This window comes from Desmodus rotundus, chromosome 8 (genome assembly GCF_022682495.2).
Source record: "Desmodus rotundus isolate HL8 chromosome 8, HLdesRot8A.1, whole genome shotgun sequence".
Lineage (NCBI taxonomy): Eukaryota > Metazoa > Chordata > Mammalia > Chiroptera > Phyllostomidae > Desmodus > Desmodus rotundus.
This window is the reverse complement of record NC_071394.1, coordinates 128,485,290-128,608,975: the sequence shown is the minus strand read 5'-3', so window position 1 is coordinate 128,608,975 and position 123,686 is coordinate 128,485,290. Positions and strand designations below refer to the sequence as shown.

The 123,686-nt window shown below is 50.2% G+C and overlaps 3 protein-coding genes, 1 long non-coding RNA gene, 1 other non-coding gene and 2 pseudogenes across 5 annotated transcripts; 4 read left to right on the top strand and 3 right to left on the bottom strand.

The window, feature by feature from the left end:
• The first annotated feature begins 5,314 nt into the window (after positions 1-5,314).
• Positions 5,315-21,548, top strand: LZTFL1 (leucine zipper transcription factor like 1). The gene is made up of 10 exons (XM_053930200.2): positions 5,315-5,450; positions 9,006-9,130; positions 11,125-11,319; positions 12,493-12,553; positions 13,713-13,787; positions 15,316-15,381; positions 15,465-15,542; positions 16,655-16,831; positions 17,557-17,660; positions 20,801-21,548. The coding sequence occupies exons 1-10, from the start codon at positions 5,448-5,450 to the stop codon at positions 20,817-20,819; spliced, it is 903 nt and encodes a 300-aa protein (XP_053786175.1). The 5' UTR covers positions 5,315-5,447; the 3' UTR covers positions 20,820-21,548.
• LOC112309659 (transcription initiation factor TFIID subunit 13 pseudogene) lies at positions 19,447-19,918 on the bottom strand (annotated as a pseudogene).
• Positions 21,549-43,729: 22,181 nt separating the features above from the next.
• Positions 43,730-70,734, top strand: SLC6A20 (solute carrier family 6 member 20). Its single transcript, XM_053929713.2, has 11 exons — positions 43,730-44,120; positions 54,410-54,550; positions 56,277-56,368; positions 56,791-57,018; positions 57,631-57,741; positions 58,842-59,083; positions 59,766-59,928; positions 63,230-63,434; positions 65,115-65,274; positions 67,905-68,070; positions 69,710-70,734. The coding sequence occupies exons 1-11, from the start codon at positions 44,000-44,002 to the stop codon at positions 69,860-69,862; spliced, it is 1,782 nt and encodes a 593-aa protein (XP_053785688.1). The 5' UTR covers positions 43,730-43,999; the 3' UTR covers positions 69,863-70,734.
• Positions 44,191-51,386, bottom strand: LOC128781498 (serine/threonine-protein kinase VRK1 pseudogene; annotated as a pseudogene).
• Positions 70,735-77,216: 6,482 nt separating the features above from the next.
• SACM1L (SAC1 like phosphatidylinositide phosphatase) lies at positions 77,217-118,066 on the bottom strand. The gene is made up of 20 exons (XM_024565705.3): positions 117,909-118,066; positions 106,967-107,064; positions 104,420-104,494; positions 102,700-102,827; positions 100,975-101,124; positions 98,344-98,403; positions 97,416-97,449; positions 95,504-95,605; positions 93,199-93,284; positions 92,361-92,447; positions 91,615-91,683; positions 88,148-88,227; positions 85,178-85,276; positions 84,211-84,349; positions 83,339-83,408; positions 83,152-83,224; positions 82,348-82,441; positions 82,139-82,231; positions 81,075-81,132; positions 77,217-79,013 (listed from the first exon to the last, which is right to left on the bottom strand). Exons 1-20 carry the CDS (start codon positions 117,956-117,958, stop codon positions 78,877-78,879), a joined length of 1,782 nt encoding a protein of 593 aa, XP_024421473.1. The 5' UTR covers positions 117,959-118,066; the 3' UTR covers positions 77,217-78,876.
• A 135-nt stretch (positions 118,067-118,201) lies between these two features.
• LOC123480304 (uncharacterized) lies at positions 118,202-119,264 on the top strand. Its single transcript, XR_006656239.2, has 2 exons — positions 118,202-118,408; positions 119,049-119,264. It is a non-coding gene; the product is annotated as an uncharacterized lncRNA (long non-coding RNA).
• TRNAR-ACG (transfer RNA arginine (anticodon ACG)) lies at positions 118,332-118,404 on the top strand. The gene has a single exon. It is a non-coding gene; the product is annotated as a tRNA-Arg (tRNA).
• Positions 119,265-123,686: the final 4,422 nt, after the last annotated feature.

The following is a 123,686-nucleotide window of genomic DNA, read 5'->3' as shown; positions in this document are numbered from 1 at the left end:
GGATTCAGAGGTTTTCCTACTCATGTATTCACCAATATTTTTAGCAAAGCAATGACATTTTTGGCAACATCAACTCCTAAAACTAGATGCTAACCTAATATTTACGCCCTTGGGGTTTGTTAGCAATTCACAAGCCAGGTTGTCTCAAGTTTCTGTTCTTTCTGCCCTCTCTACCTTGCTTCCCCAAGCTCGTTGCTCGTCTACCAGCCCCTCAAGATTCCACCCAGGGATCTTCCTCAGTGCTTGCCTTGGAGCCTTAGATTGAGCTCAGTGCCCCTTACCTGGTTTCCCAAAAGGTGAGCACATTATGTGGACATGACCTTCTAGTGGGTCTATCTCTCCCACTACACAGTTAGGACCCCGGAGAGCAGGGACCTTGTTTCTACCATCTTTGGGCTTTTTATGGCCCCGCCCTTGCCTGGAGGGCTCAAGGTGATCATAAGGTAAAGATTCCTTCCTTCAAGGAGCTTGAAATGTAGTGGAAAAGACAAACATGTATAAACTAAGACTGATGTCTCCTTCATTCTCTTTACCCGCCTCATTGAGAAAACCTCCATTCATAAACACAGCTTGCCCTGGGCCATGCAGACCGTCCAAAGCATCCTACCTTTGCAGGCAACGCTTTCTGAGCAAATTTAAGTCAGCTTTCTACTTTCCAAGCTGGAATGGTGCGGGTAAACACCTTTACACGGACAGTAGGCCAGTGGACATTTAGCAAAGATCACAGAGCTAGGAGGGCCTGCCTTCCTGCATAAGAACTGGTTCAGGTAGCCCAACATTAGCTATCTCTTTCTGCCATTTGAAATAATGACAAATCTAAATGTACATCTCTGGACGCTTCTCCTGCCTCACCTGATGAAAATTCTGGTTCATGGCTCAGGACCACCTTCACTCCCTCACAATCATCATGGCCACGTCCAGCTCTCCCATATGCCTTTTAAAGCCAAGCCCTAATTCCACGGCCTTCTGAACTGCTCTTGACTTTCAGTCAAGGTGACCCATCCCTCTTGAACCCATGCCACTTCTTGTGTGCTTTGCGATCGTTTTGCAAGCTTGCTTTTTCCCCTTGACTTTATAAGGCTATGGGTGAAGGGGACGAATGCCATCTTGCTCGCTGTCCCCTTCTCTACAGTGCCGTTCGCGTATCCATTTTCCACAAATGGAGCTTGTGGATCTAACGCAAAGGCGCATGTGCATGTGAGGGTGACCGACAGGGATTTGGCACATGGCACCACAACCACGGTACATTTTTCTTGTACTTCACAGGAAAGTATTCCTCACAACCAACTCCGGACTTGGTTTTAGGTAGGCTTAACTTTTTGATGATTTGTTTGTTTCCTTCAGAGGATTTTAATGTATGGAGATTTATCAGTGAAACTAATCTACCTTTTGGGCTAAGAATTAGCGTTCTCTGCACCATCTCAAAGGGAGCTGCAGTGTTTTATGGTGAACCACTTCCTTGCCTGACCTCCTTCAATGCATGGGATGGTGAGTTTACTAATCTCATTTGGCAGCACCCTCCAACGCTCTGCAGGTCACTGGAGCATTGCGAAACCAACTAACCGAGGGACAAACAGCAAAGAACTGAAAATAGCCTCCTGCCACCGGACATCCACCGAAATGCCCCCCATGGCGTTGCTCCCATAAAAGCTCTTTCAACCCTGGGCTTTCCCTTCTTTAAAGTCTTGGCTGCCTTCTCAGCTGCAGCTGGGCAGGGTTGGAGAAGATGGGGCAGACCCCAGGACATGCAAGGTGCCACACTCCAGAGGCTTTGCCTCCTCCCAGACAACCCCCCCCCAAATGACTTTCCTCTCACCATTTCCACCTACTCCCAGGTCAGTGTCGCTCCAAGTGCCCTCTCTCCCACCTGACCTTCACAATTTCAGCCTTCTCTGTGTGCCTCCTGTGTTAATTTCTTCTTAATTGCTTTTAAAAAGTCTTTTCTCTTTTCACCTGAGTAAAGCCTCACCTTAGTCCCCCCTGCTCCGTCTCACCCAAAGATCTACACAGTAGGGGGACCTAGGCCTCCCAAGTCCCTCTACTGTCCCCCTTAGACTCCCACCACCACGACCAGAGAAGCTCGCACACAAAGGGGACTCTGAAAATAGTGGCAGAATGACTCACTCTGTCGACACTACTAAGAAGACCAAGACCACTTTGCGATTCCTCCCTTGCCCAGGCTAGCTGGTAAACACTTGGAAACGGGTGGTCCTGGCGTTATGACTGGTAACTTGCAAACCCGCAAGAGCCTCATTCTGTAATCATCTAAGAAGACAGAGTTGATCTTCATTTGATTTGTGTTGAATTATCCCAAGAGGTATTTAGTGGTCTTGTTTGTACGCCTCCCGCCCAGTCCTTTCGAACTGACACGCACACGCACACATGTGCACGCGCACACATTTGAAACATTGTCACCACAATTTAAAAAAAAATAGAGGGAGACAAAGAAGCTTGCTCTTAAAACAGGGTGGAAATGTTCTCACTCACAGCCCGAATTATTTGCTTTGGTGGTCAGCTCAAGCTAGTAAACAACCCAAAGCACAAGTTCAGCCTTTTCGTGAGCCAAGTTCATCAACTTAAGGCCAGAATGCGTGTTCATTTTCACTGACACTGTTTAGACAGCTTGTGCAACAACATTCAGCTCAGCTGGGTAGATTGGCTGGAAGGGATACAGTGTCCTTGGTGCAGAAGATTTTAGATTAAAATAGGATTTTAAATTAAAACTTTAATGCAGCTTTGTAGAACGACTTTTTTTTAAAAAAATCCCCAAGCCGCAAACAAACTCACAAATGAAATATTTGCATTCCCTGCTCTCTGCTTTGGTCGCCCGATGTCAAAAACACTTAGCAACTAGCACAGGAGTTTGCCTGTAAGAAAATACACGCCAGTTTCCTTAGAAAGGCAAACTGGTAAACAACTTTATTTTCTCAAATGTCATAAAAGTGTTTATAAAATTCTTTCTTTACCTTGGATCCACAACACCTAGTAAAGTCACCTTATCTCTGTGTGAATCCCATAAATATCGGCTGCGGTAAGAAAGAAGATGGTGAGGATCAACTATTGGAATGGGATATGTCTCGCCTATAGTAGGCACTAAATAATGGCAACTCTTATTATCAAGTTCAACAAACACGCACCAAACAGAGAGGTGAGAGGTGGCAGGGCAAAGCAGAGATTTAACTGAGCTGGGAGGAGGCCACAATGGAGCACAGGGGCTGAGAGCCTGGCCGCATAGCCCTTGCAGGGAGACAGAGGTTCTGCCCCAATGCCCCTGAGAGGCCAAAGTGAAGCTGGGCATAGCCATGCCAATGCCCCCAGACCACCCTTCAGGCCTGAGAGTGCTCCTGCCATGGGCACCTGCCTGCATATCATCCCTGGGTCATCTGAGCGGACTTCTGAAGCCCCATCCAAATTGGCAAACTGCCCCTTCTCCCCCCGGCTTTTCAAAAATCATGGGACATTCATAACCTCCCCTACACAGAGGGTGAGGAGCCTTATATCCAGAGAGGTGGAAGTAAATTTGGAAGACAAGCCCTGTCACCTATACTTGGGTGGACCTAAATGGTCAACAAACTCTTGCCAGTAATCATGAGATTTGGATTCCAGACCTGCCTCTGCTAGCCTCTGTTACTGGGCAAGATCTTTACTCTTCTGAGCTGCCTTTCCTCATCTGAAAATACTGTTTCCTTCTAGCTCTTACTTTGTCTGGATTGAAAGTGAGCCAGTTTAATTACTTCCCGTTTACCACATTGACCATGCCATGAATAAACATGTTTTCATAGCCGTACCTCCTTGAAAGACACCATCCCTTTGTAAGTTAGTTTTATTCTACAGAGTTTAACTGCAGCCACTTTGTTCTAACAATGAAAGTTTCAAGTTTAAAAAGTAGTGAGCTCAGTTCTTGGGGGACTAAGCTTTGTACAAAACTTGGTATATCATTCACATTGTATAAAATGAATGTGGCAAGAAATGAAAAGAAAACGAAATTCTTGAAACCAGAATATGATTTACACCTACTGTCCCAGAATAGTCCACATCTGCTTTCTGGTTTTGCTCTTGAAAACCTATTTGTATTAGTTTCGTTCCACAAACAGGCTCCAGATGTCCCCACCCAGCTCCCTGAGGTCTTGGACATGTGACCCTGGCTCTCAGTCTCTTCAGCCATAAGGTAAGTGGGTGGAACAAGATCTTTAAAATCCTTTCTAGACTTTCAGGTCTCAATTGTGATCCATTTTAAGTGGATCACAAAATCAACATAAAACCAAATGGCATTATTTAAGTTACTGTATCTATTCATGAGTCAGGGGTAATGCCAAATACCTCTCCTCAATGTGAAGTCCCCCAGATTCTCAGAAAGTTCCCCTCTCTATGCTCCTTATTTCCATGCGCTGAGCTCACTCCTTAGCTTACTCATTGCCTCCCCAGTGAGTGCATCTTGCTCATGTGTCTGTCTCCAGAGGATGCGGAAACACCTACTCGGTTGCCTTGCCCACTCAACGGCTTTCACGGCCCCCCACCAGCCCCAAGCGCCCGGTGTGTGCAATAGTCTAGTCATCCTGCACCTTTGCTCTTCTAGGACAGTTTGTTAAAGAGTGGTCCGCGATCCCACCTGGAATGTCAATAAAGACGGCAGATTCCAAAGACCCAAACTAGACCTGGATTTCTGGGGGAGGACACGAAGTGTTCTTTCAACATGCCTCCCTGGTGATTTTAAGCATAATAGCTTGAAATTCATTGGTCTTTCATCGACTTCGTTAGAGATTTTTTTTTTAAGAAACAAAGGATGTTTTATATTAGGTGTTTTTTTTTTTTTTAACCAGGAATATAAAGGCAAAAAAAAAGGGGGGGGAGGATGGGGAGAGAGGGTCGTTCAAAGGTCTGCCGAGAAACCTGGCATCGCTAGTGGATCGGCCTATCTCGGCCAAGTTGGAACTCCTGGAGCGTACAGAAAGTCTGGGAGGGGAGGCGTCCGACGTCCCAAGAGACCGTCAAAAGGTCGGTCAGGAACCAGGGCCCTGGCCCTAAGGGGCGCCACGCAGCGAAAAGCGAGGGATAAGCCATTCGCAGCAAACCGACTCCGGGCGCTACGGCCCATCGCAGCGTAGAGTCCGGAGGCAAAATCTCGCCTCCCGTCACCCTTGGCAACGGGGGCCAGCCCCCAAAGACAGCGTGGCGTGAAAAGGTGGGACTTCCCGGCTCTGGAAGCCAATGCGCATGCGGAGTCCGGCCAGTCATGCTGAACTTCCTGTCGCGTGATCTTAAGGACCAATAAAAGTGCATAATTTCAGGGTCACGTGCCTCTGTTCCCATTAGCAACCGGAGGCTTCTAAACAACCGGCCCACCCTCCCCGTCCGCGGCGGTGCAACCTCCTTCTGCAATCCCGGGTTGAGCGGGGCTCCGCCTGGCCTCTACCTCTCCCGGAGGCTGCTGACTCCCGCCGGCCGCCATGGTGAGTAGCCGGCCCGCTGGCGCCGCAGAGCGCCGGACAGTGGGCGCTGGCCGGGGCTGGAGACGCAGAGCTGGGCCGCGGAGTGTTGGCCTGACCTGCAGCGGGTTCGAGCCCGCTGAGGAGGGGTCCGCACCGGTTGGGGGGGCCTCAGTTAACCCCGTCCGAAGCCATTCCGGGACAGTCCTAGGTAACGAAGCCCTCCCCTAGCAGCTTCGCAACGCCGCGTCGCGTTAGTCCTCGCCCCTAGCTGAGGCTCAACGGCCTGGTCACAACTCGTGGGCAATAATGGAGCGAGTTGGGGGAACCGGCTGCGAGCAGAAGGCGAAGGGCAGGATTCTCATTCGTTTCCAGAAACGCCAAGTTTTTATACACACACACACTTTGGCAGCATAAGCAATTGTGTTAACGAGCCAAGAAGGGAGAACGTGATTGAATCCAGCTTTCCGATGTCAGAACGCCTCTAAGAGTCAAAGCCCCCCCCCCCGCCGCCCCATTTTGCAGCTGAGCGAACTTGGGTAACATTTGTTTTGATCTGTTGGAAAGAGGCCCGTTTTCCTGTATGCTAAAACGGTACTTAGAACATTGCACAGTACTGGAGTATTCAGAAAGGAGATGACACCAGCGTTGGGGGCCCCGCTGAAATGGGATACTGAAATATCTCAGCAACCAGAATCCCTCTTTTAGCCCGCGCGCTAATCCAAGCACGCTCATGCTGCTGACAGTACAACCATGAGCAACGCAGACCACTCCCTACCCCTCCTGATCTTAGAGCCTGCCCCACTCATGCTTGATTTCAATAAAATATCAAGGTCAAGTTGAAAAACTGATGGTGATGTCACACACACACCCCGAAAATCACATCCACTTCCATTCTGTCTTCTGTCATTCCTTTCTGTCGATTTGCTTAACAACTGAGGCTCAGTTTCTTCAATAGTAAATAAAAGATATAATAAACTGGGGTTGTTAAAATGATAAATGAGCGAATGCACATAAAGTAAATAGCACGGGGCCTGTTAAAATAGTAAGCATTCCATATATGTTAGATTTTCTTAGTGGACTCGTTTTTATCATTACATTTTTTACACTTCTCATCGTAAAATGGTGCGTGGGTTTTTTGAGACTAGTCCGAACAGGGAACCATTTCCGGTACCCTCACCCCTCCTCCCCTCACTTTACGGCACAGTGTGAAGACGCTAGCTTGGCGATGCTCTGGTAGGATGTTTGCTGTATGTTTTTAGCTTATTTATTAGAATTATTTTAATAAAATATTTCTGCAACAAAATTCAAACATTCCAACTTCCTTATTTGGACATTTCCCATTATTTCTAAATATTTTAGAGATGATCATCATATCTACCTCTCATTTAACAGCTGACAAAACTGGCGTCACTGAGGTTAAGTGGCTTGGTCACAAATAATTGCATAGCTAGACTTAAACTTGGCCTTTACTCCAGGGCTTCGTCTTCTTGTGCCACACGGCAGCCTGTGCCTTTTTCTCTAGTGATTTGACTCGTGCGTGTAGTGAACATGTGTGCACATGGGGAAGCAGAGGTTTGTGCATGCCCTCTCCTGTCTCCCGCTGAACTCCGCTGCTCAGTCTGCTCCCTTTCTTCACGCCCATCCATTTGAAAGGAACTTTTCTGCCTTTTGTCCTAAAGTTCCTCCTTCTCGGTTTGAGTAATTTCTTTCTTCTTAGTCTTAGGACAGTCTTAACTCTTCTTGACAGGAGAGAACATAGCTAACAGATAGGAACAGGCCATTTAATCTGCACAAGGCACAATATTAGGCTCATTATGATATTTTGGGTAGTTCTTAAATTATGAAGCTTTAACATCTCAAATTGTAGAAATACTAAAAACTGGGGCGGGGGGGAGAAAAAGACTTGGTGGAGCTGTTCATCCACAGTTGGGGACACACACCTGTAGGTCAGCATCTTGGACTTGAGAGTCATAGACGTACAGGGAACCTTGAAACCTTGAGATAGATATGTCATTAGGGGGAGCATACGGAATGAGAAGAGCAAGGGTCCAAGGCAGAGCCCTGGGAAATCTCGATATTTAATAAGAGACAAGCCCGAGAGGATGAGCCTACACGTGAGATCAAGAAGGAAAGGTGGGGTTAGCAGCCAAAGAAAGCAGGTCAGCTGAGAACAAGGCATCGGCCGTGGAGTTGTATTTGTGTAATAATTAAGAGGTTACTGGTGAGCTTTACAAAAGCAGTTTGAGTAGCATGTGTGTTTAAGGATTAGATAATACATTGGGGACAGCAGGAGTAGAAGGGAAGCAGGGAAAAGCAGCAGTAGCTAGAGGGAATCTCAAGTTTTGTTTCATAGCATGAATGAGGTTTATATACATAGTATTCCCTTTAGTCTCAAGGGAAGAAGCAGCCAATAGAGTGTTGAGAGGTGGAACAATTGGTTGAATAAAAGTCCCCCAAGAGTTTGAAAGAGAACCAGTAAGGCCTTATGAGGGAGTGACCTTCAAAGGAACAACACTCCTTAAGGTCATTTGTCAGGCACATGTCTGCTCCATGCCAGGCACTCTGAGAAGTATTGGGTATGTCTCGAAATCAGATGGGCAAGGTTCTGGCTCCTGTAGACTTACGTCTTAAGGAAATCGAGACTGCCAGGAAGAGGGGCGGATGGGCGTGGATACAGAAAAGCCTTGGTGAGGGACTGGAGAGGTGGTGAAGTAGACCGTGCGTGCCCAATGTCCTTGGCGTTGGCCTCTACAAAGTTGGAGGCAACCCCGTATGCTGAGAGTGAGGGATAAGCCTAAAAAAGGCTCGGAAATGAGGCCTTTGTCTCCCCTAGGAAGGCTATGATAGTTGAAGTTATTCTTTAAATAAAAGTAATTCTGACTCATTTAGTCTGCTACATAAGATGTTCAGTTTTATAATTTTCTTCTTTAATTTTCAGTGTAGCTATGAAATGAAAAGAATTTCATTAATTTCTAGTCATGGTTGTCAAGCTGTCATATGGTTTAAAATCAAGACCAATTAATGGCTCTGTCAAAACCAAATCTACTTTTTAAACCTGTGTTAGGGTATGGTTGAGTGGCTGCAAAAGAGATCCAAAACACAGTGGCTTAAAGAATACAGAGGTTGATTTCTCTCTGTTAACAGCCATCTCTGCCCTTCTTACTTAGGTCAGGGTTCCTCCGTGAAGTCATGTAGGGATCCGGGTCCCTTTTATCTTGCTGCTCCCCGAGCCCTAGGGCTTGGTTGCTGTCTGCAAGGTTCAGCCTAGTTACCACCTCCTCTGTGGGTCAGAGAAATGGGGTGTGACAAGGCCCCGCCCCCATCCTAAGGCCCAGGCTCTGGAAGTAGCCCTCATGTCTTCTCCCGACAGCCGTCCCTGGGAAGTAGTCAGGTGGTCACGCCTGACCGCTAGGAGGGCTGGGAAGTGCCTGGTGGGGCAGCCGTGTGCCTGGGAAGACGGGGGGATGGGACTGAGTGGACATGCAGCAGGCCCCGCCCGAGCAAGGCCTGTGTCTTCACTGTCGGTTCCTTTATTTCAGTTGCAAGACTGACAAGGAAATTACTTCTCTCTTTCAGGCAGAGTTGGGCCTAAATGAGCACCATCAAAATGAAGTTGTTAATTATATGCGCTTTGCTCGGTCAAGAAGAGGCTTGAGACTCAAAACTGTAGATTCCTGCTTCCAAGACCTCAAGGAGAGCAGGTATCAGAAGACCGTAAGGAAACCCGGTGGGGAGCAGGAGCCATCCTGGTGGCCAGTGTGGGGGTGCTGCGGCAGAGGCCGTCCAGACCATTGCCGGGATTGTCGGGGTCCGCTGTTCCCCGAGAGCGGCCATGTAGCCTCGGGGGTCTGTGCCCCTCAGACTGCGGTGGGAGCAGCCTGTTATCCAGCAGGACATTTGCTCAGGGGCTGCAGCGTTTCCGAGGGCAGGAAGTTGTGAGGCGCTTATGGGCTAATGGTGGGCTTGTGTTAGAGATACCAGAACTTTAATTACCTGAGTTTTTAATTAAGAGAGTAGAGCCCTAAGATAATGACAGTTTGCAAGAAAACGCCTACACAGTTCATACTGAAGAATTAGGAACATGGAAAACAGACCGTAGAAAATTGATGTTTGACGTTGAGCATACTGGGGAGACCAAAGAAAAGGACTGAATGAGGGAGAGACGTCAGACTGCTTTGCAATGAGGCTGTGGCGGGGGTAAGGCATAAATGAAAAAGTCCTCCAGGTGAGCTGCACCTGTCATAAAGCCATGAAGCCCCCCGGCAGCAGAGACCGTCAGGTGTCACCACTAACTGCTGCATTCACAGGTCTGGTCTGGCCGTCCGGTCCCCCAGCCCCCAGTGGGGAGATCAGCCGCTCAGTTGGTGAGGCAGTGGGACAGCCAGTGAAGGCCCTTCACCACCCACTTTGGGCACCTTAACCGCTGTTCTAAGAATGGAATCGGGTTGCCAAAAAAAGGTTGTTTTAAAGCAGATTTGGTGTGTTCTGTTAAAGAACATAGAAAGATTGTTAATATATTTAGTCAAGACTTCCCTCAAAAATAGTTCAAGTTTTGGTTTTTTCACAGCATTTAAACTCTGCTGGCTAAATGAGACACTAAAGAATGGCAAATCAGATAATAGGAACTTGAGTATAACTGTGATTGGACTCCGGTGCAGCTCCCTTCATTAGGTCCTTTTGGAAATGAGGAAGAAGGTGGACCTGGGTTGGGGCGCTGCTCTTCCGAGCCTTGGAGGGGTGGGGACACTGGGGGCGGAGGTGGGGAGAGGAGAGACCCGTTGCAAGGAGGAGGCGTGCCCAGAAGCTTTCTCCAGGATTGAGCTGTTGGGCATGTCCTTGGGGGAGCAGGACACGACTGTGGGGTTGTCAGCCCCTTCTGGGCCTGTGTTCCCGTTTGGAAAGTGAGGGGATTGAAGAATTCGGCCCCAAGCTCCCTCCCAAACCAAGCTCTGTGTGGGAGGTGGACGGTTAACGCTGTTGTCCAGAAGGGTGTTCACTCTGATGCGTGGTCAGTGGTCTTCGGAGCTGCAACTAAGAGAAGTTAGGTTCAGGGTGGATATTTTGGGGGCTTTTTGAGTCCTAGACAAATAATAGAAATGCAGGCAAAATTACATCTTCCAGGTGACTTTTGAAATTATCATGATAAAATGAATATTAAACACAATTTTTTTAAGGTTTTGTTTATTTATTTTTAGAGAGAGGGGAAGGGAGGGAGAAAGAGAAACATCAGTGTGTGGTTGCCTCTCAAGCATCCCCCAGTGGCAACCTGGCCTGCAACCCAGGCATGTTCTCTGACTGGGAATCAAACCTGCAACCCTTTGGTTTGCAGGTCTGTGTTCAGTCCGCTCAGCTACACCAGCCAGGGTGATAGAATCAATTTTAGTGGAGAATGAAAAAGATTTTTAAACTTGAAAATTAAAGAAAAAAGTGAATTGTTTGGGGAACTGTCTCTGAGCGTATACATGTATTAAAGAATGTCCATATTTGAAAAATGAGCCACAATTTAATCACTTAAATAGACATCAAAATTTAATTCAGCTTACTTCCCACCTGCTTTACTAATGAAGAAGCTAGCGCCCAGAGAGATTGTCCCCGCAGCCCCGTCAGACCCGAGGTGTCACAGGGTGGCTTTCTTAGTTTGGGCTGTGAACGGTTCTTGCCGTGCGTGCGGACGTCCGGGGCGGCTGTGTTCCAGACTGGTGGAGGGCACCTTCACAGCGGACGAGGTCTCGGAAGTCCTGCACGGGCTGCAGGCCGTGGTGCACAGCGAGGTGGAGTCTGAGCTCCTCAACACGGCGCACACCAACGTGCTACTTCTGCGGCAGCTTTTCGCGCAGGCGGAGAAGTGGTACCTCAAGCTACAAACAGACATCTCTGAACTTGAAAACAGGTAATAAAGTCGGTACCTGAAGTTATGACAGTAGTGGCCCAAGCACGTTCTTAAAAGTTATCGAAAGTCTTTGCTGCTGGTGTCCTCGGGGCTGGTGCGTGAGAGCCCGGGCGGGGCAGCAGCAAGGCCTCGGTTCCTGGGTGATGTCTTGGGTGCCACTCCGTGGTCCTGGCAAAGTCCTCCCTCCTGTTGTGCCTGGGTACTGCGAGGGCGTGTGAGATTTATGGAATTGCTTTTCAGGCTGTTACCAACTGTTCCCCACAGTGTCTTTGTCAGCCTGATCGGTATTGTAATAAGTCTTTATTTAGAGATCGGTTGACTAGGAAATAAAGATTATGAAGCATTTGGAAAATATTTCAAATACCATCACTTCAGACTAGTAGTATTGGAAGTTTACTTCTAAATAATCACATCGTAAATTATACACTTTAAATTGGAAATGTGAAAAAACATTTATATTCCAAACATTATCAAAGAGTGCATTAATTTTTTAAAATATGGTAAAATCGGTAAAATTGAAACCCATTCTAAGAAAAGTCAGGGCAGAGATGAGGAACGACTGACCTCTGAACCCGGGGTGCTGCTCCTGAAGCACCAGCGCAGCCGTGGAGAGTGTGGGCCTCCGGAGAGTGTGGGCCCACAGCAGGGGAGGGTCAGCTCCCTCCCCCCTTTGCAGGTAGAGGCGGTGATCAGGCTGTCACCTGGGCCACCTGTCTTCCTGGAAACTCTACCACACTTTTCCAGTAGATGTCACAACCTACTGTCATTCCGTCTTCACGACACGCCCCTATTAAAATCAGTTTGTCTCTTGAACGCCCGGCAGCTAACGATGTGTATTATGTGATAGAGGAATCTCCCTCTAGCACCTCAGAAATCCGGCGTTGACCACAAATTTCAGACGTGCTTGTCTTAACACTGAAGCTCTAGCGGTCACGTGGTGCGCTGAGGGGGTGGGCAACACTAGGTGCTGCGGGCGATTCAGCGTGGGGGCCATGTGTTTAGACTCCCGACTGTTAGTAACTGAATACCGGTTTGACCTGGTGACGTGGTCACCTTGCTCTGTTCTCTCTGGCGTGTGATAGGTTGGTACAAGTGATCTTACTCTTGTGTGGGGGATTTTATTTGAAATGTATTTCAAATAAATATTTTTTTATATTTGCTTTTATCTTCAAGAGAATTATTAGAACAAGTTGCAGAGTTTGAAAAAGCAGAATTTACATCTTCCAGTAAAAAGGTAATTTCTGTTCTTCTTAAGTCCGTATCTCAACAGCCAGTCTTTAAAATCCCTAAGTTACACAGAGCAATCCAAGGTTGAAGTGAGAGCTCTCAAGGAAAACCATTCAATTTTAGAGCAGGATTTAAAAACTGCCTCCCAGATTTTCAGGCGAAAGAAGAAAAGCTTTGTAAATAACTGTGAAAAACTGTTTTTGACACCCCCCCCCTCACACACACACACACACTTTCTCTCTCCCTCTCTCCCTCTCCCCCTCTCCCCCTCTCCCCCTCTCCCCCTCTCCCCCTCTCCCCCTCTCCCCCTCCTCTCCCCCTCCCTCCCTGCCATCCACCTGGCTCCCAGCCACATCAGCCCTCTGCTCTGATGACGCAGAGCGTGGCTTTGGGGTTAGCCACACCTGGGTGCGCATCCTGAGCTACGTGACCTTGAGCAGTTTCCCCGAGGTGGCTGAGCCTCGCTTTCCTCACCTGTCATGTAGAGACTGCACTAGTAGTTAGCTACTTCTCTTTTTAATCATTCTCGTCACTTGCAGTGACCACATAACACTGCCCCATCGATGCCCCCGGTGTCGGGCGGTAGAGGGCTGCCGGGGAGAACCCGTGGACGTACCCGTCCAAAGTGATTTTCCAGTTACTCCTTTGGAGTGTGTTTCTGGCTAAGACATTTCTGGGTCCAAGGGAATGGATTCTGTTGTTTTTTGTACATATTGCTAAACCGCCAGAATATTCATGCCAACTTACTCTTCCTCTGTAGTGTAGTTGCCACGACCCGCATCAATATTCCATTTTCCAGGGTCCGGGTTCATGCAGAGAGATGTCTCTGCTCCCACAGTTTAAAACCCAGCCCTGAGATTCTAGGATTTATACCTGCTCTGGTGTTGAGCACCTTCCCTCCTCTTGTCTCCCCTTCTTTCCTTCCATCTGTATTGTTTTAAGAAAAGATATGGGGAGGATGGGTTTCATTTCTGTGTCTAATTTAAATTGGGCCCTGGGGTGCAGCAAAGAACCACACCAGCGAGAACCCCCCCTCCCACACCATGGAGCTGACACCCCGGTGGGTCTGTCCGCACAGCGCCCCCACTCAGGAGTGCGAGCGCTCGAAGATTGTGCGGGATGGATTTATTCAGCCTGGTGCTTTCAGTTTGGTTACTGTGTTTCAGCCCGTCATAGATGTTGTCATAAAGCCAAAACTCGCCCCGCTGAACGAAGGCGGAACAGCAGAGCTCCTAAACAAGGTAACGCTGCCGTCGTTGGAGAAACGCCAACCCCTATTCTGTCTCCTGTTGTCTGCCCGACTCCGGAGCGGAGAAACGGGGGAGGAGGTGGTGGGCTCCGGCTGTGGCCCACGGGGGGGAGCTAGTGCCGTGTAGGTGTGGACTTACCTTTCAGAGGGTCTGCGGCAGCTGTTCTTTAAAACAACTGTTTTCGACTGCAGTCGACATTGAGTATTAACTGATACTCGTTTCAAGTGTACAGCGTAGGGGTTAGACATGTGTATCACTCAGAGTGGTCCCCCCGATGATTCTGACACCCCCAGCATTATACACAGCCCCTCCCCTGCCACTGAGCGTGTTCCCCATGCCGCGCCGCGCGTCCCCGGGGCAGCAGCTCCTGACGGGAAGCACAGGGAAGTTTGGACATGGTGTGTGGACGGGCATTTGCGGTTTGCAACCTGTCATAACAATGAAGGGATTTTTATTAAGAGGTTCATAACCATTGATTACCAATATGCAAATAAGTGCTTTTCCTGACCTACATTGTCAGCATTATGCTAGGTCTCGTTAGGTAAAAAGCAGTGTACCGCCTGGCCTTTTGCCCTCAAAACCTTAGTCTCGCTGAGAAGTGGAACGAACACTCTGGAAACAGCTCGGACAATGCTAGCGTGCCGCCTCAGGTGCCGGGCTGGCGGGGGGACACAGTTCGGGGGGGAGGGTAGGTGGGGGCAGACGTTTTGGTAGGGCCGTGCCCGAGCTGGGCTGAAGAGTAAAGACCAGTTAAGTGGTCAGAGGGAAGAGAAGGGGGACAGAAAGGCCACAGTCCGAGGCAGGGGAAGGCCAGCGTGGCCGGGACGGGGTCAATGTGTGTGCCAGAGCATAGCAGGAATAAGGGGGATGGACAGGTGACTGCGGGGAGACAGCTGCTTACAAGCCAAGGCGTTCGGCTTCAGCTCCGTCAGAACCGTCCAGGGGCTCCGGGCAGCGCACTGGGGTAGTGGCGACTGTGTTTTAGGACAGCGGCAGTGCCGGGCCTGTAGGCTGAGGGTAGAGCCGGGAGTTGCAGGGTCAGCCCGGGGAGGGGGCTTTGGAAAATGCTGAGAGCAGAGGGCTGAAGACAGTGTGAGATGGCGAGAGAAGGAAGCAGGAGTCTTAGGGCCAAAGGAGACTCGCAGGTGCTGAGGCTGTCGGGCTGGGCAAAACTGGCTGTTACCAGTCACTGGGACCAGCACGGTTTTGATCTATTGGGTGGTTTAAATTTAATTTTAATTTTTTAAAAGATTTTATATATTTATTTTTTAGACAGAGGGGAAGGGGGAGAGAAAGAGAGGGAGAGAAACGTCAATGGGTGGTTGCCTCTCATGCGCCCCCTACTGGGGACCTGGCCCACAACCCAGGCATGTGTCCTGACTGGGAATCAAACCCTTTGATTCGCCCGCCAGCATGCAATCCACTGAGCCACACCAGCCAGGGCTAATTTAAATTTTTAAATGAAACAAGTAATTTCAAATACTTTGGCTAAAATAATAAAACTTGGATTTTCTCAAAGGAAATTGTAAGACTTCAAGAAGAAAACGAGAAATTGAAGTCAAGGCTGAAGACCCTTGAAATACAGGTAACAGAACTACTTCACAGACTCCTGGGAAGAGTTACTTACAGACTGAGTCCTGAACGTGTTCCGTTTGCACTTGATTCCAGGCTACGGCTGCGCTGGAGGAGAAGTCAGAGCTGGAAAGCGCGCTGCAGGGTCTGCGGCTGGAGCAAGGAAACCAGCAGGTGACACGGTATTGGCTCTTTCTCTCACGTTCCCCAGCTGGAGTCACCAGTTCAGTGCTACGCCCTAGTACTGTTCCTCATGCCCCCACCCCCACCCCACCCTGCCACTCCCCTGTTGCTGCTGCGCTGCACTGGGACCTCCTTGTCCAGGAGAGGCCAGGAAAATGCATAGGAGTTTCGATCATTATATAGCAAGGACCACAGACTTCTAAAACAAAGCTAAATCCTCCAGAACAGCTTTATAACATCCCAAAAGTAAAACAGTTACAAACACTTTTAGATGATGAATTTGTTTGAAAAGCCTTTTGTACCTCACTCACATTTTACTTTGAAGATCTTGGCAAAAGCGAAGTCCATGCACACCTTCGCTAGCCACAGGGACATCAGACTTTTTGAAGACCTGACGAAAAATGAGTAGGGATCTTCCCTTCTGTGCTGCGACTGCTGCTGCTTCACACTTAGCAGCTGCGGCCCCTTCTCCTGTGTTACATTAATACAGCCGCTGCTTTCTGCTGCGGGTTTTATTTAGGCAGAAACAAGGCCCAGGGAGAGGACCCAGCTGCTGTATTACGCCGCCACACTGTGCAAACGTGCGTGCACATTAATATAAAAAACTCAAGCCTGGTAAATTGGCAACCATAAAATCAGCAGCATTAGTTAGGCTCCCATAACGTTTCATTGTAAACAGTGACGAAGACAAACTTAAGGTGGAGCGTACTGATTTTATTCTTCGTGTGTGTCATTTAAACTTCTCCACCGGGATTTTTTTAAACTTGACTTTTCGAAGTAAAACCTGTTTGCCACCCCGACTCTGAGATGCGTAGTCTTGTCAGATTTGGGGCCTCAGCTCTCCCCTTTTCTCTTTGGAACCCCAGCAGGTAATAAATCGTACTGTGCGTGTCTGGAATCAGTGACCCTGCACCGTGCCCCACGCAGGCCACCATGCCCTGAGGGTGGAAGGCGAGCCGGGCATGCCGGCAGCCCCCGGAGCTGGGGCGCACCCGCAGCACGGCGTCACTGGCCTTCACCTCCTGCGCCGGCGAATCACCATCTAAAACAGCCACCACTAAGGATGTCAGCACGAACTTACGATCATGTGTGATTTCTCATAGGATTTTATAAAGGCCCAAGACTTGAGTGACTTGGAAAACACAGTTGCCGCTTTAAAGAGTGAGTTTCAGAAGACCCTGAATGACAAGACCGAAAACCAGAAGTCCCTGGAGGAGAGTCTGGTGACAGCCAAGCATGACCTACTGAGGGTTCAGGAGCAGCTGAGCATGGCCGAGAAGGTCAGCGTCGTCTGCAAATGTCCACTTAGGTGATGGCCGCAGTAGAGGGGACAGGTGTGGCTAAGGGCAGGTGGGACAGCTGCGGATTCACAGTTTTTCTCAAGGTATTAGCCAACATGTGTCCTAAAGATTCGTTGTCTCTGGGCACTGAGATTCTCCCATCCTCAGCAGGGAATACCTGCGATAATGGAAGTCGGCACTCCCTCCTGAGTGTGGGAGAAGGTTCTTCCACGGTGGCTCTCCCCCCCTCCGCCCACCCTCCTCCAGTCTGCAGACTTTTACTTTTCAAGGGTTCTGTGTCGTGGACTGGGTTCTTCACTCAGGGATTAGACACTTAAGAATCTGGGAGCAGGAATGTAAACAATTTAAAAATCCCCCTAAAACACTGACACGCTCTGGGATTTGGAAAGAGACCATGCGTGTTACACCTGAAAATTAGTCTGCTGTCTCGGATAGATTGCCCATGTCTAGGGCGTAGTGTGTGTGAGTTACCTGCTAACGTTATATTTGGAGAAATACTACTATTTTACTGGCTTCTCATTTGAAAGAATGTTTTTTTAAAGTTTGGATACTCAATTTTATATGAATATGTATTTTTAAAGAAATCACAAAGTAATATAAGCAGAATGTCAGTAACATTAGAGCAAAAAACATACGTTTTCATCAGATGTATTAATTCTTTCCTTACCTATTTCTTAGTATTATGCTTAAATCTTTCACTGCAGGAACTGGAGAAGAAATTCCAACAAACAGCAGCTTACCGAAACATGAAAGAGATTCTAACGAGGAAGAACGACCAAATCAAAGACCTGAGGAAAAGACTGGCACAGTAAGCCGCGCTGGCCTGCCCGCCTCCCGATGTGTCTCCCCGCTGGGTTGGTGCCTGCTCTTCGTGACCCGAAGCTTGTGTCCGGAGAGGGCAGGCCGGCGGCTGGCTGCTCTCTCATTGACCCGGCAGCCTGCATTCAGGGACAGCTCAGGAGCTTTGGCCTGTCCCTGGCTGTAGTGCCCACCGGTTTTGTAGGTTGTAGGTTCCGCTCGGCCTGTCTGCGAGGGGCCACTCTTGGCAGTGGATTCAGGTAGCAGGAGGTCTCGCGGAAACACAGCCAGTCGCAGGGCAGCACTGGGTGTTTCTCCTCCATGGGGTCCTTGCAGCGCCCAGACCTGGTCGTGCTGAGCCCTCAGGAGACAGTTGAGGTGTGAGAGAGTGAGCCCCACGGAGATGGGTGCCATAGGCAGCACGCCAAGAAGTGTGTGCTCACACGGAACCAGGGTCCCCTATCTGGCCGTGTGGTCCCCAGGCAGGGACGAGGGTGGTTACAAGAACGCACCACACAGAGCGAAGCCCTAGTCATGGCTCCCACCCCGTATCAGGTCGGCCAAAAAGGCTGTTACATTTTTCATTGTCACCAGTAACTTTATTGATCTGGATATTGTGAGTATGTTGGTTCTCTCCTGCTATTGGCTTCCAGGGGGCAGAGGCCAGGGGTGCTGCTAAACATCTTCCAATGCATGAGACAGCCCCACAGCAAAGGATCATTTGGCCAAAATGTCAGTGGTACCCGGGAACTTGGCAAACCACATTTTTTCCTCTCTAAATGCAATTTTAATCTTTATTTTAAGCTAAGTATGGTAATAATTTAATACAATAAGCTAAATACACACAGAACGTGTATATCCTGATGTACGGAAGTGGTTCCCTTGGCCACACACGGTTCAGCCACGTGCACATTTCTGCAGCGAGCGAGTGCTAACAGACGTTCGTGAAACACCACCCGGATGCTGCCCTGCCGTCAGCTCTTCAAGCAATGCCATTCCTCGTACTGAAAAATTTCATTTTCATTTAGAAGAGAAATCCGATCTGGGAAAATGAGTTCCTTTAACACTTGACACACAGTATGTTATAAGCCCGAAAGGATTTAAATCAGAAAGGCTTCAACACAGAAGCATACATGAAACTTTTGTTTCTCCCTCCCCCAAATCCCTCTCTTTATCGAAAGGAAAGAATGTTAAAACAAATTACCTTAAGACAGATAAATACTCATAAAAGACTATTTTTTCTATCATTTTCTCCTTAAACACAAACCATTTCACTATCTTTTAATAACCTCTCAGACTACTGTAGTCTAAAAACTTGAGGTTTGGCTATCACGTCTTAGCTCTCATAAAGTCAAAGGTGCCATTTAGACCTCACACGAAGCAGCATGGCCTACAATGGCTCAGGTGCACCTAACACCTGAATACTACTTCACTGTTCAGACAGTCAAAAGTCAGAAGGTTCTGCCGGTTTGCAAGGCCCTTCAACTTACACACGGTCATTAAAACCCAGTACGTGATTCAGGTGCGGTGGTATTGCCCCAAAATCAAAGACAGGAAAATAAAGTTGGGCAAGTTTGTCTTCTCCATCTTTCACTCACATGGCTAGTTGTCAGCTTTACTGTGTAAAACATACGGGGTTTTCATTTAAGATTATTTTTTTAGAGAGGGGGAAGAGAGGGAGAGAAACAGCAATGTGTGGTTGCCTCCACACTCCCCCTACTGGAGACCTGGCCCGCAACCCAGGCATGTGCCCTGGCTGGGAATCAAACTGGTGACTCTGGTTCACAGGCTGGCACTCAGTCCACCGAGGCCCACCAGCCAGAGCCATACAGGTTACTTTTATATATGGTCTCCCCAGAAGATAATGAAGCTTCAGAAAGTACAAAAGTTGTCAAGATCCAGTTTGCTTCATCAAATGCTTTCCTAGCTCATTTCCGTTCTTCATGCATAGGAAGCAAGTCTTTACCTCTAGCAAATTTCCTTGGATCCTTTCCAATCAAGAAGATATCTTCCACTTGTACCCACCCGTGTCTTCCAGTTGACATTGCCGTGTGAGTCACGTCAGTGATGAACTCTGTGACAAGGTCTTATCCACTGATTCAACAAGAATACCGCCGATCCAGTACAAGGCTTCTGGTCAGCCCCAAGCCCATACATCCTGCATCGTAACTCTTTAGAAGACAAATCTCTCTCACCCTATCTACCTTCTGCACCTCCTCCAGCTTCTTCATTTTCTTCCTCAAAAGTGGGGTCTTCCTCATCCGCCATCCCACCGGCCAGCCTACAGACCCCGCCCACTGCAAACCACTTTAGACACTTTCGATCAGTCACAGCCCCTTCTCCACACACTGCACACATCTTTGTTGTTTTGCATCTCGGTTGCATTTTTACCTTTCTTACAATAGTAAAGCATAGTATGCAGAAAATGTTGCATATTTTCTTCCACCTTCAATATCGGCCACACAAAAATTCACCGATTTTGATAAGTTTTTCTTTAAGTGCACACCGATGTGACAGCTGTCACGATACAACCTAACAAAATTGTTTTGATTGAAGTTAAAGACAGCCAAGCGCTGCTAGAGCCAGTGTACGGAAAAAACATAATGGACCTTTTGGCCGCCAGCCCAGGACTTCAGTGTGCTCGCAGTCCTGGTCCAGGGGGAGTCTACTCATCAGGAGCATTTCTGTCATCAGCAGTTTCATCTGGAAACTCAGCTGACCTTTTGCCTTCGTTAGGGTTTCAGGGGAACAGCTAGGAGGTGAGTCCAAGGTCAGGTCTGCCCTTTGAGAAGGGGGCTTGTTAACCTTTGCTCACATAGCAGTATCACTAGTGATGGTAATGTTGTCATTTATGTAATTACTGAGTTTCTACCGCACTGTCTCGGATCTAACTGCCAGATACAGAGACTCGAGTCTGAGGGTGTCGTAGCAGTTAACCGGCCTGTCCTACCTGCTGCAGGAACGCCCTCGGAGTCCCCTTCCCAGTGCTCCACATAGGCCCGCGTCGACCACGGCAGTGAGTTAAAGGGGGAGCGCAGCGTTGCTGGAATAGGCACTGGGAGCTGCTTTAAGTAAACTCACTCGGTAACAATGACAACAACAAAGGTATTATGATACTATGCTCTTAGTTTAATTTCTATCTCCTTCCAGGTACGAACCCGAAGACTGAGAACTGGAGATTCCCTGTGACGCTGCCATACAAAACATGAGCGAACATGCTGTTCCTCACCTCAGGCATGTATTCCGAAGCAGCTGCTTGTATGCCCTCTCTCTGTTTTTCTGATGTTTAGACTTTGCTTCTGCCATTTAAAACTAGGGTGCCTATTTTCCGTTGTCTAACTGAGGAGAGGGAAAACCTGATTCTGGTTGGTTGTCCCAATCTCCTCTCTGCCAAGTGCTCCAGAGTCTTAGTGCAAATGCACTGAGAATTCTTTGCAGTAGAGAAGAGATTTTTAGAGGGGGAAGAAGAGTCTTGTCCTTTTGCATTAGTGTGAAGAGTATACCTCTGTAATAAATATCAAGGCCAGGGTATCTGTACGTGTGCGTTCCCCAGGGTAAATATCAACGTAGTGTTATGAAAGATAGTTATTACAAATAAACCTTATTTTTAAAGATGAAACCTAGTTTATTTTCTCTATTCAATCATCAAATATGTGAATTCTTTGGAAATGTAAATAGCATCTACTATAGGCAACACATTTACCACTTACAAGAGAAATTCACGGAGAGCATGGGGGTTTAACTTCTTTGGTCTACCTACATGCTGTCTTTGTCAGCGGAGGCTCAGGCTTTTTTTTTGCAGCATAACTTAAAGAAAACTGGTGGAGGAGCCAAGTACATCCTGTACTTCAACAGTCGAGGAAGTATCTGGGCTCAGAATAAATGTACAGTTGTCCCCCCTTGTCCTCGCTTCCATGGTTTCGGGGTTTGTTTTTTTTTTAAGATTTTATTTATTTGTTTTTAGAGAAAGGGGAGGGGAAGGAGAAAGAGAGAAACATCAATGTGTGGTTGGGTCTCTCACGCCCTCTACTGGGGGACCTGGCCTGCAACCCAGGCATGTGCCCTGCTGGGAATCGAACCAGTAACCTTTTGGTTTGCAGGCCGGCGCTCAGTCCACTGAGCCACACCAGCCAGGGCAACTTTCCATGGTTTTAGTTACTAGTAGTCAACCTTGGTCTGAAAATATCAAATGGAAAAGTCCAGAAATAAATAATTCTAAGTTTTCAATTACACGCCATTCTGAGTAGCATGATAAAATCTCACACAATCCCACTGCATCCCGCCCAGGACGTGCATCGGCCCTTTGTCCAGCGTGACCAGGCTGTGTACGCTTTCTGCGCGCGCACAGCGACCGGGTCAACTGTCACGGTGTCGCAGTGCCAGTGTTCCAGCCACCCTTACTTAGTAATTAGTCCCCAAGTGCAAGAGGAGAGAGAATGGCAGTTCGAATGTCCCAAGGAGAAGCTGTGGAGTGCTTCCTTTGACTGAACAGGTGTGTGTGTCCAGGAAAAAAACCATAGGAGATGCAGGGTTCAGCATCCACCGGGGCTTGGGACATCCCCCCGCAGATGGGGGGAGACGGCTGCCATCTTTGTATTTCAGTTTCCTGAATACTCTTTAAATTACACGTTAGATAAGAACACTTAAACAGACTTACATTCCACCTAAAATCAGTTATTGGTCCTCAGATTCAGCATCTGATGATAGTTTACTCGTGTGCACCTACAGTAACGGCATTTTCAAGAGGTTTTGGTTACAGTATTTCCATTGGTCCTGCACTTTCTTGAGTGATTCTGAACGCGTCATTAGAAATCAGGCATCATATCTGCAGTCATGTAATGCAGCGATGTGCTTTAAGGGTAATAAGACCAAGTCCTTGAAGCAGTAATGCCTCGGAAGGAGAGCGCGTACCTGTAACATCATCAGGAAGGAATTGCTGTCCACACTGGCGGAGGCAGAGCGAGCATCACACCCTGAGTGAACACTGTCCACATTATTCCACTTCCACGGGTGAAGATTTGATTCGTCAAGGACAGTGTGCTGGTCAGAGGGTAAGGCTCGTGGTTTTTGTTGAAGCTTTTAACCCTGGCTTTGGATGTGGTGGTGTCCTTGTAGGCTGCATGTTTGAATATGAAGGGACAAGTGACAAGGGGTGAGATAACCCCCACACACACACAGTGATACAGAAAGCAGTCTCTAAAAGGCGACCCTGTCAGAGAAGGGAGGGAAAGGCATCCCAGCCAGCATCTGCTGCGTGTTCTTCCCTCGCCTCTCTCACTGTGTGGGTCACTCATCAGTTTCGGTGGCCTTCTGGGGCCCCCCATCTCCCCTCACATTTCTTTATCCCCAAATTTGTGCTCCTGAAAGTCTGTGCCGTTAGTATGGGCCAGGGCACTACATATAATTCAGAACCAGGACTCTTGATGACATGGCTGGCGTGTCCTTCAGAAGCCACTTAATTAATTTGTCCCCATGGCCGTCTTAGTTTGATGTCCACGGGGATGGAAGGTACGTTGAGAAACTTTAAATGCAAGTAGAATTACAACTTGATTTTAGGAGCAACTTCAAAATACTCTGTATGGTGTGTTCCGGTTCAATGATTAATTCATAAGTATTCCTGGAACTTAAACCCTAACTGTGTCCCACATTAAGTCAGGCAGACGAGACATGCTCTGACATAAACCACCGTGATGGTTGTTCCCAGACGAATGCCCCTTTGTGCCCTGGTTTTGTCTTGTGTGTGTGTGTGTGTGTGTGTCTGTTCGCCAGCCCGTGCCCTTAGCAAAATGCAGTTGTAAATTTACACATTTTGAGTATTTAGCACTAGGATTTTGAATCCTAGTTGTAGGATTTATCTCATTTAACTAAGAAATGAGAGCCTTTCTAGTCCATATGCCCTGGGTTTCTGGGACTGGCGTCCCGAGCCTTGGCTGAACTTTCATCGTGTCCTTGGCTGGAGGGGCCGTGTTGGTGGCTGTCGTTACGCGGCTGTAGTTGAACTTAAAAATTCAAGGCTCCTGCGGAATTACAGCTCAGGCCTTTGCTTGACAAAAGCAGAATGTAAAGGGGGTTTGTTTTAATTTCTTCTGTTCAAATGACATGCTATTCTGAGTAATTATTACATTTTGATTGTATATTAAATAAATGTTTACGATCATGTGCTTATATCTCATATAACTCTTTATATGGAAACTATTTCTCTACTGAATTTGTAATCCTAGTTGATAAAGCCTTTGCTATTTATTATTTCCATTCTGGTGAGCTGGAGAGGGTGTATAGAGTTGTGTATATTTTTAATGCTCACTTGTAGACCCAGTGGATTGCAGAAACTCGGCATTAATTTCCTTCCAGGTGTAAGTGCTCATATTCTAAAGCTTTGCCATCAGAAATTCAACTCAGTTTCTCTCATGTAAGCAATTCTTTCAGAAACAAAAGCCATCTCAAGAAAATGTTATTTAGTATTTAGATGGTAGTATTTAAACAAAACAATTCACAACAGTACACAGAAAAAAAAAAAGCTTAAGTATTTTACAGATTAAAAAACTACTGATGTTAAAACAAAATTGGAATTTGAAAGTCCTTCACAATTTTCCAAAGTAATACTGGGCCTACTATCAGATTAACAGCTTATTAAATGGGTTTTCACGAGCACTTAGAAAAGAGACCACGGTCACCAGGAGCCAGCCGGGGTGCCTGACCAAGACCTCACGCTAGCCTTACTGAGAAGGGTCTCCCCGGTTCTCCCAAGTGCATGCCTCAGGATGAGGGTTAGGGTGCAGGTGGTTTATCCGGGAAGTGATTCCAGGAAGTCCCATGGGAGGCTGAGGAGTGGAGGCAGATTGAATCATCCCCGTGGGCAGCTGGGGCTCCCTCAGCCTGCCGGGACCCCCTGAGACTCTGAATAAAAAACATGTCCACGCTCTTCGCCGCCTGTTCTCGACCGCACCTCGCCGCAGCCAGCGTCTCTGCTGGTCGGCATTGCGGGCCCAGTGAGGTGAGCCAGACCCCCCGTCTCAAGCATCTGAGCCCTGGGTGCTTCACCCTTGAAATGCCGTAGCCGTGAAGAAGCACCCCTGTGAATCCTGGACATTGCCAAGCAGCCCAGTGAGTCCAGACAGAGACCTTACACCTGTGACAAACTAACTCAAAACAATCACGTCCAGATATAAAGTGCAAAACTATTAACCTCTTGGAAGATGACACAGGAGAAAATCTAGACAACCTTGGGCATGGCGATGCCTTTTTAGATGCAACACCAAAGGCACAATTCCTTAAGGAAAGAATTGAGAAGCTGGACTTCATTAAAACGAAAAACTCCTGAGACTGAGAAGCCACAGACCGGGAGAAAATATTTGCAGAAGACACATCTGATAAAAGACTGTTCTCCAAAATACACAAAGAACTCTTAAAACTCACCAATACGAAAATAAACAACCTGATTTTAAAAATGGGTCCAAGAGCTGAAGAGAGACCTCACCAAAAAAAGACCTACAGGTGGCAAGTAAGTATACGAAAGGGTGCTCCACATCACGTCAGCAGGGAAATGCAGCTCAAACAATGGGATGCCGCTACACGCCGGCTGGAGCGACCAGAAGCCAGGGCACCGGCAACATCAGTCGCTAACAAGGAGGTGGAACACCTGCCACACAACCCGACAATTGCACACCTTGATGTTTACACGAAGGAGCTGAAAACATGTCCATTCAAAAGCCTGCACACAGATGTTCGTAGCAGCTTTATTCCTAATTGCCAAAATCTGGAAGCGGCTGAGCTGTCCTTCAGTGGGTGAATGGGTAGGTGAACTGTGGTCCACCCCGAGAAGGGGATATTATTCAGCACTAAAGAGAAATAGGCCATGAAGCCATGAAATGTGTACTGTTAGGGGAAAGGAGCCAATCTGAAAAGGCTACACATGAATGCCAACGACGTGACATTCTGGAGCAGACAAAATTAGACGGCAGTAAAAGCACAGACTCTCCGGGGGCTGCTGGGGGTGGGGGGAGGCATGAATGGGTGGAGCACGGCGGATTTTTAGGGCAGCGGAGTTACTCTGTGATGCTGTGATGATGTACACGCGTCATTGTACAGTTACCAAAACCCACAGAACGTCCAGCACCAAGTGTGAACCCCGAGATAAACTGGACTTCGGGGGATCACGATGTGCCAGTGTAGGTTCATCAGTGGTAACGAATGTCCCATTCAGGTGGGGCATGTTAGCATCCGATGCGGGAGGCTGTGGGGGAGGGGGGGACGGGGAATGTGGGAACTCCGTACCTTCCACTCAAGTTTGCTATGGACCTGCTTTAACACTGCTCTGAAAAAGTAAAGCCCTAAAAAAGTCCATTCCCACGCTCTGTGCGCGTTCCCTTAAGCCCTCTTCCCCAGTCCTTCTTGTTTTCAATATTCCACACTTGATCCTCCGGGATGCTGGCCCTCCAGCCACACCACTCACCGCTCCCAGGAGTCCCCATATGTTCTTACCGCTACCAAGTGGATCAAGGGCACTGCTCCAAGTGCTGCCCCCTGGGTAGGTCTCCGCCCAGCGCCCTCGTTCAGCGCCCAGTGGGATTGTGGAGCAGCAGCAGCCCCTGGGGGCTCGGACCCAGATAGTGAGCAGACCCATGCGTTGACCACACCCAGCCCTTTCTTCCTTCTCCGTTGCCTTCGGTGTGAGCTGAGGGCAGGACATCAGTGCCGTGCATGGAAGTCTGTAGACCAGCTGTTGGTGCAACTGGCTTGTGCCCTCTGGACCTTCCTGGCCCCACTTCTGAGGGTGCCATTTTTATTTCGCTATGGATCTGGTGATGTGTCTGCCCAACCTTATGACTCAGTGGCTCTGACAAGACGCAGCTCATCGGACCCAGTAACATGCCAGGAGCTGCTTTTCAGGGGGACCAGTTCGTGCCGCCTTGCTCCTGAAGCTTCTGCACAACAGCTCTCCAGTAGGGACTCATTGGCATCTTTACCGCAGATGCCTCTTGCACTGGGGGGTCTTCTGGGATGTGGCCCAAGTGGCAGGACAGCTTGTGCTGCAGCCTAAAGCACAGAGGAGGTACTCAGACCTGGCAACCTTCTGAATGACCCGGTCAGGGTGGTATTTGCACCTAGGACATGGTATTGCCTCTGCTTTGAACCAGGAGGAGTGGTGGGGGTAGGAAAAGCACTTTGAGTCTAAAATAAGCCTTTTCTCCCCAGCTGGCATGGCTCAGTGGATTGAGTGCCATCCTGCAAACCAAATGGTCGCCGGTTTGATTCCCACTCAGGGCACATGCCTGGGTTGCAGGCCAGGTCCCCAGCAGGGGGCGCATGAGAGGCAACCACACATTAATGTTTCTCTCTCTCCCTCCCTTCCCCTCTCTAAAAATAAATACAAAAAATAAAATAAACCTTTTCTACCATGATAGCTCTTACTCTTCAGATCAAGAAACCAAAGGTAGGGTTGGTCAATTACGTATAGTCCTCGCAATATCCACTCAGGAACCAGAGAGATTAATCGTAGATGGATCTGCAGACTCTCCAGCTTTGTGATGAGATGGACTTGGGCTGGAATTGTATTGATTGCCTGGCCGCTGTACAGCCCAACTCTAACATAAGGCTACAGCGGTGTTTGGATTCCCTGGGTGTGTCAGCTCGGCCCTCTGTCCAGCCCCCCTGAAAGACGGGCGCATTCCACTTTCCCAGTGTGCATTACGCTGATGAATAGCCACGGGGCTCTGGGAAAGATGGGGGAGCGCTGATTATGTATGATTGCTGCGGGGAGCCCCCTCAGGGCTCAGCCTCCTTCCCATCGACGGCCTCTGCAATTCAGCACTGACTCGGGTCCGGAGCCGGAACGAGAGGTCGCAGTTTCCCACTGTGGTGGCTGACGTCAGTGTTTTGCTCACCAGCTGTTTGTTTGGTTTGGTTTTATAACTCCATGACCGTGGGTTGCCGTTCAGCTCATCTCTAGGAACTCCATCGTCCCTTAGCCGGGTCCTCGGCCCCTGGTTGCTATTCTGGCCTCGTAGCCCGTTAGGCCATTGCACCCATCTCTCTCGTGGCTAAGTGCAGTCATGAGACTCCGGTTCCCGAATCCTGGCGTCGACCCCAGCGAACGCGGCTGTGTACCCGCGTCTGCTATTGTCAGCTCCGGACGACAGGACAGCCGCCACCAAGCTTGTCGACACCGCCACCGTTACAGTCCTTCCTGCCTCAGTGCCGGGAGCACCCCTGCCTGTGGGTGGGTTCTCCTGCCCTGTAACCAGCCATCCTGGTCCTGGCACGTGGCCCCTCTGACCTTCTGACCCCCCTCGGCACCCTGCAAGGCAGCAGGGAGCCCCCACCTCACTTTTGGCGCACCGCCCTCTGTGAGCCCCGAGGAGCCGTTGCAGCAGAGTGTTGGGACTGCCCACCCGTGTCCTCGCCACGGGGCCAGTGCTAGGGAGACAAGGACCCCCCTACCCCTGCTTACAAACGCAGCCTCTCCTGTCCTAGTTCCCACGGGACCGCCATCCTCAGGATGCATACCCATACATGCCTTCCCAGCTGCCGCCTGCCCACCTTAGCCAGGTGCTCTGGCTCTGGGGGAACACGTCATTTCCCCTCCGAGCAGGGCAATGTGGCTCCACACAGGCCACACCGGCACTCCCCGGTCTACCGGTCCAGCAGCAATGAGTGGAAGTGGGGGCAGATCTCGGGGCGGACAAAGGTTATCTTTCCAGTCTTTCCTCCCAAGAGAGGCCTTTGAAGGATTGCCAGGTAGGGAGGCTGCCCTTCTCTAGCATGGGTCACGAGCCACTGGCCAGACCCAAGGGTTCAAGGGAAACTGGGGTGTTGAGATTCTTGAGGACATCTGCCCGAATGGGCCCATCTCCCGTCTCCGAGTCCCATTCCTCCCCAATAAGAGCCCTCACTTAAGCGGAGGAGACTTTTGAGTCGCGGGAGTTTTATCCCCTTCGTAACTGGACCACCCTAACCATCCAATCTTGGCCTGATTCTCGGAACATTCTGTCCTCTGCATTAGGTGACATGGGTCTCTTCACATGCTGCCATGTGGCATTCTAGTTGTCACAGCATCTCCTGAGGGGACAGGTGTCTAGTCAGCACCTATCACTCTCTTCCTTCGTCCCAGTCCATCCCAGTGAGGGTGATCACCATCACACACGCTGTCAGCAGGGAGCCCCCACTGGCACCTGGCTGCATCCAGTGTCTCATCCTGAGGGACTGCTTTCTTGGCCCACTTCTGGCCTCAGCTCTTCTAGCTGGGCTCCCCTAAAAGCAGGCCCTGAGACGAGGATTTTGGCTCAAGAAGTTTATTTGGGAGGTGATTCCAGGAAGCACTATATGGGCGGGGGGCAGGAGCCCAAAACTGCGGTCCCCACTGCGGACCGGTGTGCTCAGGAATTCGAGGCCAGGGCGTGATCCAAGTCCTCACCTGTCAGGTCACACATTGCCCCCGGGATGTTACCTCCCGGCCCCGTGGTGCCTGGGCTGAGCCCGCTCCAGTGGCCAACAGCGGCCCCAGGTGCAGAGACACACAGAGCCTTGGGCTGGCCCCCTGCAGGGTGAGTGTGCGTTCCACGATGAGCTGAGAGGACGGGAGAATAAACGCAGTGGACACTCTGTACCTGCTCACCATGCGTGCCAATCCACGGATGAACTCAAATGGGAAGAAATCGCAAGCCCTGGTCAGCCTTTCCGGCCCGGCGCGCCCACACAGCAGGCCACAGCCGTCTTCACAGGGTCCCAGCTCCGGAGAGCACGACCCCTGGGCCGAGGACCCAGACGAGACCCCGGCTTTGTGACCCGGGCCCAGGCAGGGCTCAGCCCAGGTGTTGTGATGCCGACTCCTGCCCCTGCACAAGCACTGCTTAAGCCATGAGAAACTTGGAGTGGGTCGTCCAAAACTAGGTATTGCCTCTAAATTCATTTTCTAATACTGAAGTTTTTCCATATAAATGACCACAATTTTAAAATTAGCCAGTAGAGCCCTGGCTGGTGTGGCTCAGCAGATTGAGCACCAGCCTGCAAACCAAAGGGTCACGAGTTCGATTCCCAGTCAGGGCACATGCCTGGGTTGTGGGCCAGGTCCCCAGTAGGGGGCGCATGAGAGGCAGCCACACACTGACATTTCTCTCCCTCTCTTTCTCCCTCCCTTCCCCCTAAGAATAAATAAATAAAATCTTTTAAAAATATATTCACTATTAGAAAAATCTTTACTATAGGGCATAATTTCCCGTCCTCTTAAGAGGTGAGTCATAAGCATGATTTGATCTTTTCCTGACGACTCCAAATTAGTGACACTGTCCACTGATACTTGTAATGGCAGCCATACCGCACTGGCCTCCAGGGTTTCTGAGGGGTGGCGAGCTGGTTGCCCCTAGAATAAGTGGTTTACAACCACTGTGTTTTTTGAGCTATTGCATCTGATTTTTATGGTTTACCCATACCCACCTGATACAAAGAGATCCCCTCCAATCACTGGGGAGGAATGGAAGGGACTATGGGAGGAGGTTGCCCGAGGCAATGGTAAGCAGCCTAGGACGGGATTGGCTGAGAAGCTGAATGCCTCCGGAGCACATGGAATTATGGGCCAGAAGCTTCGAAATAAAAGAAGGGCTCTCTGGCTCCCGGGCTCTTCTTCCTTGAGGATGCTTGGGTGATGGTGCTGCGGCTGCCTGCGCTTCCCAATGGATGGTATTTTGGATGGGAAGGAACCCTGGGTGCAGCCTAGGGTCGGGCTGGGCTGGTGGGGGGGGGGTGCGGGCAGGGCTAGTCTTGTTTGGGTGTTCTAGAGGGGATGGGCTCTGAGGCAGAAGCCTGCCATTCCTCCAAAATTATGTGCCTTTTGTATCTTATATTGTTTTAGTTTGTAAACTAACCCTGGAGAAGATAATTAAAACTAACAGAGGAATGATAAGAGAACTCTGGGTGTTAAAGAGTTTAGCCTTAATGGATAGGTTTAAGGGATTCAAGCTGTCACTTAAGAGTTAAAGTGTTTAGCCTTAATTGATGGGCTTAAGTGACTAATGCCTGTGGAGAGCTGTTATTCCAAAATTGTGAAGCTTCTGCATTGTGAAGACTCCTCTCCTTTGTCACCAAAGGTTTGCCTCTGGAATTTTGCCTGGAGGGTGGCTGCGGGCAGTGAGACCCTAATTGCTGATGGGTAGCACACCTGTGTCCTTTCCTATCAGACTGCTAGCTAACCCTCTGGTTTTGGTTGGGGTGCCAGTCTCTCGTTGCCGTTTCTAATGGGGTTTGGTCTTGGAAAATAAAAAGAGGAGCGTAGCAGAACTCTGCGCACCTCTGGAGTGAGGCCCCGGGACTCCTCCTCTCTGAGTGACGTGCGTGCCACTGCGGTGTCCTCTGCTGCAGCTCTGCTTTCGGCTGCTTTACCGGAGAAAGTTAGGTGAATAGCTCTGTTGTGGGTAGTTGCGGTGTCCAGGTAAATGATTTTGGATGAGTGAGATTTATGCCTTTTACCTCTTTCTCTTGCCTCCCTTCTCTGCCTATGGCCTCTAGTTCCCTCCAGTCCAGTGTTGAACAGACGTGGTCATAAGGAGGCATCCTTGCCTCCCTCACAGTCCCTGGGGGGGCGGGGATACTTGACATATTTCACCAAGAAAGGATGACGTCTGCAATATTCTGTATTAGCCTAAGGAAGTTCTTTTCCATTCCCAGTTTGCTGAGAGCATTTGTAAAAATTATAAATGGGTGTTGAATTTTGCTAAATGCCTTTCCTGGATCTATTGAGATGGTGATATAATTTTTCTCTCTTTTTTTCTGTTAATGTTGTGAGTGATGACACCTAATTTTCTAATGTTAAACTGTCCCCAGAGACCTGAAACGTGCCCCACTGGGCCACTGCAGTGGGTGTGTCGTTGCTGTGGCACCTGCAGACAAGGGTTGAGACACAGCTGTTTTGTCTTGGCAGAACACCTTTCGATTTTCCCAGAAGACAAGAGGCGTGGAGGCCTGGGAGGGACTGCCTGGGGCCGCTCCACCCGCCTGCTTATCTTCCCGGTACGACTCTGCAGAAGTTCTGCCCAGCTCAGGGCAGCGCTGTAGAATGGAAACTTCCCGCAGCCCAGACCTGGCTCCTCAGCAGCATGGCCTCCTGCAGCCTGGGGTGCGGTCACCTCGCTCCCTTCTGTTTGGGGGTGTCCTTTTTGGTACGTGGGAGGAGGCCCCAGGGCGCCGGCATGTTTGGCTAACGCTCTGCCTCTGATGGCCTAAGGAATACTCGGCCTGAATTTAGAAGTGGCTCATTGTATTGTCACCATCTGACCCAGCGGCCTTGGCCTTGCCCTGGCGGCTGCTCTGTCCCCCTCAGGAATAAAGGTCAATGGTCCCAGCTCCTGAAGTGTCACTGGCCACAGACCCTCGTCCCAGCTACAGAGAGCCACCTCCCCCACGGTTACACCCCCTTCTGGAGACTGCACCCAACAACATCCGTGGAGAGGACAGAGTCCCGGCCCACTCCCCGCTGCGTGGGACCCTGCTGGACTGCGTCCTGTCCTCAGAACTGCCCACAGCGTCGAGAGCCAGCCATGGACCTGCCCAGCGCCGCCCCCTCCCCCACCAAGGGCCCTGGCTCACTGAGATCCTGCGTGCCCACCCCGTCTCAGAGCCCGGCCTGCGGCAGTCAAGGCCAACCACGCATTTATGTCTCTCTGGCTCCTATCAGCTGATAGAGTATTTAGGGGGTTTTGCCTCCATCTGCCATGCGAGATGGGTCTGGAATTTTGTAAAACAGCTCAAAGCCACCTACAGTGTTTCTGAATCAATAGCTGATTAACATTCAACTCAATCTTCAAATGCTTTAAGCACATTGACGCCGCTTCCTAACTGAAAACGATGCTCTGTTGTCACCAGAATCAAGCCCATTGCCAAGGAAAGAGCAGCTAGACAGGGAGGGGCAGGAGGGAGGTGGGCGGGGCTACTGAACAGCCCCCAGTGGCTCCAGGACAGCTGCTCCAGGGTCACCCAGCATAGGTTTTCTTGTGTGTCAGAGGCCGCCGCTTTGTGCTTGGGTGGGCACCGGGTGTAGCGGGAGATGCTGCCGCCCCCGCCGCTGCCGGGCCTGCAGCGTGGGCTCTGGGAACAGCACTGTGTCCTGTGCACCTCCTTGGTCAGGCTCCCGGCAGTCAGGGCCCCCTGTGTGTGTGTCACTTTGGTTTTATATTGTCTGCATCCTTAGACTGCACGTCATTGACACATATGTTCAGACTCAGGAGTGACGTCTCTGGACCTGCTCCAGGGTCCCCAAGTGGGTATCAGCTTTAGACAATGGGGACATTATTCTAAACAAATAACCCACCTTATTTTATCGCCTTTTTGAGATACAACTGCCACACAGTTACACACACCCATTTGAATGGCAGCATGGTGAATCTGGGCAAAGGTAGATACCTACGTAACCTCCACCACGAGGAAGACATAGGACATTTTCCTCACCCCAGAAAGCTCCACCCCCCCACAGTCAGCATTCACCCTGGGCCCTGGGCAACCACCGACCGGCGTTCTTGGCAGTTGGACTTGCCCTTTCTAGAATTCCATCTCATGAGATCACACAGAATGCTCTTCTGCATCTGTCTTCTTTCACTCAGCAGGGTGTTTCAGGCTCACCCACACCGGTGGGGGTCTCCGTGCCCTGCTCGGCGCTTCCGCGGCATCGGGTGCTCCAGTCCCCCAGTACCATGGCAGGATCGCTTCATTCAGCTAAACAGCAGAACACTTCAACCAGCGTCGACTGCTCTGTGTGAGTAAAACCAAGCCTTGTTCAGGCTTGAGTGCCTGCTCTGTGCCTGCACTGGTGTGTGAGACACATTGTGAGCAAATAATAATTTGTGCCCTCGTGGAACTAACAGGGAATACAGAAAATAATAAACGGGAATAAATAAGTCATATAGTAGGTATATTAGTTTCCTAGGGCCATAGTAACAAGTTACCACACACTTCGTGGTTCAGCACAGCAGAAATGTGCCTGGACGGACCTGGAGAGCGTTATGTTAAGTGAAATAAGCCAGGCAGGGAAACACAAGTACCGTATGATGTCACTCGTACGTGGAATCTGATGAACAGACTGAACCAACAAGCAAAACGGGGACAGACTCATAGATGGAGAGCAGAGGACAGCTCACGGGGGCGGAATTAGGGGGTGGAGGGATGGAGCAGAAAGCGCAAAGGACTCATGGACACAGAGAGCAGTGTGGTGATTGCTGGGGGGATAAATAGTAATGGGAAAAACACCATAAAGATCAAATTAAAACAGAAATTTATTTTTGCGCAGCTCTAGCGTTTGCCCCAAACAGCTTCAAATTCTGTAAAGTAAAAACTGACACAATTAAAAGTGGCAGATATTAACACCCTTCGCTCGGTGACCAACAGAGCAAGCAAACAAAACACCAGTGCAGATACAGGAGATAGCAGCCAGACGCCAGCGAACTCGGCCTCCCGAGCAACCGGAGCATCCCTCCCGCCGCGGCCGCGCTTTCTCTGTAAGCACGAAGAGAATGCTGATGAAAATTGGCTGCACACTGAACCACAGGGCAAGTCTCCACAAAGTCCTGTGGACTGAATCACACAGAGCGCGCTCCACTGAAAATTCCCCGTCTGTATCATCAGAGCGACTTCCACAGCAGGGAGAACGCACGCGCCGCAGCCACACAGAGCCCGGCGTGTCCCCTGTGTCGGGTGTTCAACAAAACTGAAAGGCAGCAAGGACAGACATTGTGGTTCCATTTGCATGAAGTTCAAAACCAGGCTACGTCTTCAGGACATGTGGATAGAGGCTAAAACGATAAAGCAAGGGGTGGCTCGCAGGGGTCCGGAAGGGCACTGGCCACCCCTCGACAGTCAGGGGGGACGCCGGGTGACCACAGAGAAGGTTTGAAAACACATGGACTTCCTTTTCCTGGAGGGGGCGTGACTGAGAAACCTCAAGGGAACGGGCTTTGGAGGGAAAAGTGAGGGGCTGACGGAGGGACTCAGAAGCTACAACAGAACAAACAGAGAAGGGGGAACACCATGCACCCACAGTGAAAACGACAACCTGAGAAACAGCCACCCGAAAAGTGAGTCTGGAGGAGATCTCTGAGCTGGGGTGGCTGGAAGACATGGGAAGCGTCGGGTGGACACAGCCCTTTGTCTGCACTTGGGCTGTTGGCTACACGGGCACCAGCCTTCTAGCCGTGTGTCCCACTACACGTGGGCAGCCACTTGGTTGTATGTCATCACGTATGAAGTACCGAACACATGAAAAGCACAGCTGGCAGAGCAGGACGAAGTGTAACCCGGGGCGGCTGCATGTTGGGAAGTGGGAACGGGCGAGTCCGAAGTGTAGTTTGGGAAGCGCCAAGAGCCCCGCAATACCGCCGGGCATCAGCCGAGCACAGCCACACCGGAGGAGCTCAAGAACTATTTCCGGGCAAGGCGGCACCTTGGGAAGCGGGGAACAGGTTCCTGGCTCATCGGGTTCATGAGAAGAAATTTGTGCTGTATTTGCAACAAAATTACCTTGAAGATTTTTTTTTTTTGTCTTGACTCTGAATGCATGTTAGGGAAGAAATTGAAAAGGTGGAGAAGCAGGCACTGGGGACGGTGGGCCAGGGAGGGGGATTCTGTCAACATGGATAAAATAAACGCAGAGGGCTAGTGAGGAGGCTCTTCCTCTCCTGGGGAAAGGGAGCCTCGCCAGCGCTGAGCGGCGTCACAAAGCAAACATTCGAGAGACCCGGTAAGTATGGCGCTTCGCCGGAACCCCTGCACTGGTGTTTTAAAAGCTCAACAGGTGATTCTGATGTGCAGCCAGGACAAAGAACCTGGTGTGACTCCAATGTGCCTACCCCCCCCCGGGGGTCTTGTTAAAACCAGGCTCTGACTCAAGAGGTGGGGGGCCAGGCCTGAGAATCTGCATTCTCAGGCCTGCATGTTTCCTGGCAGATGGGATTCCTAGGGCCCATCCAGCTGTGAGAGGAAAGAACAAGCCCAGCCCAGCACGGCGGGACACAGGCACAGTCCTCAGGGGCCGCTGACTGAGGCAGCATGGCCCCAGGGACACTCTGACCCGGGAAATGTTTTCACAGTGCCCCGTCTGTTTTCCCACTCCAGGCTGCGCCTTCTCGTTGGTCCTGATTGGGTGTCCCCAGCAAACACACCTGAGGGGCAGAAGCACGCCCAGCCAACACCAACAAGAACAGAAGGAGGCATCACTGCTCTCGGCCAGGGATTTGCGTGGCATGTGGCCGCATCCTCCTGACGGGGGCGGCGATCAGCTGAGTGGTCGTGGGGAGAAGCCACAGTGTTTCCCAGCTCAGCTTGTTTCTGCATCTGTCCCCTCCGACCTGAAAAACAATGCTTGTGTGTCCCGTCGGGGCCTTTCTGGACGAGGCCCTCTGGGTGGTGTTTACCCAAATCGGTCACTCCGGAAGCATGAGCATCGGTGGGCAGAAAATCCTTTCCAGGTTGCACTGTCGAAACCGTTGTCCTTTGGAAGGGACCTATGGACACAAGGACACAGCATGACGTTTTTGTTTTCTTCGCTGTGCCTCCGTGTCTCACAGAGCCCCGAGCGGTTGTCGGTGTGTGTTGGTGAAACGCCTGTGTGTAAATGCAAACACGTATTTCAGCACTGTCTGCAGTATTTCAGGTTAAGCCTCCTTTGCTCTCAAGCCTTAGACTTCTTATCTTTTTCTCATATTTACAGCTGCCGTGGCATCCCGTCTGTGTTCCTGTATCTCACAGCAAAGCAGGGCTGGAAGCAGGGCCAGAGCCAGCAGCTGCCACCCTGGGGCCAGTTCTAAAGGCCACTCTGCTCCCAGGGCTGGCCGGCAGTTCCTTTTCATCCTGGGGCCTCTCTACCTCTGGTTAGATTTGCCCGATAGTCCAAATGGCTTGGAAGTGTTCCGTGACGAGGGCTGGAACTCCCTCCTGTTTTGCAAATGTAAAATGTGAACTCAGAAAGCTTATTCACACTGCCTCCTTCATTGCCTGAGCGAATGGGCAGTGCTGTGGTAAGTGTCCGACATACACCACATGAAGTCTGCAGCAGCCCATTCTCTGCACGCTCCAGGGGGAAAGGCTGTGCTCAGCGACCCCCTGTGAAACAACCAGACAAACCCTGGGTGGAGGACATTCTGCAATTTAACCAGGTAGCCTGGTCTCCTCGGGAGTTAATGTCATGAACATTTCAAATACTGACTTTTTCATTTCTAGAAGTTCCATTTGGTTCTGCTGGTAAGGATCCGTAGTATTTTTATCTCCTGCTCTTCCCTTTCCATTCTCTGCTCTCATCTACCGCTGATGGATGCAGGAGCGCCGAGGTCCCCCTCCTGAGGGCAAAGTCGCGGTTTCCTCCTCGCAGTCCTATCGATTCTGGCGTCCTGTCTGTTGAAGCTATTTTATTAGTTGTACTCGACTTTGTGGACCACACGCACAGACACACACAATCAGCAGTGCCAGGGAGAGCAGGGATGGCGGTGGGAGAGCAAGGAGCAGGCCCTCGCCCAGGGAGGGGCACCCAGCCGGAAGGGGTGTCCTTCAGCTGCCCAGCCGTCTGCAGGGTTCACAGGACCTTGGATAAGTCATGAGGTGAGGGGGCTGGAAAGGGAGGTTGGAGGCACGCAGAGAGGAGCTGGAACCCTGGGCCGAGGCCACAGGGCCCCCACCAGGGACGGCCCCGCAGGGGCGAGCGGCAGCAAGGGCCCGCTGAGGTCTCATGTCTTCTGTCTGCACCACGGCTCTGAGATTGTTCCAGAACCTCTCACAGCAGTCTAGGGGTCCCACAGATCCTCAAGTTTGAGTGGCGCAAGGCTGAGAGACAGTGAAAGGACTGGGGACAAAGGTAGGGAGGAGGGAAATACGTGGAAATGGCCAACCCTGGGGTCCAGGCTAGCGGGAGGCACTGAGGAAATGGGGGCCCGGAGACAGAGCCCATCGGGGTCCCAGTCCCAGGCGACTAGAAAGGCAGTGGGAGATGTTGGGGACTGGGGTGCAGAAGGTGTTTGAGTTTCCTACCTTGCAGCTGGCGTGGCTTCAAGGAGCCACCGATGGCCCTTCCTCAGCACCACATTCACACACGCTCACACACGTTCACACATGCACACACAAATACATGTGTGTACACGTGCGTACACACACACCACTGAGGCCGGGCTTCCCCAGGACCCTCCTCTTCACCACCCGAGCTGGGCCGGCTGGGGAGCAGCCCCAGCACTGCCTCGAAGAGGGAGAGTGAGCGGGCACCTTGGACTGCAGGCGGGAGGACGGTCTTGTCCACGGGCTCTGCCTGGAGCCCCAGCCTGGCAGGCCCCTGGCACAGGGTAGGTGGCAGTAAAAGCTGGACTGTCTGTGGAAACATCCCGAAATGCGGACGACACGGGGCTGTGGGTGCCGTGGGACACTAGGGTAAATTTATACCTAAGTGCTCAGATTCCGCAGCAGGGTTTTCCTGCGTCAACTACCTTTTACTGAGGCCCAGCCAGGAGCCCAAAACGTGGGGGTGGGGAGGGGAGACGAGGAAGGCACACTGCAGCCATGGGCCAGAGGGGACACGTGGCTTGCCCTGACGGGGCAGCACGGAGAGCCTTAGAAACCACAGGCGCACCCCAGGCTTGGGGGCATCTGGCTGCAGGCCGGGTGTTGGGGCTTCTTAAAAAGGGTGCTATTTCACGCTCATCGAGAAGGACAGACAGGCTTTTCCGGGGAGGAGAAGCGAGAAGGTGTCCCTGGCTGCAGGACCTGCCTGGAAGTGTGAAAACGCACCCGTTCCAGAAGATGAAAAGTCTAGATCCTCCTGGAACCTGGGTGAGCAAGGGTCACTTTCCCCAGGGCCCAAGTAAAATAAAAATTCCTCAGGGCTTTTCAGACCAGGCTGAGCGCTTTGGACTTTATCTCGTGGGGAAGTGGGGGCCACCGAGAGGGGGCAAGTCACCAGGGCTTCACTGGGGTGAGCTCGTTGGTGCAGCAGGAAGCTGGCACCCGAGCGCCAGGCCACGGCCACACCTGTGCGATGGCCTCAGGGCCATCCCGTCTGTCCCCACCCTCTTCTGGAAATCAGGTAGCACCTGTCCTCCTTCCAGGATCTGTGTCCGGGTTGACAGCTCTGCCACACAGAGCGGCTGCCCGGCCCGGGGCCCCGGGGTCGGGGTGCTGAGGCCCGCCCGACAGGCTGGGAAGGGCCAACAGGTGCATTTTCAGGAATTTGTGAGCTGATTGTTAAACAGGGCCATTATTCTAAAACTAAGTTACGTAATGATTTAAAACGGAGGTGATAAATACCCCACACCCACCGCTGCCGAATTATTTTCTACACTATTAGGTAAGCTCCTGCAGATGTAGGGTGGCAAGTCAATATAGTGGGGTGCACTGCATGTCTCTCCCCAACTCCACCTTCGGGGACTCCACGCTGGGAGCTGGCCATTGTGGGAATATTTACACCTCGGATGCTGGTGAAGGCTCCCAACCAGAGCTTTGGCTGCCAGACACCATCTGCTCGGCCGGCTCCCTGTGGAAGTACCCCCACCCCTCCCAGCCTGTTCTTTCCACGTCTAGCAGCCAGAGCAGCGCAGTTGGTCCGGTCAGATTAGAGCGCTCAGATGGGTTTCAGGAAAGTGTGGGCAGCCCTGAGCCTCAGCCACCCCAGGCGGATGTAGTCTTGTTTCGGAGCTGTCTAGGGAGGTCTCCCCATGCTCCACAGCCCGAGGGCTGCACACCCTGGGCAGGACCTGGGAAGCCTGGCCCTGTGCATGGAGGGAGGGGCAGGCCTTGACCAGAGGAGGGTGGGGAATGAAAGAGGGACCTTGTTCTCATGAAACCAACAAAGTCCAAGCAGCCTCCTGTCCCAGGTGACAGACGGCTCTGCAGGGCATCTCTCTGAGGCGCCCAGTTCCTCAGTGCTGCTGAGCAGCCAGGTGCCAACCAGGGAAAACTCATTTGTGAGAATGAGCATGTGCAAAGCAGATAAGCTGGAGGCAGCAACGTGCCTCCATCTAAACTGCTCAACAACAGCCCTGACCGGCGTGGCTCAGATGGTTGAGCGTCATCCCTGCAGAGCAAAAGGTCCCTGGTTCAATTCCTGGTCAGGGCAGAGGCCTAGGTTGTAGGCCTGGTCCCGGTTGGAAGTATGTGAGAGGCAACCACACATCAATGTTTCTCTCCCTCTCTTTCTCCCTCCCTTCTCCTCTCTCTAAAAATAAATAAAATCTTTAAAAAAAAAACAAATCAAAACTACTCAACGACATTACCAAGGCAGCCTATCTCTGTCTCCCTGAGACTGACTCTGCCACAAATTTAAGCTATCTTCATGACCTAGTAGTTGATAAAGGAGACATTTCTGCAACAGGGTGGGTACATTTCAAACTCCAAGGAGAACCCTACAGGAAAAGATCCGTAACTTTGACTTTGTTAAAATTAAGATCATCTGTTCATCAGAAGACACCACTGACAATAAAAAGGCAACTCACAGCCTGAGAGAAGAGAGGGGCATGACATGAAACTGACAAAGGACTGGTGTCTGGAAGCAGGAAGAACTGGAAGTCAATAGAAAAAGACAAACCCATTAGAAGCTAGCAAAGGGCCTGAACAGGCACTTCCTGAAAGACAACATCCAAATGACCCCTTAGCCTGTGGAAAGGTGTGCAGCCTTCTCAGTGTCGGGGAAGGGAAGGGACATACAGATGGACAACAGACATGAAAAGATGCTTAACGTCGCTAAATCACCAGAGACATGCAAATTAAACCCACAATAAGACATCACCTCACACCCGTCAGCATGGCTATCATCAATAAATCAACAAACAGCAAGTGCTGGCGAGGAGGTGGAGAAAGGGGAACCCTCGTGCGCTCTCAGTGGGAATGCAGACTGGTGCAGCCACTGTGAAAAGCAGTGTGCAGTGACCTCAAAAAGTTAAAAATGGATCTGCCTTATGACCCAGCCATTCCATTTCTAGCAATTTATCCAAAGAGACCCGAAACACTAATGAAAGAATATTTGCACGCCTATGTTCATTACAGCATTATTTACAATCGCCAAGATATGGAAGCAGCCCAAGTGTCCATCGGTGGTAGATGAATGGATAAAACAACTGTGGTACATTTACACAATGGAATACTACTCAGCCATTAAAAATAAGAAAATGTTACCCTTTGCAAGAGCATGGATGGACCTGGAGAACACTATGCTAAGTGAAATAAGCCAGTCAGAGAAAGACAAGTACCACATGATTTCACTAATATGTGGAATCTAATGAACAAACTGAACCAACAAGCAAAAGAGAGACAGATTCATAGATGGAGAGCAGGCTGACCTCTGGGTTGAGGGGAGGATGGCGGGGAAGGGGAGATTGCAAAAAAAAAAAAAAAGAGGATTCATGGACACAGACAATGGTGTGGTGATTGTGGGGGAGGCGGTTGCACAGAGGTGGAAGAAGGTATAAGGGGGATCAGTGGTAATGCAAAAAATATGATAAAAATAATAAAATACATGCATGTTAAAAATAAATAAAATGAAATTCAAAGCCACAGTGAACTATCGATGTCTGCAAAGGAAAGATTTCAGTCAAGATATAAAGTACAGCATAGCAACCATTTCTCGGCCATGGCAAAAGCACAGTCAGATGGGACGTTTATTATAAAGCTGGGACGGTGAAGTGAGGAGGGGCTTAGGATGGAAGGAGCCACAGGAGAGCCCAGGCAGGGCTGCCTTGGCTCACTGGGAAGTCAGAGGAAAGGGAACCCTGGAGACAGGTTCAGGGGCTTAGCCCAGGACAAGCTGCCACTGCCTGATGCTCCCCTGGTTGCAAGCCTCACGGGGTCCCTTAGAGTTTAGGAGACATGTGCCTGTCGGGGAAGAAGCGGGGAAGGGAAAGGCAAGCGTGGGCAGGATCTCAGGGGAAGTCTCAGGGGAGGATCTCAATAGAGTTTCATCGGTTGCCCAGGTGTGCTCTTTCCAGGTTGTGATCTCCACTGATTAGCTGGTGCCGGGGGGTCATTCGTCAGTGCAGGTGGTCCTGAGGCAGCTGTGGCTTCGCTCGTCTGGTTTTGCTGCATTTCTGGGCCCGGAGATGAAACGCCACTGAGGCCGAGATGTTATCTTTAGGGAGAAAAATGCAGGAGGTGCAAAATGCATGATCAGTGATAAACCAGGGGAGGAAAGGTCACCCTGGGGGAGAGGTCCTTGTCTTCCCAGTTTTGCTCACAGCTCGGCATCCAGGGCTTTCCACCCTGGTGACCTCCTGCGCTCCTCTATTGTGCATGCTCTGCTCACGTCTGTCTAACTGCCTACAATGAGCAGAACTTCCTTTTTCTTTTTCTTGAATGTATTAGGGGGACACAGGTTAACAAAACTATACAGGTGTCAGGTCCAAGACTGGGTAGACCTTTAAACACAGAAGGACAGGAGTCGGTGAGGATGCAAAGCAACCGAAACTCGTGGGAGTGCGAACTGGTATGACCTCTCTAGAAACAGTTGGGCAATATCCACTCGGGCTGACACAGATACACATGGCCCAGAAGGGCCCAGCTGCCACACACACTAGAATGTCGTCACCCCTTCATTCATTAGAGCCCCAACCTGGAGACAACATGAACATCCACGAGTCGTAGACCGGAGTGCACCCACACCTTAGCCATGAGAAGGAACAGCCTGCCGCTGCACACCAGGACATGACCGAACCCCACAAATGAAGCCAGGCGTGGAAGGGCACATACCGGAGGAGTCCATTCATGCAAAGGTCAAAGCAGCTGAAACCTAGCCTATGGCAATAAAAGTCAGGGTTCCTTCAGGGAGGGGACAAAGGATAGGAAAAAAAGATTCTAGAATCCAGAGTTTTTAAAAAAATCAAGTTTCTCCTGCTGGATTGCTGGACTTTTCTGCTCTGCTTTTTTGGAGGTAGAAAGTTCAAGGGCAAGTAATGTGTCTGAGGAGCCTCTGCCTTCCTCACCACACCCCCCTTCTCCTCTGCCACCATCCAAGCAGGAACTCCAGGGAAAGCCCAGCTAGGGACTGTCCCAAAGCAGTGATTTCATTTTGGCTTCAAGGAAGAGTTCCCCTAGCAACTTGGCTTCTCAGTTCTTTTTCATTGCGTGTATTTATGTATTTACTTATCAGGCACGTTCTTAGTTCTTACTGTGGACCAGGCACTGTCCAAAGTGTGGTGTCCAAAGTGTGACATCAATATGAACTTAGTGTATCACATGGATTCCTTCAGCTTACTGGGGACTTGTCATCATGGCCTCTTTATTGAGCACTTATTATGTGCCAAGTAACTAAGTTACCAATTAATTCTCACATGAGCCCTTGGGAGGGGGGCAATGTTTGTTCCCATTGCAGATGCGGAAACAGAGGCTCAGCCAAGTCAGTGGCACCGCTGAAAATGAAGCCAGACAGATCGTGCGTTATTACAAAGCCGACTTTGTAGTAAAGCAGGATCCGTCTGACCTTTCTAGTGACCAACCGCCTTGAAGGGGAGTCACCCTGCAAGACTGGGAGATAGAGGAGGTTTCTTGGGCCCCAACCCGAGCCCTAATGAATCAGAATCTCTGTCCTGAGAAGTAGAGCCCCCCACAGTGGTTTGTTCAAAACCCCATTTTTGGCTGCACCAGGCACCTGGGGAGCCAGACCCCCAGCCCCGCACACAGTAGGCGCCCAGGGCCGCTCTGTCGAATGGGTGGAAGGAAATGGGGCTGCCTGAATGGCTCTTTCTCCGCATGGAGGGCGGGGGGAAGAGGGGTTGACCCTTGCTTCCCTCCTGTCCCTGAGCAAATGTCATGTCTCTTCCTCTGGGAAGCCCTCCCTGGCCATCCCAGCCCACCACTGGAGCTGCTAACCCCCCTGCTTCGCCTGAGTTGCCTTCCTCGCTTCTCACGGTGTTACATGTGGGCTACAATGAATCAGATGAAGTCCGTTCCGCGGGTCAAAAATAGCTGAAAATGGGACATTTTACCCAGACCCTCTACTAAAATGTCACCTGCAGGAAGGCCCGCAGCCCTGTCCCCAAAGCCTGGCACGCAGTAGGCAATAAATGACGCGGGGGTGGTTGAGGGAACCTGACCACTGCAAGGAGCCCAGGGCTCACTCATCCACAGGCCCCGACGTCAAGCCCGAGGGGACCGGGCGCCGCCCTCTACCCCGCCGTCTGGGGCGCCTTCCCAGCCCGGAGCCAGGCGGGGTGGGGCTCACCGTCATCCATTTACCAGCCTCGCCCCTCCGACGGGGCGCGCCGTTAATGAGATTAGCAATTAAAAAGCTGCCGAGTCTGTGGCGTGGGGCCACCCCCAGGCTGAGCCGGGGCGGGACGGTGCTCCTGGCGGCCGCGCACCGAAACAGACGTGCGGGCGCCCCGGCGGGAAGACAGCGCGCAGCGCGGGGCCATGGAGAAAGCGCGGCCGCTGTGGGCCAACCCGCTGCAGTTCGTGTTCGCCTGCATCTCGTACGCCGTGGGCCTGGGCAATGTGTGGCGCTTCCCCTACCTGTGCCAGATGTACGGCGGAGGTGAGTGCGGGCTCCGCGCGGCGCGGGCCTCGGGGCCGCGCGCGTTCCCGGCGGGACCGGCGCCGGCGCGCTCGCTGCGGAGCGGGCGCTCAGCCCCGACACTCCTGGGGTACGCGCTGGGACGCGGCCCCCATTCCGCCCCAGCAAACTGAGGCTCGGAGCGCGTTAGTGCGAGGGCCGGGAGTCGGACCGGGGCATCTCAGGTCGCACCCGGAGCCCCGTCCAAAGCCGCCCCCCACGCCTTCTGCAACCCCAGCCCCGTCCCAGGGGCGGCCAAGCCCCCCACCACACGCTTGTTGGCCGGGCTGTGGCCCGAGGAGGCGCGGGGGACACTGTTTTGAGGAGAGGCGGCAATGGTCTGAATACGAGTGAGTGTGACACTCACTAGTGCAACAGGAACTCGTTCCACTACTTTAGATGTGAAACTTAGATTCCTGGCAGCAGGATCAGGAACTCGGATAAAAGGATCTTGGAGCTCTCCCTTCCTTCCTTCCTCTCTCTTCTTTATTTCTTCCTTTTTTCCTTCCTTCCTTCTCTCCTTTTACAGAGCGGGGAAGGAAGGGAGGAAGAGAGGGAGAGAATCATCGATCTGTTGCCTCTTGCACACGCCGGGACCCAGGACCGAACTCGCAGCCCAGGCGTGTGCGCTGACCCGGAATCCAACTGGCAACCTCTTGCTTTGCAGGACCATGCCCCACCAAATGAGCCACACTGCTCTCAGGGCTTGAGCTATTTCTTTAGATTTCTTATAAAATGATTGGTCTGGTTTGGAACCAAAGAGAGCAGGAAGGCGATTCATTCTACTTCTGCTGGTTTGGTTTTTTTACACAAATTTTTCCCTGAAGCATCACAGCACGCTCACTAGATGGACAGACAGCAACACAGACCATTCTCTTAATGTTCAGAGAGCCGGAGACACCTTCCGAGGCCAGAGAGGCTCCATGAGGGCCAGGTGCCTTCTTAGAAGGCAGAGTGGCACAGGGATGGAAGTCTCCACATTAAAAAAAAAAAAAGTTTTTCTTAGTTGTTCCATTTCTAAAATTCTCTCTAAAGGAAATAATGAGAGTTCTGACAGAAGGTCGACAATAAAAGGATGCTCTCCATCTTTTAATAAACGCAAAACACTGGAAACTTCCTCAGCCTTCCACTAAAAGGGATTCTGGTTCAGTAAATACGGAAACGTCATAGCCATTAATACTGTGTTTTCAAAAAAAATGTTACGTATTTTCTCATTTCATATATTCCATGGAGGGAGGAAAAGTCACAGTCAGTGCTGAATAAAATGAATGATCTCAATTTAAAATAGGCAGAGACAAGAGAGTGAAAAATATATACCGAAGTGTTCGCAAATAGTGATCTGTGGGTGATTTTGTGATTTTTGCTTCCTTTGTAGTGTGTGTGTGGTGTCTTCTGTAATCTGCATGAATTGGTCTCACCATAAAGGACAATGAAAGATGTTAACCAAAGTGTGTTTACAAAATTTAACCCATTTAAGAAGATTAAGACCTAAAACACTGCTCTCCCTCACTTTCCCCCACCAGCTGAAAAAACAGAACAATGGCAAAAAGGTTCATCCACAGTTTTTTTTAATAGTGCATTCTTAATTCTCTCTTTTTTTTTATTTTAAGGGCATAAATACATCGAAATTATGTGAGGCCGTGGGTTGCCTGCCATTGGCTGTAACAGTTTCATAACTGCCTTTTGAAATATTTATTTGTCAGGTTGCGATTTCCTCGTCATTCTGTGTCAGTCAGCACTCCGCCCGCCCCGTGCTACCTTTACTCTTTCCCAAACATCCGCCAGGTGCGCCTCACTGTCATGTGACTAGTGTTCGTTCCTTGTTTCTAACAGCACCCTCACCTGAGTCGTCCGCAGGTGGACGCAGGTGGGGCTGAGTAGCTCTGCCGTGGACTAGATAAAAGGCGCAGGTGGCAAACACGAGGCCCGAGGGCCGAATCCGGCCTCCGCGGTGTTTCTACCAGGCGGCAGTGCCGAGCTCCTTGCCCCTAGTTAAGGAGCAGTTGTGTGTATACAGTCCTAAAGTTACATTCAGCCCTTTGAAGGCGACAGTGAGGCTGATGTGGCCCCTGGTAAAAATGAGTTTGACACCTCTGATAGAAGGAGTTGCTGTGGAAATCTCAAGACCCTGAGGACTCAGGAAAAGGAAAGAAAAAGATCTTGTGCCTGGTGCAGAGTATAGTCAGCTGGTAGGCAGATAGAAAGATGGATGGATGGCTGGATGATGGATGGGGGATGGCTGGATGATGGTTGATGGGTGCATGGATAGGGGTAGATGGATGATGGCGGCTGGACAGATATTGGGTGCATGCCACCCTCTCAGCCATAAGTGTCTATAGAATAATGACTAGTGTATCCTGGCTCAGTGAGGACTTGACCACAGTAACTCCTGCCCTGATTTCCACCTCATTTCCTGCCACTCATCTTCTAACCCCGCCCCCAACCATTCTGAACAGCTCTCCCTGGGGCACGCCCACTCTGCCACCACACTCTGCCCCGGCAGTTTCCTGCTGGAGCAGTCCCTGTCCCCACCCCACCTTTGGTGTCCCCAGGCCAGGCCTCTCCCTCACTGTCACCACTGCTTGTCAGGCCCTGCGAGTCCCCGCAGGCCTGCACGCCGTGCTAGAGTTTCTCTGTCTCCCACTGGCCCGTCTCTCTGCAGTGTCTGGGTTGGAGGAGGCGCCAATGAATATTTGTTGCATGAACGAGCTGGGTCTGTTCTGAAAAGCCACGGGGTTCATGAGGTGAGGATGCCCGTGGTTTTCCTGAGCCTTTTGCTGCCAATAGTGTCTCCTGTCAATAAGTGATCTATGTCGTCCCCCAGACCCAGGCGGTTTTCAGACCCATTTACCTAAAGCTCAAGGGTAAGCCAACCGCGCCATAAAAGGCTCCGGAGGGGAATGTAACTTCCTTCCAAACAGCGCTGAGACCCTCCCACCCCCAGTCAACAAAGAGCTGTTGATAAACCGCAGAGCCAAGCTGTGCCAACATACTTCCCAGAATAAAACGGATTAGGGGCTCGTGCCCCATTGCACCGGGCTCTGCCTGAGACCGTGACCAGGAGGCTTGTTCCCTTCCCACTCTGTGGGCCAGGCTCAGCACGAGGAATGTTAATTCTGCAGATTACATGCCAGATACCAACCACCACTGTACAGCATGCTGGCTGGAGGCAGGGGAAAGGGCAGCTGAAGGAACGACACAAAATCTCTTCTTGAAAAAATCAGCAGGGCTTGGCGATCATGCCAAAGTCTAAATCGTTCAGCAAGAAATCAGGATGCAAATGTGCTGTACACTGATATGTAGAAAAAAATGTGCCAGCGGCTGGTTTTTATAGTAAGCACTAACTCAAATCGTGGGAGAAATGTAGAGAGTGAGAACAGTTGTGTGGCTGGCGGAAACATGGATTTTTTTTTTCCTCCTAATTTTTCTCTATGTGATACATGAACCATAAAGAGGGGAAAATCAAAGGCTACCAGATCGTGCTGTAGGACAACGACTCTAAGCCTGGACGTCCCCCTTCCACCCAAAGCCCCTGCTGCTCCTCTCTAGCTCCCAGTGTCTCAGTGAACTGCTGGGCTCCACCCCCAGAGGTTCGGACTCAGGTATCCGCAGGAGGGCAGGGTTCTATGAACCCTAGATACCTACGAACAAGCTCCTCAGCGATGCTGGTCACAGCTGCTGGTCCCTGGACCACACTTTAGAGGAAGCCCCCCTCCCAGGCACCAGCCGCTGGACACCAGGCAGTGGGGTGCTGGTAAGTGTCAAACAACTGGCTTTTGGTGGAGGAGGAGGACCTAATTTCTAGCATTTGGCGATTACCATGGTGTAAATATTCCCACAGTGGCCAGGCGCAGGCTAGCAAAGTCATGCCCCATTCTGCAAACACAGTGTCCTCTTGACTCTAAGAGCTCAAGTTCAAGACATTGTGTACATTTCTTCCATTTCTCACCGCAAATCTACTTCAGAGGAAGACCTTTGCTCTGATGCCTCAGAGTGGTCCTTTCATTTTTTTTTTATGGCCACAACAAATTATGTATTCGTATCAAGCAAAAACACCCCTTTATTTTAAATTTCATATTTCCTTAAAAGGAAGGGCTTGGTCAAACATTTTATACATACTCCAGGAAAGTGCGCCTCACAGTACTTTTTCTGTAAGTATCCAGAAATTGACACACAGCGTGGGACAGCTTGCAGAGCGTATGTAACCTAAAGATTTTGAAACGTTGTAAGTTAGCCTTTAATAATTTATAAAAAGTGTTTATTTTAATGAAACATTTGTTTTTCCGAAGACATAGGTATTTCCCTGTTACCGCCCCCCACCCCACAGCCTCACATGAAAACACTTAAAATAGCAAAAGGAGAAACATCCAGTGAAAGGAAGATGTGAACCACCAGTTCACAGCCCGGGAGTGGCTTCTGGACTGGCTTCCTCTTTTGGAACCTGCGAGCGGGCTGCTCCCGCCCGAGCACCTGAGCATCCGCACCTTCCACGCCAGCTCCTGTGCTTTTCTCAGTTTCTCTCTTTCGCTTCCTTGTTACAGCCTTTGCTTCCAGACCTCCATTCCCTGAAATGCCAAGGGCCAGTTAGCCATTGTCCTTCCTCCCTGTAGATTTTTAGTCCTTGCAAAGGGTGTCTTGTGAACCTTGAGAAAGAGGTTTCTCGGCAGCGTCTGGTCACTTTACTGTCTCCACGTACTTGGTGATTTCGTCTGGCTCGTTTCTCTCAGGAAGACACTTGTCCCACAAAGTGCTGGGACTGGAATACACATGTGTTTTCTCTGTGTCTCATTTTGGAATCACTAACATAGAGAGGATCTTTCAAATTATTCTCCCTTGGAAGACGGCCACTAAGCCACTAGGACATACAATAACTAAGTATTTCCAAGTCACCATGTCTGGACGGGGCTGGGCCATTGTGCTCATCAGCGCTGGTGAATGCCACGGTGCTTCTGTGACATCTTTGTGGCCTTCCTTGTATTCTGTATGAATTCCTTCTGGGCAGCACCAATAAGCAAGGCTGTGATCTGCCAGGTACACCTGGTCAGGGCGCGTGCAGCTCAGAAGAAGATTCGAGGCTTTGATATCTCCGTGTACATACGCCCGCTCATGAATACAAGGCCGGTCTGGAAAAAGTCCAGCCATTGTTAATGTAACAAGAACCAGTTTGTGTGACATCAAAGTAACCCGGCAGCCAAGGAGAGTGGACTGGAATGTGCATGTGTGAACAGTGATGACTTCACTGTACTAGTCAGTGGGGGTGGTAGACGCTGCTGAGTGAGCTTGTGTACTGTGTGGCTGTCACGTTCAAAATGACTGAGCAAGGAGAGCAGCGAACCTGCATCGAATTTTGCGTTAAGCTTGAACATTCCTCTGTGGAAACTATTCTGATGATTCAGAGGCTTTCAGGGACGATGCAGTGAGTGCAGTACAGATACAAGTGAGGCACAGATGCTGCAAAGATGGTCGAGAACCTGTTGAAAGGGATCCACGTCCTGGAAGGCCTGCAACAAGCAGAACACCTGAGAATGTTGAATGTGGCCAGACAGCAATCAACAAAGATCACCCACTGACGGTGCGAGAACCAGAAGCGGATCTGGGGATTGTGACGCAGGATCTCGGCATGAAGCCTGTCGAGGCAAAATTTGTCCCTCGGCTTCTGCACCCAGAGCGGAAGGAACATCGTGCAGCCATTGCTAAGGACTTGATTCAAACCACTACCAGTGGACAGATTTCCTCAAGAGCGCCTTGAACAGTGGGAGAGACGCTGGGAGAACTGTGTGAGGTCCCAAGGTGCCGACTTTGAAGGGGCCTGAGGCGTCACTGTCCTGTGTGCAGTGTTTCTTGTATCTTGTATCTTCTTCGATCAATGTCTATTTTTCATAGTATGTGACTGGATACTTTCTGGACGGGCCGAATATATTCCGGACCATCCAGAATTCTTAGGCTTAGCTGCAAGACAGTTTTCCAAGACAACCCTTTGGCATTTGCTTCATACATTCTCTGAAGGTCACTCCCAAAGCAACCCATCATGATAAACCTGTCACCTTTTCCAGTTTTATCACGTAGACCAGACCCCCAATACTTCAGGAACAGCCAGGTACTTCAGTTTACGGGCACAAATCCATTTCTGAATTTGCCCTGGTCCATTGTCCGTGGGCTCCACTTTCACAGTATGGGGTGCATCACCGCCGCCAGTCTTGAAGAATTCTTACCAGCAAGATACATACAACCAAAGCCACGTTGGGCGATGGGCAATCCTAGTATCCATTCCTCTTTTAACATGTCGGTGATCACCTCCCCAGCTGCAACGTCTTCTGGGAGAGGGCTCTACAGCTGGAGCTGCTTCAACACGAGGCGTGGTCACACCGGGCTTTCGCCCATGCCGGGGCAGTGCTGGCCCCGTCACGCACGGGTCCTTTATTTTGATTTGCAGTGTCCTAGAGGTCCAAAGCCGCCTTTCTGGTGACGGCTCTTCCTCCCCGAGGGAGGTGCAGGCCCATAGAGACTTGCCCTCTACAGACACAACGTAAAGCCAAAGTTCAAAAGTTTGTAGATAAGAGTCCTGTGTCAGTATTATTTTTATTGATTTATGTTACTGATTTGTTATCTATGGATCTGTTAATTTTTATTGATTTGAGAGAGAGAGGGAGAGAGGCATGCATTTGTTTTTCTGCTCATTTATGCATTCATTGGTTGATTCTTGTGTGTGCCCTGACCGGGGATCGAACCTGCACCTCGGCATTTCTGAACAATGATGACACTCTAACCAACTGAGCTACCCAGCCAGGGCTCAGCGTTAATTTTTTTTACTTTGCTGATTGTACTGGGACTATGTAAGAGAATGTCCTTGTTTCTAGGAAATATGCACTGAAGTGTCAAGAAACAAAAAATTAATAGTGTCCAAAACAAAAATTAGTTCTTTCTCACAGTGCTTGGGTGGGCTGCACATTTCTCCACTTGTCTGGTCAGGCCCCTCACACGTGGGCAGTTGGTGCCAGGTTGGCGGGGCCCTCGGTTTTCCTCCACATGGCCGCTGTCCTGGGGTTGCCTGGACCAGCTTTCATACAAGGTGGTCTCAGGACCCCATTTCAGGAGAATGAAGGCAGAGTTACCAGGCATCCCGAGGCTAGGACTCTGAAACCACTGTGGCACCCTTGTCCCCGCATCCATCCCATTGGACAAAGAGAGTCCGAGGCCAGTCCACAGTCACAGGTGGGACTGGGCTCCGCCTCTGCCCGGGAGCAGCTGCGCCCACTGCAGCTGTGTTGGATCTCCAGCCTCTCCCCGACGCCAGGGTCTCCTTGAGCAGGACCAGTATCCAGAGTTTTACATAAAAGGAGCCTGGGGAACAGTACCGTGAGAAGAAGGGTGGTTAGTGGACTTGTTTCAAATTGATCGCAAGACAAATATTTTTTATTGACATATATTTACCTGGAGAAATATTTCCCCTTCTTGGTGTCCAGTTCTGTGAGTGTTGACAGATGCATTCAGCCGTGTGACCGTCACCACCATCATGCCCTTCAGAGCCAATCCCAGGCCCCCTCCCACCCCAGATCTGCTTCCTGTCCCAACGTTGTCACCTTCTCCAGAACGTCCTGTGCATGGAGTCCCACCGTGTGTGGGCTCACTTCTGGCACCTTCCACCTAGCGTCATACTTCTGAAATCCTCCCAGGCCTTTGGGGGCGTCGGTGGTTTTGTCCCTTCGGATTGCCGAGTAGTATTCCTGTGCGGACACGCCAGCGTTTGTTATCCGTGCACCCGCGGAAGGCTGCTTCCCGTTTTTGACAGCTATGAACAGAGCTGCTATGAACATCTGTGAATAGGCTTTTGCGTGAACATAAGTGCCCATTGCTCTAGAGCAAACACTCAAGGCTACAGCTGCTTAGTTGTGTAGTAGGTGTAGGCTAAACTTCCTACGACACCGCCAAACTGCTCTCCGGAGAGGCTGCAGCATTTCCCGTTTCCACCAGCAGTTCTGGGAGTCCTCCCAAGCCTCACCAGCACGTGGTAGCATCAGCATTTCTTTTCTTCGGAGATCGAATTGGCGTTATGAAGTGATTCGTGAATGGGCAGCACCCCACCCGGCAGCCAGAGGGCGCTCCCAGCATCGCTGAGGTCGGCCATTCTCACAGGATGCGCAGCGATCTCACTGTGCCTGGAGTTTGCATTTCCTCCATGAACACTGGCGCCGAGCATCTCTTCACGGACTGGTCTGCCATTCGTGTTTTCGTCGGTGACATGCCTGCTTAAATTTTTTGTGCATTTTTTTCATTGGGTTCGTTTTTCTCTTACTGTTGAGTTTTGAGAGTCCTTTGTATACTATGGATACAAAGTCTTTATCAGATGCGTGTTTTGCAGGTATTTTCTCCCAAACTGTAGCTTGTCTTTTTATTCTTCTAACACTGTCTCTCACAGAGCAGAATTGTAAAAGGAAGTCCAATCTATCAGTCTCTTTTGCAGATGATGCTTTTGATGTTGTCTCTAAGGCACATTTTACTGTTGACTAACCCGAGGTCTGAAGGATTTTCTCCTGTGTTTTCTCCTAGAAGTTTTATGGTTTTGAGTTGTCCCTACGAACTTATGATGCATTTGGCGGGGGGCGTTATTTGGTATGCAATGTGACATAGGAGTTGAAGTCCATTTTTTCTGCATATGGAAGTTCACATGTTCTGGTTGTTGAAAAAAAAATAGACTGCAGAGCAAATTCACCAGAACTGTGGGTTTGCTGGGGGGTTGGGGGTTGGGGGGGTGACAGAAATTACTGAGGGGCAGGACGGCAGGGCCCTGTGCTCCTACCTGGCACCAGACCTGGGACTTCCAGCCTCCCACGGGTGTGGGCCATCAGATGGGCCCTGTCAAAGAGACAAACCTTTCATGGACCTTGCCAGGCCTCTCATGGTTACTGTTTAACACGCTGGGTGAAAATGAGCTTTTCTTATAACCACTGTCACTCTAAGCAGTTTGTGCCAACACAACCTTTACTGTCAGGGATAGCCCTGGTGGGGTACCCTTGTTATTGAGAGGAGCCTGGGAAGGTGAGTAGACCCTTCTGCAGGGCAGGAAGGGAGCATGGCCTGGCAGCGGCTCAGCTCCCACCTAGGTGAGTGTTCAGGAACGGCAGATAAGAAGCATGACACCCAATTGTCCACTCTTAATTTCTTTTCTTTGATTTAACAATGTTTTACAGAGTCTCAGGTTTTGATTCCAGAGTTTGCACACTTAGGAAGTTGTACTAAGCGTGGGATGAGAGATTTGTTTGCTTGTTTGGAAGCCACATGAAGGTTTATTCCCTTTTATATTACTCTGGGGACCAGCAGAATAACAGCTCCGTGTGCTATATGATGGATCTCTTCTTTTAAAGCTGTATCCGGTTTCAGTGTGGCTAGTCCAGCCCTTAAGTTCGTTTTACTAGACTGGATGAGGAAAACTACATAAGGAAGTGTGGACCTAAATTCCAAATAACATGCAGGCAAAAAATGAAATGTGTACGCACAATAAAATACACCCTAAACACACAGCGAGGGCACGATGTGCTCTGCGGCGTGACATTGTGTCGATTCTATTTCTCCTCTGGGAACAGGGCTTCCTGGCAGAGGGGCTGGGACAACTGAGGCACAGAGGAAGGTGCTCAAGGAGCTGAGGACAGGGCTGGTTTATCACCCAGAATGGAAGTATTTAAAGATTTTCACTCACGTGGCTGCATGTCATCCATGGATGGATGGCTAAAGAAATAGATGGGTGGATGAGCAGGAAAGTAAAAGGATAGCCCCAGCTGGCATGGCTCAGTGGATTGAGTGCCATCCTGCAAACCAAAGGGTCGCTCGTTCGATTCCCAGTCAGGGCACATGCCTGGGTTGTGGGCCAGGTCCCCAGTAGGGGGCGCACAAGAGGCAACAACACATTGATGTTCCTCTCCCTCTCCTTCTCCCTCCCTTCCCCTCTCTAAAAATAAATAAAATATTTTTTTAAAAAGTAAAGGATAGATGGATGATGGATGGACAGATGGAAGGTATTATGGGTGGGGTGGGTGGATGGATGAATGAAGGATGGATGGATGAGAGGAGTGACAGAAGGTGTATATGTGGGAAGGTGGAGGAGTGTGAAGGCAGAAGGGCGGAGGGTGAGCGGAAAGATAGATGCATGAATGGGCAAGTGGGAAGATGGAAGGGAGAAAGGGAGGATGGATGGAAGGACGTTGGCTGAGAGGCTGGGTGGTCGCAGAGTACAGCCCATTGGTGACAACCTGACTGTCGGCTCTGGATGCCCACAGGGAGTTTCCTGGTGCCCTACCTCGTCATGCTCGTCGTGGAGGGAATGCCGCTCCTGTACCTGGAACTGGCGGTCGGACAGCGCATGCGCCAGGGCAGCATCGGCGCCTGGCGGAGCATCAGCCCCTACCTGAGCGGTGTCGGTACGTGGGCGCTCTCCAGTCCTACCCGCACTCCCCGCCCCGGGAGAACCCGTTGTATTCCGAGCAGCCTGGGTGGGGGTGGGAGCAGAGGGCAAGCACAAGGCCCAAGATAGGGCCCTTGAGTGGGGTGGACAGAGACTCAGGAGAGGCTGCCCTAGAATGTGCGCTGAGAGGGGCTGGTTTCCTGCCCCAGGAGAGTGAGAAAGGGAGGAGGCACAGGTGGGGAACTGAGGCCCCAACGCTTCCCTGGCCCCCAGGTGGCTTGTCCATGAAGAGGAAACAGCTGCCTGGATGGAGCCGTGAGTCAGTGTCCGAGCTGACAAGCATTCTGGGGACCAGCCCCTGCCGACTCTTAATAACAAAGTCCCCTTTCAGTGAGAACCTACTGTGTGCCAGGTGCTGGCCTGCACAGTATATGTGCATAAGCTCATTTCATCTTCCCACCGCTGAGAGGCTGTTGGGGTGTCATACAGAAGCAGGGCACATGCGGATAGTAATGGGGTGCGGCCCCACAGCCTGCCTGTCCGGGGCTCCCTGGAGCCGGTGTCCTGCGCACCTCGGGACGTGGTCAACAGGCCTCGCACCCTCGCGCTCCCGGGCTGCCACTGCCAGCAGGAGGAACTTTGACCAGAGATGGCCACGCTCTGTCCTGCACACCCCTCCGGCCCCAGACAGGAAGGCAGAGTGACATTTCGGGGGCAAAGAGGGTGTAAACTTGTACGTGACTTGTCTCAGGTGCAGAAGAAATGTGTCCAGTGCCCTGACAAATCATCTCCTAACCCAAACTGCCTGCTCTCTCAAGCGGCCGTTAATGTTTAGCACGGAGGTGTGTGGTTGACGATCTGCCCGAGTGAGCAATCCCGGGGGGCTTCTCCGAGGCGTCATTTGCTGTGTGGTAGAAAACAGGCCCCATGGTTGTGCCAGCCAGGGGTGCTGCTGGTGAATGTGTAACAGCCAGCTCTCCAGGTGGGGTGGGAAAGGCCTGGTTCGCAGCATCTGCTGATGCCCTGGTGTAAATACAACACCAGAGCCGCTTTCGAACTCCTCACGAGATGCCCCTGAGCGTGGGGTTGGCAGGGGCGCACACAGCGGCTGGGGACGGTGTGGCCTGGCTCCAGAGCACCCCCCCCATTGCCAGCTCTCCCTCTGCTCTCCTCTCCCCGCTCCCGGCCCTGAGGTCCCTGCAGACCTCACCAGGTGGGGGACGGCCTCCTGCCTGTCCCCCAGGCTCCTGGCACACCTCCTCACACCCCTGTTCTCGGCCACCACAGGGCAGGGATTGCCTAACTTCAGGGGAACCAAGGAGGGGGCGCTTGGCAGTGACAAAGGGCTTCTTGCTCGCTCATTTGAATCCTAGTCCTGCCTCAGCCGCAGGGGGTGGTGGGGGCTCGTGGGCAAGCTCTGGGCCTCCGTTTCCTCCTCTGCGCGGGGACGTAATGATGCCCACTTCACAACATTGTTCTGAGGACCTGCTGTGCACACAGTCCTTAGCGCAGCGGCAGCAGCCGGCACTCAGATCGCCAATGTCATCAGCCTCCCGTCCCAGAAGATGGGGAGAGAGGTGGGGGGAGAGACTAGCCCTTGGCAGTGCTCGCAGGGCCCTGGCCACGGCGAACCTCTCACAAACCTGCTGGGGGTCCTCGGCACAGCGGAGGGGCCACAGCTGCCAGGTCCAGGCGGGCGGGGAGCAGGGAGGACATCCTCAGCACCCTCTGCTTCTGCACAGGTGTCGCCAGTGTGGTGGTCTCCTTCTTCCTGTCCATGTACTACAACGTCATCAACGCCTGGGCCTTCTGGTATCTCTTCCACTCCTTCCAGGTGAGCGGGCGGGCCAGAGCCGGGCGGGAGCAGGAGGGCAGAGCTGCCCACCGGGGCAGGCAGGGAGGAGCGGGTCAGGGTTCTGTCATCACAGAAGGTGGTCTGGCCCTTACTGTTCATGTAGTCAGTCTCTCGGGCCCACAGTAGAGTCCGGTGGCCCTCAGACAACACTGGTAGGGCTGTAAGGAGCGGGAAGCCCTCTTGCCCACCCCATCTGCCTGTCTCCTATTCCCAAGTCCCACCTGAGCCCCTAACAAACCCTCAGAGTCCCTGTCTGCCCCCAGGGGCTCCAGCTGCCTGCCCTTTGGGGACCAGCCCCCTTCTGTTCCAAGAGCCCCACACCAGGGCCACCTCCCATCCCTTGCACCCCGACCTTTGGCCTCAGCCCTCACCTCTCTGTGTGATGCTGTGTTGGCCCCCAGAACCCCCTGCCGTGGTCGCGCTGCCCACTGAATGGCAACCACACCGGCTATGACGAGGAGTGCGAGCTGGCCTCGTCGACGCAGTACTTCTGGTACAGGAAGACCCTCAACATCTCGCCGTCCATCCAGGAGAGCGGCAGCGTGCAGTGGGAGCCGGCGCTGTTCCTCGTGCTAGCCTGGCTCATGGTCTACCTGTGCATCCTGCGGGGCACTGCATCCACCGGCAAGGTGGGCGGGCACAGCAGCGGGGGCAGGGGGCCCGTGCCCGGCAGGCTGCCTGCTGCCCTCGAGGGGCAAAAGCTGTGCTGGGGGAGGCATGGGTGGTGTGCTGGCACAGGTCACCTGGTAGGTGACACTAAAGATGGCCAACTGTGCTTGGGGTCACAGCCCTAAATCTCAGTACGAGGGCTCCCCTGCCACCTAGAGAGATGAGCCTAGCCCTGGTCTCACACCAGCCACGTGGCGGCATCACCTGGCACGCTTTACAACTCCGCTGCCTGGGTCTGACCCCCAGAGGCTCCAGAGTAATCAGCCTGGGGCGAGGCCTGAGCCCGGGGGGCCTTTGAAAGCCCACTAGGCACTTCTGACGGGCAGCCCAGGTTGAGAGCTTCTGTGCTAAGCTGCTTTCCATGACCCCGCTGCCCCCCCAGGGCCTATTTATAATCCTTTTCTCCTTGGTGCCTCCTCCTTGCTTTATACTCCTGCCCGGCTGATGTTCCTTTAACCCCGTTCTGCTCCACCACTGTGGGGTTTCATGGGGACCGAGGGCCTGTTGTGGGCAGACAGGGCCCATGTTCCCCAGGTCTCCCTGAGGCTGACTCTGCCCTCTGGTGCCCCCAGGTGGTGTATTTCACAGCGTCGCTGCCCTACTGCGTGCTCATCATCTACCTGGTCAGGGGCCTCACGCTCCACGGAGCCACCAACGGCCTGGCGTACATGTTCACCCCCAAGGTACGGGCTGGAGGGACGGGGCCCCTGAGGGCGCCCCACTCACCCTGCCATCTTCCAGAATGGGCAGAGAGAGGGGAAGGCGAGGGAGGGGTGAAAGGGGTCCTGAACCCAGGAGTCTGCTGCAGGCCCTCCAGGCAGGCGGAGGGTGTGGATTAGCTGTGGGCGCAGAGCCACCGCCCCAGCCAGGCGGTCCCCAAGCCCTGTGAATTCTTAGGCATTGAGTCTTTTGTTTTTTAATCCTCACCCGAGGTCACCCACTGATGTTAGAAAGAGAAGGGAGGGGGAGAGAGAGAGGGAGAGAGCCATCAATGCGAAAGAGAAAGATTGGTCCCACAGAACCCGCAACCTAGGCATGTGCCCTGACCGGGAATCGAACCCACGACATTTTGGTTCATGGGACAACGCTCCAGTCAATTAAGCCACAGCAGCCAGGGCTCGGGGCATTGAGTCTTTTGTCCCCTCGTCCTCCCGGACCCCCACCAGCTGCTGCCAAGCCCCAGGCATGGCCTCCTGGCCACAGCCTCACCCCAGCCCCTCCGTCCAGCCCTGGAGCTAAGTCGTCTGCTGTGAGCACCCCTCCAATTGTCTGGGTGTCGTGCTGGCCACTTCCAGGCACCACCTTCCCTACAGGGCAAGGCCACTCCCTGCAGGGTTCCCGAGGCCCCTCGCAGCCTTCCACAGCCAGCAGTCACCACTGCTGCCTTTGGGGGCAGGACAGGTTCTCCCCTGAGCAAATCTGGCCCCTGGAAACAAAATGACCATACTAGCAGCCCCTCCCCAGACATCTGCCCCACTGCCAAGCCACAGTGCTGCCAGCTCTGGGGCCAAGGCCCAGGCAGTGTCTGCCCCATGGGGTTGGGGCGCAGTCCCTTTTAAAGTGATTTTACCCGCACTTCCCAATGGCACACCTCCTGTGGGCACAGGGCTGTGGAGGACAGGGCAGGAAGGACGAGCTTCATCTGCTGAGGAAGGGGGGCAGCACCGGCAGGGGGCCGGGAACGCTGGCGGGCTGCTCGCTGTGGGCAGAGTCCTCCCGCCCCCGGCCGGGGAGTTCGGGATCCCACCAGGGTTCACCGGCCCTGTCCCTGCTGGCCTCCCAGGTGGAGCAGCTGGCCAACCCCAAGGCCTGGATCAACGCGGCCACCCAGATCTTCTTCTCGCTCGGCCTGGGGTTCGGCAGCCTGATCGCCTTCGCCAGCTACAACAAGCCCTCCAGCAACTGCCAGAGGCACGCGGTCATTGTGTCCCTCATCAACAGCTCCACCTCCATCTTCGCCAGCATCGTCACCTTCTCCATCTACGGCTTCAAGGCCACCTTCAACTACGAAAGCTGCGTGAACAAGTAAGAGCCCTGGGCCTCAAGGGGGAGACCAGGCTCCAAAGCTCCAAGCTGAAGGGGCCCCTGGGAAGAGGTAGATGCCACGGGGCCAAGGGGCAGGGGGCAAAGGGCACCAGCCTTGGTGAATTTCTTCTGCCCTGTCTGCCCCGCCTCAAAAGCAACCAAGCGTTCTCTCGCTAAGCCACGGAGATGGCAGAATCTACTTGCTGTAATCCTACCGGAGTATGAGAAGCACCCACCAGGCACACCGCCCAGCCATGTGCCACGGGCCCCAAGGGGCTACTTACAAATGTAAATTTAAACTTTGACTTAAGTCCGTTTCTCAGTTGCACCTGTGGCTCGTGGGCACCCCGTCAGATGGCACGGATGTGGGGTGTTTCCGTCCTCCCAGACGCTCTGTGGGACAGGGCTGGCCCAGAGGCCGGAACAGCCTCACTGTGCGCTGGGCGGGTAGGTTCCACCAGTCATCACCGGTCCCATCTGAGGCTCCTTCGAAGCCACTCAAAATACCTTGCCATTTACAAGGTCACCAATCCACCGGTTCCTTTTGTTGAGAACCTCACCCAATCAGAAAAGAAGGGGCAGGGGGACAGCCTGGTGCCCAAGCTTCCCTGGGGTTTGGAGTTTGGTGACAGTGACCTTTCTGTGGAATCGGTGGAGGTCCACCTGACGCTCTGCCCTGCAGGGTGATTCTGCTGCTGACCAATTCTTTCGACCTGGAAGACGGCTTTCTGACAGCCAGCAACCTGGAGCAGGTGAAGGGCTACCTGGCATCCACCTACCCCAGCCAGTACTACGAGGTGTTCCCGCAGATTAAAAACTGCAGCTTGGAAGCAGAGCTGGACACGGTAAGGCACAGGCGAGGTCTCGGCAGAAGGAACTCTTTGCCCCACCCCCCCACCCCCACCCCCGAGCCTCTGCTGGGAGAAGGGAGACCTGACCGCACCCCCCCAGCTGCTGCACGGGAGCACGAGATGTATTAAGTTCCTCGGGGATTGTGAGCCCTTTCTTCCTTTCCCTTTTCTCCTTTTAAAGGTTGAAACGACAGTGAGGTACAAAGAGTAATATAATGAGCACCTGTACATCTACCACCCTGAAGGATCGATTGTAAACATCTGTCATTTGGGGGGAGCAGATTTGTCCTTTTAATGTAAAAGAAAAGCACGTTTCAGGGACAAAGGGAGAGGCCCCTGTGACTGCCTCAAACTTTCCCTGCTCAGCAGGGGGAAGTTCTTCATTTTGACATTTTAACTACCCATATGTATCGTTAAGTACTGTTGTTTCCCCGGCAGTCTTTTATATGGAAATAAGGGTAGGGAGGTACCTCCCTCATTGGACCTTCTGTTTTCGAGATCCGTCCATAGTAACGCATGTGACACCCCGTAACTCAGTTTGAGGGCTGCATTCTATTTCGCCACGTGAACATGCCACCACTTGTCTGTTTCCGCACTACTCGACATTTCGCTCTCTAAAAAACTTGCCACTAAAGTCACCTTATTTAGGTTTTATGGAATCATCTTTACTTTGCTGGGATCCTCCTTTTTCACATTAATTTTAGGATGAATTTGACGAGTTCCACCGGGGAACAATATTTTAGGGATTTTTTACTAGAAGGGCATTGATTTTTGTTAATGTGAATTGGGGAGAATTGCTATTTCTTTGATTCGGGCCTTCTCGTGACTTTGATTTGGGAACGTGCGTTATCATGCTCGCAGGTCGTCTTTTATTTCCTTCAACTGGTTTTCTCCCTCGCACCTTGGCTCACCTTTCATTAGCTTTTTATCTAGGGGCCTTGCTGTTTCGTGTTTGTCGTGAATGGCACCCTTACTTCCTCTTTCCATCCTTGCTTATCTTTGTTGCAAACGTGAGCTAAAGGTTTTCGTATGTTGGCCTTGTATCTGGCAGCCTGATGAATTCTCTGACTCATTCTTGTATTTGTCTATGTGTTTGCTTCACATATATGTAAACTCTTATATCACCTGCTTACATTTTTCTTTTCAATCCTTATATTGCTTCCTTTTTTTCCTATTGTATTTGCTAGGACTTCCAGCACAGTGGAACAGAAATGAGAGTGGGCGTATTTGTCTAATTCTCATATTTCATACTCTTAGAGACCACTTCTAGAGAGCGTCTCCTGAGAATAGTTCGCGAGAATAGAGACGAGTGAAGGCCCGTCTCTCCGGCTGCCAGCGAGCTGCCTGGGAGGCTTTTTGGCATTTGTTTCATGGGGGAGCCCTGCTAGGTCCATGTGTTGTGGATGAGGCCCCGCTTGGTCCTCCTGGCTGTCTGCTGACACGACCCCCTGTCCCCAGGCCCCGTCCCCAGGCCCCAACCCCAGCCTTTAGGGCCTAGACCCCCCCACCCCCACTCAGCTGACCCCTGAGGCCTTTGGCTTTAGTTCCTTGTTCAGGTTCAAATTCCCTCTTTGTTCTTGGCACCTGGGCGCCTTCCTCCCTTACTTTCGAACTTGGCTCAATGTCCAAGAATCATGTGGTTATTGATTTATTTCGACTGCGTTTCCCCTATTGCGGGTTTTTCCTCATTCCACCTCATTCTCTGCTGTTTGGAACTGGTATACTCCATGTCTCTCCTTGAAAAATTTCCACGCGTGTTTAACTGAAGAAAATCCAAAGTTAAATACCATCTTGACTTCAGGGCACCTTCAACACCTCCCCCCTGTTGTCAGTGCCATTTTTGTCCAGTTCCGCCTTTTTTAAACTCATAAACCAGGTGCCGCTGTTACTACCTACAGACAGTGTCTGTGTTTATCTTCATTAGGCGTTTTATTTATTCACCATTTGTTCTCACACCCCAGCCATCGCTGGGGTTGGGTGGTTGGTTTTCTTGCTCCCTTCAAATGCATTCCTTCCTTTACGGCAGGTTTTTGTGATAAACGTTGTTGGGCTTTATTTGTATGCCGATGTCTATTTTTGGTCCCACTTTTAAACATGTATTTATTTTCCAATTCCAGTTGACGCCCAATATTATATTGTATTAGCTCCGAGTGTACAGCATAGTCACTCGACAGCTGTGTAACTTACAAAGTGATCGCCCCAGTAGTTCGGGTGCCCACCTGGCACCGCGCTTCGTCATCCCAACACTGTCAACTCTGTTCCCTGCGCTGCACTTTACATCCCTGTTACCGTTTCTGTGACGGGCAGTTTGTACAACCCCTTCACCTTTATCCCTCATCTCCCCCACCTGCCTTCCGTCTGGCACCATCCATTTGTTCTCTGTACCTGTGAGTTTGTTCCCCCATTTTTTAAAGACAGTTTTCCCACCCTGGCTGGTGTGGCTCAGTGGATTGAGCGTTGGCTTGCGAACTGAAAAGTTACCAGTTCGATTCCCAGGCAGGGCACCTACCTGAGTGGCAGGCCAGGTCCCCAGTAGGGGGCATGCAAGAGGCAACCACACACTGATGTTTCTTTCCCTCTCTTTCTCCCTCCCTCCCCTCTCTCTAAAAATAAATAAATAAAATCTTAAAAAATAAAGACCATCCTGGGGGTCCTAATCAGGGGACCTTGTCCCGGGAGAGGTTTTGATTCTGGTCTTCTGAGGCTGGTAGCCAGAGGACATGGCAGCCATGACCCCTTTCAGCCTCTCCCTGCAAGAGGTTGTCTTCAAGCAGGAGCTCCAGGCTCAGTGTCCACAGTTCAGTGTCCCCACAGCGGCCTCTCCACCTCAGGGACCCAGCCACGGAGCAGCCCCGCCCATCCGGCTGCCTGCTGGCCAGGCCAGCTCCCCACCAGTGCACACCTGCTGCTCTGGCCCCGCCGTCCCCCCTCAGCTCCCAGCCACCAAGACCTCAAACACCGATCAGTTGTGACATTGGAAGCAGAAATTACCAAAACATCATTTTATGATGTTTTAGCCAGAATTTATGTGAGTGGGGGGCAGGAAAGAGGAACTCAGTGTCCCCAGTTGGTGGAAATGTCCCCTCATGCACGCAGACTCCTGACAGCTGTCATCTCTGTCCGCCCAGCGGAGCCCGAGGGCTGGTCTGCAGATGGGAGGTCCAGCCTCAGCATGTGGCTTCTCGAGGCCAGCTCCAAGGTCCCCCCAACCCCGCTGCCAAGCGTCGTCGTCGGGTGTGGTTGGGGAGCTGTCTGCCCCTTGGGTGTGTGACTGGGGTCTTCTTGCTGTGGGCAGGCGGTCCAGGGCACGGGCCTGGCTTTCATCGTCTACACCGAGGCCATTAAGAACATGGAGGTGTCCCAGCTGTGGTCGGTGCTGTACTTCTTCATGCTGCTGATGCTGGGCATCGGGAGCATGCTGGGCAACACGGCCGCCATCCTCACCCCGCTGACCGACAGCAAGGCCGTCTCCAGCCGCCTGCCCAAGGAGGCCATCTCCGGTGAGTGGGAGGGCCAGGGGAGGCAGCAGGACTCCGTGGGGAGGTGGGATGTGAGGGACAGGCAGACGGACAGGCTGCCTCAGGGGCCTCGTGCCTGTCGAGGTGGCCACAGGGGCTGTCGCAACCTCATGGTGGCCCTGTGCTCACCTTCTCCTCACTGTGGGCCATCTGGGCCCCAGCACGAGTGATTCCCCCTCTGCATCTGGTTCTGCACCCCATGGGGCCGTGCTGGTCCCTGACGCGGCACCCAGAGCTGTGCGGGTGGGGCAGAAGCTGCTGCTGTCTGCATTCAGTTGAGGGACAACAGCCACAGTGGGTGCCTCCCTGCAGCCCGCACTCGGTGACTTTCACATGTGTGTCTGCTTCCCGCCCCAAAGTCACCTCTGTTCTCACCACCACCATTCGATGTTGGTCCCCCCTTTCTTGACTTCACGTGCAAGGAGTCACACGTGTGTGCGGCCTCTGTGTGTGTCTCCTCTCAGACTCTGAGACCCGCCCACACTGCTGGGTCCACAGTTGTCTGTCCGTGTCCCACCCCTGTGATAGTTCAAGGTCGGAGCAGACACGGCTGCTCGTCTGCGGTCCCGCCATTGGTGGGGGCAACAGGGCTGTGGGGAAAGGACCGACTTTCCCAATCGCTCCACCGCCCATCTGCTCCGCTCCAACCCTGCGGACCCTCCCCTGCCTTTGATGACGCTGCCCCTCTACATCCGCCACATCCCTCCTCCAGCCCGGCTCCCACCCCATCCCCTTGAAGTCCTGCTTGTCCCACACGAGTGCCCACCCTTCATCTGTGCCCACAGCCGTGTTACATGCACCTGTCCCGGCCAACCCATCCTCCCGTGTGTCCCCCTCAGGATAGGGCACAGTGGCTGGGGGTACACAGTGTCACAATAGAATGAGCAGACAGGAGCTTTAGAGTCAGATATTCGATGGAGTGCCCAAGAGCGGCAGCCGAAGGAGACGGGGACAAGAACCCGATTCTGAAGGCCGCGGGGCCTGTGTCTGAATCCTGACTCTGCTATTTACATGCTGTGCAACATGGGGAAAGTTGCTCCACATCTGTGAGTCTGGGCTCCCCCACCTGTACAAGGGTGCTCCTGATTCCTGTCTCAGAGACTTAAGGACCCAGTGCATGGCCAGTGCCTGGGGCAAGGTGGGAGCTGAGTAAACATCCCCGTCTTGCCTTCCCTCCCCTTCCCGCCTACCACCCACCTCTGCTCAGACGTAAGTCCTCACTAGGAAGCCCTGTGAGGGTCACCCCACAGCTCGCATCTCCCGCCCCAGTGCATCCCCCAAGCTCAGGGACTGCGTTGTTGAGATAAATGCTATCAGGAGGCTCACAGCCTGGGCCAGCTCCCCCAGAAAGGACGGCCTACAGCGTGCTCTTTTCCACTGAGCTGGTGCCTCCTGCTGGACAGCTCCGTGAATTACTGTCAGGGACGCTGGCCGACACTCCTTGGGACACCTTGGCACCCCCCAGCCCCCAAAACACACACCCACGCACACACACACAAGGTATATGCATTCGGAGAGGCCAGACCATGGCAGCTCTCCCCACCCACGTGGATGAGCCCTTCAGCCAGAGTCCCCTTGGCATCCACGGCTGGGCTGCCCTGCAGAAAACTGGGTGCGCAGGGTGGGTCTCGGGCAGGTGAGCAGGTGCTCTTGTGGCCCCAGGTCTGGTGTGCCTCATCAGCTGTGCCATCGGCATGGTGTTCACCACGGAGGCCGGCAGCTACTGGTTCGACATCTTCAACGACTACGCGGCCACGCTACCCCTGCTGCTCATCGTCCTGGTGGAGATCGGGGCCGTGTGCTACGTGTACGGGCTGAGGAGGTGAGGAGGCGCCGCCCCCCTGCCCCCCAACCCCTCCTGGAAAAGCCCAGTCTCCCCCATCACAAGATCACAGCTAGTTCTCCGCCTCACTTCCTCTTCAGTTTGCCTTCGACCACGTCTTCCCGTTTCCCAGGCTTTCACCTTTTAGTAAAGGCTCTGGCCTGTTGAGGCTGCTGGGCCCCACCGGCGCGGGGCAGCAGGGAGTCACCCCCTGCGCTGACCCTTGGTAGTTTTCAAGCTCACTGACCAAAGTCCAGCTGATAGCTCGGACCTTAGCCATTGGGCAGATTCAGGATGTCAGGTTCTCAACCCTGGTGCCCAGCACAGCCCTGGAGTGTTTGAATCTCCTGGGGGATGGAACGGGCTGCCTGGACGAGAACCACGGGTCCAGAGCAGCTTTCAGACCTGGGGGCTGGTCCTCACACTGAGCCCGGGCTCCACCCCCAGGTGCTGATTAGGTAGGGCCAGATAGGGCGCAGGCTCCGGGTGAGCCTGGGGCCGACGCTCTGAAAACCACTCCGAATGTGGTCCCAGAGTCACAGCTTGTTAGAATGCAGAGTCTCAGGCCCCCCAAGTCCCTGAACCAGATCCCGTATTCTAACACATCCAGTGGTCCAGGACCCATTACAGTCTGGGATTCGCTGATCGAGTGTGAGCCTGTGGACAAGGGCTGTCCTGTGTGGTTCCCACCCTAGTCCCTCACAGTCTTCCCGACTGATTCAGAGGTGGGTGGGGGCCCAGCCTGGCCTCTGGGAGCCGGGCCCCTGGTGCCAAGTGTCCCTGTCTCTTTGGAAGCCCTGCTGAGGGATTTCCATGACCAGATAACAGCAGGACACAAGTTAAAGCCAGATTTCTCAGCCTTGAAGACAGCTGTGACTCTCCAAGAGGGGCTTGCAATTTGCGGCATTGCTAAAACTGCTGTGGTGGAGGAATGCCTCCTTACTCACCCCCACTCCTCCCCTCAGCTAGTAACATGGGCTCACCCCGCTTTCCCGGGAAAGAGGGCTTCCTGGGGTGTCAGGGCTTTCCCTGCTAAACCCGCGAAGTCCCTGGTGAACTGGGACAAATGGGTCACTTAGGAAATGCCCGTCCAGAGGGAGAGAAAGATTGGTCATCTGAGAGGCTGGGTGTTTCAGGGTAAAGGGAGAAGGCTGGGGACAGAGGGACAGAGCCTAGGGCCCACTGGGGGCTCTGGAAAGGGGCACCAGTCGGTGCACAGTGGGTGAGGAGGATGGAGGGAGAAAGGGAAGGTGTCCTCGGGATGTCGTAAGCAGCCAGGTCTGAAAATGACCAGCAGAGGGCAGTCTTTCTGGGCGCACAGGGGACAGCGCCATCTTGCGGCTGCTTTGCAACAGTGCCACGCGGCCACCTTTCCTGCAGCCAAGTGTTCCCACCTTTCTCTATCCAGTAGAGCGGAGGCCGGGCGGGTAAAGGGATGGAAGACTGCAACACTTTGTGCTGTGTGTGGTCCTGAAAATCCCACGTGTTCACATTACGCACGTGAGTCTTCGTAGCCTAGAGCCTAGAGTCCGCTAGGTCAGCGGCAGCATGGGGGCAGTTAGAGGGCCCTGCAGGCTCACTGGGAACTCAGGACAGGTGGTGGTTGCAGCTGGTGGCAGTCTCGCCCTGCTTCCCGGCCCCGCCCTCCTTCCACGACCGCCTTTCCCGCCCTGGGGAGCAGCTTTAAAGCCCCTGGGCTAGGTCGGCCACAACCTGGGAGCCCTCCAACAAGCCCCATCTCCGCTCAGAGCCCTGGTCCCCCGGTGCTGTGAAACCGGGAAGTTGCTGGGTCAGTGTGTCCCAAAGCGCTGAAGATGCTTTCCATACTTATATTTGTGTGAAAAACATATGATTAGCCCATCAAACCCACGATAAAATGGGTGTTGGTATGCCATCACTAAACTTAGGCAAAAGAGTGGATTTAAAGAAAAGGAAAGAAAGCTGGTCCTCAGACACGACTGGCCACAGCAGCGGGCTGTGGGCTGCTCTGCCTTCTCTCCCTCCCCAGGCTGCAGCCACCGGGCCACTCTGCCTTCCGTCCAGGTCTGGCCCTCTGTCTGCAGGTCCCAGACCACCTGCTGCAGTTTCAGGGTTCAAGAGAGATTCCCCTCTGGGGGTGTTTCTTATTTTTTTTTATTTTTAAATCTATTGATTTTTAGAGAGTTAGAGGAAGGAAGAAGGGGGGAGAGACATCAATTTGTTGTTACACTGATTTATGGTGTATCTGGACGACGCTATAACCAGCTGAGCTACCCGGCCAGGGCCTCCCTCTAGGGGTGTTTCTAGAGTCACTGGCAGACACCAGGGTGGGAGGGGTGGGGCAGAGCTGCCCCTGGGGTTCCCCTGGCTTTGGGGCCACCTGCACAGATGCCCCATGCTATCCATTCCCGCCACTGCTGGGAGCTGCCCTCTGGTGTACACCAGCCGCCTTCATCAGAAACTGGGCACCAGAAGATGTCTTCTGACACCCACTTCTCTGTGGGGTGGCTGCTTTGCCCCCGCTCTGTGGCAGCCTCGGCCCTTCACCCCTCCCCACACCCAGCACCCGTCCCCAGAAGGAATCAGAGAGGGGGGCCCCATGGCTGTGCTCAGTCGTGAATAATCCAGACTCTCTTCTGTTTTCCAAGTAGATTTGCAAGTGACCTTCAGGCCATGACTGGCCGCCGTCTGAACTGGTACTGGAAGGTCATGTGGGCCGGCGTGAGCCCTCTGATCATCATCAGCCTCTTGCTCTTCTACCTGAGCGACTACATCCTCACGGGGACCCTGCAGTACCAAGCCTGGGACGCCTCCCAGGTACCTGCCCTCTTGGGCCCCGTGCTCCCTGGAGAGCACAGGCCTTAGTTTCTGAAACCAGGGGACCTCTGCCGTGGGGTAGGCAGGTTATTTGTCACAACATGCAGACGTCACCCACGCACTTCAGAACTCTCAGCCCAGGATGGCAGAGCTGGGCTTTGAGCTTTTCAATGGGCGCTGCGCTAGACAGAGATCCCTCTAGATTTCCCGTGGGCCTTCTCCTGGGAGCTGGAAAAAGCCTCCTGCAAAGGCCCTGGTTCCTGCCTCCCGCCAGCAGACCCTCCGACTCTGTCCAGTGCACCAGGCCTCCCTAGGAAAGTCCCACATGCCTGGCGGCGTGGCCTCTGCCCCTGGCCGCTGACCCTGGGGGAGCAGGCTCCTGGGCACTGCGGGACTTGCCTGAACACTTGAGTTGCTGCATCCAGGGGAGGCCTGGCCCTGGGTGTGGCTGACACACAACTGTCCACCAACCAGAAGGACAGATGTCAGCATTTTAACAGCCATTCATTATCTGCCCTGGCCAGCCCAGCTTGTCGTCACACAGACACACTCTCACAGAAAAAACAATTGGCCAGCTTGGGTTCCTTTCCCAGTGGGTAGAAGACATAGCGTGCTGTGTGCAGAGCAGCGTGTGAAGGGCCCGCAAGCCAGCTCACGCCAGTCCCGCCCGCCCCACGCAAACCCGAGGCAGGCAGAGCCTGAGAGGCCGCCCCTCCGTCTGGTGAGGTCGAGTGAGCTCAAACTGGGGGCACATGGGGGTGTTTTCTCCATCCCTCGCAGGCTGATTCTTTTGTAGGATGCAATAAGAATGACACTTGAAAAATGAAATGAAGCAAATAAAGTACACACAGGTGCCCAGTATTTGTTAGATTCAACAGACATGAAGAAATGCTTTTCGGTTGCTGAAAATAGTTTCTAAATGTTTCCTCCATGTCTGTGCTCATCCAAAAGCGTGGACAGGCCGCGCCGAACGCCTGTGGGCCACTCCCGCATCGCACGCGGGCGGCACTGTGTTCGCGAGCCGCACTTTGGTGACCATAAACACCGGTGTATTTAACTCCAGCAGAGCGGTCCTGTGGCTCCTTTGTGGCAAGATGGCATTTATTGGCTTTTTGGCCTCACTTCTCATCAGTTTTAACGCACCGCATCTGCGGAAACCCCATACCACCAGCTAAATCCAGGTTCACAAGGCTTCTCTCGACACCGCAGCTTGCTGTTCAGTACGGTAGCCAGTGACCAAAGGAGCTATTAAATTTGTTAAAATTATGTAGGATTTAAAATTCAGTTCCTCCGCTTCACTCGTGGCATTTCAAGTAGCCACCTGTGCCTGGTAGTGGACAGCACAAGCCAGGAAGTCCTCTGAGGGCCACCCCTGACCTCTAGGCGCCCTGCCTCGTGCCCCAAATGTTGGGCCCTGACTGTCCCTGTGCTCACTCTTTACTGGTCCCTCCAAACAGTGGCTCTGCAGGTCCTGGTTGAAGTATGTGGAAGAGAGCGTAGATGGGGGGAGCTCACCTGCCTAACACCCTTGCCGGTGAGCCCCGTGCCGAGCAGACGGCCGGGGCCTGCAGGCCGCGATGCCCTCAGACGGTTCCATCTGCGGAGGTTCGCGCTGCTGACGCTCAGCTTCTCCTTTCAGGGCCAGCTCGTGACCAAGGACTACCCCACGTACGCACTGGCCATCATCGGGCTGCTGGTGGCCTCTTCCATCATGTGCATCCCCCTGGTGGCCCTGGCGGCTTTCGTCCTGCGCTGCCTCAAGAGGGGTGGGAACGCGGTCTCCGAGGCCTGAGAGCCAGGCCTCCTGGAGGCCACATCCGGCGCTAGGTCTCCCAGCTGCTACTTCCAGGTGGCACAGCCTCGGCTGCTTTTGCAAGTGCTGGCTCCGGAGCTCTTAGTCCTCATCTTCCGGAGCCCAGAAAGAAGAGTCGGGAAGTGTGGAGGAAGGAAGTGCCCCTGGGGAACCCACACCCCGTCCCCACAGTGGCCCCTCCGGCCGCTGCCTCCCCGCAAGGTCACACAGGCTGTCTCCTTGTCACCACGGAGGCAGGCTTGTCAAGGCCAGTATTAAAGGCGATTGCCTCCTCAATTCTAGGAGCGCCCTATTAGAGCACACAGTGAGCTGAAACGTGACTGTAATTTTTATGGGACAAAATGTAAGCTGTGGTTTCTCCCAAAGAGGTTCCCAAATACAAGAGGGCCATCATCTTCAGACCAGTTTCAAAAGGAGTCTTCTAAGTGCCTGAGAGAACAGATCTGAACATCGCTGGCGCAGGCTCAGTCCTCTCTGTCTCAGTGACGACGCATTTGCTGCGCTCTCCTTCACCAGCGTGCCTGACTGGCCGTGAGCAAGGCCTTGCTTTGGGACTCACGAGATTAGAATTTCTCTCAGTCGAGGTCCCTCACAGCAGGTCCAGGACCAGTCCTCTGGACAAAAAGTGCCCCAACTCCAGTTTTAGCACCGCTGGGACGGCGGGAGTCCACCTAACGTCATGGTATATTTGGGCACGAGGGACAAGCAGGTGTAGGAAAGCCCAAGAACACTACTTACAATCCATTGAAAATTATTTATCTGTATATAAGTTTTCTAAAATGTATATAACTCAAACAGAGCATCTTGTAACTGAAGACCCCATATTTATGATAAAGCTTTCGTCCACCACACGGATGTCTCCCGCCTTTTATTAAACTGCAGTGGGTGGGTCCCTTCCTGCTTGGACATTCTGAGACCCTGGGGGTCAGGGTGGTTCCTCTGGGTTGGTTGGTACAGACACCTCTGAAGACCCTTAAGCACTCCCTTCTGACATGAGCTGGAGATGTCTTTCGAAAAAATTCTTTTCATGCTACCAACTCTCCTGTAGCACTAGGAAGGTCTTCTGCTGTCTTGAGCTGCCATCTTACCAGTGCTCCCAGCTTCAGCTGATGGCCAGTGTAAAAAGATCACCTGCCTTTAAAATGGCTAACCCAGCTCTGATTGGTGCGGTTCAGTGGGTTGGGCGTCGTCCTGCAAACTGAAAGGTTACTGTTCGGTTCCTAGTCAGGACACAAGCCTGGGCTGCGGGCCCCCAGTTGGGGGCGTGCGAGATCAGTGTTTCTCTCCTTCCCTCCCCCTCTCAATAAATAACGGAAATTTTTTAAAAAATAAAATGGGAAAGATTAAAGAATAATGAAGAATAAAATGGGCGAGCCAGCAGTCAGTTACCCCAAATTGTCCGTCCTCTGATTTCTTATCAGAGGGCTTTTAGTGTTGAAACACCCCGAAGACCGAGGCTGGAGGAGTGAGCACACCCAACGGCAAACACACCGCGCAGCCTGGGCCCGAATCCTAACAGATCAGGCCCCGCCCCCAGCAATACGGGCCCCGCCCCCTTCCTGGGGTCAGGCGTCGTCGGGGTGTTTCCGCCCCAAATGCCAGGTGTGAGCAGGGGCATAGAAACAGGTGTTGGAGATCATCATTTTCTTCACAGTGACTGTATTTCAGCGGTCTCCACCTGGCCGCGTGTTCGAATCACCTGGAAGCACTTAAACCCTGGCGCCCAGGCCCCGCCCCAGAACCGCCAAATCTGAGAACCCGCACGCGCTTGGAGAAAGGGAAAACGTGTTGTGCATTGAGGAACACTGACATCAAAATGACCTTTAAAAGTCTGAAAGCATTTTTGAGCATTTCCAATTGTACGGAAATGTCACTTCCACAAAATACTTTTGCTCACGAAAGTCAGATCAATGAAATCGCTCTATTTATAGAATAATGAGCTTCAGGTGAGCTGTCTCAAGTTTCAGCTCAGTTTTACTCCGATTTCTGTGAACTTCATAGCGAGCAGACTATCTCAATAATTCTCTTGAGCCAGTAATAAGACTGCTCTCAAAAAATTCTTTGCTGACTATTTTCTAGATTCTTTTTTTTAAGATTTTACTTACTTTTAGACAGAGGGAAAGGGAAGGAGAGAGGGAAACATCAATGTGTGGTCGCCTCTGGCGCCCCCTACTGGGGACCTGGCCGGCAACCCAGGCATGTACCCTGACTGGGAATGGAATCAGCCACCCTTTGGTTCGCAGGCTCAAGCCACACCAGCCAGGGCTATTTTTTTTCTAAGTTCTTCACAAAAGTGGTCATCTGGACATTTTTGCCCACCCTCCTCCCATGCAACAAGCTGGAAAGAAAAGGGTCATCCCCAACCCTGGCAATATGGCCTGGTAGCCAACGCCACAAAGCTTTCTGTTTCTAGTGGAAACATAAGAACCCTTGACTTAGTGCTAAGGAATCAGGTGGGAAGTATTTGGTTTTGAGTGACTGACATCGTAAAGAAAACCCTAAACAAATATATCTGTAGGATTTTTTGTCATTCACTGGCTGCGGTATTAAAGCCTCTCTCTTGACCCAATAATTCCCTTCCTTCTGTAAACACACAAGCTAATTTGGGGAAAATGGAAAGTAAAGAAGAGGAGGAGAATCCACCCAGTCTTTTTTCTACCACCTTTTCCACGTTGGCCTCCGCGTGAGCCCAGTGAAATCACAGCAAGGCAGTGTAGGAGGCCCGGAATGTGAGAAGGTGAAGGTTAGATTCTGTAAGAAAAATTAGGAAAAAATGTTTCTAATTATCTGAATTTAAGACAGAGTCGGAGCTCTTCCGAATTGCTGTAGAATCCTTCCCGCCCTCAGAGAGGGGTCCCAGGCGGTAGGCCCACCTCCGCGTCTCTGTTTGGCCGAGGCTGTGGGAAAACACAGTGGGTTGGCGTGGTGCCTTACAACTGTGCCACGGGGAAAGAATGTGAGTAAACCACTGTCTTTGATTTTCTTTTAAAGATTTTGTTTCATTTCTCTTTAGAGGGAGGAAAAGGAAGTGAGAAACCAGGGAGAGAAAGGTCAGTGTGTGGTTGCCTCTCGCACACCCCCTACTGGGGACCTGGCCTGCAACCCAGGCATGTGCCCCGACTGGGAATCAAACCAGCGACCCTTTGGTTCTCAGGCCGGCACTCAATCCACTGGGCCACACCAGCTGGGGCGTCTTCCATTTTTGTTTGGGCACTTTACATGGAAAAATACGTTCATGGCTGTTCTACTATACGGATAGAAAAGCTGGGGCAGAGTATTGACTAACTCATCATTCTCTGCTCAACGTCAGGGGAAGGGAAATAAAAAACAGATTTAAACATCACTTTGCAAAGCAAAAAGTGCATCTACAAATACGAAATTCTGAACCAGAATTTCTTGAATTTCTTACACATGAGTTACTTTTCTCTGTTGCCCACCCACATAATATCAGCCTCCACTGAGATCCCCAACTGGTATATGACAAACCAGCCCCTCAGTGGGCGCTGGGACAGTGCTGAGCAAGGCAGACACAGTCCCTGGCTTTTTACGCACCTATATTCTGGAAAGCAAGAAGAGAGACAACAATGGATAATAAATGAGATTATTCCAGGCTGTGGTTGTTTCTAAGAAGGAAACGCCTGGGCCAAGTGACGGTGTGAGAGGGACAGCACTTCAATCCGTCATCGAGGAGGAGCTTCGTGAACTGAATTTTGAAGGAGAAGAATGAACTGGTTATTGGAATTGTTGGAAGGTCCATCCAGGCAGAGGCAACCGCAAGGGCAAAGGCCCTGAGCTGAGCAGGTGGAAGAAGGAGGCCTGCGGTTGGCCTGAGGAGGAGAGAGTGGAGGTGAACGGCGAGGACTGCCGGGGGCCAAGTCACAGAGGCCTTGGGGGCCACATCAAGGAGCTTGGGTGGGACTCAAAGAGCAACAGAACCGCCCTGAGCGGTTAACACAGGGCCCTATGGATTCTGACTGACACTTGCAAGATCACTGGCACCTGTGGAGCAGCGATTAGGGAGGGATGTAGATGGGAAGTTGAAGAATCACTCCAGTGGCGCCTTTAGCAAGTTCACAGGAGAGATGACAACGGCACGGACTTGGAACTGGATGTGGAGAGAGGTGGGCAGGCTTGAGTTTTAGTTTGGGGGAGAGCTGCCTAGACTTGCCAATGGATTGGATGCGGAGTTAAGAGCAGGAGAGGAACACAATGCTTGGCATACTGGGTGGATGCTGGTGGCCTTTTGTGAGATGGAGAAAGCTGGGAAAGGAACGAGTCCGCAGAACAGGAATCCAGGGCTCCGTCTGACCGACCACGTTTGAGATGTCCGAGAATCGGGGGAACATCCAGTAAGCAGTTGAACATAAGGCTCTGGGGCTTTGGGAAGGATCTGGTCCAGAGATACAGTTGGGGACCACCAGCATGGAGATGCTATTTAAAGTTGCAGGTCTAAATGTCATCCCCCAGGGTGAGTGTGGACCAGGGTAAGAGGGCTCGGGTTCAAGACCTAAACACAGCAGCAACAACAAAAAACAACCCACTGGCCCAGGCAGCCCTGAACCAGCACAAAGAAGCCCGACCACTCTGAGGCTGCTGTGCTGCAGGGCCACGCGGAGGTGCTCTAGCTCACGGGACCAGCACAGCCTGCCCTCCAGCCCTCCTTGCTAACACGTTAGACCAACGTGGACCAGCCAGACCCACCCCTCAGCCCGCTGAGGACGACTGAGTGACCTCCATCAGTGCCATTTGGAACAGAAGAACCACCCAGCTGAGCCCTGCCCCAGTTCCTGACTCACAACACGGCCAGATTACTCTCCAGAAGGAGAAAACTAGGACAGGGGTGGAGAGGGGAGAGACCAGGCAACACCACAGGGCCTAAAGTTGGACGGAAGCCAGGAGAATGCATGGTCCCGGGGCTCAACGAGAGCATCTCAAATTCTCCTAAACACGACCTACAACCTGCACTTCCCACTTTTCCTAACCTCAGAGACAATGTTTAAACTCAGCCCTACTTAAGTTAGGACACCGAATGTAACGTAATCTTTTAATGGATGATACTTTAGCTTTGCACAGCTAGAATAATCAATGGGCCACAGTCACACATCACTGAAACTGGTGAGTGGACAAAGGCAAACACTTGGACCTTTGGCTGAAACCAACAAAACAAGTAAAAATTCGTGCTCAGAATAATCTATAAAGGGAAGTGCTGAGAACAGACAGGCCATCTAGCAGTTCACCTGGGTGGGACCAGGGCACTCGAAATAGTTAATTGCGCCACAACTTCTTCACTGCCCCTCCCCCAGTGAAAGCCCATTCTTGGAGCTTCCGCATGACGTCCAGCCCAGAGGAGGAGATCGAGACATGAAGGGAGGGCACAAGTAAACGATACACCTATTTAGGGGTACATGTGTGAACTCAACTAGGAAGAAATGCACAGAAATGTAAAGAAAAAAGTAAGACTTGTGTGATCTCCAGGTAAGATGTAGCAGCATTGGGAGGGAGAACACGGGGCTTCAAAGATGCAGGTTCTGCATGCCCCCTGCCCCATGCCCCCGAATTCTGTCCCAGGTCCCAGAAAGCATCAGCAGGGAAGCGGTGAAGCTTTAGATTGAGCCGGGGCAGCCAACTCCTACAGCAGAGTCTTTCCTGCACACTCCTTCCAGAGAAGGAAGGGAGCAGGGGCGACAGGTACCAGCAGCCTGGTTGTGCCCGTGAGGGGAGTTCCCGGCGTGCTTGCTGTGTCCCTCTGTTCTTCCCATCCCGAACCCACTCCCTCTTGGTGCCCCCTCCTCTCACAGGTGAGCAAGCACAATCCTTGTGATTGTAGGCGCCAGCTGACGTCAAGTGGGATCAGATGAACAGTGCCCCCTTGTTCCTGCCCAAATTGCAGGCTTTTGTGAGCAAAGTTACCATTGTTCTATGTCACTTTGGGGGCAACCAGGACACCTGGGGCTTAGCCGAAGCCCCACCCCCAGCAGGCCACCTCGTTCTCCACGTTAGCTCTGCATCACAGCTGCGCGTTTTCCTCCTTACTGGCTGTGGAAGCAGACGTCGAAGGTGGCCCCAGGGATCCCCACCTCCTGGTACTCATGCCCCCCTGAAGCTCCCTCCTCCTGGGCTGAGCTGGGTGGAGTGTCTCGTTTCTAAAGCATAGAATGTGACACAAGTGATGGGACACTTCTGAGATGTTACAAAGGACCGTAACGCCCATCTTGCTGGCTTTGATGAACCAAGCTGCCACGCTGCCGGCCTGTGTGGCAAGCAAGGACTTTAAGCATTTACCCTAATTTACCTGTATCACAGTAATTTCATTTCTTCTGGCACCAGGACTCTTAGGCAAGCTGAAGAAACCCAAAGCCCCTCATTCGTTTAAGCCACTCCCCCAGCACCGCTCCCGCCGCACACACCTTACCCTACAGTCACTGCGGATGTGGTTCGCCTCCTTCCACCAACTCCTCTCCTGACACAGAGAGTAAATAAACCCCGGCCGGAGACTGACGCAAGTGCGTCAAGCGACGTGGGGGGTCATCCCCAGCACTAGCGCCCCTCCCACTTCCGCCCGCCACTGAGCCGAGTGGGGCCACAAAGGGAGACTTAGAGCACAGACAGGTGGCTTAGGAATACTGACTACACCTCACTCACACTAGACAGTAATAAGCGCCCAGAAGCGTATTTTACCCTTTCCCCGCGGGCGAGGGCAGACTGCCAGGCACAGCCCCGATCAGTGCCCCGCGGGGGAGGCGGGTCACAGGGGCGGTGTGGGCAGTCACCGAGAACCCCTTTGCAGGAAGACGGGCGTGCAGAGGGGAGCAGGGGACAGCCGCCTGCAGAGCCCACACCAGGGACAAGCAGGACGCAGCCCGAGGCAGCGTGGCACAGCTCACAAGGGGGGTGCGTATCCCAGGCGCCCGTGCCCAGGCCCTCCAGCTCCCCGCCCCGGGCGAGGGTCTGCAGGCACCAAGGCGCCCCCTCACGCTGACAGCGCCCTGGGGCGAGAGGACACCATCTAATAAGCAGTGTTGTCCCACTTCTCAGTTGAGACCTGTATCATTTGAAAAACAAATGCCCATCTGGAAGTGAGGGTACAAAGGACACCTTTTTATGGACATCACCTGACTAAGTATTTCCCTGGTTTTATCTTTCACTAAGTAATCGTAAGAACACAATTTCTCGAGTGGCTGAAACAGGAAAGGAGTTTCTGAAGTGACAGAACCTCCCGCTCCCCCCAGTGTTGTTGGGCTGCTCTGTGCTGACCCCGCAGCTTTGCAGGGTGTTAACGATTGCAGTTAAAAAGACATTCCTCTCGAGACAGAGCATAGGAACGACACCAACAGTGGTTAGAAAATATGACATTTTATTTCCACTTACGGATATACAGTACGTGAATTCAGAAACAGACACCGCAGGGTGCGGTCAACCACACCAGCATCGGCCCACGCGTGGCAGAGCCGCCCCGCAACCGCTCGGGCTTGTTCTCCGTTCCTCGCAGGGAAGTGAAGCTCTCAAAGCGGGCGCCGGTGGCGTCAGAGTTACACGTAACAGCGGGCAGGAGCCGAGTTTCGGCATTTCGTCTTTGGGGCAAATTCTGCTTATTTACACGTTAGGAATAGGTAGTTCTAATTACTTACCCTAGTGCGAGTTTTAATGACTGATTTTAAGCTGCAGAAGGTTTTCCAGCTATTACTGCCTTTAGAGTTTCTAAAAGCAACACTTCTTGTTAATGTTTATAAAAGATAATGTTGAAAAAAGGTAATGTTGAAATAAAGATGCTTTTAAAGATGTTTAAGGAAAACAAGACTGCTATCGAAAACTGTACATATTTTCAAGCACAACACAAATACTGTAGCAGTATTGAACCGAACTGTTTTAAAATAGTGGCGATTCTACTACCTTACATACTTTTCTAATATTTAAACCTCGTAATTACAATCTGAACGTACAGTCCGACTTAGACCTTGCACAGCTTCTGAAGTGTACTTCCAGGTTTGTCTTTACACATAAATTAAAGTTTCCCCTGGTCCCTGATTGCAGAACTACACCCCACCTGAAAGCACTAGATTCAGACACACCCGCTGGCGGCGAACAGAAGCCTGACAGGGGCCAGCACCTCCACGGGGCCCCGCGCAGGGACACGGCCGCAGCCACAGCCTCTGCGTCACCACCGACCCGGCACAACAGACCCTCAGGGGCCTTGCGTCTCCATGAAGGGCCCCAAAGAAACCAAAGTGTCCAGGAGGAAGTGGCTGACCGATCAAGGGTATTTTACACACCGGGGCAGTCCTTAAAAAAGAGAGGCGGCTTTGGACCATTAGCATTAAGAGATAGACTTTACATTCTTTGATTTCATTTACACCTTTTAAAAAAGATAAAGAATACCTGAACTTTTTCATCACACTTACACTTAGGCTGCACGCACGAGGCAGCCCGACTGAAACTCCCCAAGAACACGGCCCCCCCTCCCCTCCCCACCGCAAAGTCACAGTCTGTTTTGTCAAACTCCTTGATGAATGTAAAAGACCTACATTTTATAAACAGAGCAGAGTTAGCTTATCATTAAACTTTTAAGGAAAGTCCAAAGAGGTGCGGAAAAGTATGCTTGCTGACAGCGACCGCTTCCATAATGGCAAAAATGAAACTGAGCTAGAAAAATAATTTTACTGTTTTAAGTAATGAAAGAAGCTGGATTTTTAAATATATTACTTATTCTGCAACAGGTGATTAAACTGACGACGAGTGGGTCCCTTCCATCCTGTGAGCTGAATTCGGGCTGCGTTTGAATTGCGGAGCAGCTGCAGTCACGAGGTGACTGTCGCGACAGTGAAGAGGGGCGGGACGCGGGGTCACGTGACGCTGCCACCCACACAGGGCCCCGGGCGCGCTTCTGCGCCGAGGCTGTGTGAGGACCTCGGGCTGCTGTGGAAAGCGGGTCAGTAAAGACTCCAGCTCTGCACAGTGGAATCTTCCAAGCCGAGCCGCTTTCCACAGACACAAACTCAGTCTATCTTTTCTTTCTGGACCAACCGGGGAGCATCGACAAAATCTTTGCCATTGTACAGAATAATAAAAAAGGTTCCGAAGCTTGCAACTCCCCAAAAGAGCACATAGGCCAGCGTTTCTGTCCAAGTGTCGCCTGTTGACAGAAAAAACAAAGAGGTGATGAGTAAACGTCACTCACTGACGCGGGAGCCGACTGTCTGCCTTCAGCACCTGCTGGCCTTCTGGGTTTGCAAACACACCTGCAGGGGAAGGGCCGGCACCGCCCACCGCACGTCTGGGCCAGCAGCGCTCATGCTCCGGCTCTGGCTGCCGTCGGAATTTCCTCCCAGCCCGCCCAGCCTTCCTGATTCCGCAGGTCTGGGCCAGGGCCCGGGAACCTGCATTTCTGTCCACCGCTGGTCCAGGGGCCACACCCGGAGAAGCACTTGACTAAACTATTTCAAGTTATATCACACAAATAATAACTGCTTTTAGATTACACATTTTAACATTGTAAGAAACTATTACTAGTTTATTATTTTTTCTTTCTCAACCCTATTTTTTGTTGTTTATATATATATTTTAATCCTCACCCAAGAACATATGTGTTTTTTATTGCTTTTAGAGAGGGAGGGAGGAAGGGAGAGAGAGAGAGAAATACCGACAGGATGCCTCCCGTACGTGCCCTGACGGGATCGAACCAACCTTTTGGTGTGTAAGCCGATACTCCAATAAACTCGGCCCCCCGGCCGGGGCACATCACCAGTAGTTTAGTTCACAGTGTTAGCTACCATCCAAACATCTATACAAAAATAACTACAAAATGTATGCGTGTCAGAAGAGCTACGCATTGTAAGTGCTACCACAGAACTCCAGCGCCTGCTCCAACAGCACACTCGCACGTGGCACAGCTCTCCTGGGGTGCTTTTCCCCTAAAGGTTTCATCGCTTTTTAAAAAAGATTTTACTGACCAAATTTGCCCTGTATAATGCACACTTTTTGCCCCAATTTTTGAGGGAAGATAAAGGACGGGCATTGTACATGGGTATAATGCATACATACCATGGGCATCACACAAAAACATACGTGAACACTATACACAGCAAAACACAGTATTGATTTTTAGAGAGAAACATCAATCGGCAGCCTCTTGTTCACACCCCGACAGGGGACCAAACCCCCAGCCCAGGCACGTGTCCTGACAGGAAAGCGAGCCGGTGACCTTTCGCCTTGCAGAAGGACGCCCGACCCACTGGGCCACGCCGGTCAGGGCACTGATGTGCGGTTTCCAAAATCCCACTCAGATGTCTTGGCGGGGGGAGGGGTGTGGAGAACCAAGGAGCACCCTGGGGTGGGCAGCATCTGAATGGGGCCCTGAGGAGGGAATTCAGCCAAGCTGAGAAGTGCTAGCCTAGCCCACGGATTCGGGGGGAGGATGAAGACCAGGGTGCCTCTTCCTCCTGAGTGCCGAAGGCCGCACCGCTGAAGCACACAGCACAACCAGGCACAGGCCGGGAGGCACAGGCCGGGAGGCCCGGAGCACTGAGTACCACTCAGCGGAGACACGCGAACCTCAGGTGCTTGTGAACTTACTCACGTGAGAGGATGTTGAGAGAGAGAAAACCAGGGAAGACCGTGCTAGCTCAGCTATTAGGTAATTTTGCTCTCAATCGATTAAAAGTTGTAAGTACTATACTAATCTCTTAACGACACTTACTTGTCCAACAGGTGGTTGGTTAAATAAACTATGCATCCATAAACAGAATATACTGCATCCTTAAAAATAAAGGACATCGGAGAATGTTTCTATTGCTCAGTGAGAAAAGCACGACAAAAAAAGTACACCTCCTTTGAACAACATCACACACAATTATAAAGATTAAAACATCAAAAAGGTAAGAGTAGTCCACGTATCTCTGGGAGGCAGGATGATAAATACCTTCCTCTTCCTGCCTCCCTGTGTTTTCTGTGATTACTGTGTATGACTTTTGCATAAGAAAAAGTTTTAAAAATCTCGAGAAGAAAACATTTATGAAGCTACTGAGTATGTATTTCTCCTCTGGTCACATCGCGGGACTAATCTCGTCTGCTCGCGGCACTCAGAACTGAGCTGGGAAACAGCAAGCTGCGCGGACTGAAAAACTCAGCACGCTGCACAAGGAGGGTCCAACCTTCTAAAACTGGGCGTGAGGGCGTGGCGCCGGGGCGGACTCACCGGCCATCAGCAGGCAGATGATGCACATGGAAAAGGCCACCACCATGGTAATGGGCAGCTGCAAAGGGAACGGAGAGAGACGGTCAGTGAGAGCGCTCACCAGCGGCTGCAAGTCAGTCGTGCACGCTTTCCCTGCAACACAGTAACACTTCCACGCTCTAACACGCAAACATCTCTTTTCAACGAAACACCACTACTTAGGGGCTCAACCACAACTGCCCGAACACCAGACTGGCCGTGTGACCAGGTCCGAGAAGCAGGACCCTGCCGCAAACCGAGCACTGAGAGGAGGGAGGCTGCGCGGGCGTGCGTGCAGGACACCGGCCCTCCTGCTCTGGCCCCTCCACCCCGAAGGGGCCTCGGAGACGCTCCTGCGGGGGCTGTGAAACGGGAGTCACAGACGGAGAGGGGCACCGCAGCCACACCAGCGCACCTCGGCTCCCTGCACTCCGCTGTCCTGTGCTGCACAGGCGCTGTTTTTTGTTTGTTTGTTTGTTTTAACAAATTGAAGGTCTGTGGCAACTCTGTGTCAAGCAAGCCTATTAGGGCCATTTTTCCTACAGGCTCAGATGACGGTTAGCATTTTTCTGCAACGAAGTATTCTTTAACTAAGGTATATACATAAACAGACTACAGTATAGTGTAAATTTTTACGTGCACGAGGAAACCACAATATTCGTGTGGCTCACTTTAATGCGACACTCACTTTACTGCAGGGTCTGGACTCCCTCTCTCCGAGGGAGACGCCTGTACTCTGCCTTCCAAGACACAAGTTCGCCTCCAACCACCCCCGACTGTGGGGGTAGGGTCTTCCCAGAGTGAAGCACCTTCCACATTCCCTTTGCTATGCATCTTTGCGTTAAAAGGACGTGGGAGAGGGGGTAAGATTTGGAAGAAAACAAGCGCTCCTGAGTGACTGTCCTCCCCCCAGACCTTCTCCGAGGGGAGTGTGAGCACTGACACCCCACTCAGAACCACACAGCTTTAAATCAAGGGGAGCCGGCCCCACCCACGCCTTCAGATGCAGCGCTTTTGACAACTCAAAGAACAGAAAGGGTTCTTACAGCCAGGAACTTCAAATCCCTTGGAACGCTTAAGGGACTATGAGAATCTAATTCGTCCACTGAATAGTTCCCAAGAAATAGGTCTATGGCGTCCTAGCACAGAAACAAAGAAAATCATTAACTTCAAGTTGGGAGAGATTACGTCACTGGCAACAATGCCAAGGTGCGGCCACCTAATGACCGAAAATTAGCATCAAGTCCAAACTCACCTGTCTAAAGCCATCAGAAAAGTTGTTCTTGTAATACCGTAGCAGTGAGTTCCAGCCATCCTTTAGAAGTCCCAACTGAGTTCTCTTCCCGGTTCTGGTTGGAAGAGGTTAAGGTCTGAGTTACGTATTTCCATGGTAAACTCTCACACTGCTTCACAGTGTGGAAAGAAATGGCCAATAAATAACGTGGTACGGAGATAAGGGAGTCACACAGATTTTAGAAATCGACCCTGAAAACATAAAGGAGGTCCCTCACAACAGAAACCCCTAAGCAAGTCCAAGAAATGTGTATTCCCTTTGTAAAATGCTATCAACGTAGGGACAGAGAGGAAAAACATTCCGTTTCAGGTGCCAAGACAAGAAATACGAAGAGAAACACCCAGTCCAGGTTAAGTGGTATGAAACAGCAGACAGACCGAGGAATCCTACTTGGCTCCCGGGAAACCCAGCGCAGAAAAAGGCCCAACCACATCTGTAACAATTCAAACCGTCCCCACCTCTCACTGCCAGCGTGGCTGCGGGAAGCAGCCTCAAAACCACCTGGGTGCTTTTAGGAGGTGCAGACCTCGGGCCCTGCCCCCGCCACCCCGACCTGCTGAACCTGACTGGGGCGACCAGGTGCACAGACGCCAAGAGGAACTGGAGCTGTGGTTCTCGTCCGTCTGTGCATCTGAATCTCCAGGGAGGGGAAGGGCCCACCAGCGAGTACCGGGCCGCATCCCCCTGGCAATCCTGGCTCCGCCCTGGCTGCTGCCCAAGGACTGAGCTGCTGGACTGCACGGCCTCCTTCCAAAGCGAGCTTGCCTGGTAAAGTCGGTCTTCAAGGCGCCGGTCCCCGCGTACTGTTTGGCACAAGCGTTTGCATTGTCAGCCCAGGCTGTAAGAAAAGGTAAAGATCAGTTGATAATGATGAAATGACAACCAGAGTTCTAAATCTCAAATATTATTTCAAAATCTGAGTAACTTTGCCTCTGTTAAAGAAAACACTTACCATTTTTGTAAATCTTCTCAAATTCATCTTGTTCTTCAATCTTCTGTCCCACATGCAAGACACCTAGTCTCTGAAAGAAGGACGACCCCCACGGTTACATGCGGTAGATTTTAGCACCCAGGTTTAGGAGAAAAAGCAGACAGTCCTCAACTCCTCTCCCGTGGCTCCTGGCTGCTGGCGGGGGCTGTGCTCCTCGTACAGCGGGCCCTGGGGGGGCCTCACCAGTAATAAAGGAGATGCAAATACAAACGACCTCTAGGTACTACTTTGCATTATTAAAATACAAAAAAGTTTCAAGTAAACATATCTAATGCTGGCAAGAGAGTTCAATAAAATAGATTCACTTATTGCTGGCTGATGTCAGCATAAAGTGGCAGGACCCTCTGGAAAGTAATACACATATAGATACATATATCTATGTATCTGCCTATATAGACATGTGAATATATGTATCTATATATCCATGTGTCTAGATATAGAGATACATATTCTCTTTAACCCAGTAATTGAGCTTCTAGGAATTAGCCAGAAGGAAATACTGCAAGTTAAAAATAATACATACAGAGACAGTCTCTACAGTGTTATTTATAAGCTAAAAGTGTAGTGACCTCAAGGGCTCAGCGAACTGTAGTATAACCGAATGTGACACTTAAAAACCGCGACTCCACCCAACGGTGGAGGAAACGGCCCGGCTAAAGCTGTGCGTGTGCAGACGGGCCGAGGTTACGGAAAACGCGCCGTGGATGGCGAGACACGAAAACAAAACGAGTGGGTTGGGGGTGGGCGGCGTGGATGAGTCTGTCACTGGTTTTTGAAGACGAAGTCTCTCTGATTTCCGGCTGTGTGTCTAGTGAGAGACAGCGAGCCCGCACCTGCAGCTGGGCCTGCAGCGAGCGCCGCGCCAGCAGGCTCTGGATCACGTTGGTGCGGTCCAGGCAGTCCATGCAGTTGCTGCGGAACACGCCCTCCTGCGTCGCCACCACCTTGCCGGTGGAGTCCACTAGAAAATAACTAAAACACATTTGTATAAACACTCTCATAAAAGTCGGTTACATCTACCGAGGACACACTCTGACGACACAGGTCTCCGATCGGCAGCGTGGCTAAAACCAGTAAATGCAAAGGTCGGAGAGGAAGTGCACGGCCCAGGCGTACTTGACCCCCGCAGACCGAAGACGTCCGAGAAAAAGCAGGCACCGCGTCACAGGCCACTCCACCGGAGATGCAAAGCAGCAGAGGGACGCACTCAGCCAAAACCGCGCCCCGACCCAGTGCCACGCAGACACGCCAGGGAATGCTACCCTTGCCAAGACTAGGAAGGCTAATGGCACAACTCTACCGTAGAATGTTTAGTGAAAAAAAACCCCGTAAAATAGTAGCAATTAACTTCATCTCACAAAAAATTGTAAACGTGTGAAAGATAATTTATAAAAATACAAAAATACCCTGTTGTGGGTCATTTTTAAGGACTTAAAAAAGTATTTTTAGCCCTGGCCGATGTGGCTCAGTTGGTTGAGCATCGGGCCACAAAACGAAAGGTTGTGGGTTCCATTCCTGGTCGGGGCACATGCCTGCGTTGCAGGTTTGGTCCCAGGTCAGGGTGCCTTCAAAAGGCAACCAATCAGTGTTTCTCCCTTCCTTCCCCTCTAAAAATTTTTTTTAAATCATGAAGTCTCATCTTTTCAATACAAGAAAACCCTAGAAACAACAGTGCAGACAGGGACTGTCCACCCAGGGAACTGTATCTGTAGGTCTGCGGGATAATGCATAAATACAGCTGACACGTACCCGGACCTCTTCCCACCACCTCTGCAGGGAGACGCAGGTGAGAGAGCTTACCTTAGTTCATCCTGCATTTCTGCTACCTGATCCAGTAAAATACTTAATCGGTCCCATCTCATATTCTTACATTCCTTATGGAAGTCAAAGGCAATGTATCTACCAAAAGAAAAGATATTCAAAATTGACCCAAGACTGATCATTCACTTCCCTTCTCCCAGTAACACTTGCACAGCCGACTCCCCTCCACACCCCAGCACACAAACAGGTGACTGGGGACAGCAGGGCCTCCTTCGCTCCGGGTGTGCCACCATGCGAGCGGCCACCTTCTCATGCTCATTACCCACCGAAGGGAAAACTGTACACACACCCTGCCCCACAGGTTCCTCCGGGGCCTGCGCAGTGTTGGAGAGGTGCGCTCAGGTGCGGAATGGAGAGGAGCCCTCTCCACCTGAGTGCCTAGCACACACTTATTCTCTACACTCATATGCAAAGGATCCGGTCCCTTTGTTGTTTTGTTGTTTCAAATTCATTAAAACATTCCAACCGGTCAAACCGGATTCAGCTGTATGTTGTGTGCTGGGGCTGTGAGAGGAACAGAGGCAGGGCAGCCCCACTCTGGTTGGCTACCGGCCACACTAGCAAGCCCCCGGACCAACGTCCACACATTTCACGCACAGGGGGCACAGAGGAGTTTCTCGCTGGTCAATCTGTAATGGGTTCTTTCCGGTTATCTGGACTTAGGAGGCACACATCTCACTGTGAGAACACATGTAACAGTGAGGTGGCTGGCCACAAGCTGGAGAATGCCCCATCAGAAGGGGAAAATCATGAACCCATCCCTGAAGGTCAAAAGAGGAAGAGAGGATGCAGAGGACCCTTGTATGTTTCACTTCTGCCCAAGTGCCCACCCAGGGGCCAGGCTGAGCCATAAGGGGGAGGACTGGGAGGACTCGGCGCTCATCCGCACAGCAACGTCCAGATGAGGCGTCTGCTCCCTTAGCTCCCAGAGACTGCAGGGGCATCAACCACGTGGGCTTCTGAGCAGGTCAAGAGAGGGGCTCCTATCACCCTGAGAAGTTATCACAGGGGAGAAGTTAGAAAGAAACCGAGAAACCAGGATGAAAACAGAGGTTAGCTAACTGGGAGGCTTGGCGTCGGGAAGCCGTGGGAGTGGGGGCGGCGTTTTCAATGCCAGCCCCGCAGAGGTGGCAGTGCGGCAGCATTTCTGGACAGCTCTGACCGCAAGGAGGGCTCGAGACTTGTTGGAAGACTCTAAGTAGGTCCCTAGCACCTAAATGTATCTGGACTCTTACGCTTACAGCCTTCTAAAATCCCATTTATACCCTCTAAGAGTGACTTACGTGGCTTTATCTTGATAGTAATACATGATTTTAAATGTAGTACTAGACTGCTGAACCGACAGTCCAGCAGTTCTGCTTCTCCCACAGTCTGAGGAGGAAACCTCGGAGACCCGTCCCTGGCGCACCTCACCTGTCCACCCAGCACCCTGGCTCACGTGTCTGCCCCACCGCATGCGCTCATGCCTCAGAGGGTCCAGCACATGACCTCTCTCTTTCTGGTCACTCACCAACCCGTGAACTTAGTCGACTTAATTCACTCAAAGTAACAATGATTAAAAAACTAAAAAGTGAATCAGTAAACTAAAAACTAAAAGTGAATATCCACTAGAGAGCTAAAGATGACAATAAATCTACCATTTGATTTCACTTTCACCCCTGCCAGAATATATACTTATGAAGTAAAAAGAATAAAAAACACTGTGGGATTTGCTCCTCTGCCTGGTGGTCTTCAGGGCCCATGGAAGGGAGGCGACAACAGCTCGGGGCGCTCACCCCCAGCAGCAGCGCCCCCATGCGCCCTGGAGCACCGGGGCGTGGCTTCAGACTCGACTCACCTCTCTGGTTCTCAAAGCTGGCTGCTACTCCCAACCCAAGACCACTGCACCCACCCGGGAGGCAAACACACCTACAGGAAGCGTCCGGGGAGAGGCCTTAACTAGGCGGGTGCACAGGAGCCAGCACCCGAACTTTTCCCCGAATAGACAAGCCGGACTGCAAACCCAGAGATTCCGGCTTTCCAGGCTGAGGTTCTGAGGTGTACTGTGAGGACGCTCCCCTGGGGTACGTTGCCCTGGGGGTGCTGAGGCACGTCTGGTGAGCAGCCCCTCCCCGAGTTCTCCCAAGAGTGTGGGCAGGTTCCAGTGTGGGGGAGGGCAGAGGTGTGCACGGGATGAAGGTCTGATGAGTCTGCCAGAGCTTTCAGACAAAACAGACAAATTCTTCCCAAAGGTTAACTGTATTGTTCCATTTCTGTGCACGTTTAAAATTCTCCCTAAATAACCTAGACCTATTTCTTTGGAAAGTTTCCCCCCCAGAGTCTGTTTCTACTTCCTACAAGAGCATGGCCCTACCCCCTGCCATGGTTCTTGCTGTGGCAAGTCCCAAAAGGGGCTGCCTCGCCCCTCTCCACAGGGCAAGCGCTGCGGGCTTGGAATCCCTATCAAGTTAGGGGGGATTACATCACCGGAACAGTGCCAAGGTGCGGCCACCTAATGACCAAAGATTAGCATCGAAGGCTGCATAGAGTCTGTGGCTGTGCCCGGTGACACCCAGGGGGCCACAGGCCAGAGGAAAGCGCCCCAGCTCAAGAGGGGGGTGGGACCCCAGGAAGCGATTACAAGGCACGGCAACTCACGCCCCGATGACCAAGTAACACCACGCCTCAGGACGGGGATTTTAATCCGGGACTAAATTTTTACAAAACTCAAGTTAAAACTCCACTGTTAAGAAGTTGTTGTGCAACAGAAGTTATGCCAGAGAAAACTGTAGGCCAAGAAAACCATGCTTTGATCTGGTATTAAAGAAACAACTGAAGTGCATGTCGATGAAACACACCCCGTGAGATCTGTGCATGTGTGTGCATGAGTGAGTGTGTGCACGTGAGTGTGTGTGTGTGAGTGTGCGCTTGTTTGAGTGTGCAGCCCCCCAGCGGGCGTCCAGCAGGTACCTGATCATTCCATTTCCCAAGGAAGATACCATGGTTGCAAACGCCTGTTCAAGGGGCTTCTCTGAACCCTTCTGGTTAACCTGGAAAAAATTACAGACACCAGAGCTTTAAGTTTCTTTGAAAAGGAAGTGGCTTCAGCAAAATGGAGGACTAGGATGCTCCAAGCCCTTGTTCCCCCACAAAAACAATGGGAAAAAGAAAGAAGCTGTCTGACCCAACTTTATAGGAGCTCTGGAAAACAATCAAAGGTTTACAGCAACCAAGAAAACGTCCAGTCAAGAAGAGCCCACCTGCAAAACCGTAGAACAGGTTTGGGGCGATCTGACTTGCCCTTACGCCACCCCTCCCGGTGCAGCGGGGTCTTCATCTTAAGCAGTGGCAACCAGTCCTCAGTCCCCCTCCTCAAACCAGGGGCGCAGGCCAGACCTCACCGCATAGCGCAGAGCCTGACCTAAAGGATGGGCCCATTTGTCTCTGTCTCGCATAACTCTGAACATGGCAGGGGAGCGGTGGATGCTGCTCAGAAGAGCTATAGCAGGACCACAGACCCCAGATGCCCGGGGCAAGAGATGCGGAGCAGAGACCTGAAACAGACCATCTAAGCCTGCGTAAGACCCCGGGGAGATGTTCTTTGGGAAATCAGGACATTAAAAAGCAGCCGTGCATAAGGACGACTTTAGAAAGCCACCTGCATGCCCGGGTAAGATGCAGGCTCAGAAAGTCCTGAGAATACCTTCAATCTGCACCTCGGGCTGACCCCTAGGCTCTGAGCAAGCCTCCTAATCTGCAGAGACTGGGAGCTGATGTTGTTCTTTTTTTTCTTTGTCTGTTTCAATTCCTGACATTCAAGGAAATCTCGGTCAAAACATTGGCTGAACACGAGTTAAAATAGAATCCAGGGAGCGTACATGACAAGAAACAGTCTCAGCAAAAACAGTCTGGAGTCTCAGAACAAATGGACTGCTAGAGCCTTCAACAAGTAAAACAAAGCAAACACGAGAAGGGAGCACACCCATGGGTCCGGAGTTGGTGCACGATAACCGCCAGGGCCCCAGGCTCAGCCATGACAGAGATCAGAGGGCACACAAGGAGCCAAGGACACAAGGCGCACTCAGTGACCAAGGGCAAAGTGACAGAACCACCGCTGCGGAAGCCTTGTCACGGAAAGGTTCTAGAAGAGCGGTCTTACCCCCACCCCCGCCCCACTCCTCCCCCGCAGTGAGTGGTCCTTGCCTCTCTCTCTCCCCCACGCTCCAAGGGCCCTTCTTTTGCCTTTGTAACTTGTTTCCCCATCCCGATCCCTCGCCCAACTGGCTCACTTTTCCTACTTCTGTAGCCTTCTAAACAAACTTTCTCTTATCCTTTGAAAAAAATATGCTCGGACTACAATGAAAGATGGACCAAAAAGTTACAGAGAATCAGGAAAATGGTGTATGAACAAAACGAGGAACTGAACAAAGAAACAAATTATCGAAAGGAACCAAACATCAAGACGGAGGCTGCAAAGTACGAAATGGAAGTTAAAGTTCATGAGAGGGGTTCGAAAGCACACGTGGCAGGAAGCAAAAAGAATCAGCAAACCTGAAGACGGGACAAGTGAAATAATCAAGTGTGAGGAGCAGAAAGGAGAGAGAATGAAGAAGAGTGAATGGAGGTGCAGGGGACTTTGTGTAAACCATCGAACAGACTCCATACTCATTGTGGGGATCCCGGAGAGAGGGGCAAGAGAAAGGAGTGCAGAGATCACTTAATGAAAAAGTGGCCCCAAACCTCCCACATTTGATGAAAAACAGATCTTCAAACCCAAGAGGCTGACCAAACTCCATGTGTAATACACCCAAAGAACCCCACACCAAACACGTTACAATTAAACTCTGAGATGCAGAAAGGACACCGAACTCACAAGAGAAATGACCCATCACACCCAGTAAATCCTCCACAGGGTTATGTGACAATCCCTCTGCAGGAACCTCGGAAGCCAGAGGCAGCGAGATGACATGTACAAGGTACTGAAAGAAGGAACTGTCGGAAAGCAACACCCGGACGAACAGGACGGACGAAGACTCAGACTCGGCAGCGGTGAGCTGGTCACCGGAAGGACAGCAGGACAGGGAGGGGTGGTGAGGGGAAAGGGGTCTGACGTACGGTGATGGAAGGAGATCTGACTGGGTGGACACACAGATGATGTACCACAGAACCGAATGCCTGGAACTTGTGTAATTTTATGAACATCACCCCAATGAATTCAAAAAAAATAAAATAAAAAAAGCAAAACAAAACAAAAAAAGAACTGTCAACCAAAAATTCTCTATTTTGCAAAAAGGTCTTTCAAAAATGAGAGAGCAGTTAAGACGATCTTAGACAATTGGAAGCTGAGGGAGTTCACTATCACTAGACCTGCAAAGGATGCTACAAAGTATCGCCAAAAAAGACAGACGAATGGCCAATAAACACATGAAAAGATGCTCAACATCACCAGTCAGCAGAGACATGCAAATCAAAACCGCAACGGCATAGCACCTCACACCCGTAAGGATGGCTACAATAAAAGAAAAAATAAAAAAAAAAAATAAAAAAACCCCGAAAAATTAGTGTTGGCAAGGATGTGGAGAAACTGGAGCCCTGGTGCATTGTCGGAAGGAATACAAAATTGCATTTTGCACACTCAAAATTGTAGCTACAGTATGGCTGCTCCTTAAAAAGTTAAACGTAGAAATACCATAAGGTTCGGCAACTCCACTCCCAGGTACTACAGCTAATGGAGAACTGGAGGCAGGGACTCAAACAGATACTTGCACACAGCGTTACTCACAGTAACTACAGCGTGGAAACGATCGATGCCCACTGATAAGCCAGTGGGTAAGCAAACCGGCATCACAAGCAACGGAGTGTTCAGTCTCAGAAAGGACTGGAATTTCGACACACGCTGCAACAGGAATGGACTTCAGGCAGAATAAGCAAGGCGCAGAGGAACAGATACTGAATAGGCAGATTTACACAGACCGCAGAACAGAGTCAGCTGGGGCTGAGGGGAGAGGGCTAATGGGAGGCTAAGTTTAATGAATGGTGAGCTTCTGCTTAGTATGATGAAGAGTTGGAAATGGTCAGTACAATACCATTTCTGGTTGCACAATGTATTTTTTTTTAAGATTTTACTTATTTTTTAGAGAGAGGGGAAGGGAGGGAGAGAAACATCAATGTGTGAGAGAAACATTAATCAACTGCCTCTTGAATGCCCCCCCACCGGAAACCTGTAACCCAGGGATGTGCCCTGACCAGGAATTGAACCGACGACCTTTTAGTTCACAGGCCAGCACTCAACCCAGTGAGCCACACCAGCCACAGCTACACAAAATTCTTAATGCCACTAACTGCACAACTAAAATGGTTAAAATGATAAAATTTATGTTAAAAATGTCATTTTTCTTGGTTTGTTTTGCTCCCCCAGAAACAAGTAAGAAACATACCAGGTTGATTATGACTTGTTTTCCATAAATAATTAATTGCGAATCAAAATGCCTTTGGAAACCATCCATCTAGAGAAGAAAAAAAGTGAAACACTTTATCAGAGCACACTGTGATAATATTCATGTTTTAAAGTATCTCCTTAAACATCCTCGCTACTGAAACCACGGCTCTGCCTAGACAGTGTACATGGCACACGGTAAACAGCAGTCACCGGCCTCGCTACTCCGGGCTGCCACGCCCGACTGCAACCCGGAGCACAATCCCCAACAGAACCACTGAATACTCGGAACACCACGTAGTAGCAAATCTCACCCAAATCTCTGAAGTCTAAATTTGTGACACCGTTCAACCACGGCTTGGTTTTCCCATTCCTAACACACCATCTTTACAACCATTTGGTTTCCAAATGGGGTGTCCGACCTCGTGGTGTCTCTGGGCCACACTGGAAGAAGAGTTGTCTTGGGCCACACATTAAATACACATTGACACGTAATCACAAAAAACCTCATAGTGTTTTGAGTAAATTTACTTAAGTTTGTGTTGGGCCGCATCCACAGCCAGCCTGAGCTGTATGCAGCCTGCGGGCCGCAGGCTGGACACCCAAGGGGTTCGCTATGTGCCAGAACCACGGCCTCAAAGATGAGGAATTCTGACTTACGAGGAATAAATACATGCTCTCTATGTCAATTATAATGCCAGCTAGCTTCTATCGTTAGCCAGTAAGGAAAACCTGGAAGATACACACATGATTTGCTACTTTGTTGATCTGTGGCCGTGGTTTGTACTTGAGGTTTGGTCTTTGGGACCAGAAAACTGGTATCGATCCTCGCGTCTAAAAGAAAAGAGAGCAACGTGAAAAGAAACATACACACGGACTTGTTTTTCTCAGCTAGCGGTCACGGGTGGATATTCATCAATGACCGCAAAGGAAAAAATAATAGACACACAACCTACCGTCGGAAAGAAGTCCGCATGCACCTGCTCCTAGAGTTCATTGTTTTGCGGAAATGCGTTTGGAGGGAGCTTTTCTCCTTCTAATTTTACGTAGGCGACACCAGTGTGCCGCTCACTGTCCCCCCTAAACTCTAAAACAAGCCAATCTATCCACGAATCGGAACTAACAAGCTACGCCTGCTACCTTACTTGGCATTATAAAAACAAAACTGGAAAATGGCTGCATTCATTCTCACACGGATCTGTATGTTTAGCCACTAAAGCTCGGGAGGAGCTAGTGACCCACAGCTCCTTGAGACGCCAACGGGAGAGGTCACCTCAGAATTAAGTGCAAGGCAGAGGGTCCGAGGTCCTGCCAGCACTGCCCGAGTCGGGCTGAAGGACTGAGCTGACAGGAGGCTCCATTCCCTGGCCCCTGCCCCTCCCACCCTACCCCTGCCCTCAGGGATTTCACTGAAGGGCAGGAAATGCCAGCAAGCTAGTGCCAGATTCAGGGAATGCCTTTGTTTTGGGTGAACTTTTCCCACATTGCAGACAAAAACATTACTTTAGGAAGGAGGGGCGAAGAGAGAAGTTTCAGCCCGAGCAAAGAGCCTGGCTGGCTGGCCACCTCCCAGAGTCCAACTTGCCTGGACGAACGAGGCTTTGCTTCCACCGTAGTGCACAATCTGTTCCGTCTCCACAAAGTTAGCTGCGTGGCCCTCAGAGTCAATCCCTAAAGTGAAAAAAATCACATTAACTGTCTTTATCACATAAGAAACATATCAGAAAATTCAACTTAATCTAGAGAGAATTAAGTCAGTTCAAGTCAGTGGAAAGGTACTTATAAAAATACATTTTAAACAAATGCACAATGCATGATCAGAAAGCCGAGATGCTCGCTCATTTTAAACAGGCTTAAAGGGCGGGATTAAGGACCTATTAATAAATGAAGTTGGTTGTTATTTAATGTGTCAATTGTTTACACAGACACATTCCTATAATTCCCCCCAAACAGTGTTTCTCAAACTTGAGATATATTTTAAAGAAAATAAATTCTCAAGGACTCCTGGGAGTATGTTCATAAATCCCAGTTTAAAAAAATACTACTATAACATTTTGAAAGTTAAAACCATTACACACAATATTTAACTCAAACGTGGGCCATTATGGTAATACTATTTCGTTATAATAAGCAAAATGGTCCAGCAGAGGCTTATAACGGTCGTAATTACTCGAACTCCATGAACACAGGCACGGAGCCCGTCTGAAAAGCGCCGCTCTGAGGCGTGTGGTCTTGCTACCCCGAGTCCTTCCCAACACCCGGGGCGCCCCTCCACGGTCGGTCTCCAGGACCTGGTCTTGCTAAGAAAAGCCTGCTGGGCCGAGGTAACTTGCGAGCGAGTCCCTGACTCAGATCACCAAATTATCAGAAAGAAATCAGTTCATTTTTAACTGTCCGAAATATTTCTTCAGGTTATTTCTATCTGGCATATTTCTCAAACAAAACATTTTGAGGTGTGAGGTATCAGTCTGGTTCATGTACTACCGAAGGGGACAGAATTACTGAGGCAAATCAGGAATGAAATGCCTTCTCAGTACCTCTCGAGTTACTTGTCAGAAGCATAGACTATATGCACTTGGCCCTTTCCACGACTCCCATATTTCCATTCTGGAATAATACACAGTTATATTTAAAAGTGAGAATGGAGATGGGAGCGGGGAGAGAAGACAGACCTCTCTGAAACGACTTTCCCAATAAATTAGGTTGAAGAAAAGACAACCAAGTGCAAGAAACGTGCACAGTGCACAACCGCTGTCTACAAGAGGAGGAGAGAGCACACCTGTGATGTACAAAATCACCTGCGAGGATAAACAAGCTACCAACTGACTGGCTGGTGGGGGGAGATACCGCACATGGGATCAGAACAAGAAATATTTCTCCTTGCATTTCTTTTTACACTTTTTGATGGCTGAATTATATGAATGTATGACCTATTAAAAAATTTAATTAAAAATCATGTCCCCAGCCCTGGCAGGGAGGCTCAGTTGGTTAGAGCATCACCCATACACGGAAAGGTTGCAAGTTCGATCCCCGGCCAGGGCACGTACCTAGGTTGCAGGCTGGATCTCCAGAGGGAGCCAATCGATGCTTCTCTCTCACAGCGATGCCTCTGTCTCTCTCTCTCTCTCCTTTCCTCTCTCTCTCCAGTCAGTAAACATATCCTCGGGGGAGCATTAAAAAAAAATTATGTCTCCATCCAAGAAAATCTAGTCACAGGGGTGCTAACACTAACTCCGGTTCTGTGACCTTGGCCAGCTCACTCACTAAATGTCTTTCTTCCTCTGCTCTATCACCTATAATAAGCGAGATTAACCAAATAACCTCCTGACCCAAAACTTGTACAATTTATCCAACGGCCCACAGGATCTTATCCCAACGGTCGGGCCAAAAAGAAGTGAGAGAAACTCCTTTTCATGGAGTAACTTTTAATACAGATTTTGAAAGGTTGGTGTAAGTAAATTAGCATTTGCCAGTACAAAACCCAGAGAGCAAATGCTCGCAATGCAAATCTTCAAAGCTGAAGTCCTGACGTCAAACGCCTGGCTTCACGCGTGCAAAGCGGCCCAGGATAGGAGAGGTAAACACTCTGACAGGGGCTGAGGTCACTGAAAGCCACCCTGAGTTCAGCTTGCTGTCGTGCGTCCAGCAGGGAACCCCCGCCGGTCCCTCGTGCAGCGGTGAGAAGCTGGTGCAGTGTGACTGCAGCGGCTGCAGAAGGCACAGGAGACCTAGCTGATTACTGTAACGAGGCAGGAGGTAAGTGTTCACTGAGGCCTCGGATGATCACATAAACAAAACACAAAAGGTTATAGTGGCATCACCGTCACACAGGACGTTAATCAGAGCTGACACAACCTAGTACTGCGTCGTGCCCACAAAATTAACCCTACCTCGGACATAGTAGCGCACACCAGCTCTGAAACAGCTCCTCCTCGAGATGAGGATCCAGTCAAAGTATTTGCCGTTGATAGAACACGAGTGCATAGTAATAACTTGACTACATTAAGAAAAATGTAACAGAGAGAAATCACATGTATTACTTCCAGACTGAAGGATTCTGACAAGTGGTACATGGGGCATGAAAGAGAGTTCAGTATGACTCTAAATCTGCCTGGATGTCTCCAGGAATCTCAAGCGTCCTAGGTCTAAACAGAATCCTCAATACTCTGCAGCCCCCCTCCCACCTCTAGGCTCTTCCCCACCTCGGTGGATGGCTTCCCTCCACTGAAGCTGGTCAAAAATTTAGATTCGTAGTGAACTTCTCTCATTGATACCCCATGTACAATTTGTCGGAAAGTCCTGTGAGCTCTACCTGCAAAATACATCTGGAATGTGACCACTTTCCCCACCATCGCTGCTATCACCTTAGCCCCAGGCAACATCGCCCGCACCTGGACCCTTCAACTGCCTCCTCATCATTCTTGTGTCCCCTTGCTCTGCTCTGGCCTCTCCGATATCGTCACGGTCACCCAGTGACCCTGTCTTCTCACGCCAGTCCTCTACTCAGATCCCAGCAGGTTCTCATCACAGCTGAAAGGAGACACAGCCTCTCCACCCTGCACGACCCGGGCCCAGACGCAACACTTCTCCGGCTACAGCCCTTCCTCTCCCTGCCCGATCCCTCTGCTCCAGGCACGTGCCTGCCTTGCGGCCTTGTTCTTGCTGATCTCTCTGTATGGATTCGAAAAACATGACTGTACCTCTAATCAAGAAACTAAACAAAAACTAATTTAAGGTTTAGATTAAGCCAAATGGATAAACTATTCTAAAATTGCCTAGAAAAAGTGTTCCATAAATCTCACTTGATAGTATTTGTCCACTCAGAATCTCCTTTGGGGGGAAAAACAGTAATTGGCCCAAACCCCTTAAAGCAGTGCCCAAATACACCTGTTCTTATTTCATCCATAGAGAACCTGGCAAGCTCCAGGGAGGAGGAGAAAAACCCAGAATAAACAAGAGCTTCTTATCCTAAGATTTTCTGACTATTATCCCCCATGGCTGCGGAAAATGTCTTCTCCGTTACTTTTCCGCTTTTCTTTACATTCAACGAGCACAGTAATTTAAGGAAGTCACAGCAACACAACAAACCAACCCGACACTGCAGTGTTAAGGAGCTTCCTGGGGTGAGTGGCAGGAAGACCCCTGGCTTCTGCAGGCACAGCCCTGACCCTGAGCTCACCAGCACCCTGTGCTTCTCCCTTCCGGGCCGGCTCTCTCTGCCTCCCTATCTTTATTATGATGTCTACGACAAAGGTGAGGTTTTCAAGCAAACTTTCAATTACACAATCATTACTCATTTTGCATTTGTCCTGATTTCCCCACTCCCAAAGCATTATCTATTTTTATTTTTCTGTGACTATTTCAGATGACAAATATAATTTGTAACTAACTCTCCTCTCCAAGTTGCAGATCACCCTGGTACCTGAGTCTAACTTTCTCAATTTCCACCGAGTTTCATTTCAATAGCAAGGTTTAAACTACTTTTGTTTATCGATACAAAGTCTAATAAAGGCAAAACACAGTATCCCTATTCCTTTTTTTTAAAACCACCAGTCCCAGAACTCTTTAACAGAGAGAATAATTTAGTCTAAAGAGTACTTTCTTAAAAAAAAAAAAAGGCATTTACAACCACTATTCTAAGATTTTATGTTAATGGGTTTTGATTTTGTTTTCAAAAGCAATTTCTACTAATTCTACAAAACTCTTCTCATGCAATATTTGAGACTGTCTCTAAATCTGCCTTACAATGATATTCAAATAAAGACCGCTAGAAAACCAGAGAGCAGCATCAGGTAAGGATACAGCCATGCAACACTGGAAGAGCAAACCGATGGACCTGAAACAAAGATGCACGTTACACTTAGGAATAATTACGCTTTAAAAGTGAACAAAAAGCACGGCATAAAATATATTTACACGCGAGGAAGTAATACACAAATACCACAAGGCAGTGAGCTTATGGGTAACTAAATTTTAAAGAAATCTCTGTAATTAACTCTGTGCCCCCAACTGAAGAAGTGAAGGGTGTGCTGCGATCGTTTGCACCGAACAGCCACAGGGTTCGGAACACTAACGAAGCCACCTGCAGTTGCAGAGTATTTGCCCCTCTCCCTTCCGGGCCTGGCTTCCGACAGCCTCACTCCTCTGGGGAAAAGATACGCCCATGCTAACTGGTCACACAGCTCAGACCACTTTGGTTAAAAAAAAAAAGCCAAGCAAATGGTAAGAAATAAAGCCACCAGGCAAATCTAGTCACCCAGATTCCAGGTATATGCTTCCCAGCTGGGCCTCCGGGTCTGTGCCTCACTTCTGTAAATCAAGGAGAGCGGAGGGCTACCCCTATGCCAGTCTCCTGGGGGGGAGGAAGGGAATCAGGGCCCCAGAGGAAGACAAATGCGGAGCTGTGCATTTGCCTGGGGACTTAGCTCTGGCCCCGCATTTCTCCACTACTCATCCACCAAGGCCCAATCTCTCTTTCTTATAAAGCACAAGGTATTCTGACTTAAGTATCTTTTCTTTACTTAAGGCTTCTAAGGAGATAAGAGCAGAAAGGCTATTCTTCCTCAGTCTAGAATTATGAGAGAGGGAGCCCTGATCAAAGTTTGTAAGCCATCAACAGAGTTAAGTTAGCGTCACCAAACCCCTGGTGATTAGGTAGCCATTCTATAGTATGTGTTCAATTAACACTTAGGCTGTAACAGATAAGCAGGCTTTATTTAGTGTCCCTTACCTCTGGCTGAGCAGAAAGTTCTCTCAGAAGATGACAATTCCATACAAACCGCTGATCCGCCTAAGAGAGAAGTTTTAGAATTAAAAAATAGCTCCTGCCAAGGTGAGTTCCTACGGAAAGAAAACTACGACAGTGTTTCCATCTTGTGGCTACAAACAGGTCCTTTGACAGGCTCCCAAAAGAACCCCTCTTCCCCTCACACCAGCCCCCTGCCCTGCTCAGGGTTTTCCTATGGCACAGCCTCAGGACAGCACTGCTGGCCCAGAAACCGGGGTCCTCTCAGGGTCTCTCTCTCTCAAGTACTCAGTCCTTCGGCAAGTCCTAAGTCTTCCAAACCTGCCCTCTTTTCTGCAGAACTATTCCCACCCCTCTTGGTCCACACTTGACTCCAGCCTACCCACTGATGTCAAGTCTTGGCCTCGCCCCTCCCACCCCTTCCTCTACCAGTGGCCAGTAAGAGTTCTCTGACGTGACAGGTCCCCTGTCTGCTGGAATTCTTCCCTGGCTCTCCATCAGCTGAAGAACCCAAGCTCTGCGTTGCCTAAGCAGCCCTGGGACCCAGCAGCCCCTACTGACCTCTCTGATCTCGTCTCTGGCCATTCTGACGTTCCAACTATAAATACAGAGGAAGCTCCTTCAACAACTCAACCATTCCTCCCTATCCTCTTTATAAACACACCAACTTGGCAGCCCCCACCCCCCACCACATCTGAAAGGCGCAGAGCGCGGCGCTGGCACTCAGCCACAACCAGGCCACGGCGCAGGTCCCAATTCCCGTGCGTGCTCTGTGCCGGCTGTCCTAGTTACTCGGCATTACATCATTTAGCTAAACAACTGTATAAATCAATGAAATGTGCCTTAAAAATGAACTGCTGTTTATATAAAGCAAAATGAGTTAGAATTTGAACTTGATAAAAGGCAAGTTGATAAAACGAAGCTGCGGTGGAATTAGGAAGTGGGAGCGGCAACTACAAACGATTAGAGAAACACAGTAAAAATCTATGGATTCTGCACACACACTGCTCCGTGTCGAAATGTTTAAACAACTCAAACTGGAAAGCGTTATGGATATAATCTATCCAGGAAAGACAATTAGGAATCAAGGAACCAAAAACAAAGAAACGCCTATGATCCTACATCAAGCAGCTGACCAGTCGATGCAAAATCCTCAGTGTAGACAGGACGCTGAGGGCCTGTGCAGTGCATCCACCACCTTTAGGACCCCGGGCTAACTTCAACCGGCTCTTCCGACTCGCCGACAACTCCTTTCCTGTCCCCACAGATGTAGTGCCTTCTTTTTCAGTTCAGCCTAATACTGTCCCCGCCTCTGCCTGGAACCCCTCCCTCTTCCATTCTCACCTGACCACTAAGACCTATTTATCATTAAATCTCAGCTCAAAAGTGATCTTGCCCTGGCTGGTGTGGCTCAGCGATTGAGTCCCTGCCTGTTCAACTCCCAGCCAGGGCACATGCCTGGGTTGCAGGCCAGGTCCCCAGCAGGGGGCGTGTGAGACAACCACGCATTGATGTTTCCCTCCTACTCTTTCTCCCTTCCTTCACCTCTCTCTAAAAATAAATTTTTAAATCTTAAAAAAAAGAAGTGATCTCTGTAAAGCCGCCCCTGACTACCTGAGACAGAGTGAGACCCACCTTCCTGTGGGGTCCCTCTACACCTGGGTGCCAATCTCCATGGCAGCAAGTGTCCCTTGTTCTGTGACTGCCTGGACTCCTGCGTCCCCAGGAGACGGCAGGCTCCCACAAGGCAGGGGCCGTGTCATTTCACTGCGTCCCTACTGGCTAATACAGGGCCTGGTCTGCAGTAGCAGGCATCTGCGAGACATGTGGTAAACACACGCACAATGTAGCAACTGCTTTAAAAAGCTGCAGTGTCTTTAGCTAAAAGCCCAATTTCTTGACTGCTCAGCTTACGTCTGAATTTACAGCTAAGCCTACATAAATATTATCAGATCAGAATATGAAATCATCATAAAGCCAATCAACTAAAACACCGATTTAGGTTGAACTATATGAAGTTATCATTTTTATTGGTCTAAGCTCATTAATTACTGGCAATATCGTATGGCCCAATCTAATACGTAAATGACAGCAACCTTTTAAAGTCTGTCTGCCACATAAACACATCTAAGGTTAATCAAAAAACCGGGGCAGCGATGGTCCGGGTTCCTGAACAGCAAAAATTTTAAGGTGAGATCTGAGGCCCAGTTTTAAAGATACGCTCACCTTTAAAAAAAAAGCAAAATAACAACTAAAAACCCCACCTTAAACAAAAAGATTGTTTTCAAGTTCTTAAATCAGTAAGTTGTTACTTTTCTAGCTGCAAAAACTATAAATGACACCACTGCAGAAAGACATTAATTTTAGAAGCGGAATTATGTTACTAATGCTGCTAATACCTGTTAGACTAGAGAACACCTAGCGCTGGGAAATCTCCAACACGTGCGTGATGGCTTGACTTCTGTCTACCGGCGTCATCGACCCTGAATCTGGGACTGTTTGAAAACAGACATCCAGCCAGGACCAAGAAAAGCAGTATGGATTTTAATGGATGAAATAGAGATACGCCTCTTAAAAAACCCCGAAGAAGTAAAAATAACTGACGATTCAGCTTACCCTTTCCAAGAGACTCATTTCCTGAAATTCTGGACTAGTGTTTGACAGCCGCTGCAAAGTATGGGTCAAGTCGTACGTGGTTGAAAAGTAAAACCCATCCACATTCAAGACATGGTTTATCATTGCTAGGAAGGTTTTATTATCTTGTAACTGTAAACAAAAAGGATAAAAAAAATCAGCCTACCTCATCCTTGAGAAGGAATCTGTCGGCATGAAAAAATAATGACAATAAACCCCTCTAAGTCTGGCCCCATCGAATGTCACCAGGCAAACACCGGGCACACGGACAGTGCTCGATAGTGTGCGGAATGATTACATTAATCCATCAGGCAGAACTCCGTCCCTTTGGTGTCCTTCCCACTGTTTACTCCAATGGGCAGAAGGGTTATTTTAACGAAATATCACCACCGTAAGTGATGACCTACTGTGTGCCCAGCACTTTACACAGATCTTCTTGCACCTTCCAAAACAAACCTGCTAGGTTAGTCATTATCCTCCTGTGACGAATGACAACAGAAGATCGCGAGGGGCTCAGTAACACAGAGTGAGTAACGAGAGAGTAACACAGAGTGAGTAACGAGAGAGTAACACCGTCCACACTCTTAAGAAACTCTGCGGGGCCCTGGCCAGCTGGCTCAGTTGGTTGGACTGTCGTCCCGACAGGCCAAGATTTCGGGTTCAGTCCCCCGTCAGGGCACAGACAAGGAGCCAGTGAATGCACAGATGGGTGGAAAAACAAAACGATGCTTCCCTCTCCCTCTCTAAAATCAATAAATATAACTTAAAAAGAAAGAAAGAAACAAACAAACTTAACTGGCTGGGGAGGATGATAAGTGTAACAGAATTTTTTAAGAAAAATTAGGAAGTCCTATAAAAGTAATACGTATCTTGTTTTCTGCTAATCATTTCAGCTGGCTTGCCCAGTGAATACCCAGACTGACATGTGTCTTCATCTTTGTTTTAAAAAAACAACTGCTGGTGCTGGTAATAGGGAACACAGCCACTTCACTGAAACCTCCGGCCGGGACGCCCGAGTGCCGCGGACAGTGCCAGCATCAGCTCCCCACAGCCAGCGACTTCCTCTACACCTCACTTCCGTTCCATCTGCACTGCACTTCCGGAGCTGTCCCTTCTTGTCGTCTGCACGCTCATCACTGGCGGGGTGACCGTTAGTTAATACGCCAGGATGGCTGAAATGCAAACCATCTCGCTGCGGGACAGATGTCCACTAAACCTCGCTAGTGGAAATCTGCCCACACAGGAGGAGGACTGTTTGAACAGACACCACGCTTACATCCACATGTGGGAAAAATGAAGAAAACGTTTCTCCTTCAGGGAAAAAGGGAATGAAATAGGATGAGTGGAACTTCAAAGGTATTTAACATTTTATTCCTTTACAAATAGGATACGAAGTTAAATGCAGGTGTTGAGAACATATGCATTTTTTGTTTGTTCTTTTCTTTCCATATGAAATTTCATAATTTAAGAATAGAGCCACTTTTTAAAAAAAAAAAACAAAAAAAGACAAACCAAGAGAAAATATATGAAGAATTTTTAAAATACATTTTATGCCTAGGTATAAAGGTATATAAGGTGACCTTGCGCTATGGGTTGCTTAAATAATGAGGTTTAAAAACCCATCAAATGCTCCTGGTGCTCCACCGCCCTCTCTCCACCCCGGGACTACTTTGAGTTCTGCAATTAGCAAGTGCTTCCATTTCTTACCTGAATATCAGTTAAGTGCAACATTGTCTTCTTATAAGAAAGAATATCAAAATCTGTTGCTTTCCAGATTACATGATTGAAAAATTCACCTATTTTTACCTTTTTGGTAATGACAATTAGATAATTTCCTGCAAAAAGGCAAAGCAAAACTCAGACAAACATAAATAAGGCAACTCTAACACCAAAGCAGCAGTCCCTGTTGTTCAAACTCTAAAGGTTAATAAGACTGTATCGTGCTATACAGGTAAAAGACCTATAGTTTTAAAAAGCAATCATATAATTTATGAATAGAAAGACCAGTATATTATTTCTAGAAAATCCTATTGAAAGTTTACACTTTTTTCCACAAAGATAAAGCAAAAACTTTTAATAGCTGAAACAGACATCTTAGCAGATCAAAAGCAGGGAGAGAGACGCTTCCCTCTTTCTCGCCCACGTCACCCCCACGGCAGACAGGCTGCTGCTACTACGTTTCCCAGTGCGTAGCTTGAAGCACCACAGGCCATGAGATCTGACCACGGCAGGACGACGTCCCGTCCACACTATCCCTATGTCCTTCAGGGCATTCTACCAGCGTAATGGCAGAGGAAGGTGCTGGGGCAGTAGTATAACTAACTGGTTAATGCAGCATCTTCTTCTACTTTACGGTGGCACCAAAGCGATATACACTCAGGAGCAGCCATCCTGTGAACTTGGATCTTCTCCAGGCTAGCCACAGGTGGCAGGATGCCCTCCTGTGATGCCGGACAGCAGCCGCAGGCCGCAGCCCCCGGTCAGGCCGAGGGCACGAGGGTGAAGGACAGAGAGTGTGCAGCGCATTCCTGAGTCAGAGATCCCGCTCGGCTGTGGGCTAATGTGGGCGCTCTGAGCCCGTGGGAGGTGGGTGAGGCTGAGCCACGGTGCTCAGCAGGCTGGGTGTGTTAAATACGTTTTTGACTTACGACATTTTCAGCTTATGATGGGATCACTGGGAGGTGCCCCATCCTAAGGCTGGGGCATCTGCACAAAGATGAGCAGGCAGACAGCAAGGAGCCCGCACGGCACCATGCACGATGCCAACCCTGATTCTGGCTGTCTCCCCGACCCCGACCCCCCCCCCCCAGCCAAATAAGATAGGGCGAGCCTTTCCCACTAATTAATTCCTAAGCTCCTCTGCGCCAGACTCTCCCACGAGTGCTCTCCCTGGAAGTTTTCCCGGGTGTACTTGTCACGCTGTACGGCAACAGTGCACTCCTAAACACCTCTCCCTGTGAGGTGCGGACAGATGGGACTTGCCTCTTTATACCTTAGCGTCTAGCACGGCACCTGACACAACAGGAGTGTTTTTAAGGTTCGGTGGAATGAAATTTAGATGAACGAAATCCCTTTCCCAGAACCACGTCATATTCTCTAACATGCACCATGTCTTACTCAACTCAGATGGACTTGAAGGTAGAATACTCTGGTCCTCGAATGTGTTAACATTCTTATTTAAATACTCCTAGAATTTATGAAAAATGTTTACTAGACTAGGGATATCAAAAACACACCTCTTTTTTAATAGAATCTCAGGCTGAAAAATTTAACCACTTGGCATATATTACTTTTAGAAATTAAGGGCAAATACCTAACCTACGGTTTATTGCGTAAAGCATGATATGGAAAGTATGCTTTCACCTTATACACTAATTGTGTCAATTTAACTGCCTTCCTTGCCCATCGGAGCGTATTTGTTCCTTACCTGCCACCAGGTGGATTGTGCCCAGTATACCAAATATCGGTCTCGTGACAGCTGAAGGAGGAATATCTTTCTTGACTTTAAAAGAAAAACAAAACCACAGAAACAGTCACCAACAGAACGGGAAATTTAGTTTGATTTCAATAATTTAACTAAATCAACATGGACGACTTGTTCTCAGAAAGCAATCTGCCTCCGTGTTGGCAGAATTTAAAGTGAAGATGTCCTCGCGGTAGAGAGAGGTCTCTGTCCAGAACATGGTGTCCAAGGTAACAGCCTTCAGCATTCTTACCAGGTAAACTGTGGATTATTTCTAATGCCAATTTTCAACTAAATTTACTCAGCCTCTTGCCACAAAGTAAGGCTTTATCCCTTTAAGAGAATTAGAAAGTAAGCGAAAAAACAAAAACAAATAAATAACAAAATTAAAAAGCAAGTAAATGGAAGGAGGGCTGGGACATGATTCTAATTTCGACACACAACTAACAGAATGCAAACAGGACCTGCCTGTCCGTGCCTAAGACTGTGGGAGGTGCAGGCCAAGATGCAAGGGAGGCAGAGGAAGGAAGAGCCCCCTCTGCGTGTCTAACGGTACTTCGCACAGGCGCGCAGCGGCACCGCACGAGCTGCAGCTTCACCAGCAGTGCCCTTATTAATAAATTACCGGTTATCCATTAGTCTTAGATCACAGGGTTCACTGCATAACTGTTCAACTTTCAGCCCACGCGTTTCACAAAACGTACTTTGTAGAACCCTAGTTTAGGGAATAGTACCCCGTCAGATAAGCCTCGCCTGCCCACCCGCATTACCGCCATTCCCTGGCCCAGAGCCAGACTGCACAGTCGGACAGCAAAGTCCCTGAGGCCCGAAGGAAAACCAAGCTGTCCCCCTGTTAATTCATGGTTTCCCAAACTTATGTGACTCTTTACATTTTTTCTTCCAGTCACAGCTGAATCATCATCTTGGAACCCATTTTGAAACACTGTGGTAAACCCAAGTTCTTTTTCTTAAAAGCAGTCCTATTATTCTGAAGAAAGTGATTCTGAACAAGGTCTAAAATTCGCTTCTGTTCCACTCAGTAATTCCACTTACTGAGCAATGCCACGCCACAAGTACCTGCCACGGAAAAGCTGCGGGAGGTCCTGGGTAGGCCGAGACCACCTGATAACCCTAAACAGGGAGGGAGAGCTGCACACTACACTAGCTGGAGTGGAACAGCAGCACAGCCGTGGTAATTTCTAGGAAAACAGGTTGGCTCCTCGTGGAAGAGAAAGATCCCTCCCTCCGGCAGCCTGCATGTCCAGCAGGCAGAGAAGCTGTAAGCGGTCATCCGCTCATCATCCGGCTTCTGGTCAAAGCATCTCTTCCCACATCCTCGCGTCCTTCCACCCACACTACTCGTGACCGTTAGCTTTCTCCACTCGAGTGGGGTCTGCGACCTCTACCCACGAATTAAATGTCACTGAAAGGTCAGAAAACTGAAAATGCATCCATACTAAAGAGCTTTAATAAGACACCAGGTCGCACCAACACGGAATAAAAAAGCAGTCTAATTAAACTTTACGAGAAGGGCACGGCCATCAGTTAAAACCAATCATCTATCTCAGGAGAGCAGCCACCAAGCAATGGCAAATTATCAAACCAAGACAGAGCTCTCTGATTCCATTTGGTCAAATAAAAACTATATTCGGTCCTTACCAAAAAACCACATAACCGAGGAAACTGAAATGTACAGTCATACCTTTCTTACACTTCATTATCCTATGCAAAATATTTTCCTATTTCACTTTATACAGTCAGAGGATATTTACTGAGTGCCCACTACATGGTTACTCAAATACTCTACAGCTCAGTGGACCGAGCACTGGCCTGGGAACCGAAAGGTCGTCTGTTCGATTCCCAGTCAGGGCACGTGCCTGGGTTACAGGCCAGGTCCCCAGTGGGGGGAGTGAGAGAGGCAACCAGTTGAGGTATCTCTTGCATATCCATGTTTCCCTCCTTCCCTTCCCCTCTCTAAAAGTAAATAAACAAAATCTCTTTTAAAAAAGAAAAAATGAACAATTCTGTCTAGGGGTGAATTTTTAAACAAATGAAATAGGAAATTGTAAACATGGTATCACATGGTACGTTAATTTGTCACCAAAATTATTTCCTATTAGTCAGAAACCCATGTTCTACACAACTAAAAAAAATTGTTTTTTAAACCCCAGAGAAACAAAACTAAAATATAACAGGAGAGATGGATAAGATAGATAAAGCTGTTCATATTATTTTTTATTCATTCAATTACCTCACAGTCATGAATATTTTAAAAAACAAAAAGCAGCTATTAAAATTCCATGCACTTAATGCTAACAAATAAGAAATAATTGTTTCTAAGTCCTTACAGATAGTAAAATTTTCAAGATCATAAAAGCCAAATGAGGAGAAAGAACGACAATTTATAAGACGCTCAGAGGTGTGCACACTGACACACCCCTGGCTAATTTAATTACTGCAGCTCAGGTACGACCTCCTCCTCAGGCGCCTCTAGCCCTGCCCGCGCAGTACCTGAGAGGGTGACCTCCGTGGACACGCGGTCGATGATAAGCACATCGTCCGCTCCGTCGTCACAAGCTTCCACGTAGAATTTCTCAGGTGTGATATGCCTAAGAGAAATGTAAAACCATAAGTAAATAACCAAACGAAATACAGACCTCTGAACAACTACTTATTATGACAACGTCAGCCGGGTTTGAACCCGACGTCACTCCCTGGCTCCGCAGTAGACGAGACTGGGATGCATGCTTCTGGGTGCGGTGCCGCTGTTTTCACTCGCCTGCTTAACGCTGACAAATGTCACTTTGCTGCAAAACCGCCAATTTGACTCGCACAAGAAAATCATAATAAACCCTAATTTACTATTCTCCACTGGCGCAGCGGGCGGGCAACGCAGCAGTTAGCTGCACAGCCTGTAGGACCCGGCTGCCCGCGCTGCGTGACCCTGGGCAGTTCCTCCCCCTCTCTGCCCTTCGGTTCCGCCACCCATGAGCAAGGGCGGCACCAGACTCATGGAGCAGTGACGAGCTAATCTTTGATGAGCATTTCTAGAACAGCATCTGACACACTGTAAGCACGATCTAAGCATTAGCCCAAAATACTAAGAAACACATTTTTAATAAAACATTTCCAGGAAATTATTTAATAAACTACTTTAACATTCAGGTGTTTTTTTGTTTGTTTGTTCAGTCAGTTAGAATGCCACATTAAAAAAATGAGAATAAAAAGACACCACCTCATTCTGCAAAATGAAATAAAAACCAAACAGGTAAAATCAGGGTTGGGACAGATAATGCAAAACATATGCAGCTTTGTAACCAGAGCCCAACAAAAAATAACAGGAGGCAACCTCAATAACACGGGCAAGCAATTTAAGCACCGTCAGGGACTGTCTCAGGACACAGCAACGACAACCAGAAACAACAGGGCGAAAAGCAGATCCGCAGATGCAGGACGGCACAAGAGGAAGTCCCACTCCCCCCAGGAGCTAACTCAGGCCGGGAGGAAACCAGTCCCTCTCCCACCCCAGAAGCTAACCTCTACTGCTCTTAAACCACCTTGAAAAAGCTTGTCTGTGCGGCAGCCAATCTGAGGGGTTTTTCTTTTCCTTTTTAATTCTACTCCCTCGACTCCATTCTCCTTGTCCGTTGAATGTTACATGAACCCGTACAACCACAACCGACACCGTTCCTTATTTACCCATCGTGTGAGCCGTTTGGTGTCACCGAAGCAAGTCCTGGGGCAGGACAAACCGCACTGACCATTTCTAAGTCCTCAGAGGAGTGATCAACCCTCGTCATCCAAATACAACTCACATCCTTTCACGGTTCACCTGCAACTAACTTCTTCACACTAGGCCTGTTTCCTCCATTTGGAGGAGATATGCTCAGGAAATGGAAATCCATTTAAATACAAATCAAGCAAAATGCACTAACGACAACAAATCTCACAGTCCTCGGTTCAAACTAAATACAACAGTTCATTCCTTTTCGCTGCAGAATAGCATTCTCCTGTATGGGGAAATCACAATTTGTTTCCCTGTTCACTTGCTGATGGGCATTGGGTTGCTTCTAGTTTGGATGTTATCAACAAAGGCTTTATGAACACTCCTGCAGCGGTATGAAGGCAGATACATGCATTCACTTCTCCTGGGTGACCTCCTAGCAGAATGGTCAGGTGATACTGAAGCTGTTTAACCTGCGCAGACAGGAAAAGCGGGGGGGCGGGGATTACAAGGACAAGGAAACTTATCTGGTGATGGATGGGCTCATTATCGTGATACTGGCGCTGGTTTCATGGGTGTAGAACTATGTCAAAGTGTATCAAGTTGTATCAAAGCGTGTACTTTAAATATGTGCAGTTTATTGTATAGTAACTATACTTCAATAAAGCTACAAAGATAACAACGTGGGAAGTCCTTGAAACAGAAATAAAAGAAATATAAATAAACTTCAGACAATCTACTCATACAGGGTACTTACCTCGTAGTAAATCATTTTTTTAAAACTCCAACATATCAGTCCCCACATGCAGAATGTTTTATGCAAGTATAAGTTGCATTCTAAGAGTTAGTTAATAAATTTATTGAAAAGCTACCATGTGCCAAGCATTACCCATGCACAGGGGACTAGAAGGTATATAATAAACAAAAACCAAACACAAAGTAGAAAAACATTATTCAGAAGCAGACCTGAAACAAGGCTTCTTTATAAAAGCTTTTGAAAGAACTGCTGTCTCTCAATCGGGTGGCATTTTACTAAGCCTCACTCTTCAGAGCCCCTCCCCGCCCTTCAACCCCGTCCTTTCAGTGCCTCCGAAGTGCCGGTGGGGCAGGACCGTCCTACTGCACTGTCCCGGCTTTGACAGACTCCTGGAGTGGTTCCGTGCCAGGGGCGCCGCTCCCGCGGAGCACCCTGTTGCACCTCCTCTAGCTGACACACTGGGAAACTCCAGGAGCACTTTTCATAATGTTCAAATGCGTAACAGACGATCTCTCCTCTGTTACCTTATTTTTAAATGACTGTAACATTGATAAGAAACAGTCCATTACCAATGTTGCTTTGGCATTTAGTTAACTACCAATGACTTGTTCTAGTCCCAGTAATGCCCAAGCAACCATCCATAATCACAATCAATCAACAAACACATGTAACCCTATTCATACGGGATGACTATTGTATTTGAACTAGTGTATTTAGTTTGACCTGAAGACTGCCAAATTATAACAGCACTGCATCAGTGGTACTTATTGGGTTGGCCAAAAAGTCTGTTTAATTTTTTTGGCGAAATGAAAGACACATTTTCATTTTCACCAGTAACTTTACTGATCTGGATATTCTGAGTATGTCGGCTCTCTCCTGTGTGGCAGAACACTGACTGTTCTCAGTTAGTGTCTCGATGTGTTCGTTATCCACGTCAGCTGGTCTACCCGGCCACGGGGCGTGTCCAGCAAGAAATCTGCAGCATGAAACTTCGCAAACCACTTGACACGTTTGATCAGTCACAGCACCTTCTCCATCCACCTCGCAAATCTTTTTTTTTTTTTTTTTGCGATTCAGTTGCATTTTTGCCTTTCTTGAAAGAAAAAAGCATAATATACCAAAAACATTGTATGTTTTCTTCCATCTTCAATATTAAAATGGCTACACAAAGATTCACCAATTTCGATGTTTTTAAAAGATGTACACTGATACGACAGCTGTCACAACACAATCTAACAAAACTGCCTCAAATGAAGTTAAAGACAGCTGAGCGCTACTAGAGCCATCTCAGGGAAAAAACCACATGAACTTTTGGGCCGACCCACTACCATGAGAAGGCTTCGAGACCTGCAGTAAAAACACAGAGGCTCTACCCCTGATTTGTCTATTACAGGCTTCGTAATGCCAGCCAAGCGACAAGTGCTGACGCCACGCCAGGCCTGTTCTAGGTACCAGTGGCACGAAGTCCCCAGGTCACAGAGCTTATACCCTAACAGGAAAGCCGATCAACAGGCTAGGAAGCAATTCAGGGATATCAGATGGCAGTGAGCGCTATAAAGAAAAAAAAGGTACACAGGAGATTCTGGGGGTGGGCGTGGTGCTCAAGCTTCTTGAGAATTAAGTGAAAGAACAATAAAAGCTCCTGGCACAACTGTGATCAAAGAGAAGGAAAAAAACAACAGGAGGAGGCACCGAAATATCCAACAGCCACACTGTTGGACTATCCAGTGTCTGAAGGATAGTAATTTCTAACTCAGAATTCTATACATAGCCACACTACCCAACAAGTGTGACGACAGAACGAAAACGTTTTCAGATGAGCCGTATCTCAGAGATACCTCCTTCACTCCTTCTTAGAAAGAAGGAAGTGTGTGCCCTCCCCGCCCCCCCAAACAAATGGAGAACGTAAATCGAGAGTTGGACTGGGAATCCCACACAGGAGAGGACTGAAAGGAGTTCTCACTAGGACGGTGAGAGAGGCACCAGGACAATGGCCGGGCGGCCAGTCCAGGAGCAGCCAGCCTGGGGGGTGGGGACAGAGGGTCCCACAAGTAAGCCTCGGGTCGGAGCGAGCTGCCAGTTTCCTGACAGGTCTGAAAGGAGTTTCATGCTGAAACTGAGGGTTAACGAGTGATAGAGACATTGAAAAAGCCAAGTAAATATAAAGAAACAACCACTTTTAACTCCAGGAAAAAAAATTATGTAAGGTAATGTAATTAAAATATCCTACTGACTTCATTTGAATCGTATCTACATAAGCATAACCAGTGTCTTACTACAACTACTTTGAGGAGAAAGGAGAGTGGTGTAAAGGCTAAATTCTCATCTTCTGCACTAGGAAGTCAGCGGAAGACTAAAGCTGAAAACAGTCAGGAAACATCAGTGTAAGCGTGTTTAGAAAAGTGGAGTAAAATGCCTGAAGAAATCACTTACGAAGTTGGAAGTGGATGTCTCCGGGCAGTGGGACCTGGGGCTGCAGGGTGTGCAGGGTGCTGCCCTCTTTTATTATAAGCTTTGCGTACTGTCTACTGTTAAACCATACACACGTATGAAATTAAAATAAACATTAAGCTTTAACATGTGTTAAAATAAGAAAAAGAAAAGATATAATCCAGTCCAAGGGCTCCAGGATCCTGCTGGACGTTACCTCCTGGGGAGATGCTGCCACCAGGCTGCTTGACTGTGTCATTGCAAATGGCTGAAGAACTGGAGCGGTGAGGACAGAACAGTGACTGCCAGCTAATCAACGTTTCTATCAAGAGTCACGACAGGTGATGACTCAGAATCCCACTAGTCACAACAGCAGGAGCCATCCCAACTCACAGTCACCTACAGGTCCCTTTGCTGTCTTCTTCTTCTTTCCTTCCACTTCCCGCCACTCTTTAATTGGCCGTCGTGGTGATGGGAAGTACATCTGCTTTATGTAGCAGATTTTATTCTGTGAGTTTTATGCTTCCCAGGTTTCATTTCAAAAGCCAGTGAAACTAACTTTACCTCCGCAGCACTTCCCGTCAGAAACACCTGAGTAGACATCCAGTAGTTTGGTGTTTGCTGGTGTGTATGGTTTCATTATTTTTGTCTTTAATCTTCACCAAACGGCTACTAAGTCTGTAGACAAAGACTCTATCCAGGCCCCATGGTATTCTTCACACAAGAAGATAGCAGAAGTTCCAATCAATTTTCTTAGGGACTACAACAAAGACCGACAGTAAGTTGGTTTTCACATACGGCCCTTAACTACTGTTTTCTTTGGCTCAGTGACAGAGTCAACAGAATTTTAAAAACTGGTTTTCTTTCTCCTAGCCAAGGAAAGATCTTGACAGGAATTTTAATTGGCTTTGATGTTATAATGTAACTAGTAACAGGAGGAGGAGGGAGTAGTGTGCTTTTTGATTAGAAAGTCTACAATGAGTCACTTTCAAAATGAAGCCAAGTTCGCCAGGAGTTTTTCAAAATTAACCTACTGAGTTCTCAGTGTAATAACACATGGAAACCAAGACAAGACTCAGCGACAACCAACCATCTCGGGGAAAACCCTCTCCCGGCTGCAGAAAGAATGGTTCTCACTTACTATGATGTCTCTCGTTTCCGTTACACGCTCCCACATTACTTACTTTATGAACCAGACTTCAGAAGCGAAGACAAGGAGAACCCCTTCAAGAGCGTGACCTGCTCATTAACCGTGCTGCTGGTAACACATCTCTAAAGGTCAAACTGATGCTGTAGCCTGGAGAGGGCACTGGTCCGCCACGTAAACCGTCCGGGAGGCTGTGAGAACCCAATGGGCATTCGCTATCACCTCTAACTGAACTTCCACTTCTAGGAGGTACTTAGTCAAATTCATAGCGACAGAAAGTACGATGGCGGCTGCCAGGGGCCTGGGGAGGGGAGCGTGGGAGCTGTTGATGGGCACAGAGTTTTGGTCCCGCGAGATGAAGAGTTCTGGGGACGGATGGTGGTGATGGTTGAACCTGTGAGTGTGCTCAATGCCACTGAGCTGTGCACTTAAACATGGCTTTATGCTTTGTACAGCCTACCACAATTTAAACTAACAACAACATAGTTACATCTGCATAGGAGCACGGTGACTGTCATGTAAGAAAACTGTAGCAAGAACACACTTCCTCAAAAATCTTACATAAAGAATTGAATCAAAGTCTTAATGATCGAATTTGCCACATCTCTAGTTGAAAACATACAGGCATAACATTGTACTAGACCGGCTGAGGAAAAAGTAAGAACTCAGACAGTAAAGGGTCCTGTGAGCCTACCACACCCACACCCAGAAGATGCTGCCAGCACCCCTCATCCTTCCTCCCTCTGGTCCCAGCAGTGCCTCTGTCGTTGAGTGACTCGTGGACACCTCTCCTATATCCCAGGTCTGTTCCCGGCAATCCAGGAGCCCAGCCCAATCCCAAACCCAAGCTGATATTTCTAGGAAGCCAATTCATTTTAATTCCATCTTCTCCTTCAACCCCTGGAGGTCCCATCTACTTCCTATTCTCTGTCCACCCTAAAATCCACTCTCTCCAAAAACCAGTCTCCTTCATAAGACCAGATCTAAGAGCCACCTCATTGGAAGCTCTCACCCACAGCAAACCCTTCCAGGGCCCCAGGCACTCCAGAGGATGCTCTGCCACCAGCATGCTCCGGTCCTCACTCAGCCAGCCCAGCCCTAACATACCTGTTGGAGAGCAAAAGAACCAGCAGGGCAGCTGGTTCAACTTGCAGGCTGCCAGGGCTTGGGAGGCCTAATGTGGGGCTCTGGGATATGCATCCCAAACAAGCACAGCAAGTGATCTAATGCAGCCTAACCCTGACCTCAGCTGTCAGCCTGAACCCCCGCTCAGCCAAGGCCTTAGATATACACTTCCTGTCATCCGTGACTAAACTTACGGGGATGGTCTCCGCTCCCCGCATCCTCGCTGGCAGAGAGACACGTGCGCAATCTGAATGCACACCGTACCGGACAGACGGCAGATGTCTGCGTCGCACTGTAGCTTGGTCTGCATCTGTTCTCGGGGTTGAGTCACACCTGCCCTGACTGACCTCACAGCTGACAGTCTTTTAGGAAGAAAGGCAACTTCCTATGGGAGGAAACATGTTTCTTCAGGGGCAAACCGCAGCCTGACTCACTTTCTGAGGGATCACACCCATTTCAGTTGACCTTTTAAAAGATTTTTTTAAAAAATGCTTTGAGACCGGACTGGTGTGGCTCAGCGGAGTGGACGTGGCCCTGCAGACCGACAGTCACCAGTCTGATTCCTGGTCAGGGCCACAGCCTGAGCTGCGGGCCAGGTCCCAGGCTGGGCACGTGCAAGAGGCCACTGATCGATGTTCCTCTCCCACATGGGTGTCTCTCCTGCTCTCTCCCTCCTCTCCCCTCTCTCTAAAAATAAATACATATTTTTTTTAAAAAATGCTTTGAATGTTTCCAATAATGGATTTGTTGCAATTATTTTGTAATTTCAAATTTATCATTGTCCGACATTATCCATCTATACACAAATGACTTACAAGGAAAACAGGAGTCGCAGAATAGGCTATTTAGAACTGCCTGGCCTGGATGTTTAAAAAGTATGAATTTTAAATTCTAAACAAATCAAAATTCTATTTTCTATATTAAAAATCCACGGGAACATGTCAACCATTTTCAATGACAAGCGACTCATTTCCACCCCAGATGTGTCTGAGGACGAAGGTAAGCGCAATGTGATATCAGACGAAGGTGATTTGAATCGCGCAGGGCAATGGAAAGATCCCTGGGCGGGGCCTGCCGTGTTGCAAGGCCAGTTCTCCCATGGCTGGGCCACCTGACCTGACCGTGGGGCCAGGGGCAATTATCGCCCCGTCTCTAGCAACAATGGAGGATATACATCAACCGACGACCTCGCAGAGCCATTGGGCATGCGTCAATATATGTACATGAAATGACCTAAGTTGCTGCTACTTCAAAAGACTACATTCCAAATTACTCCACACGGTTCAATTTTTGAAGTGCTGGTAGGTGTTCTGCACTGGGAAGTTCCTTTCGTTCACTCAGGTGATTCACTGAGGGTCCACTCTGCACAAGGTTTTATACTAGATACTGAGGAGGAGCAGAGAAGAAATCAAGGTTAAGGTGCTTCTAGTACGTTCCACATGTCTGCGGCCTAGTTGGGGTTGATTATCATGATTTCATCAACAGTGCTGTGGAAGGACCACTGTCCTCTCGGGCCTCTGGTCCACCAAGCGGTGAATACACTGATGCTCCATCTAGGAGGCAGAGTGTGCAAACCATACAGGCGTTGAGTGTCTTGTCCCTGTGACAGCAGACGGACAGCTCAGGGAAGGGAAGGGTGTGGGGAAAGGCTCAACAGAAAGTGTCTGTTAAGGACGCTGGTTATATCACATATGCTTCCTTTCAATCCTCAAAATAACTGTGAAATAGTAACGTTCTCATTTTATGGATGAAAAATCATTTTGGAGAGAGAAGCAACATGGCCAGGACACAAAGCAAGTAACGAGGTGGGGAACAGAAACTAAGTCTGTTCTAACTGAAAAAGCCTGCTAACTCTCAGCTCTCCCATGGATGTGATCAGTAGGTAAAGAGGGGAGAGAGGAAGATGGCATTCAAACTAAGCCCAAGCTCGAAGCTAAAAGAAATCACCAAGTCTGGTAGAAGAGGGTGGGGGAAGCATCCGGCAGTTTGGGGAAATAAAGTTAAGGCACAGACCATGAAGAGACTGAAAGTACAGATGGCTAAGAAATGGGGACTTAATCCTATATATTTATAAAGTGAAATTGGAGAAGTAGAGGATGAAACCAGAGCAATTAGGAAGGTGAACTTCATAGCAGGACAGAGAGGGCCTGGAGGAAACGGATGGCATGACGGAGAACAAATTAGTTAAAATCCCAAGCACTTCACTATTTAAATAAACCTAGTAGTGATGCTTCTGTAATAAAATATTACCAAACTATCTCTTGCTTGCATCTTTCTTAAAAGACATCTCAAGACACATTTTTGAAAACAGCTACTGTGTTCTCCTAATTCTAATAGGGTTGGAAACGACTTCCCCTCCACGTGCATCTAAGGAAGAATTCTCCTTGGATCAGGCCTCATTTAAAAGGCCTGGACTCGCCACGGCTCATAGCAGGAAGGGCCGGAGTAAGGGGAGATGGCAACTCCCAAATTCCCTGGTCAAGAAAAACAAAGTTGCAAAAAAAGTGGTATCTTTACATTTCCACAAGCACTCAAAACTGTTTGTCAAGGAAAAAAGGGCTGACAAATGAGAGATGACTTTCACATAGCCCTAGATTTACTTTTCTCCCAAATTTATAATTTCCGCTTCTCACAAAAATCAATACAAAAGCATCAGCCTCATCACTCAAGGGCCAAATTTCCTTTCTTTTATGGATGTAGAGCTTTTCGTGTTTTTGTTTCTGTTTTTTTGGTCCAGACTGGTGAATTTAGTGCTTCTTCAGCAGCTCAAGTTCCCCTCCCATTCAATCTTCCCCACAAGAAAATTCAGTAGCATTCCGTAACCTAACTCGGAGCTGCAGCAAGCCAAGGCTCGGTATCGCTGAAACACATCCGAGACCTGGAGGAGGATTGCATTAAACCCTTTAGTAACCATCAGATAGACGGCAATAACCTAATTAGCAAGCAGGGCACAGGTGGCAGTGGCCCGCCAGTACTCATTCACCAACAAGGTGATTGATCGCCTTGAGAAGGGGAACTGGGAGAGAGTAAGGAAACTTGGCCGGGAAAGACTGGAGGGAAGTGTGCAGCTGGAGCTTTCGAAGAGGGGCTTTCGAAGAGAACTACAGTAAACAGAAGCGGCAAAAGGAGTGGGCTCGGGGAAAGGTCATCTTCATCTTTCCCACACAATATCGGATGTCAAAACGACCTCACTCCCAATTTTGCAACCCTAACTTTAAAGTGAGCCTTCAAGAAAGTTCAGCGAGCTTGAGGTTCTGGGGAGCACTGGAAGGGCCCAAACCACATTCTGAGACCGTCTTCACAGTCCTGCAAAGGAAGGAAGCAGGGTACCTGTGTCTAAGTACCAAGGTATTTTAAATTCTGCAGGGAGGGATAAACTCCTCATAGTACGTCTGCTGCCGCTGCCAATGGCGTTCTCAGACTACAGCCACTGGATCCTCCGTCTAGAGCTAAGGCATTAAACACAGTGAGCACAAAGCTATTCACGGATGAAAGTGCAGGGGCCGGATGGTAAAGCTAAGGGAAATACGTGTTTTTATTTATCCAGGACGAGCCCCAAACCTTACAAATACCTAACTTACAATTCTACCAACCCGAGTCTATTTCTCACAGCCTCAAGAACGTGGCCTTACCGAAAAGCCAATCTGCAGTGCCAAAATTCTCGACATTAGTCTCTGGCTATCAACCTGGACTTAAGAACCTGCTTGTATGCGTTAGCTCTGTAATATTTAAAGCCAAAGAAATCTTTCGGGATCTTAAGAGCACTGACTTTGGTTTACTACTTTTTCCTACTTTTTTTCATTTTCCTGCATCCTAAAGATAGGTCAGGCAAGCTTCGATGCGCCCAAAGGTTTGTCGATTTGTGTGCGGACTCCAACGTGGTGCTACGGGCCTATTAAATAAGAAACTTTCTCTGCTGAGCGATACGGACAAATTTAGCCGCGACCTCTCCAGAAAAAAAAAAAAAAGAAAAAAACTGGGGAAGAACGTGAAGGGCTGCATCTTCGGCCTGCAGCTTCGATCGCTCGCCAGGGGCGCGGAGGCCGAGCGGGACATAGAAAGGCTGGCGAGGCCGTCACTCCCGGGCCTGTGGAGACTCGGGCGGGGCCTTGGGGCGGCCGCGCCGGGCGAAGAAGACGAAGAGTAAGAAGGACTCCCACACCCGCCCGCCGCCCAGGGACTCAGGAACCTTCCCCGGGGCGATCGGCCCACACCCGCCGCCGCGCCCGCTGCCCCTATCGGTCAACGGCCACCCGCTCCCGGGACTCACAGATTCAGCCGCTCGTAAGTTGTCGCCGCCATCCTGCACGTCGCCGCCATCCTGCACCACCACCTCTTCCCTCCTGCCCCGCCCCGTGCCGCCACCTCGGCTACGGCGCCACCGGTCACCCTGGCCCAGCGGCCGCAGCACCCAGCCTGATCCCACCCCTCTCCACGCCCCTCCAGGCCGGCGAGCGAACGGGAGGCGCCCGTGGACAAACTTCGTGCACACGCCTGAGACGCTGTCTGACGCAGTGGGGAGGAGCGCGATGACGTAGCCGCTGCGGATTGGCGGAGCGCGTTTACAGGGGAAAGGAGGAGCCCTAGGAGCCGTAGGCAAGCGCTGCGGCAGAAATGTACTGGTTGTGTTGGGGAGCCTGTTCAAGCTGCGTAAGGGGTAATCTACATTGCGAGCAGCGACTTGGGTAGTACGGGGCCAGTGGCGCAATGGATAACGCGTCTGACTACGGATCAGAAGATTCTAGGTTCGACTCCTGGCTGGCTCGTTACGTACGCTCTTTTGCCCTATCTGGGGTAGATGTCCCACGGCTTTCTTAGAAAGTACTGTTAACGAAATGCAACGAAAATGTGAAGCTTAAATATCTTGAATTTTAACGCTACTTTGCCGAAAATGTCATTTTTAAGCTGTATTTGGAACGCGGAGTTGTGCGAGTTCGTTTGTATATTGCAAAGCGCCTAATTAATGATCCGCTTGAGGAGTCTCTGTAAATGGGGTACATTTAGGAAAACACACCTGGAACTGGAGCAGTTTTGGAATGGGGATGGGGAGGGGGAGCGTACTGTGGCCGGAGGTTAGCTACCGGAAGACACAGAGGCGCACTGAAGACGGCGGTTCTGGCCTTTTCCCTGTGGAGGAGAAGCCCCAGCGGCGATGTGCAGAGCGGCGCAGCGCCAGTTCCCCGGGATGGGGTGGGCTCCAGCTCTAACCGCATTGGAGAAGGAACCGCTGCAGTGCGGCTGCGCGCGTCTGAGCGGCCCCGCAGTGCCGGGAGCCTGCAGTCCTGTGTTTTGAGAGCTCGGGGTCCCAAAGCAACATGGCCCCCAATGCCTTCGGGAAACCTTATGACGTAGGTATTTTTTTTCAGTAAGAAGACCTCAGGTAATATCATATGTCCCTTTAGTTTTATAGGTGCCTGGCTCAAAGACCGGGGAGGCCCGAAAAATCTGCGGCGGACAGGGGACTCGAATCCGGGGAGTGTCTGAGACTTCGAACACTGACCCTTAACCACTCAGTCGATCGATTAATCTCTCCAATATAACGTGATTTCCTCCCGAGGAAATTACAGAAAATTTGTAAACTATAGAAAATTATTCGGAATAAAAACAATGCCAGTTCTCATCTCGAGATCATTACTATTAACGTCATAATTTCTTCCCTCGAGGCTTTTTTTTTTTTTAGTTCCTCACTTGTAATATGGGTCTATCCACACACATATTTTTCCGAATTTGGGTTTGTACCAGAAATGTCTTTGTGCTTCCTTTTTGTCCCCTTGGGTTTTTGCTTGAAATTTAAGGTCACTAAATATTCTTTGAAGATATCTCACTAGAGAACTAGATATTTTAAGATTACTCTTGTTGGGAATTAAGGTAATCAGTTTAACACTTTTTAAAAATAATTCTGTATTGAATTATTTCATACATGTCTAATAAATTTCTAGATGTAGAACGATCAGGTGGATATTTTTAAGGTCCATTTTATGGACATTTTTACCCCTTGGTACCTGTTTTCAAATTACATTCCAAAAAAATTAAGCCAATAAACACTTCCACCAATTAACATGTTTCCTTGCATGCTAACCAGCACTGTGTATTACAATTTTCATTATGCTTTCTTTGCAATTTTCATAATAGAAGCACAGAACTTCCTTTTACTTCATGTATATATCTCCTCTTGATACATGCATCCAGTGTTTTCTTGCAGATTTGTTGGATTTTTAATATATAAAGGATTTGAATTCTTTGGCTATCAAATCCATTGAAATCTGTACATTGTACCTTTTCCTTGTAATATTTTTGCACCTAAAGTAATTTTCGCTTTCACGTATTCCAGGTGCCACTGTTTTCCTTTATAGTGTCTTCTATTGCGTATGCGCTCTTTTCATATTGTTTAGTGTTTATGTTATTTTTTCCGCTTGCTTTTAGTCCATTTGTAATTTATTTTGTTGGTCATCCCAATGCAAAAATCAATAAAGTCTTAAAGCCTGTCACTCTTATTGAGCAATTAAGAGCTCTAAGCTTTTTCTTTGACTTATTCCATCCCAACACAATTCCCCAAGGGAAGTTCTGTTGTCCCCATTTTCAAAGATCAGGGAACTAAATTTGCATAAAGTCATTGAGCAATTAGGTGGTGGAGCCTGAGTTAGACCTTGACTGTGCTCTTGACCCCAAGGCTATTCTACCCATGGACTTACTATTCCCCGGAGGGTGACCACATGAGTGGACCCAGGGCCATTCCCTGTCTGGGCGTGAATGGTGATCACGTACACATGTCACCCTACCCCCCTTGCCAGTTAGCAATCAGACCTCATCTCTAGTCCTGAAGATGCTTCTGTTCATCAGCTCTGGGCTCTTGGACATTTCCTCTCCTTTAGTAAAAGGGGCTGCCTATCTGGTAAGGCTTTAAGTAAAGAATGTTTCCAGCCGAACAGCCTGGGCAGAGGGCACCTGTGTGGGCTTCTCTGAACACATCACCATGTAGAAGTTCTGTCGCCACAAAACTATGGGACACAAAGGTTAATCTTCCTTTGCCAACTGTGTAATACGACCCACGGCCTTTGTGAACATTCAGTGAGACTGGAAAATGGAAACTAATTCACACCGAAATAAGCATTCCTCTTGGGCATTTTTAAACGCCTAACAAGCTGAAATTGGATTGTTAGGAAAGCAACATTCAGGGCAAGAAACCAGCCAAGGATCAGTAAGAGAAATTGACATCTTTAGCCAAGTTTTTCCTATAGTGAAATTATGTTGCCCGGGGAAATACAGTTTTTTAATAAAATCTGCCAACAGCCTTTCTGTGAAAACAATCCAAGCTGCAAATGAAGGTTGGTGGTATCACCCAAACTGTCTCTGCGGCCCACCTTGGCATCCATTCGCCACAGGAGAGTGTGGCTCCCAAACATGTCTGCCACTTATCTACTTTTGACCCATTCTGTCTGCTGTGGGGTCTTCCCTCCTGCCGAGCCTCCAAATTGGGTGTGTCCCCTCCCACACAAGCCTGCTGTGGGCTGGGTCCCAAGGGAAAAGCAGGGTCCACCTGCCGATCAGTTGGTGGGAGGGCCGTATGCGGCTTTGCACACCTAGGGGCATCCACACAACCAGGGCTTTTCCTGAAAGTGTTGCACACCTAAGCTGTCACATACCCGGGACCTTCTTTTGGATCAGGCCTCTGGCTTCTTTTTCTCACTTTTTATTTACTTCTGTTTTCAATCCAAGGAAAATGCAAACCCTATTTTTAGCAATGCTTAAGGCACCTAATATCCTTGGGATAGTCTTTCAAGTCCACCAAAAAAACCTTGAATACTTTAGGCTAAATAATGTCCCCTCCCCCCTGCAAGATGTCCTTGTTCTAATCCTTAGAATCTGTGAATATCTTCCCATACAAGGTAAAAGAGACTTTATGGGTGTGACTAAATTAAGGGTCTGAGATGAGGGCCTTATCCTAGATCATCTGGGTGTGCTCAGTGTAATCCCACCGAGTCCTTGTAAGAAGCAGGAGGGTTAGAGGTGTGAAGATGGAAGACATCAGAGTGACGGAGCCACAGCCAATTTGTGCAGGCAGCCTCTAGGAGCTGAAAAGGGCAAGCATGGATTCTCTCCTAGAGCCACCAGAGGGAACATGGCTCTGCTGACCTTGACCCTCTGTGGCCGCTTTCTCTAGAACTGCAGGGTGAATTTGAGTTGTTGTAAGCACTAAATTTATTTTTGACAGAAGCAATAGGAAACCAATAGAGACTCCCACGGAGACGGGGATAAGCCCTCCAGCACACGCACAGCTCCATCTAAGTAGCCTTAATGAACAAATACACGGAAGGACAAGTTACGCCCTCAGCAGGTGGAGTGGTCAAACAGCTGCCCTGGGGAGACACTGCCTGGGATGAAACCTCAGCTCAGTCCACTGGGTGCTTACTGTTTGACAGTTCATTCACCGTTCTGTATCTCAGTTGTCCATAAAATGAGGGATCATAAAGAATACGGTCCTTGGAACAATACCTGCCACACAGAGAGCACACAGTCAGTGGCAGCTGTTACTGTTGGAACTGCTTTAACCGTGGAACTCAACACCAAACCAGATTCCCCCACTGTTTCAGATCCAAGTAGCCCAGAGGCCTGAGCCAGCTAGTATTTGGTCGTGACTATGCCACCTCCTCCCAACTCCAAGTTCAGGGATGTCATGTTGATAGCCTAAAATTGGCCATCCTGGGAGTAGGGAACATTCAGGTCACAGAAACCAGCAAACATCTCAAATCAGGGCTTCATTCCCGCCCACACCCACCTCACCCCAAAGCTGGTTTGCCAGCACACCTTGGCCCAGACTATCCTTTTCCCGGACTCTATTTTTGTCCCTTGTAGCATCAGGGTCACAGGAAAACAGCAGCCCGTGCTTGTAAAGTCAGAACAACTGCTCTCTAATTGTCCAAGGAGTTGGTCGAGTTTCTAGCAAGATGCTACTACAATCAGCGCCCTCCTCTCAGATTCCCGTGTCCTCTGCCCTGCAGACCTGGCAGCCACGAGCACTACACCGAAGCCTAGTCCATCCAGCAGTGACAGAGAAGTGCCCGGGCCACCTCTCCCTCCCCAAGGATCCTAACCCTGCCCTCCACCCCTTCATCTGCCAGTCCTGCCCTTCCGAGCATGCCTGCCTCCAATCTACAGGGAAACTCACCTCTGGGCCTCTGGTCACAAACTCATTGCAAAAATAAGTAAATAAAACAAACCCATACACAAAAGGGAAGGAGACAAAATGACCACCACAGCAGCACGACCTTAAAGGTCTCAATAATAAGGATCCAGTCCAAACTGCTGATTCTTAGATGATTCCGCAAGGGTCTCACATTCCTACTTACCTTGTGAACTAGACACTGACTGCCTGAGTTCCATACTATCTTCTCGGGGATGTTGGTGTAGTGAACCATTTTGGATGGTCAAGATAGTGTCTCCGGGTGGAGCAAAAGCCAGGCTTTGTAAAAGACTGAGGATCCCTGGGCTGGGGTTTCCTCTTGTAACCACACGTGCAGTTGCAGGAACCGGGGCTCAGCAAACCAGTGCGAACACTGATACAGTGAAATGCTCCTCCTGTTGCTATGAGCACCTCGCTGTCCTTTGTGTCTGACCTAGGAGGATCCGCGAAGCCATGGCATGCTACCTTACCAGCTTGTAAGTACAGTCACGCGCCACTTAACAACGAGGACACACTCTGACAGACGTGCTGTCAGGTGATTTCGTCGCTGAGCAAACACCAGAGTGCACCTGTACACACCTGGGTGGTCTAGCCTACGAACCCCCTGGGCGAGGTGGTGCAGCCTGTTGATTCCAAGCTACAGGCCTGTCCAGTGTGTTTCTGCACAAAACAACACGAAATTAAATGCAATCAAGAGACACAGTAAACACGAGGTGCGTGAGGCTGCTGCCGTGTAACATGGCATAGTTCTACAGCAAACTCTTTTATAAGTAGAAAAGAATAAACTCTAAAAAAGCAATAAAAAGTATTGCATAGAAACTGCATAAACCCGCAAGAGTCGTTTATCATCACCACCAAGTACTAGGC

Bases quoted from the DNA above. Each gene is read 5' to 3' on its own strand.
- LZTFL1 (XM_053930200.2), top strand. The intron at 11,320-12,492 runs GTAATAAAGTCG...TTTATCTTCAAG, and splicing joins ATCTCTGAACTTGAAAACAG to AGAATTATTAGAACAAGTTG. The intron at 15,543-16,654 runs GTGACACGGTAT...GATTTCTCATAG, and splicing joins TGGAGCAAGGAAACCAGCAG to GATTTTATAAAGGCCCAAGA.
- SLC6A20 (XM_053929713.2), top strand. From the start codon at position 44,000: ATGGAGAAAGCGCGGCCGCTGTGGGCCAACCCGCTGCAGTTCGTGTTC. The intron at 56,369-56,790 runs GTGAGCGGGCGG...GTTGGCCCCCAG, and splicing joins ATCTCTTCCACTCCTTCCAG to AACCCCCTGCCGTGGTCGCG. The intron at 59,929-63,229 runs GTAAGGCACAGG...TGCTGTGGGCAG, and splicing joins TGGAAGCAGAGCTGGACACG to GCGGTCCAGGGCACGGGCCT.
- SACM1L (XM_024565705.3), bottom strand. From the start codon at position 117,958: ATGGCGGCGACGTGCAGGATGGCGGCGACAACTTACGAGCGGCTGAAT. The intron at 95,606-97,415 runs GTATCCTTACCT...AATGTAGTCAAG, and splicing joins TCTTCCAGTGTTGCATGGCT to TTATTACTATGCACTCGTGT. The intron at 84,350-85,177 runs GTAAGCTCTCTC...AATGTGTTTTAG, and splicing joins GAAATGCAGGATGAACTAAG to TTATTTTCTAGTGGACTCCA.